This window comes from Cynocephalus volans, chromosome 2 (assembly GCF_027409185.1).
Source record: "Cynocephalus volans isolate mCynVol1 chromosome 2, mCynVol1.pri, whole genome shotgun sequence".
NCBI lineage: Eukaryota > Metazoa > Chordata > Mammalia > Dermoptera > Cynocephalidae > Cynocephalus > Cynocephalus volans.
The window spans coordinates 132,816,820-132,957,317 of record NC_084461.1 but is presented as its reverse complement, the minus strand read 5'-3'; the positions used below and the strand labels follow the sequence as shown (position 1 = coordinate 132,957,317).

The 140,498-nt window shown below is 52.3% G+C and overlaps 4 protein-coding genes across 5 annotated transcripts; 2 read left to right on the top strand and 2 right to left on the bottom strand.

Annotated features, from left to right (window-relative positions):
• The first annotated feature begins 12,827 nt into the window (after positions 1–12,827).
• Positions 12,828–18,954, top strand: ARSI (arylsulfatase family member I). The gene is made up of 2 exons (XM_063087251.1): positions 12,828–13,689; positions 17,441–18,954. Exons 1-2 carry the CDS (start codon positions 13,379–13,381, stop codon positions 18,846–18,848), a joined length of 1,719 nt encoding a protein of 572 aa, XP_062943321.1. The 5' UTR covers positions 12,828–13,378; the 3' UTR covers positions 18,849–18,954.
• A 28,566-nt stretch (positions 18,955–47,520) lies between these two features.
• On the top strand, positions 47,521–85,523 carry CAMK2A (calcium/calmodulin dependent protein kinase II alpha). 2 transcript variants are annotated; one of them, XM_063084034.1, is made up of 18 exons: positions 47,522–47,636; positions 47,728–47,787; positions 53,528–53,582; positions 54,467–54,532; positions 54,646–54,718; positions 57,740–57,842; positions 59,103–59,186; positions 59,322–59,416; positions 60,444–60,566; positions 60,926–61,009; positions 62,550–62,592; positions 65,037–65,077; positions 69,826–69,858; positions 70,807–70,855; positions 77,483–77,558; positions 80,206–80,300; positions 84,178–84,406; positions 84,710–85,523. In XM_063084034.1, the coding sequence occupies exons 5-18, from the start codon at positions 54,692–54,694 to the stop codon at positions 84,711–84,713; spliced, it is 1,086 nt and encodes a 361-aa protein (XP_062940104.1). In that variant the 5' UTR covers positions 47,522–47,636; positions 47,728–47,787; positions 53,528–53,582; positions 54,467–54,532; positions 54,646–54,691; the 3' UTR covers positions 84,714–85,523. The 2 variants fall into 2 exon arrangements, with proteins under 2 accessions (XP_062940112.1, XP_062940104.1); XM_063084042.1 differs by lacking the exon at positions 69,826–69,858 and having other exon boundaries at positions 47,521–47,636.
• An 11,660-nt stretch (positions 85,524–97,183) lies between these two features.
• Positions 97,184–114,769, bottom strand: SLC6A7 (solute carrier family 6 member 7). The gene is made up of 14 exons (XM_063087063.1): positions 114,737–114,769; positions 109,931–110,114; positions 108,049–108,180; positions 107,625–107,859; positions 105,690–105,828; positions 104,129–104,263; positions 103,154–103,257; positions 102,901–103,025; positions 102,060–102,172; positions 101,846–101,977; positions 101,631–101,730; positions 101,335–101,435; positions 100,596–100,763; positions 97,184–97,393 (listed from the first exon to the last, which is right to left on the bottom strand). Exons 1-14 carry the CDS (start codon positions 114,767–114,769, stop codon positions 97,184–97,186), a joined length of 1,911 nt encoding a protein of 636 aa, XP_062943133.1.
• A 7,695-nt stretch (positions 114,770–122,464) lies between these two features.
• On the bottom strand, positions 122,465–138,184 carry CDX1 (caudal type homeobox 1). The gene is made up of 3 exons (XM_063088259.1): positions 137,740–138,184; positions 123,240–123,385; positions 122,465–122,671 (listed from the first exon to the last, which is right to left on the bottom strand). Exons 1-3 carry the CDS (start codon positions 138,182–138,184, stop codon positions 122,465–122,467), a joined length of 798 nt encoding a protein of 265 aa, XP_062944329.1.
• Positions 138,185–140,498: the final 2,314 nt, after the last annotated feature.

Here is a 140,498-nt window from a genome sequence, read left to right as displayed (position 1 = left end):
TCACTAGCTGTTGAAAGGTGGCTAGTGCTATTTAGGAAATGAATTAATGTGAACCTAAATAGCCACACATAGCTATTGGCCACTGTGTTGATGGAATAGTTCTAAATGCTCTCCTAGCTCTGATGTTGATGGTCCTTTGATTGGGTCACATCTTATTTATTAAACTAAAATTTCATTTTATTAGAAGAGTATCCTGTCTCCCACAGTCTTAGTCTGTTTGTGCTGCTATGACAGAATACTAAAGTCTGGGTAATTTATAACTAACAGAAATTTATTGGCCCATAGTTCTGGAGGCTGAGAAGTCCAAGACTGGGATGTTGGCATCTTGCAATGGCCTTCTTGCTGCATCATCCCGTGGTAAAAGTGCAAAGAGAGAGTGAGAAAGATCGAAAGAAGGGCCAAACTTGTCCTTTTATAATGAATCTACTCCCATGATGATTAATCCATTCATAAGTGTAGTGCCCCATGACCCAAACACCTCCTAGTAGGCCCTGCTTCCCAATACCACCACATTGGGGATCAAGTTTCCAACACATAAACTTTTGGGGGCACATCCAAACCACAGCACCCACCCTTCAGGAATGTGATTTCCTCTAACTGCAACCATGTGACACTGATGGGAGCTGCCACTTCTTTTATAGATCCCACCCCCAGACCCTGTTGATTGGCCAGGGTGGGCATCTGACCCAAGATTGGCCAATCGGATCTATTCTCTGGGACTTTTACATATTATCAAGGTAAAATTCACATAACCTAAAATTAACCATTGTAAAGCAAACAATTCAATGGCATTTAGTACATTCACCATGTTGTACAACCACCACCTCTACCTAGTTCCAAAACCTTTTCATCGTTGCAAAGGAAAACCCCCATTCTTCCCCCTTTCCCCTGGCCCTGGTGACCACCAATCCATGATCTGTCTCTATGGGTTTACCTGTCCTGGATATTACACACAAATGGAAGCACACGATATGAATTTTCTGCCTGGCTTCTTTCACTTAGCATGTTTTTAAAGTTTATCTGTGTTGTAGTGTATATCAGAATTTCATTTCTTTTTATGGCTGAATAATATTCTATTGCATGTATTTGCTGCAATTTGTTACCCATACATCCATGAAAGGACATTTGGTCTGTCTTCACCTTTTGGTTATTATAAATAGTGCTGCTATGAACATTCATGTACAAGTATCTCTGTTTTCAATTCTTTTTGGTATATACCTAGGAGTGGAATTGGTGAGTTATATGATAATTCTATGTGTGACTTTGTGAGGAACTGTCAAGCTGGTTTCCGCAGTGACTGTACCCTTTTATATTCCTACCAGCAGGACTTAGCAAGTGGCTCTTAGTCCCTTTCTGGTCATCATGAGGGCTCCTTGTCTGCAAGAAGGAAAATGACACCCAAAGAGGGGTAAAGGTAAACGATGGAAAGAGTTCAAGTCATCTCTGAAGCCTTGCTCTGTCCCATCTCCTTCCTCATGCTTACACAAGTCGGGGAAGTCCACTTCTTGCTGTTGTGTTTCTGTCACCCGGAATCCTGACTGACATCCTCTTAGCACTGAGTTCAGAACTGTGATGGTTCAAGTCGTGTTTGAGGGTGCTCTAGGTAGAATCCTCCACAAATGTCAGCCCCTGCACCCCAGCCTGGACCCTGCAGCTCAATCACCTTTTAGTTCTCTCTGCTCCTCTGCAGGTCCTGAGCCAAGAGCCCCAGACAGAACACTAAGAAAAACTTGACCCCTGGCTGGTCACCTGATTAGAGAGTCAGCCAGAAAGGCGGGTGGTAAAAGCAGGCAGGAGGTGGGTTGTAGGGAGAAGAGAGCTAGGTTCCTCCGAGGACACTGTGCAACAGGGCAAACAGAAGGGAGGCTGGAGGCCAGGCCAGGGGGCAGGAGGAGGAAAAGATGGAAATAAAAACCCAGCAGAATCGCCAATGTTTAGCTGGCCTTTCACAGGATAATTGAGTCGGCTCTCCCGTGGCCAAACATGAAGGCAACGTTCTTTCAGGTTCTGAGCGGAAATAACTCCGATTTCATTTTCCGGGTGGGGAAAAGGAATGGAGAGTGATGGGGAAGGGCAGTTTTGGAGATAGAGTCCAGGCCACTCTGACTCCTTAATTCTCTAGAATCTCAAATCTGAGATCTGGGCCCTTGGGAGCAGAGCCCAGACAGTTGTTTTTCTAAATAGGATCCCGGAAGCATACACAGGCTCCAAGATGAGGGCCCTGGGGGCAGGGGTGGGGAAGGCCTAGCTGCTGACGATGGGAGAAAGGCCCAGATGGAAGGAGCAGTGTGATATCTGGAGGATGAGGACAGGCCACAAGTGCCATCTCAGGCATATCCTTACAGGAAAATGATTCTGTGATCATCTTCTATGCAGAGAATGGAAAGACAATCCACTCTTCCCTTTTGCGTGGTTAACTGAATTTTTCTTTTTAATGTTGAATGGTTGGAATGCATAAGACATGGGGCTTCACACATGGATGTACTCACTGTTTATAATACTGCTGCAGGTGTGTGGCCTCCAGACACAAGTCTTCCAATAACTTCTATCTCACATGTGTATTAGTTCACTAGGGCTGACAGAACAAAGTACTGCAGACTGGTTGGCGTAAACAACAGAAATGTATTGCCTCTCATTTCTAGAAGCTACAAGTCCAAGACCAAAGCATTAGCAGGGACGGTTCCGTCTGAGAGCTGTGAGGGAGAATCTGTTCTGTGCTCTCTCTGAGCTTCTGGTGGTTGCTGGCAGTCTTTGTTGTTCCTTGGCTTGTAGATGCCTCACCCTAATCTGCCTTCATCTTCACATGGTGTTCTCTCTCTGCATATCTATCTCTGTATCCAAATTTTCACTTTTTATAGGGACGCCAGCCTAATTGGATGAAGAACCTTCCTTAATGAGCTCATTTTAACTTGATTACCTCTATAAAGACTCTACTTCTGAATAAAGTCACATTCTGATGTACTTGGGCTTAGCACATCAACATATCTTTTTTAGGGGGTGGGGGGACACAATTATACCCATAACAGCGTGATACCCATCAAAAAGGAAAAAAAAAAAAAAAAGGTTATGGTGCTTTATAATGATATGCACTGTATTATAGAGTATATTCCTAACAGGAAATAATTTCCATTTTGTCTAAGCACCTCAGAGCACTGAGTCCTCTGCTTACAGTTTTATAGTTGTGATAATTAGAAGAATTTTCCGCAGCCTAATTTCTGGCTCCCTCGATTTCAAATGGTCTCTCTTCTCCACCACACACACTGGAGGACATGTTCATATCGCCATCCAAGCTCTGAGCCTGCACATTTGTGTCATTATGCCAGGTGAGTCTGCTCAGTGACAGCAAGAGAGAGACATTTCCGTTCCCAGACAGCTGACTTAACTGTACATGAAACCTAGAGTTCCACTAAATGCAAATGAAATGCCTCCCCAAGTCTACTTCCCCAGTCCAACCCCCAAAATGCCACGGCCGTTCTAAAGCCATCTGATAAGAGAAAAATGACAGTGAGGAGGTCAGAGTGGAAAGAGTCATTGATCACAATTGATTGCACTTAAAATGACTTGCTCAAATTCTGCAGCAGCACATGGTCATGTGAACATGTTGCTAGAGTCCTGCTTGGGGCTTAGAGAGGGGCTCATGCCAAGGGAGGATGCTTAAGCTGTGCTCGCTTCATGGTCAGTCCGCCTCAGGATGGGTGCTTCTCTTCATCTTAAAAAAATCCCACAAACATCTCATTTGAGAAACATGTATTCATTCACTATGTGCCAGCCCTGTGCCTGGAATGGACAAGGCAGAGACAAACAAAGCAAGCTGAGTGCAAATCCAACTTCTAGACATTACAGCCCCTGGAGGGGCCTGGTGTGGGAAGACTGGCTTCTCCCAAGGATGGGTCATTGGATGAAGGAAAAAAAAAATTAGCCTCAGTTTTGGCTAGAAAATGGGGCCTTTCCCTTTGATAAGCATACTGAAAGCTCCTTTGAGAAGGAACCTCCTTCCAGGATAATCTTGATGCTAGAGAGCCCTTTAACAGTCAGAGTTCCAGACCAAAGGGAGAGTGCATCAATTAAGCTAGGAGCATGGGAGTCAACACCGTCAAATCAGACCTCAGAGCCATGCTGCTCCCAGGAAACTATCCCCTTCGTAGAGCCCTGGAACCTCCAGGTCCAACCTCTAGCCTTGGCCTGGAAACTTCCTGCTAAGCAGAAGTTCACTAATCCCTAAACCTGTTCTTCATGCCAGTGACTGACTAATCCCAGCTGCCTGTCTCAGCTCCTGCCCAGCCTCATTCAGGACTGCGGCACTCTTAATCATTTGAAAGACTCAAATTTTGGGGTGTTCTCCTCTTTGAGCCTCAGTGTCTTCATAGTCAAGGGGGATAACATTGGACTATCAACTCTAACAGTGCCAGGTGGTTTGTCTTGGCTAGCCCTGTAGTCTCAGTTCACAACTATTATGTGAAAGTCACATAATAGTTGCTCAGTAAGTGTTTGTCAAGTGAATGAATGGAATAAAGAGATCCTTGACTTCTGTGTGGAGACAGTGTACTTGCAGTCGTTGGTACTCATTCAGTTGCAGGTGACAGACACCAACACAAATTGGCATAAGAGAGAAAGAATGTATTGGCTCACATAATTAAAGTCCAGGAGTAGTTCTAGCTTCTGGTATGGCTGGAAAGGATTCATGTGCTCAGGTGATGTTATTAGGGATCTGTCTGTCTCCACCTCTGCTCTTTGCTTTCCTCTCTGTTCCAGTAGCCCCAGATGGGTCCACGCTTCTGGTCTTCTTGCTCCCAGTCTAGCAGAAAAGAGACAACATGGTTCTCAAAATTCAAGCAGAAATCTCAGAATCGAGTCTCACTGGACAGTCTTGGGTCACTTGTCCATTTCCAAAGTAATTAATCACCGTGGCCAGGGACATCCAATGCTCTGGTTATACATGCCTGCTCCTGTGGTCAACCCACCTGTGGGGAGGAGTAGTTCTACAAGGAAAAACTCGATTCGGTCATCAGGAAAGGAGAAATGGCTGCAAGGCAGACAACAGGTGCCCACAACAGTATTCGACTAAAGTCTAAACATTTAGTCAAATCTTCCCCTCTCTGAGACTCAATCTCTTTATATGTCATTGATGACCATAATGACACGAAATCCCTGCCCTTATTCACATCCTAGAGCTTTTGTGAGGTCCAAATGAGACCACGAGTTATAATAATAGCTAACATTTTTCGAGGCCATCACTAGGCATCTGGCCCTGTACTAAACAAACCCTTTAAGATACATACTATTTACTTTTTTTTGGCAGCTGGCCAGTACAGGGATCTAACTCCTGGACCTTGGTGTTATCAGCACCATGCTTTAACCAACTGAGCAACCAGCCAGCCCTACATTTACTCTTTACAACAATCCATGTTACTGATGGGAAGCAGGTTGGGAGAGGTTACAAGGCATGCAGGCTGTCACACAGCTAAGAAGGGAGGGAGGAGCTGGGGTTTGAAGCAGTGCCCTCAAGCATGAAGCTATATTTAAACTGTAAATAATTTTATAAGCATAAGGGACTATTAGTAACAGTCTGCACTGTTAATAATAGCAATTTTTAAAAAGCCTGAAAGGGAAATTCAAATAAATTCAAACAAATGTTTGTTTAGCACCTACTATGGGGCGATCACTCACAAGGGGCTCAGAAGGAGACACATAAATAACTGTGAAACAGGCAGACTGTGATCTAATAGAACTGTAAACACGCCCCAGGGGAGTATGGGGAGCAAGAGATTGACTGCATGGGGAGGGGAGGGGGTCTGGAAGGGTCTCTTGGAAGAGGTGGGATTTGAGCTGGGCTTTAAAGAGTAAAGAACTTCAGCAAAGGAGGGAAGAGGAAAATCAACTTTTAAGGGACCTGGAAGGATCTAAAGACAGAGCAGAATTCTCGGATAAGAGGCAAGCACTTCTGTGCAGAATAACTTTCACACCAGCAGGAGCTTCAAAAGTGATTGACTAAGTAGAGCACAGCAGTTGCCATGGGAACAGAGGCAAGTCTTGTCCCTGTCGTTAGTGAGCATCCCTGGCTTGGAGCTATTTAGCCAAGGCCAGGAGGCAGAGGGAGCTGGGTTGCTCTGTCCCTCAGAAGAAAAGCCCAGCAGAATTGCTGTCCTGGGTAACTGATTCTTGTTTCACAGTGAGGCAGAGCTGACAGGTGACACCTGTGTCTGAGAAGATAGACAGCCAGAGGAAGCCTCTGCCTTGAAGAGCTCTGGGACATCTTGAAGCTATTGGAGCAGGCAGTAGGGCCTCAGGGAGCAAATGGGAAGGGCAAGGAACAGGCCTGAGAATGGTTTCCACGTGGAAGAATACCTCCATTCCCACTTGGTACCCAAGGAAAGGAGCAGTGCTGGAGGCGGCTTTACCTAAATGTGAGCATGGTGTGGGAGACTCCCAGAGCATGTATCTGTGTCAGTCACAGGTCCACTAGGGCCTCTCAGGGCCTCTGGGGGCTTCCAGGGCATCCCGACACACTGGGAGTGCTGGCATTTAACCACTCAGATGCAGAGGGGAAACTGCAAGTGAAGACTCCCTTGTTAGGCTGAGAACAGGAGAGCAAATGGTGAGGTCTTTAAAACAGAAGACATTAGGTTTGAGACCTAGGTTCAAATCCTGGCTTTGACACTTTCTAGCTGTGTGATCTTGGGCAAATTGCTTACCATTTCTGTGTGTTTCGGTTTCTCCATCTGTGAGATGAAGATGATGATAATAATTTTACCTACCTCAGAGGACTATATGAGAATTAAGTGAGATAGTGGATATAAAGAGTTGTGCCTGGTATCTGGCACATAGCAGATGTTCAATAAATGCAAGCTATATTATTATTATTATTTCATTTGGTATCAATTCAGTTTCCCCTGCCCAGTCAGGGTCTCCTTATTGTTTGTGCTAAAAGTCAGTTTCTCCAAGTATGCTAGATGATGACAATGACAACTGCATTAGTAGCCATGGGACCTATTTACCTTCTGTGTATCCAGTGACTGACATCGTGAAGGAGGAAGACAAAGTTCTGTTGCTGGATGCCAGGCCAAGGTGCTTGAGCTTTTTACTACAGGTAGCTAGTAGCCACTGAACATTTGGAGGAGAAGAATAACTTGATCAGGGGAATGCAGATTTCTGTCCTGAGGCTATACACTTGTAGGAATAGAATCTAAATATAATTCAGACTGTAGAATCTAAGTATAGTCACGAAAAATAACAATAGCTATCATTTCGAGAAAGTCTGTTATACACCCAGCACTGTGCTAAGAGCTTCATATGCCTTGTCTGTTGCAATCCTCACAACAACCTTATGAAGCGGCTTCTACTATTATTCTCATCCTACAAATACAAAAACTGGAGCACAGAGAGGTTAACTCAGGTAGCTAAGCCACACAGCTAGCAAATGGACGAGCTGGGCTGGAACATAGGCAATCTGGTTCCAGGGTCTCACATTGAACTAGACGCTCTTTTTCCTTCTGTACATGTGAAGGCCCTCATTGTGGGGGTTGGGAGGTTGGTGGGCAGCCTGACATCCTCACTTTTGGTGGGTCCCTTCATTTGTCTCAGCACACCCACTCTCTGATTCTCTGACCCTTCATCTCTTTCTTTGACAGTATGTGTGTGCGTGCGTGTGTGTGTGTGTAAGAGAGAAACTTCAGCTGACCAGTGAGGACGGAAGCCTCCAGACGTCAAAGTGGGCAGAGCCCCGGACGGATGGGCTGGAGGCAGGCCTGGGTCCCATTAGGCTAATTCCTCCCAAGGCTGGCAGAGGCCCCCAGCGGGAACTTCTGAGAATGTGGAGAACAAGACCTTTCATATGGCTTCCCTTTGAGCTGGCCTCAAGGTGGGGCCAGGGTCGGGTGGGTGGAGGGTGGGGAGTGTGCGGAGAGGTGAGGCCGCAGTCGGGCTGGCAATCAGATTGGGCAGCGGCTGCGAGCACAGAGCGCCCATTGTGTACAGGGAGCTCTGCTTTCAATAATCTACTCCGAAGAATGTTTCATTGAGTGCCAGAGAAAGGAGCCATTGAAATGCCCAGGGCTGAGCCTCATGAAGGGTTAAATGCAAGGGGGCTCTGGGTGCCCAAGCTCTTGCCACTCCTGGCTCAGATGCCTGGTATGGAGATTCCTGACCAGTAGGACAAGGGACACTCAGTGAGACCACCCAGAGGGCCGGAAGCAAGGGTCAGGGGGGATGTGCACCTCCCCCAGAAATGCTAAAGGGGGTGCTCCAGCATCAAGGAGGAAAACCCCTTTCCTCCCAGAACCACTATGCCCAAATAAAATCCAGCAAGTACTGGGCCTCAGATGCCCCCTCAGCCTGCCTAGTGGAGAGAGTCACTCATCCAGGCAGGCATGTCTCTACCTGCACTTCGTGCATGGACCTTTAACTAGGACCCTTGCAATCCATTCTCCATCATGCAGCTGGTATGGCTTTCTTAAACCCCTACAACCTTTCCATCAATCATTTATTAATTATAATGAAGGACACACTAGCAGAGAGTGTGGGAGTTAGAGTGAACACCAGTGGTCACTGGATGAGCTGACCTAGGTAACCTGTGGACTTTCCTCTTTCAGAGTTCTTTTTCAAATACTCATAGAAAAAGGAGGATGTGGCCTGTCAGAGAAGGCCCCAGAAGTGGGTTCTGTGGTTCCACACTGAGTGCCAATGCCTTTTCCAGCTACAGAGGCTTGTGGAGCTCGAAGGGTGGGCAACATCATGCAGGCATCTGTGGGCTGCAAAGAGAAGGCAGAAGGTGGTGGATCGGCCAGCAGGAGTGAGTGCATGCTTGTGGAGAGTGACCTCCAGCATTGCAGCAGTGCAGCTCCCTTGTCACTGCCACCATAGAACCCAGAACCCACTGAGGACGTTACTGCCTTCCTGAGCCCGTGTCTGCTGGGAGGATGTTCTACAAATGAAGCAAGTGAACACTTTACTTACAGTGTGAACTTTTTGTACTTCCAACCACTTTGAATTGAAACCTTAAAAAAAAAATATGATGCCTTTTCCAGCTTTCTTAAAAAGAGGGTCCAGAACAGAATTTAACCTTAGAGGGTGACCCATCATTCACTTCGATGCTGGGCTGTGATTTGGTGATGCCCTTGGGTCTGTTCAGGTGGATATAGGTCTTTATTCCTGCAGCAAATAGCCCAAACTCCCAGGCTCTTGGAATTCATCAGAATTGATCTTTATTTCTATTCTTTTTTTCTCTCTCTGTTTTCACCATAACACTGTATTACTATAAAACAGGAAATTGCCTCAAACCACCTCTTATATTCCTTCTGAGCTGCTGCTAATATTCCTGGACTGGGAAATGAAATGATCGGCCTCGTAAGAACTGTGTATGAAGTATGAGTCAGTAGTCTGTCTTGTAGTGAGGAAGGCCTGAGGAGCTCTCCTCTGAGTTAAGGAACTGAACTCTGATATTTTTGACTGTTCAGAGGCCTTCAACGTTTTCTTGTAGGTTTTTAATTTGGCCCAGCCTAGGTAAATTGACCTCTGAGAGAGGATGACAACATGCATAATCTGTGCATAAGATCTTTGCCAAGGGCAATAAATTGGAAGAAGATAATATCTGTACTAAGGTAATTTTAGTTCAAAGATTGCCAAATATACACCTACCCACTCACATATGCAGGCACACACACGTACACACACTTGCACATGCACACACAACACACAGCAATGAGAGACAAAGCCACAAGGCAGACTCACCCCGTTTTTTACTTTTATATCCCCATGTCCTAAAAAATTGTATGGGGACAAATAATTAGAATCAAAACATTTTCAAGTTGGAAAGAACTTGCAAAATACTTTAGTTTTGCTCCCAATTTTAGTTCAGGATTCTCTTCTATTATCTCCTAGACAGATGAGCACTTTATCACTGGCTTGTATAGTTCCAGTAATGGGGAGCTCAGTACTTTTTGAAGTCTGATTTCATCAATGGAAAGATCTGACAGTTAGGAAGTAACAAAAACTACACCCACATCTCCACATTGGTTCTGCATTTCATGTACAGATGTTAGGTTCCTTATAATGTTTTAATGTGGATATCTTTTGGAGGTTATGAATTAGAGCACACCTATGTGAATAGGGTGACAGATCTTTCCTGTATGGGATGGACATTCTTGATGTCAATCATCTTGGAAACAGCTGGGTCCTGAGATGGAAACCGCAAAGGCTCGTTTTAGCTTGGCTAGAGAGGAAACGTCTGTTTCTCGGAGCCTTATTTCTTGGGCCTGAACTTGAGACATCTTGGAATTTTGAGAGCCTTCCTGGGTGGGGGTAGGGCTGATGGACATTGTCCCAGGGAAGAAGGCAAGGAGGTACCTTGAAGACAACACAAAGGGAATGTAAATGAGCTCATCCTGAAAGCTTTATGACCTGTATTCTCATTACACTTTGTGTTTATTTCCTCCTTGTCATCACCAAGCCTTTGGAAATGTCTAGTTTAAATGTTCCAGCCTGGCCCAGCTGTGTAATGGCATTAAAGAAGGAGCTGAGGGTCCGTGTTTATTTCCCTAGAACATTAGGGGGGAATGTTGCCCTCCGATTGAGAGACTTTTAAGAGAATTGTGAACACTGGGGAACAAGAGTTGGGCTCGAGAGGTTTACCCACTCCTCTCCACGTGGTGATTCATTCACCCATCACTGCCATCCTTTTATCAAGCAAGCTGCCAGATTTCCTACAAAAGTAATTCCTTAAATTGGCCAGAAACCTGTCTCCCAGCAACTTTCACTCACAGGATTTAGTCCTTTCTCTCAAAACACAGAGAACAATCATTATAATTGTTCACGTTCATTGTGTGTACTATGTGCTGTATTGTATCTCCTTTATATTATTATCCCATTTTACAGATAAAGAAATTGAGGCCAAGAGAGGTAAGATAACTTGTTCAAGGCCAGACCCCAAATAAATGGCAGGATTTGAACTCAGGCCATTGGATGTCAAAGCCCACAGTCTAGAACTCTGAAATATTACCCTTCTTGCCCCTATGACAGCCCCACAGAGATGTGCAGCCTGTGATCTTGTCTCCCTGGGCCTTTTTTCATTCAGGTGGAGTCCCCACCCCATTCCGCTTGCTATTTCTCTTTGTGCATGGAGCAGGGGGAAAGCAGCCCTGTCCAGTTCCTCCTGACCAAGGTCTGGGACAACGCAAAGAATACAAAGCCCAAGTCCATCTGACCTCTGACTTGTCCCACTTCCACCCCAGCACAGCCTCTTCTGAAGCCTCCGGAAGCACCATTTTAGCAGCCTTCGCCTCAGGAGGCTGTACTTTTCCTGTCTGTCCTCAACATTTCTGCTGCCAGAACAACAGGCTCAATTTTCCCTTCTGATAAATCTGGTCACCCTAAATATGGGGCTTTGAGCAAACAGGAGCGGCTGGCCCTACGCAGCCCTCATTTCAAAATGTAGATTCACATGGGCTGCTATTTTGGAGGTCTGTTTTCTTTCCCCACACATAGTGGTTTTAAGTAAGAGGCAAGAGATTATGACAGCTCTTGGTAGAGGAAAGATGCTGGGAGAGAAAATGCACCTGGGTAGTTTTTGTTTCCCAGAGTTCCTAAACCACTGGCCCTTCAAGAAACTCTGGGAACAAGAGGGTCCTTGGTCACATAACATTGGTGAATACAGCTTTACCACCCCCTTCCTGTGCATGTTAAACATTTGAAGTCCTAGTAGTAAAGAAGCTTAACTGATCTTGTTAGCCCAGTTTTCCCACTTAAAAATATAGCCTAGTAAAATTTTGGAAAACAATGATGCAGGTCAGAGGTTGCAAACTGGCACCAATGGCCAAATATATTCCTCAGATAGGTTTGATTTGGCCTACAGGGCTTAAATTCTGCTTTATGTTAGTTACTAACACTGAACAACTAGAATATTTCTCATAATAACCTGGATTTGAGTGTTCTTGAAAAATCAGATCTGGAAACATTGGTCCACATTCTTGCATGACTGAGGTCGGCTGGAAACAAGGCTGTGGTCTTCAGCTCGCTGCAGCCCCTGTACCGCCCCATGGCTATACAGCTGCCCCCTGCTTTGCTCATCTATGATACTTGCCTGGTTCCACATACCCCACGCTAGCCTTCTCTGGTGTGGAGGTTTCTTTGGGTGGGAGTTGGCCTGGGTGACCGTGGAAGCCCATTCATCCATTTATTCATGATACAAATAATTGACCAAACTCCTACTATGTGCTGCACCCTGTGGATACAAGATGCATAAAACAGCCCCAGCCCTCCGCATTCCAGCGCTGGCATTTTAAGATTCTGGTTGGTAAGTGCAGGATGAGGAAGAGGGAGGAGTTGAGGAGAGGGGAGCTGGCAAGGCCAGCACCTAGTTTCCTGGTGTCCAACGCCAGGTGTTTGCCAAAGTGCCTGCAGTTCTCCACTGCTGTCTCTTACCGGCTCACGGAAGGGAGCTGCCATTCAAACAGCCACTGCACGCCCCAGGGAAGAGCCCCTTGTTCTGTGACTTAGACGAATTCCCGCCCATCTTAGGGCCTCACTTTCTCCATCTGTAGAATGACCCGGTTGGATTAGTAAATTATAAGCATCCTTTCCAGGGCTGGCACTCAGAGATGCTAAGACTCCACGATCGAGGAATGTCTGACAGGGCCATGCCGGAGCTGTTCCATCGAATTCCAAGCAGCCCCCTCCCTCCTTTCCCCAGTCCCGGCCGGGGGCGGGCGCTGGAGCCAGTGGGCCGAGCGGGCCTGGGCTTCCCGCCCGGAGGCGGAGCTACTGCTCGGTGTCCCGCCCCTCCACCTGGGCTGGGCCCCGGCAGATGTTACAACTTTTTCGCATTCTCTCCCGCGGTGTCCCCCCCGACCCGCCCAGCCCGTGCCTCCCTCCCCTTCCCCTCTGGGGTTCTGCCCACCTCCCTGCGGGAAGCCCGACTGTTCTTAGGACTCCGGGCGGGGCGAGAGGCCAGGCCTGGGGCTGGAGGGTCGCGGGGAGGAGAAAGGGGAAGCAGAGGCGAGAGAAATTAGGAGGCGGGAGAAATCCGGAGCAAGAAGGAAGAGGAGAGTCAGAGGATGGTGGAGAGTGGCTTTTGGAAGCTGCCACACCGTGTCTCAGGCTGGCCCGGCTGAGCTGGGGGAGAGGGAGCGAGGGCGGCGCAGGGCGGGCGCTCAGGCGACTTGAGGCAGCTCGGTGCGGGCCTGACCTCTCCAGAGCGCCCCGCTGCGGCCACGCAGGTCTGGCCCCGCTGTCCGACCGCCAATCCTGGACTAGACGCTGGGCCGCCCCTCGGGGCGCTGAGCGCTCTCGTAGCATCCAGGCCGGCGGGCGGACCGTGCGCCCTGGGCGCGCGAGGCGGTGAGGCCCCGGGTGCCCTGCGCGCCCGGACGCGCGGGCCGGCTTAGCGATGCACGCTCTCACGGGCTTCTCTCTGGTCAGCTTGCTCAGCTTTGGCTACCTGTCCTGGGACTGGGCCAAGCCGAACCTCCTGGCCGACGGGCCTAGGGAGGCCGGCGAGCAACCCTCGGCCGCTCCACCCCAGCCTCCTCATATCATCTTCATCCTCACCGACGACCAGGGCTACCACGACGTCGGCTACCATGGTTCAGATATTGAGACCCCTACGTTGGACCGGCTGGCAGCGGAGGGCGTCAAGCTGGAGAATTATTATATCCAGCCCATCTGCACACCTTCGCGGAGCCAGCTCCTCACTGGCAGGTAGGCATGGCCCAGGCCCCTGTGGTTGGGCGTCCAAGCCCCAAATAAATCCAGGCGGTAGATTTCCCCTGCCGCTACAACAGCACACTTGGATCTGGGAAACCAGAGCTCAGGGCTGATTTTGCCTCTGATTGGCTGTGTGATCATTAGTCAGTCCTTTATCCTCTCTTGGCCTCAGTTTCCCTACCCTTATACTGAATGCGTTTAATCATCTTTGAGATCTTTTCTCTCTGATGTTCACAACGTGGAGGAGACATCTGGTCATCCCTTGTTGGAGGAACATGGCAATCTCTGACATTTATTTTAAATGCTCCTTCCTGAGGCCCTGAGCAAGCCACTTAACTTCTCTAAACCTGTTTTCTTGTCCAGCAAATGGGGTGAAGAACAGTTTTTTTTTATATTGAAAAGGAGTGGTGGGGTGGAATTAGTTGTGTGTAACCTGTTTGGCTGTCAATAAGTGGCAGACTTTCTGTCATTGGAGGGATTCAGGTCCCCACACTGGTTGAAGACTACATTGGGAGAAGAGCGAGGAAGTAATAGGTAGAAGAGAAAGACACACATGAGATGCCATGATCTGTGTAGCCTTAGGCTGGTTACTTCACTTCTCTGAACTCTTTTTTCATCTGCAAAATCCTCCCAAGTTGGCTGGGAGCCCCAAGGAGACATGCTGCTTTTTCTGTAAGGAGTTGTCCACAGGCGACGAGGCAGGATTACAGGATTAAAAGAGCAAGGAAACAGGAGGTGGGGGTGTGGCAGGCAAACTCTGGCCACTTAGGAGAAAATCCTTTGGCAGGACTGAAGCTAATCCTCCTTGGATGGGGTCCAAGGCATGCTTTCTCCCAAGTTCCACCCAATAGCCACTAGTGTTATCTCAGGAACCAGAGCCTTAGTCTCCCTGTTTCCTGGATGGGAAAAACTGAGGCATGGAGTCAGAGACGGCCCAGCTTGGTGCCTGTACTCAACTTGGAGGGAGCTGAGAGGCCAGGTGCTCGGCAGGCATCCTGGAGCTGGGAATCAAATGGTGCCCTTTCTTCCTTCATTCTGGCATTCGGTATTTAGATCCAAGAACCAAGAGGGAGAACAGGAGAAAGAGGAAGGGGGTGGGTATGTATGTGTTGTGGGTGGGGAGTGGTAGTAGTGGTGAAGACCAAATGTCCACTAACCTCCAGAAATAGGAGAAAGAATCTGCATTCCTGAGAGTTGTGCACAAGTTAGTGTTTCTCTCCCGAGAGGGGACTTTTGGTTTAAGCAGTGGAATGAGCAGCCAGCAGGGCAGCGCTCCAGCTCCCTGGTCGCTGCGGGCCAGCATCTGCTCTCCCACCCCCTGCAGCTGGTTCCATAGGACTGATGCTTGTTGCTCTCAGTGTTTGTTAACGCATCCAGTCATGTTTGGTGAGTCTGGAGAGAGCCAAAGTTTCTCATGTTACTCACTTGCAGATGGGCTTTGGTGACTCTTTGCTGGCCCACCCACTTTATAAACCAGTGCTCCACAATGCCCCACCCCTACAAAGAGAGGCTTGGCTGGGACTCAGGGCCCCTTCTCGTATCAAGTCCAGTAATTTATTAGGTTGAGTGAGGCTTGGAGAGCCTGTATCACTGAAAGATTTTGAGCATGAGTTGGGTAGACCTGGATTCAAAGCTCAGTTCCACTGCTTGCTAGCTGTCTGGCCTTGGGCCAGTTGCTTCACTTTTGGGAGCCTCAGTTTCATCATCTGTAGAATGGGGGTAATACTGGTCTTCCCTGTAGGTTTTTTTTTTTTTTTTTTTGGTGACCAGTAAGGGGATCGCAACCCTTGGCTTGGTGTCATCCGCACCGCGCTCAGCCAGTGAGTGCACCGGCCATCCTTATATAGGATCTGAACCCGCGGCCTTGGCGCTCCCCGGCGCCGCTGTGCTCCCAGCGCCGCACTCTCCCGAGTGAGCCACGGGGTCGGCCCGCCCCTGTAGGTTTTTTTATGATGATTAAATCAGATAATGAATGTGTGTGGCACATAGCAGTAGTAGCTAATTATAGCTAACAACAATAACAGTTTTAAAATAAGGAAAACAAAACAGAGAAACCCACCCCAGTGCCTAGGTTAAAGGTGTCAGGTCTTGGCTTAACTTGGATGCCTGGGAGTGAAAAAAAGGTGTGAGGTTCTAACACAATTGTGAAGTTCCAGGCTTCTTACTCACTCTGGGACTTTTAAGACTTAAGACAGCATAAACAGATCATATGGGGGCCTTGACCACTGAAGGAGGAAGATGGGATATGAATGAATAAATGAGGAATTTAAGATTCTGCTAACTATTTACTCCTGCCTCAGGTTGTTAGCCTCTGTGAGTGACCTGGATCAAAGGGCCATATGAGCTCACAGGCAGGCACAAGGGAGCTGGTCACATAAAATTTGGTAACCGGATGGGTTGTAGAGATTTCCCATTCTAACCAGCTCACTCCTGCACATGATCAAACTGAGGCCTCTATGTGGGAAGAGACGTGGCAGCCTCGTTTACTGAAAAAGAGTCCCTGCTTGAACTCTGCTTGGATATATGTTCAAGTCCTGGCACTGCTCTTGACCACCGAGTGATCTTGAGCGAAGCCCTTCCCTTCTTCTGGACCTTAGTTTCTTTTTAAGGCAAGGTGAATAAACTAGAAGAGGAGTTGGGTCCCTTCTGGATCTAAATTCCTCCGTGTCATTCATTCAATGAATAATCAAGTGTCCTCTAAACATCACTTGGGTGCTAGGAATACAAGGTTGAGTAAAGGACAGTTTCGTCACATATCATTGTACTATCATGTACACATCACTGGGCCCAAGACCATGTATGAGGGTACTTTAAAAAGTTCACAGAAAAATAGAAATAAAAGATAATATGAAAATTTTAATGAACTTTTAGAGGTATTCTTGTACAACTGAATATAATCCCATGGCTAAATAGGACAATGATGGTGTGTGTACTAAATGCTGGGGGAACCCAGAGTAAAAGTGACTCACTCTTTGGGAGAGTTTTGAGAGACTTTCCCGGAGGGGTAACATTTGGGCTGGGCTTTGATGCATGAGTAGGAGTTTTCCTGGAAGAGCAGGATTTGCTCTAGGCCCTATAGCAAGTTAGGGACTCTGAAGTCTGGAGTCAGACTGCCTGGGATTCAAATCCCACTCCAACTACTAGCAAGTGATTTAATTTACTGAGCCTCAGTTTCCTTATTTAGGAAATGGGAATAATAATATGTACTTCCTAGTTTGTGGCAAGGATTCAGTGAGATCATTCATAGAAGGGGCTTAGTGCAATGCTGAGCACAGAGTGAGTGCTTAGTGTTAGCTACTATCGTTGTCATTATTATTAACCTGGGTTCAATTCTTAATTCCCTGTCTTCCTAGCTGTGTGATCCTGGCAAGTGGCTTAATCATTGTGAGCTTCAATCTCTTTATCTGTGAAACGGCAATAATATCTACTTCATTTGATTTTGAGGATTCGATGAGATAATGCATTTGAGATGCTTAGCATGTTAGATAATACCTGGCAATAGGGAGCTGACCGGCTAGCTTACTTGGTTAGTGTGCAGCCTTATAACACCAAAGTCATGAGTTCAGTTTCCCGTACCAGCCAGCCAAAAAAAAAAAAAGGAACAAAAAACCTGGTGGTTACTGTTACTATTTTTGCTGGTAGCGCTGGGACCAGAGCCCACTACAGAGCTGGTATTGGACATTGGGTGGCTGGAGCAGTGGTCTGTAGCTCACCTGCTTTCTATTTCTTCCCTTCCCCCTAACAGGTACCAGATCCACACAGGACTCCAGCACTCTATCATCCGCCCACGGCAGCCCAACTGCCTGCCCCTGGACCAGGTGACACTGCCCCAGAAGCTGCAGGAGGCAGGCTACTCCACCCACATGGTGGGCAAGTGGCACCTGGGCTTCTACCGGAAGGAGTGCCTGCCCACCCGCCGGGGCTTCGACACCTTCCTGGGCTCGCTCACGGGCAATGTGGACTATTATACCTATGACAACTGTGATGGCCCAGGGGTGTGTGGCTTCGACTTGCATGAGGGTGAGAGTGTGGCCTGGGGGCTCAGCGGCCAGTATTCCACTATGCTCTATGCCCAGCGCGCCAGCCACATCCTGGCCAGCCACAGCCCCCGGCGGCCCCTCTTCCTCTATGTGGCCTTTCAGGCAGTACACACGCCCCTGCAGTCCCCTCGCGAGTACCTGTACCGCTACCGCACCATGGGCAACGTGGCCCGGCGGAAGTATGCAGCCATGGTGACCTGCATGGATGAGGCTGTGCGCAACATCACCTGGGCCCTCAAACGCTACGGTTTCTACAACAACAGCGTCATCATCTTCTCCAGTGATAACGGTGGCCAGACTTTCTCAGGGGGCAGCAACTGGCCACTCCGAGGACGCAAGGGCACTTACTGGGAGGGTGGTGTGCGGGGCCTGGGCTTCGTCCATAGCCCCCTGCTCAAGCAAAAGCGACGGACAAGCCGGGCACTGGTGCACATCACTGACTGGTACCCGACCCTGGTGGGTCTGGCAGGTGGCACTGCCTCAGTGACCGATGGGCTAGATGGCTATGATGTGTGGCCAGCCATCAGTGAGGGCCAGGCCTCACCACGCACGGAGATCCTGCACAACATCGACCCGCTCTACAACCACGCCCGGCACGGCTCTCTGGAGGGTGGTTTTGGCATCTGGAACACCGCCGTGCAGGCTGCCATCCGCGTGGGTGAGTGGAAGCTGCTGACAGGGGACCCGGGCTATGGCGATTGGATCCCACCACAGACGCTGGCTGCCTTCCCCGGCAGCTGGTGGAACCTGGAGCGAATGGCCAGTGTCCGCCAGGCTGTGTGGCTCTTCAACATCAGTGCTGACCCCTATGAACGGGAGGACCTTGCTGATCAGAGGCCCGACGTGGTCCGTACCCTGCTGGCCCGCCTGGCCGACTATAACCGCACAGCCATCCCCGTGCGCTACCCAGCTGAGAATCCCCGGGCCCATCCTGACTTTAATGGGGGTGCTTGGGGGCCCTGGGCCAGTGACGAGGAAGAAGAGGAAGAAGACGAAGAGGAAGGCAGGGCTCGAATCTTCTCTCGGGGTCGCCGCAAGAAAAAATGCAAGATTTGCAAGCTTCGATCCTTTTTCCGTAAACTCAACACCAGGCTGATGTCCCACCGGATCTGATGGTGTGGGGAGAAGGGCAGGGATCCCTGTCCCCCTATATGTTCTTTCCCACTCAGTCCTGGTCCTGCTTCTTCTCAGGGGGAAGCCTGGGGTCAAGTCTCCATCTGCAGGGAAATGGAGGGCGTAGAGCCTCTTGGTTGAACAGGGTGGGGAACTTGCATGGGGGAGGAGGGTGGGAATGAAGCAGACTGGGGTATCTGGATCCCAGTCCTGCCTCTTTGTTGACTTGCTCTGTGACCTCAGGTGACTGCACAAGCTTTCAGCCTCAGTTTCCTTATCTGTAAAATGAACTCTAATGACTTTGTGACTCTGTGGTGTGCACCTGGTGCCTGGGACCATGGTGGAGTTCCTGGTTGACTGCACCACCTTGAAGCTCACTTAAGGCCCTGCTATAACTCCGGATCTCTGTGGTGCTGCTTGGGGGAGGGGCCACATGGAGGCCCTCCAGGTCTGGACCCCAGCCAAGGCATGGCAATTGTGCTGCTCTTTGAGGGTATCCCCTGTGCACCAAGGGTGGAGGTGCAGGTATGGGGGGGTTGACCTTTCTGGGTCTTCATGTGGCCTAGGCTAGTTCTGGGGCCAGTCTGGTGTGGTGGGAAGCTCTTCTTCCTGCCCCCGCCCACCCACCTCTAGCACCCAGAGGAATTGGCTGGGCCCTTAGCCTTTGCAGTATCAAGGGTGGTGGAAACAGCTGTGAAAAAAGCCCCTGAACCAATAGTCAAGATATTTAGATTCTCCTTTGACCTTGGGCACAGTCCTTCCCCTCTGGGCCTTGATTTCCCTGCCTGCAAATGGGGGTGCTAGCCCTGGCTTTGCCTACCTCACAGGGCTTAGGAGAGTGGCCAAGGTAATGGTGGAGGAGCCTGTGAACTTGATTAAAGTGCTGTAACAGGTGAAGGGTGTGGTGCTGTCTGTGTGCACGTGTGGGTGTGTGAGTGTGTGTCCTGGGCAGGTGGAAGCTCACAGTTGGTGGGGTGAATGGGAGAGGAGGTGGCCAGCCTGACTAGGAGGCAGAACGTATGAGAGTCCTACCACAGATCTACTGTGTGACCTGGGGCAAACCCCTGGCCCTCTCTGGGCCTCAGCATCCCTTGTGTGCAGTGGGTGATCTAAGAGCCCTTCCCATTTGGCCATTTTGGGTGCCCTTGTGTGTGTGTGTTGGGGGACGGAGGGGGCACAGGCTGAGTGATGGTAGGGGGTGGGGGCTGCAAAGCCTCGTTGCAGCCTAGCATGCCTCCATCGGCGCACCGAGTTCTGCATCTCTCCCTTCAGGTTCCAGTCGGCACAGTGTGTGTAGGCGAAAGCCCTGCTGTGAATTTTGAAAATAGTTATTTTTGTCACTGGCAAAGGAGGCCTGTTAGGACTCGTCAGCTTGTGGATGAACGGGATGGGTGGGGTGGGTGCGGTGCGATGCGGTTGGGGGAGGGGGGTTGGGGTACTGGTTACAGAGCTGCATTCCCACTGCAGAGGTGGCTGAGTCCAGGAGTGAGGGTCTGGCCTAGGACTGCCTGGGACAGATGACCATCCACCCCCTAGGCTCCTTCCTCCCGGCCCTGCTCCTTTTACCTCTTATCACCTCCCCCAGCTGGAGCCTTTCCCTACCTCCACGCTGATGCTGGTCTCTGGTGGCTCTCAGCATTTCTGCCTGCTCAGGAGGGAGCTTCTGAAGAAGCTACCCATTAGGACAGTATCCCAAGCCTGGTGTACCCCAATGGATGAGTCATCTCTAACCTGCCCATTACTCAGGATACCCCAGTTCTGCTGGATGGGCAGAGTGGTGTGGAGCCAGGGCTCCCTGGCAGCTCTTTACTTGCATGAGTTGTGTGCAGGCCTCTCCTGTGCCTGCTGAGTCAGCCCTGCCCCAGGTGGTTTAATGTCCATCTACAGTCCCCACTTCTTTTCCTGGCATCCCTGCCCTTTAGGGCCACAGGTGCAGAACCATAAATGGCCCTTTCTGCTCTCACCTAGGCACCAAGGCCTACTCCCTGTGGCCAACCTGGTACCAAATGAGAGAGACCAGCTGGTGCCTGCTCCTGGTGCCTTGAGAAAGAGGCTTGGCCCAAGTCTCAGTCCAATCTCAAACCCAACCTAGCTCACAGTGCTACCCAACCCAGAACCCAGCAAACAACCCAGGAGGTCCACCCAAGCTTTAGCCCACAACCTGGACCACAGGGGGAGCTGGCAGCTGGCTTGGGCCTGAGATTAGTGGAGGGGGCTGGGCACTGTGAGGAGAGGCTCAGCCTGATAGGGCTCCTGCCTGCCCCCTCTTGCTTCCTGTGGTCCCCTGAGTTCTCCCTAGACAGGATGCCTGAGTCGACTCTGTGCCAGACCCCCAACTGGCACGACCAGGCAGGTGCGTGTACCATCTGAGGCCCTGTGCTGGGGAGGGGTCAAAGGAAGGGCAGGCCAGAGGCAGCCCTGGCCCCTCAGGTCATAGATCTGGGGGGGTGGTGAGGCCCGATGAGGCCTCCTGTTTCTCCCTTGGCTAGACCAGATGGCAGTAGATCTATTAGCTGGCAAGGATAGAGCTGGAAGCAGCCTGTCCAAGCTGGGTCCTTCCTGTGGAGTCCTGGGTTCTGATGACCAGTCCCCTAGGAGCCAGGAGAGGGCTCCATGCCTGGTTGGAGGGGCAGAGCTCTGGGCCCCATTTTTCTCAGGAGGAAGTGGAGGTCCCACTGGGAAGAGACCTGCCGATAGCTCTCCCAGGACTTGAACTTAGGTCCCCTAAGGGCAGGTTGTGCTGTGCAAGCCTTGGCCCAGCAGCTGCTGTCTTCTGTCCTGTGGCTCCCTACTTTGCTCTCCCCCGTAAGAAGTGCTTCCTACGTGGGACACGTCAGAGGACGGTATTGCTCCCCAACCCCTGACTTCCCTCCCTTCTGCACGCAGGCCTGGCATTACCTGCTGCAATGGATTAACCCACTCACCCTCCACTCAGACCCTCGGCAGGATCGTTTCTCTCCCGGCCCACTTTCCACCAATTCTGCCCCCGATGCTCACTGCCCTTAGTGGGACAGGCCTCGTGGGGACTTTTCGGATGGCACGTTTTCTGTAGTGCCTGCCAGGCCCTGCGGGACCCTGAGGCAGTCAGGTACATGCATGTGAGCACATGTGGGGCTGCGGAAAGTGGGATTTTTGTCAGCTGTCACAATGCCACTGGAGCTCTGATCACCCCGCCCCCCCCAGAACTCAGCTCTGGTCTCCTTTTGTCCCTCCCATTTACATGGGGTACTGTCTGTGTTCACATGCAGATCCCCATTCTGGCCTGTCAGGACTGTGCCCAGCAACCTCCAGGGCTCCCACCCCTGGCCACTAGCCCGTGGCATGCAGGCCTGCTCTTGAGTGCCACATGCATGTTGCAGATGGGGCACACATGTTGGCTCTTGTGCCTGCCATGGCCCTGGGGAGTGGGGAGTCTGGCAAGAACAATCCCCCCTGATGCAATCATCAGCGCCATGGAGGCACACTGGCTCCTTGATGCCCGCCACCACTGGGCACAGCTGCCAGCCTTGCAGACACAGGGGAGGCAGTGAATTAGCATTCACGCCTCCTTGGCAGAGTGGCAGTTATGCTCAGAACGGGGGTGCCTGTCCAAGGCAGTGCCCACACCCCTGAGCTATGCTCTTGAAAATTGAGAGGGTTATGGGTATGTGTGTGCACTCGTGTGTAAGAGCGACTTGCCAAGAAGGCCTCTTCTGTCCTCTTCCTCCCTCTACCTCCTGTCCAGCCATCTCATCACCATCAGGTTCCTGCAGCCTGGGACCTGCACATCCCCCAGTACTGCATGCAATGCGGGAGTGTGGGGGGGGGAGTGTCCGGGCCGGGAGAGAGAAGTGACAGAAACCAAGAGACAGGAAGGGAGGGAGATAGAAACAAAAAAGGAAGTGAAAAAGAATGGAAAAGACAGAGAACCGAGGAGGAAGGATACAAAGGAAGGAGGGAGGAAAAATGGGGGTGGCCAGAAAGAGAAAAGAAAGGAGAGTTGGAAAGAGAGATGGAAGAAAGAATGGACAGACGGGTGACAGGAGTGGAGTGGGGCTGGGTTGGCCCTGCCCCTTGCAGCCACAGGGGCCACCCCCATGGTGGTCCCGGTCACAGACAGGGAGAGAGTGGCCATCTCTGCTGCCTCCATCCCTCACACTCTCCTCTGAATCACTGCTGACCCTTCCAGTGACCTCATGCTGGGGCCTCCCCCACATGCTCTGCAGGCTTCCGAACATGTTCCATTTCAGCAGTGGGAAGGGGCAGAGGAAACGGGGTGGGCAGGCCACGCCAAGCCAAGCAGGACTGTCACCTCCTTTGTTCACAGCATTAGATTTCCATTAATACAGCCTCACTGCACTTTTGCTTTTTGTGTTACTTATTAATTTTTAAAGCAGTGTTATCATTCTGTAGGCACCTGATGAGCTGGAGGTCTTTTGACCTCCTCTCCTTCTAGCCCCAGTACTTGGTTCTATCAGAATTGCTGCAAAGTAGCCCTGGACAAGGTGATGTTTAAACCATGAGCTAAATTCCAGTGGGGACTCAGAAAACAGTGCTCCAAAGTGCTGGGACTTGAAGGTGGTGGTGTGTGCCTCCACGATTCAGGGAGAGTGTTATGAGGGGAAAGGACTTTTGAGTCCCTCAATAATAATAATTTCTCCTTTATTGAACATTTAGAGTGTGTCAGTCACTGTGCTCATCTCATTTAATCCATAGAACAGCCCAAGAGGTAGAGAATATTATTTATCCAACTTTAGCGATGAAGGCACAGAGAAGTTAGGATACTTATCCAAAATCACACAGCCTATAAGTCACGTAGTTACTCTAACTACTAAACAACACTGCCTCCCCTCTCCCCTGGGCAATGGCCAGGTGGTTCAGTGGTCACTAAGGGCTGTTCCGGTGCTTTGATGTGTAGCATCCATCCTCTCCTGGGGCAGGCTAGAGGGTGTGGTGCAGCCCTTCCCCCACCTCCCCGCATATGTCCCTAGCCATGCTGTTCTGGTGTTCTGTGTCCCGCTCGCTGCCCACTGGCTGTGCGCCCCCGGGCACAGGCCTCTCCTCTCTGCCTCTGAATTGCAACGTTGGCGGCAGAAGCAGGAAGCATATTGTGTGCAGAAACAAAACGGAGTGGTTTTTCCTTTTTCTGAAGGTGGTAATGGTGCAATTAGTGGCTAAGCCATTACCCTCCTCCTCCCTTGCTCCCCTCCCCTCTGCCTCCCTCCCTTTTCTCTCTTGGGAAAAGTGGCTGAATGGGAGAGCAGTTAACCGATCATTCTCCCCAGCCCCCAACTCTCAAGAAGAGGGGCAGAATTGGGAGGATAGCTAGATGTCTCCAGGGGTCCCTGTACTTAGGGGAATGAGTCAGAGACTTGTTGGTGTTGGGGAATATCAACAAGCAGGTGACATGTCCAGCACATGAGGTGACCAGTGAGGTGATTTGGAAGTTCAGAAGGGGTGAGCTAGAAACCCAGAGGATTTGGATCCCTGGATCTTTTCATCCGACCCATGCTCAGTGGGGGCAAATGCTGGCATGAGGCCTCAGCCCGGTGAGCTGTAAAATGAGCTAAGTCACATTTTTTCCTAAGTGGAGTAGGTGGGCGTGCAGGGTCTGAGATTCCAAGTCCAAGTAAGAGTGATGGGGGTGGTCATGGTCCTGCCTTAAACCTTCCTTTTCCTCTTTTAGAAACTAAAATGTTTACATCTTCCCGCAGGCCTCCACAGCCCTGAGCCCATTCCATCTTCATAGGCTTCCTCTGCCAGGGCAGCTTTATTCTCCTGTTGTGTAGAAAAGAAGCTGGAGGCTCAGAGAGGATCAATGATTTGCCCAGGGTCACGCAGCTAATAACTGTCAGAATTGGAACTCAAACACAAATCCTTAGTCTTAAACATCATTCTTTTCCTTCTTAACCTCCCAGGACTTGATGAGGTCTTGGAGCGATAGGTATGATCGATGGCCTAAAGAGTTGAAATTGGCAGGGAAAGTGCCCACAAAACTTGGGAATGAAGATTTCAGGGCAGGTGCGTGGCCATTGGCCTAGCCCCAGGTAAGCCAGGCTGTGATCGCCTCCCCACAGCTGCCTCTTTTACCTTGACTTGCAGCACAAGCAGAAACTGGGACATGAGCCCCAGGAGACGAGATCTCCATGGTCCCTGTGGGGACATGGGGTGGGGGTTGTGGAAGAGGCCTCAGGAGAGGACCAGCTGAGCAGGCAGCCAGAGCTATTCCCTCCAGAATCCTGGGGTGTCTTCTGCACTTCTCCCCAAGCTAGAGTGCTAGTGTGAGGGACAAAGTGGTAGGAGAGCGCAGAGAGCAAGAGCAAAATAAGGAAGACAGAGGCAGAGGAAAAAATACAGAAGGAAACAGAGAGACAGTTACAGAGACTGTAGTGAGCCACAGTGACATCGCAATGAATGAGCCATAGTTTCCCTGTAAACCTTAGAACCCAGCTGTTGCCAGGGCAACGGGGCAATACCTGTCTCTTCAGAGGAGATGAAGTTGCCAGGGTAACTGCATCCTGTCTTTCTTGGGGACCATCCTGGAATGTGGCACCCACTGGCCGTCACCATGGCAACTGCCTTTTTGCCCCACTTAATCCCATCCTGTCTGCTATAAGGGCCCCACAGTTGGAGGTGGGGGAGGTGGGAAGAGAGATCACTTGTGGACTAAGTTTGTTCTTTCCTCCAGCCCCTCCCTCGGTCCATCACCTAGGGGGTGCTGGGTCCACCCGCCCCCCGGCCCACACAGGCCTGCAGTATCGTATGAAGTAGGGCCAGGGTGTCCTGGAGCAGGTTTTGCAGTGGAAGGCAGGCAGGTGTTGGGGAGGCAGTTACCGGGGCAACGGGAACAGGGCGTTTCGGAGGTGGTTGCCATGGGGACCTGGATGCTGACGAAGGCTCGCGAGGCTGCAAGCAGCCACAGTGCCCTGCTCAGAAGCCCCAGGCTCGTCAGTCAAACTGGTTCTCTGTTTGCATTCGGCAGCTCGGGCAGGCGAGTGGCCTCTAGTTCCAGGAGCATATCGGCAGCGTCCCAGTCCTGGTCCTCCAGCCCTGAGCCTTGCCTGCCTGCCCAGCATCAGGATGGCCACCATCACCTGCACTCGCTTCACAGAAGAGTACCAGCTCTTCGAGGAACTGGGAAAGTGAGTCGCACCTCAGGGAGTCCTGGAGGGTGCAGGGGGTCAGTGTCTGCCGGGGGCATGTGCCTGCAATTCCTAGGGAGTATTCCTGTGCACACAGGTGAGGGCAGGCTGCATGGGTTTGGGGGCACTTACGTGTGCACAGAGTGCCCAGAGTCGGGTGTGGGCATGTTTGTGGATGCACAGATGTGCCAGACCAGCCGGGTGTGTGTCAGGGTGAAGGGTGGACAGTATATGCCAATGCACACACACATGCACACAAGTACACACAACGTGCACACACACTGATTCCTAGAAACTCAGGGTTAAAAAGGGATTTTCCCAGTCAGCTGGGTCCAAAACTGGAACCTCTTCTCTAGTTTCGCCATCTGGCCTCCACTTGGATACCTCCAGTGGCAGAGAGTTCACCACCTCCCAGGTGGTCCTTCCTGACTTAGAACACCTGCAGCGACTATAGAGTGGCCAACTTCTCTCTGTAAGCATGTCCCCTACTAACCTCCCCTTCCCAGCTCCTGCCAGAAGTGAGGGCATCAGTACACTAGGGGTTAATATCTGAGCGGCTGATGAGGCTTCCTGGGTGCTGGGAGGAGGGGGGCAATCAGGCGAGCTGGAGGGGCACGGGGTCTCAGCGGCTGGTGGTAGGAAGAGTGTGGAAGCTTTGGTCCTTCAGCAAAGTTGCCCAGTTCCAGAGCTCATTTTCTGACTCTCATGACAGATGTGGGGAGACGGGTGGGAGAATGAGGAGGGGAGGCTTTGGGGGTAGCCCTGTAGGCTATGGGGTGTCAGAGACTGGTTCCTGGATGCTCCAGCTAGGTTTGTGGAGGATCCTGGGATGGACCAAGGGTTGGGGTGCACTTTGGAGGTGGAGTTTGCCCCATGGGTAAAGGAGCACCAATGCCCTGATTGTTTCCTGCTGTAGCAGCAGGAGCGCAGGGGAGAGGGGCCCTGTAAGCAAGTGTGTGCTGGTGTGAGGCTGGATGTACGAGCACCAGTGTACATTTTGAGGGAGGGGGATGATTTGTGTTGCTGTATAAGGACTTTTGAGGGAAGTTGGTTGTGTTGTATAAGATTGACTCTGGGGTACACTTGTGTGCATTGAAATGGTGTGCAAGTGTTTAAGTGTGTGCACCAGGAAGAGGTGCTGGTGTGTGCTTCATGTGTAAGACCTGAAAGTGCAAATGTGCCCTGCAAGGGTGCAGGTGTGTGAATATCACAAGGAGTGCTGTTGGCTGGGTTGCAAGGGAGCGAAGGTATGGACAGGTGTCACTGTGTGTGTGCACGTGTACGACAGGTCAAAGCTGTGTGCATGTCAGTAGGCATGTGTGTGAGGTCTGGGGGTGTGTAAAGATGCACATGTGAGATGTGGACACAGTGGTGTTCCTATGAGGTCTGGACATGCACATGTGTGTGAGGACTAGAGGCATGCACATGGGAAGGTGTATGTTTGTGTGTGTGTGCATGTGTGAGGCCTGCACAAGAGTTTGTGTGGGAGTGTGGGTGTTGTAGGCATGTGTGAGCTCATGCTGGTATCTGCATATGTGTGGGAGGTGGGCCTATGGTGGTGTACAAGTAGGCTGCATGCACACACACACACTTGCACATCCAGACTATCCTGACACCTACAGGCACATGCCAGTCCCCTTGTGCACACACATCCATGTGCAGATGTATGTTCACTCTCGTCTGCAGGCATCCTGCCTTTGAGTGTGTTTTTATGCTGGCAGGGAGGACAGGAACAGAGTATTCAGGGCTGCTCTGGAGGACAGGTTGTCCACTAAACTTGTGCAGGGACCCCTCTCCAGCTGGTTTCCAGTGCCCACCTGGAACCCAAGAATTCTCTGATTAACCAGGAACTGCCTTTCAGGGAGCAACCAAGGCTGGGTTCTGGCAGGACTGCGTCACAGAGCACATGGAGTTGAGATGTGACCGAAGTGCTCAAAGTGAAAATGAAAGTGATGTTTTGCCCCAGGAGGAGATGGGTGTCATTCAGACTCGGTTTAGTGAGGGTGACTTGGCAGAGAGAGCCTTCTTGAAATTTCTCGGCCCTGCTGCCTGCCTGGGCTCTTGAAGGGACCAGGGAAAGGGCAGAATTGCAGGGGAAAGGGAGCCCTGGCATGGCGATGGCAGGGACACTGAGGGTGGCGGGCATGGCCAGGCCTTGTCCAATCAATTTCAGACTCCTTCCTTCCAGAACCATCAGTGCTCTTAACCTTTTTTAGGTCATGTATTCCTCCAGGAATCTGATGAAAGTCTCAATCTACATTCCCCAGAAAAATGCACAAACCTGTAAAATGTTGCATGCAATCTCAGGAGCTTGCTGGACATCGGGAAGGCTGTGTATGGGCCTGAGGTTAAGGAAGCTTGTTTTGGAGAAAAGAGGATAAGGTAGCCTGGCTCTATGCCTCCGCTGTCTGTGTTGAAAAGCCAGGATGCGTCACTGACGAGGCTGGGGGCTCCTTCCCTGCACAGCAGCTTCAGGTGGGTGTCCAGTGGGGCAGGGAGGGGCGGTGCCATTGGGGGCACAGGCTTTGCACCTCACTACCCATAGTTCTGTGACACTGGGCAGGCTACAACACCTTTTCCCCTCTGCCTGCCATCCTTTGAGGATTACATGAGATGGTACATGTGAAGACGCACTTCCTGGCACATGGTGGGCTCCAGTAAGGGATGGCTGCTGGGGTAAATGGCTTCAAGGGCTGGGCGGGGCTGAAGATGGGGGATGGAACCTGCTGGATGTTTACCTTTTGTGTGGAGTTTGCCCAGCTCAGGGGAGGGGGTGGCCAAGCCCTGCCTCCCCTGTACTGGCAGGGATGCAACAGCTCCTCTTCTGTGCGGGGAAGCACCCCTGCTGGCCAGGACAGTGCCATCACCACCCAGGAGCGGGGCCCCTGTTCCAGAGCCTACTTCCAATCACTAGCAGGGCCTGTTCCAGAGCCACTTCCAATCACTAGCAGGGTGACTAAAAGGGGCCAGCTGGGTTATCCCTAAAAAGGGAGAGGGGAGCCTTTGGGCCACCTTCTGCAGGGCCCTGGGCTGCCCAACGGGAGAGGAAGGCTTCCTGGCATCCTGCCGAGTGAGGCCTGGCTTGGGACCACAGGCCTGTGAGGAGCCCAGAGTAGGGCTGGCTGTGGATGTTAGAGGAGCTACCTCTTCCCACCCTGGTGGGCAGCCAGCTTCAGTCAGGGCCCTGAACAGGGGTTTCTGGAGCCTCTTGATGCTGCTGGGCTGAAGATCCCACTGAAGTATATGAATTCAGATGAGCCAAGAACTTGATTTCAGGTCCTTAGAGGGTTGGGGTGGGGCAGTCTCTTGGGACTCAGAGACTACTCACTCCCTCCTTTTCTGACCCCAATCCTTCTCCCTCCCAAGGATGAGAGAAATGAAAGCCCAGACGGTAGTAGCACAGAAGCTTGCTTGGAAACAGGCTTCAGGGACACTGGCTACAGAGGTTAGGATAGGCCTGGGCAGCCAGGCCGGAGCTGCTGGCAGACCTGGCCTTCTCTGAAGACCAGAATCTCTGAGAAAGGAAGGAACGCTGGCCATGGAGTGGGGAGGCCAGGGACGGGCGTGGAGGCAGGGAGAGCATGAGAAGGCACAGGGAAGGGGTCAGGTTCAAGGAAGTGGAGAAGCCTTTGACATTCTCTGGGCTTTGGATCCCACCCCCATGAGAGGTTAGAGAGGCAGAGAAATTACCCTGCAGCCTGGTAATCACTGGGCTGTACAGAAGGAGCCTCAGAAGATGTTACTTGAGAGAGGGAGAGAGAATGGAGAGAAAGCTCAACCCACTCTTTTCTCTCTGGAAACTGATCTGCAATTGACTTGAAGGTCGCTGGGGTTGGGGGAGGGGTTGCAGGGGCTGTGGTTGGCTGGCAAGGTTGACAGAAGGAGAGGGCTGGCTCCTGCATCCAGGGCCCCTCTTACCTCCACAGCTTTGTGTCATAAACCAGGCTTGGCAGTGTGGCCCAGAGGCAGCTCCCTGTGCTGGGGTCCAGAGTCCCAACCCAAGCTCTAACATCTGGAGAATGTGCTGAGTATATTTTCACCCTTCCCTAGCATAGCCATTAGGAGGATGGACAAATGTCATATCGGAGAGAGAGAACCCCTGGGCATCGATGCAACTCCCCCCTCCAAAGATGGGATGGTGCGCTTTTATTCCCTTCTAACATCCTCTCATACCCACAGCACTGTGGGGTCAGTGAGGCATTCATCTGTCAGCTCTTCTCTGCGGGAGGCAGGCAGGACTTACCCATCTTACAGATGGGGAGACTGCAGCTTCAGGAGGTGGAGGGAGCAGCTCAGGGGATTGTGTCTAGGTCTCCAGTACCCAGCCTATGGGGGCAAGGTTGCCAAGAGGGACCACTCCTGGTGCCATGCTTGGGGAACGTCCTCCATCTTGCCCACTAACGAGGGAAGAGGGGCAGTGGCCTTGTGGGTGGGGAAACTCTTGGCTTTCACTTATTTTCCAGTCATGATTCTGCATCTAACTTACTGGGCCACCCTGGGTGAATCACCTGTTTTTTGGGTGCCTCAACTTTACCATCTGTAAAATGGGGATCATAATACCTCTGTAGATGCCTGAAATGCCCGCAAGGGTTGCTGCCCTCTGTAAACTCCCTCTGTGGTAGGCACGCATGGGAAATTGCAGACCCCAGAACATCAGATTTGGAAGGACCATAGCGACTATTTCCTCATTGCACAGATGGTGGAGCCAACACCCAGAGAGAAGATTTGTTCAGAGCCACAGGAAGAGTCAGTGACAAGGCCAGGGCTGGGGACCAGATGATGTGCAAGGGCCAGAGGCCAAAGGATGGGAAATTGGGGGGCAGGACCTCAGGAGGAGGTGGTAAGGACAGGGCAGGGTGCAGCCTTTCTTGGCTCTCCCTTCGAGCCATCAGAGCGGCAGGCACGCACATGTTCTGGTGCGTGCCGCAGGCCTCCACCCCCACGCAGCCGCCCCCACACAGGCTGAGACACACTGACACTGCCGAGCCTCTCTACTTCCTCCCTCCCTGCCTCCCTCCGCAGCACAAGTGACACTGCTGCCAGCATCCCCTGCAGTCTGGGGCCACAGCCTCTCTGTGGGGTGAGGTCAGAGCCTCAGGATGCATCGTTTGCCTTCTGTTGCTAGTGCACACACGCACACACACACGCTTCACCCAAGCTCATGGGAGCACACACGTGCACATGGACATATGCTCGCTGACTCTGACAGGGCACCAAGCACAAGGCCACCTCCCAGTGCAGGGATAGAAGGTGATGCTGGCTGGGCTTCTGGGCTCTCTCTTTCTCTCTGTCTTCCTCCTTCCATTTCTGTCTCTGTCTCTCTGCCTTTCTCTCTCTCTCTGCCTCTCTGGTCTCTGTTTCTCTCCCTTTCCCTCTGCCACAGCCCACCCTCTCCTGTGTGTGTGCTGCCCATGGCACACCCTACTCTGAGCTTCTCTCTGGCCCTGTAGGAAGCTTCCCACCCAGGCAAGTCTGGTGCAGCCCAATCTGCTGGAACCTAGCCCAGGCCCCCTAGGTCTTCAGGGGCATGATTACTCACTGCACTGTCAGGTGGGGCTATAAGGCCAGTGGGACTTTCTATGCAGAAGGCTGAGAGCCTTGGTGTCTTGTGATCATGTAAAAGAAGGAACACATCTGTGATATTTGCATCCATTTGACAAATATTTCCTGAGTGCATACCCTGTTCCCAGCCCTGGGTTGAGCCCAGCATGTACCATGTGCAAGACTTATGTAGTCTCTGCCCGTATGGGGCTCACAATCTGGTGCAAAGCCAACATTAATTAAATCACTTCAGAAATTATTTAAATGTGACTGGATGGGGCTATGATGACAAACATGGAACTATGAGCTGCAAAGAGACCTCACCTAGTTGGGGTGAGGGAGGTATCCGGGAAGGCTCCCCCGAGGAGGTGACATCAGGGAGCTGGAGGCTGAATAAGAGTTAACCAGAAGGAATAAGATGGAAGAGTGTTCCTGAGAATGGGAACAGCTCAGGCAAAGGCTCTGAGGTGTGTATTTTAGTGGAACATGTCAGCCCTAGGGGATCTGGGATCCCACTCTTCTCTGGCCTGCTCAGTCCTCCCCCAACTCCTAGATGCTGGGTCCTAGAAGGAAAATTTTAAAAACTGCAGATTGTCCAGAAGAGAGGCAGACAGCGTGATGAAGGTCTGGAAGCCAAATCAAGTGAGAGGGCACTGAGGAACTAGGGGTCTTTAGTGGGGAAAAGAGATGTTTTGGGGCTTTGTCCTCTCCCCCATGTCTGTGGGGATATCCTGGGGCCAGAGGGCAGAGCAGTTGGATGTGTAGAGTAAGGGAGGTGGATTTCAGCTCAACACCAGGAAGAACTTTCTGACAGTCAAAACTGTTCGGCATCCCACAGAGGGACACAGCCTCAGGAGATAGTGCTCTGGTGGCAGAGATATGCAAATTCCCACCCCTCTTTCCACTTCTTGCCTCCCTGGCGTCCCTCCTGCCCTATATACCCCTGGCCTGGCCTGCTGAGATGTTTTGCTGCAAGAATGAAGGAGGAGACAGCTCAGGGCCAGGATATCCTGGAGCGAGGAACACCCCATTGTTTTACAGATGGGGAACTAAGGCCCAGAGAGGTCACGCGAGCCAGTAACACATGAGAACCGGGCACTGCAGCCTTTCCCATTCCAGTGCTTGTCTGCCTTACCCCTCAGAGCCTCTTTCTCTGACACTCGGACCTCTAAAAGCCTTTGGGGTATGCACTGTGGTTGGGACCAGGCCCAGAGGCCATCAGGGGTTGGGGAGAAAGTAGACCCTCAGCATCTCCCCTGCTTTGCTGTGTGCTGGCCCTGCCTCTAAGCACATCTGTGAACATTGTTCCATTTTTCTTTTTGTAACCCATTCAAGAAAACCCATGTGCAGCCAAAATAAGGAATATGTTAGAACTTCTATTGGTTCAATGTTCCCTGCAGCAAATGGAATCTTCTGGTTCCCAGGCCTTCTGTGTCCCCCACGAGACTTCTGCTGGGTTGGCGTTGGGGAGGGGAGGTGAGGGACAGCTTAAAGACACTGCGTCCCTGCAGCATCTTCTGGAGCCTGGGAGTGGGTGGCCGCAGCTGCGGGCAGGTGGGAGGAGGGGAGAGGTGGGGTTTCAGTAGTAGATCTCAGGGCTTTCTGGCTGTCTAAGGCCGTGGTCTGTGGAGTTCTGTTCCCAGAACTGCTTCCGTGAGCCAGGAAGAAGAGGAAGAAAGTCAAACAAAGGGGATCCTGAGCACCTAGCCATCTCCTCTGAGCTTTTTGCCATTTGAGGACCTGCATAGCTATGTTTTGTTTGTTTATTATTAAGAAAGGATACTACTGCTTAAAATGAAAATAAAGAAAAAGAAAGAAATGGGCTTAAAAATTACTTATCACCAGTTGATTTTACAGATGGGTAAACCAAGGCCCCTAAAGGTACAGGGACTTGTCTAAGGTACAGAAGGTGCTGTAGAAACACCTGGTGCAAGATTTATTTTCCTTATGCTTCTGAATAAATCTGAACCCAGCTTTTTCATTGTTTTGGTAATTAGGAGTCCTCAGAGAATCTCATGTAAGCTATGGCCACTCCCCCCGCCAAAATGCACACTCACTCCAACACACAGAATGCTGTATTTTATTACCCCACAGACCCCCTACCCTAAAGCCCAACTCTGGCCCCCAAGTTAAGGCCATCTTTGATCTGAGAGTATGCAGTATTGGAAAAAGCAACGGATTATGAGTCAGGAGTCCTGGGTTCAAGTTCTTGGCCTCAATTTCTTCATCTATGGAATGGGAGGGGTGGACCTCAATGCTAAGACATTACCGGGTACACCAGTTTCTGATGCAGCCACAGGTGGCCCACACTTCAGTCCAACGGGTGGCACTGCTGCTATGGCCGATCCCTGCTCTGTCCCTTCCTCAAGATATTCTAACCCTTTCTGCTCTGGGATCCAAATCCTGGGTGAGAAGGTCAGCTAGCCTGGGCTATGAGTTACTGATCACCAGGAAGTCTGGGATGCTAATCCTGTCACAGATAACCGGTCTGTCTGCATTTGACCAGGAACTTTCCGAAATCATCACCAGCTCGTCTCAGAGAGGCAGAATGTTTAAATCTTTTAACTGAGAGTGGGTAAATTTGGGGAAGGAGACTGGGCTTTGATTTTGAGGTGCCTGCCATGTAGCATCCAGGCAAGATAATGAGTAGCTAAAAATACGGGACTAGAATCCTGAAGACAGGAAGTCGATGTCGATTCCAATCTTGGGTGATGGTCAGTAGTGCTGGCCACGTGGGGAGTCATGGATTCCCTTGTGAAAATGATGAAGAACACGCTTCCTTTGCCTGGGACAATGCACAGACACAGAATCACTTTAATAAAATGTAGGTGGTTTCACGAACGCCCAGAGCCTCTGCAGGGATCCCAGCTAATAGCCCTGGTGGAGGGCATGGAGGGAGGTGCTAAGAGGATGGGCGGAGAGAGGACAGGGAGCAGCAGTGTCAGGGGGAAGATGGGGCAATGAAGGCCCTTCAGTGAGGGGATGCCAGGGAGAGTGCAGTGACCCAGAAACAAGAGGGAGGATGAGCCTCAAAGCTGTGCAGTCCAGTGGGGACAAACGCCACCTGGTGTGGGACAGGCCAGGCAGATGAGGTCCTGGGGGCGCTGCCAGGGGTATGGGGGGTGGGAGAAGGCATTGGGTGCATGAGCCTGGCACAAGCATTTCTTCCATGGAGCTCCGGGGGTGGCAACCAGATTGTGGTGGGTTCATGTAGTGTGGGAGGTGGAAAGAGGAGGCGGCGGATGTCGGACATTTGTTCTCGAAGTTTGGCAGCAAAGAGGAAGGGAGGAAGGAACAGCCTAGTTGCTGGGTCGAGGGAAAGGTACTTGCTGGTTTCATTTGGGGGGGGCGTGGGTTTTTTTCACCCCCGGAATGAAGGAGACCTGGATGGATGTGTTTGAGGAATGAAAGACCCTAAAGACTGTAAGGAGTCCAGACGATGAGATCTCCAAGGAGTGCAGAGTGAAGGGAGGGTTTGGTGAGCGTCTGCAGAAAGTCCCGATATATAAACAACGTTCCTGTTGCTGAGACCCCTGGGCTCTGAGCACCTCGGGGTGACAGTAGACAGGTTTACTTTAGAGGAAATTGGCAGTCACCGGTCTTGGGTAGCAGGGACCACTCACAAATGGACCCAGGAGAGAGCAGGGCTGAGGCTGCTCATCCCTGTCTTTCAAATAGGGAAACTGAGGCCCAGAAGGATAAGTAAGCTGGTAGCCAAGCTAGGTGAGGACTCAGGTCATCTGACTCCCCATCTAGTGTCCCTGGTGCTGCACCAGGCTGTCCTGTCAACATGAGGGTGGTGGGCCCCTGTGGGCTGGCAGTCAGCAACAGCCAGCACACCATGCCTGCCAGGCAGCCAGAAAGCAATTTCCCACCGTGAATCTTGCTTTTCACAGCCCATTAGCACGCTCCCACATTCTCAGCCACGCTGGACCACTATTGCTGCGCACTCTTGTCTGCCTGCAGAGTGCTGGGCAGGGCCTCCCTGCCTGCTCACACTCCCACCTGCATACACCCAGGCAGCTGCTCAGGGCTGGGGAGCAGCCCCTGCCCCTCTTCACCCTGTCCCCCCTCTATTCCAGCTCACTTCTGAGCTTGGCGAACAAGGCCCATATTGTTTCTGAACATGCCAGCTGTCCTCATCCCCTCATAGGTAATGACGCCTATACCAGGCATTGTTTCTGGAGCACTTACTATACTCCAGGGACTCTGCTAAACTCACTGCATATCTTATTATCTCATGGAATCCTTGAAACAACTGCACAGGGTGGGTGTTATCACTGTCCATATTTTACAGGGGAGGAAACAGGCTTATTGAAGTGAAATAATCAGCTAGTAAGTGATTGAACCACGATTTGAACTCTGGTTGGTCTGCTCTTAACCACATAGAACTGCACTATCCACCATGGCAGTCATTAGCCACATACAGCCATTCAAGTGAGATAAAATAGAAATTGGTTCTTTAGTCCCACTAGCCACATTTCAAGTGCTCTGTAGCCTTGTGTGGCTAGTGGCTGTCACATTGGACAACACAGACTATTTCCATCATCATAGAAAGTTCTATTGGACAGTGCTGGCATAAAACATTAAGGATGGAGTGTCCTTTATACTGTTTAGCCTCACCTCCACCCCAACCTCCAGGCCTCAGATGAAGAAACTGAGGCCCTGATTGGAGCGAATTCTTGCCCAAGGCCTCCCAGCAAGGCCCAGTCCTGAGATTTGGTCCCTCCAGTGTCTGCCTGTCTGTATCTTTCAGGCACACCCCTTCCTGCTTACATTCTGTGACCGTCTTGCTCACATGGATATGCACATCATATCCCGGGTGATGCATGTGTGCCTTGTCACACCTAGAGCCTCATAGCACCATACACTCAAGGGCTAGACCAGGCTACCAACGCACACCTATGGCCAGATGCCCATCCCTTGCGTATAAGAACACTGCTCCCCACCCCGATGCCCTGCACGCAGGAACTCTGTCTTCCATTCCTACCCCCTGCACCCAGGAGCACTGCCCCCACCCCTCCTCCTTGTACTCAGGAGCATTTTCCCCAACCACCCCCCTTTGCATCCAGAAACACTCTCCCCCACCCCTTTGCACCTGGGAACCCAGGAGCACTTCTACAGGCACTCCCAGGACTCACCCAAAGGCATCCCCCACTCACACAGGTCCCTCAGACCCAGGCCTTGTCCCTTCCTCTTAAGACCCTTGGCTACTCCCCACCTTCCCGCCCTCCTCACCTTGACTTCCTGGCCTCTCCCACCCACCCACCTGCTAGCCACCTGCTTAGCTCTGGGCCATGGGAGGAGTGGGCTGGCTCTTCTGTCTGCCAGGCAGTTGGGCTGTGGCCACTCGCTCACACAGGACAAGAATACAAAAATATGCCTTTTATAAACAAAAGAATAAAAAGGGAGGAAATTCAGGCTGCCAACTCGCTGCCCTCACTCTCATTTTGCTCATAACTCTCCTCTGCCCCTTGTCTCCCCCATGTCCACTGCCGTGGCAGGCAAGGGCAAGTCTGTTCACTACGGATGGAGACCTGAGTCTGCATAGGTGGAAAGAGGGGCTCCCTGGCCCAGGCCCTCTCCTCGCCTCATTCGACCCCCCTTCTGCCTCCATCATGTCCTGTTATGTTCTGTGTGCTTGGTATTGTGCCAAGTGTTCTGCACGAGTTACCCAATCTCCCTAACAAACCCGGGAGGTAGTGCTATTATTGCCCTCTTATGGGAAGGGAACAGAGAGGTGAAGCGCCAAGTTTAATGTCGCGCAGTTAGTTAAGGGCAAGATAGGATTGGAACTCAGGTCTTTGTGACTGTTGAGGACCACACTCTCCTGCCTTTGGTGGAAACAGAAGAAAAAGTACAAGTGACCGGGATTCTCTTCATAGCCTCACTAGGAATATTTCTGCTCACTTGAGGCCTCAGTTTTCTGATCTATTAAATGGGGGATCATAGTCCCAACTTTGTACAGTTGCTGAGGGTCAAAGAGTGTGGTGCTGAATGTGCCTCTGAAGGGAGGAAGCCTTCCGGGCTTGTGAGGAAGGGCTGGTACCTTCTGGATCCGTAGCTGTGAACTGGTTTTGAGAAACCTCTCCCTCTGATCACCCGATAAAAGCTATGCATCCTTGCCCGAGGGAAAATGCACACTCCTACACTCAGACACACAGGATGTCCTTCAGGGGGTTCAGGACCCTTGCGGCTGCCCCACCCATGGCATGGACGCCTAGTTAGAGACCTTTGATTTACACAAAGGCTTGGTGCTTTTCTGAGGAAGTTCAGCAAATGTGTTTTTTCTTGTTTTACAGACGTGGCTCTTAGGCTGTTGGCTCAATGGGCAGAGCCCAGATTCATGGGGCTTGTCAAGGTCCCAGCACAGAGCCATGTGATGGCCCATCAGAGCTGACTTCTGGAGGGTGGGGGGAAGGATATTGTAGCAGGACTTCCCCAGAAGGCAGGCAAGATGGTGCCAAGCTGGCTGAGAAAAGATCAACTGGAGAGGATGTTACAATGGAAATACAGATTCCCTGGGCCCATACCCAGGGGTTCTGGGTGTAGCCTTGGAATCTGTATTCTAAAAAGTTCCCCCAGGGGATCCTGAAGCAGCCAGTTTAGTAACCACAGATCTAAGGTCTTTACCTAGAATGGAGTTTTGTTTCTCTTATAGACAAATTATATCCATCCCTCCCTCCCTCAGTCCATCCATTCCTCCATCCGTCTATCCCTCCATCCTTCATTCCATCCCTCCATCCCCCAAAACATATTCACTGAACTCCAGCTCTGGACCTGTGCTCCAGCATGTAGCATGGGCTACATGCTGCTGAGCAAGACAAGAGCCAGCCCCTGTACTCAGGAGCTTACAACCTTCCTCCTTTCCTGCCCTCCTCTCCCTGGAGTTCTCAGAACCTTTCAAGATGTGCCCACTTTGAATGCTTTCTTCTCTAGGGCTTTTGAGAATCATGGCCTCCAGCTGGGCAGAGACTGCCCTCCAGGAGGGGAGAGGGGCTGAGGACTGAGTTAATAATCGATCGTGAGTACGTGAGGAAGACTCCATAACGAACCATAAAGTATGGGGTTTGGAGAGATTCCAGGCTGGTGAACACATCCACATGCTGGCAGGTGAAGCATCCCAACTGCACGGGGATCTCCCTGCCTGGGGGTGCACCTTTGACAGGCTGCTTGCCCCGCCTTCCTCTGGAGCCTGTTCCTGTTCTTAACATCCTGACTAATAGTCCTTTCTCCTGCCTTGTCTCGGTTCTCTCACTATTGTTTACATCTACCTCCTGTCCCGGCAGGTAACACTTAGGAAGACAGCAGGCATTGGGAACCTGGGATCTGGCGGCAGAGAGAAGAAAGTAAAAGTCTTGGCCCTCAGGGACTCACGGTCAGGGTGGGGAAGACAGACAGGTGAATGAGCAGCCACCAACCTGGGCTGGGCGCGGAGGTGTGGGCTGCGATAGTGTGATGTAATAAGAAATGTATATTTGGTCTTCATTCCTGGTTCTTGGCACAGAACTCCCAAAACTTGTAATTTCCTAAGTGATAGGGGTGCTAGGAGCATCTTTTGTTCTGATATTTTGTCTTTGAACTCAGTTCCTGACACAGAGCTTCTAACTCCCTCGGAATTTCCTGGGTGCTAGGAGCATCTTTTGTTCTAATGAGGCGGCTCTTGGTGGCTCCCGGAGCAGGGCTGGTCACCAGAAAGACCCAGCTGTGATTAGAAGCTTGGAACTTTCTGCCCTATCTCCATCCTCTGGGAGTGGAGAGGGGCTGAGCATTGAGTTAATAATTAATAGTGCCTACATGAAGTAGGGGTTCAGAGGGCTTCCAGGTTGGTGAACACATCTCGTGCTGAGAGGTGGCGCACCCCAGATCCATAGGGATGGAGCTCCTGTGCTTGGGACCCTTCCAGACCTCGCCCTATCTACCTCTTCATTTTGCTATTCATCTGTATCCTTTATCATATCTTTTATTGTATAATAAGCCAGTAAATGTAAGTGCTTTCCTGAGTTCTGTGAGCTGTCAAAGAAAATTATTGATCCTGAGGAGGGGGCCATGGGAATCTCTAACTCTGGCCAAGTTGGAAAGAAGTGTGGGTAACCTGGTGACCCATTCCTTATGCCTGGCATGTAGATTAAGGAAGTAGTCTTGTGGGACTGAGCCCTTAACCTGTGGGGTCTGCGCTAACTCTAGGTAGTCAGTGTCATAACTGAACTGCAGGATACCCAACTGGTGTCTGGGAGTAGGAGAATTGGTTGGCTTAAAAAAAAACTTCCCCATATTTGGTGACCAGAAGTGTTGTGGGAGTGAGTAAAGAAAAGTGAGTTTTTCTTATACAGAAGGGCTCTGGGAGGACAGAAGAGGGGCCCCGTGGCAGGGGAGGCATCTCGGGAAGGTGGCTGGGGTCTAGCTGCTTTCTCTCTGATGAAGACCAGGCAGGGTTGCACACGCAGGGCAGGAGCCGGTGCTGTGTGAGGGCATCTGTGTGCTCATGACTTCTGGCCTTCTCCAGCTTTCCTGTCATATTCTCTGGTCCTTTGTCCCCGCCCAGCTCTTTCTTCCTAACCCTTCTCCATGGTTTCCCAGCTGCTCACTTCCTGCTGCCTAGACATGAAGCAGGTGATACTGTGCTCAGGGGCAGGTGCAGAGCAGGAATCTGTGCCAGCCTGCAGGCTTCCTCGATCCTGCCAGCATCCTCCCCTGCTTCTGTTGGCCTCTTCTTTGTGGCTTGGACCTGCCCGTAAGCTGTGGCTGGGGATCCAGGATTGGAGGCGATGACAGGGTGTGGCTGTGTCAAGAACCTGGGCATGACCCAGCATGCCAGGAAGTGGGAGGCTCCCTTGGTGTGGCAGTCAAAAACTCAGGAGTGCAAACCTCTGCGTTCTAGGCACAGCTCTGCCTGGGACTTGCTGTGTGACCTCGAGCCATTTACAGAGCTGCACTGGAGTGCAAGGGAGCGTAAGGTCTTGAGGACCCACTCCAGACTTGGGAATCAGATCTGCATTTTAACAAGATGCCTGGGTGGTTCATATAGACATTTAAGTTTGGGAAGCCTGCCCAGGAGACTCTCTCCTTGCCATTAGCATGTGGTTAGGGCAGCAATGGTGGTGATGACTATAGTCAATGTTAGGCCCCTGCAGAGCCTCCTCTGTGATGTGAAGGGGTTGGACCAGATGGCCCCTGTGGTAAAGAGTGCAAAATGGCACATAGACCCTAGATCTAGCCCTCAGACTGGTTTTGTTTGGCCTGATGACATGCTCAAATTCTTTTGGAATAAGGTGTGGTATTTAAAAATTGAGAAATTTCTCATCAATGTCTGGACTTCTAGCTTTTTTCTTGAACAATCAAGTGAGATGTGAAATAGGCCACATTCCATGTGACAAGAATCAGTTTCCCGCCACAAGCCTTGAAATTCACAGACCTTGATCCAAATTCTCTTCTAATCACTCATACTTTGAGGATAAAGTCCCAGGAACCTTTTAAAAAGTATGAAAAGATGCTCAGCCTCACCCTTAATATAACAATTACAAATTAAATCTACATCAAGTTACCGTTTTCCACCTGTCTTGCTAGTAAATATAAAAAAGTTTGATAATACACTGTGTTGACAAGGACAGAAGAAACTGGTCCTCTCACATACCAGTGGGAATGTAAATTGGTCCAGTGTCTAAGATGGACAATCTCTCGTTATCAATCAAACTTGCCAACCAACACCTACTCTTGACCAAATAATGCCAGTTCTAGAAATTTATCTCACAGACATGTTCACACACAGGAAATGTAATTCTAATACACACATACAAGGCTGGCCATTGTAGCACTGTTTGTGATGGCTATAGATTGGAACTAACCTAATTGTCCATCAATAGAAGACTAGCTAGATAAAGTGTAGGACAGCCATACAATTACATACTATGTGAGGAGCTCTTGTTATGATTTGGAAAGAGGATCTCCAAAATCATTTACTGAAAAAAGGAGGCTGTGGAACAGCGTGCAAAGTCTAGTACCATTTGTGTGTGGGAGAGTATCTGTGGAAAGAGACTCGAGGACCTGGCAACAGTGGTCACTTCTGGGGAGGGGACCTCGGAGGCTGAGGTACAGGGGTGAGAGGGAGTCTTTTCAACCATGTCAATGTGTTACTTCCTCAAAGAATAAAAAACTTAAAAACTTTCAGACACCTACATTGTGTGTTTCTAATTCCACAGGATTCTAATGTTTTACATCTTGGAGCCTAACTTTTAATGACTCTGGAAGACTCATCTTGCATGAGGCCAAATTTCTACTGATCTGCTTCTGGGTCCATATTCTGAGTCTCCCGGGCCCTGCTCTGTGGTGGAGTCAGGCCACAGCAGCCCTGTGAGCCTGAGCAGCTCTGATGAAGGGCTCCTTCCTGGCCTGGTATGGCTGCATGAACTCCAGCATGTCCAGGGCCACAGCCCTAGGCCCTCCCTCACTTTCCTCCCCTTCTCTGTCCTCCTAGGGGAGCCTTCTCGGTGGTGCGCAGGTGTGTGAAGGTGCTGGCTGGCCAGGAATATGCTGCCAAGATCATCAACACCAAGAAGCTCTCAGCCAGGGGTAGGTGCCTGATCTATGTCCTGCCCAGCCTCTGGGGCTCTTTTCCCTTATCCCCTCCCTCTTGGCTTAGCTCCAGGACCCGGGTCTGTCCCCTTAGGTGATGCTGATGGCATGGGTGTGACTCTTCTTGCTGAGGGTGTCATGAAAATAGACCCCCCTTTTCCTTTCTGGGAGTTGAGACTGGAGGCCACAGCCTCTCCCAGACAGGCCAAGCTCCTTGCCCCCCACCAGGTGAAGGCCAAGGTGCTGATGGGACTTCCTTCCCCTGCTCTCCTGACATCCCCTTCACCACTCCCCTCCAAGCCTCTGCTCTTGCTAGCCCCTCTGCCCACATGCCCTGCTCTGGCTCCTTACATGGCTGGTTCTTTCTAACCTTCAGATCTCAGCTCCATGTCACATCCTTTGAGAGGCTTCTCTGGCCCCCCCAATCTGAAGGGGTCTCCCCCATTTTCTCTCTGTGATTACTGTTGCTTTCCTTTGTGGTTTTCTCCTGACCAAGGCTTCTAGTTGCTGGTTTGCTTCCTTGTGTCACACCCATCTCCCTTCCTGACTGCAAGCACCACATGTGTGGGCTGAGTCTCATTCACAGCCTTGTGCCCAGCACCTAGGACAGCGCCTAACACCACTTGCTCAGTGAGTGTCCATCGAACTCCAGGTGGGCTCTGCTTCAACCACACCAGCCCACTCTCTGGTCCCTAAATAGTTGGAATGGGCTATGGCCTGGATTTTGGAAAAGATAACCACATAGTTCCAGTTTGGGAACCTCTGACCTAGGACCTTAAAAGTGGTCCGGGACCAGCAGCATCACTGGGAGATTGTTGGAAATGCAAAGCCTTGAGCCCCACTCCAGACTTCAAGATTCTGAATTTGCATCTTGACAAGATGGCTGGGAGATTCATATGGGCATTAAAGTTTGGAAAGCCTGCCCAGGAGACTCGCTTCTTGCCAGTAGCCTCTGTTAGGGCAGTAATGGTGGTGACCACATTGTGGTGTGTTGGAGAGGATTATCTTCAAAGATGCCAATCCTCATCCCAATAAAACAGTGTATAAGCTTCCATGGGAACCGCCTGGTGGTGGAAGGAATTGTGTTGGATGAGGTGGGCGCAGGTGTGGGCTGTGCAGCCTTGTGCAGCGTGGGAGATGTCATGGGAGGGGCTAGTACAGTGTCCAGGTGTTTGACAGGCTGCGGCTGTCTCAGCCAGAGCCCAGCAGGTGTGGGGTTCATGGAGGCATGCACAGTGGCTGGTACAGGATGTTCATGCTGCTCATGGCAGACCTCCCAGCAGGCCCTATGTTGGACAGTGTGTTGTTGCTGCCTTTCATCTCTCTGGCTCAGTGTTGCTGGGAGCTCTGCACTTTCTCCTGGTTACCAACCTCCCCCAGTGTCCTGCAGGAAGAAGAGGCTCAGCAGAGGGGAGGCTGGGGGTGGTGTGGGGGTCTCTGTAGGCCCAGAGCCCTCACGTGGCAGACAGTTTGGAAAGGCCGGAACTGTGGACGTCTGGAGTCAGATCCTGGGCAGGGAGCCAGGGTGGCACAAAGGCTGGCAGGAGCACTGCAACCCGTCCAAAGACCTGGATTGGCCTTGCCATTGATGTGTGACTAGTGGCAATCTGGTGCCCTCTCTGCTTTGTGTCTCTAGTGATTGAGAGAGATATCTCAATCCCTGAGGTGTAGCGGGGACAGGGCCAGAGTCACAAAGTGGGGATGACGAGTTGAGTTTGCCCCAAGAAGAGGTAGGGTCAGGAACTGAGCTCCTGGATGCTGGGGGTCTTGGGCCAGTTCACCACACTCTCAGGGACACGTCTACACACACACACACACACACACACACACACACACGCACACACACACGCACACCTTGAAAGAGACAGATGTGTGTGAGAGAGTGGAAGGCCATTACTCCTGTTCTGGAAGGTGACTAAGCATTTCCAGGACAGCGTAGACTCTGCGCTAAGCCAGGCAGTAACCACTCAAGCCCCCTCCCCTTGGCAATTTGTTGAATCTTTGTCCTTCGCAGGATGTGACCAGGCCCAAGTGAGTGTGGTGGTGGGGGTGGGGAGGTTATAGGGAAACTTCCTGAAGAAGTCTGCCAACTGCCAGGCGTTCTTCTCCCCAGGGGGAGAGGAGGAGCAGAGCTGCTTTTAGCAGGTTTCTTTGTTTGCCACTCATGGTGCCTCTGGGGGGTTTAGTACTGGATATTTGGCAACAAACTCTAAACTTCTTCTGCTGGCACTCCTGGGTGACTTCCCGCAGCTCCCAGCAGGGGCTGTGCCCACCCATGGCATCTGTCCACCCCTCCCAGGGATCTGTGGCTTCCCTTTCCCCACCCGGCCCAGCCTCTTCTAGCAAGGGGTTCTCAAATCCGAGAGATACTCTTATATGCACTTTTAAAGTAGTCTTTTAAAAAATGCTTTAGTATACACAATGCAAAGAAACCATGAAGAAATTAAATGAAAAGTAAAATTTTGCCTGTCCCAATTCCTGCTGAATCTCCTTGGGAGCCTTTTAAAAAATGCAGCCGCCCGAGTGCCACCCCTGAGGGTTGGACTCACAAGGTGGGACTCAAGCTCCTGCATTTTAAAAACTCTGCAGTCAGGAACGATAGCAGATTTAGGCTCAGGGCTAACTCCCGCCAGGTGCCCCTGGCCTTTGCCTCCCCAGGCACACACAGAAGGTGTTAACATTTTAGGGCATGCTGGGCACATGGACATGGCTGGTGCAGCCAGAAGTGACTGGCTGGGCTACTGCAACCCCTACAGGCCCCATGGAGGGTCACTTCCTCAGCTCTCCAGGGACCAGGCCCCAGGTACCGGGCAGGAAGCATGGCAGGAGCTCATCCAGGCTGCACCTGAACTTCAGTCACATCCCTGAAAGGGAGCCTCTGAGGAGACCCCTGGTTCCTGTCTCCCCTTCCCTCTCCCCATCCTTTGCCTGGCACTCTTGGTCCTCAGCATTATTTTTCCAATCTCCCAGGATTGGGAGACGTATAGATGCCCTATGAAGGGAAGGAGCATTTCCTGTTCCCAAGCTTGAGTTCTCTTTTCTCCCCTGGCTCATGTGCCTCCTGCCAGAACCCTGTGCCCGCCTGTCTGCTGGAGCTAAGGAACTCCTTGCTGTGGACAACTGGCTGGGGTGGGGAGAGGGGGCAGAGTCCAGAAGTCGGGTCCTCAGAACTATGGGTTCTAAAAAGGCTTGACCACCTTGCCAAGTGATTTTGGTGAAGGGACTGCTCCATTATCACTGGGCCTCAGTTTCCCCATCTATATAACAGAGCAAGGTCTCAGAGGTCGAGACGAATGTGATCCCTACATGTCTCAATGTTCTCAGTACATGAGAAAATGAAAACATTACAAACAGGGCTACAAAAATTATACTATAATGTATATGTTTACATTCAACAAATTAATGCCTTTAGCAGTGAAAGTTACAATGCAGTGTAATTTACTATGCACAAGATGATTACAAGATTTTAAAAAACAATTAGTTCCTAGCATCTTCAGCAGTGAGGTCTGGTAACTAGACACGAGTTTAAAGTTGTGTGACCAACGTTTTCTCTGAATTCTGTCATCGTAACTCTGCTTCTGGGTAATCTCACATGGAGAAAACATTAAAATTCTGTATTTGGGCCCCCCCACACTGAATGTATAGTCTAGGCCAGAGGTCTCCTTCCCCCTCTGACAAGCCCGACTTTCCCTTGCCAGAATTCTGGTTCTGCTGCGGGTGGGATGGAGTGGGGTGGGGCACAGGGTGTGGAGCAGGGGGAGGGTGCAGCCTTTCTCAGACCACTGAGGGGACCCCACTCCTCTGCTCAGGAATCAGCATCCCCTGCCCTGGAGGACATGCAAGGAGGCCTGGGAGGGAGGGGGAATTAAGAGTATGCCCCCAACCTGGCCCCCCTCCCCTTCCCCAGCCTGCAGCTGGTCTTCAGCTGAGGAGTCGAGCCTATGAAAACAGAGTTTGAACTTAACTGCTTTGCTAAGGGAAAAGCCACCTTTCAGTATTGATCTTGGCTTCTGCAGCCCTTGGAGGACAGTGAGTGATTGCTCTAGCGGAGGGTGAAGGCAGAGCTGGGTGCCTGGGACAAGGGTTGGTGCTAACTCCGTCCTCACCACCATCCTTGGCACCTGCCTGCTCTGGAGGGGCCATTCAGAGGCCAGGGTTCTAGTCCTGCCTCTGAGTTCCCTTCTGTGGGCCATGACTTTCCCATTCGGGAACTGGGGGCTAGTAGAGGTGGTGGTTAGAGCCCAGCTGTGCAGTCTGACTGCCTGCGGGCAAAGCGCAGCTCCTCTGCTCACCACTCAACACAGATGCAACTTTGGCCCAGGCACTTACCCTTTCTGAACCTCTGTTTCCTCCTCTGCAAAGCCAGAATAATAACAGTGACTCCCTCACAGGATTGTTGTGAGGGCGTGAAAGGCATATAAATTACCCCGCACAGGGCCTGGCACATAGTAAATATTCTACTCTTCTTAGTAGTTTCTTTTTGACTATTTTGTTTTTTAAATTAAGGCATTAACTACTGACTTGTGAGAAAAGCACCAAAAGGGAATTGGGGATGCATTTTCAGTTCCAGCCCTGCCACTCCTGGGGCCTCAGCTTGCCCAAGCTGCAATTTCCTCATCTATAAAAGAGGGACAGTGATGCCCACCACCCAGGGTTGTTGGGGGGGACTGGGTGGGGTCATGGTATGACCGTTCCCAGCAGCCTGACAGTCAAAGACCACAGGTGACAGATCCTGAACAAGACCTCTCTCCCAGGTGGGTGAGGAGACCCAGGGACAGCCGTCCTGGCAGGCAGGTGTGAGAGCTCTGGGTCAGCCCCGAGGCTGCCATGTACAAGTGCTACCCTGCCGACTCTTTGGGGCTCTCTGTGTCCCAGGTCCCAGAGTCCTCTAAAAGCAAGTTGGTTTCTGGGAATTAATATAGTTCTTCTGGAGAGAACAGCCACTCCCTTAGAAGGTTCGTTCATTCAATCGTTTGTTCTTTCATTCAGTTAATTCTTGAGCATCTGCTAAGTGCCAGGCATTCAGGTATATGTCAGGGCTATAACAAGGATCAAGTCCCTGCCCTCAAGGACACAGATGTCCATGAGACAGAGTGGAACATGCTATCCAGGGGCCCTGAGAGCACAGGAGCTGGTGGCATCTAAGGATGGGTAGAAATGAGCTATGGCTAGAGAATGACAGGTAGGAGGTGGAGAGGGAATGTTCCAAGATGAGAGAACTGAATGTGTGGCTCTCTCCCAAAGTGAGAGGGCTGAACAGGGCGTGCTTGGAGAAGTGAATTCCAGCTGTTCAGTCTGGCTGCAGCATGGGGCATGAGGGGTGGGCCTGGAGGAGGGGACAGCAGAAGCCAGACGTTGCGGGGCGTTCCAGGCTTCATGGAGCTTGGATCTTACACAGGAAGGGGCTTGAGAGCCCTGGAAACTGAGACCCACAGATGGGGAGGGTCACTGCAACCCAGCCTCTCCCTCTTTCCACTGCCTCCTCCTGCCTTCCTGGAGAACTCAAAGGCCCTGGCCAAAGTTGAGCAACCCACATGGGAGCCCTGCCTGGGAGGTGGGGATAATAAGAGGCTGTAAAGGAGGAGGGAGAGGGGGAGGGGGAGGTTCCTCCCCCACCTGGACTCACTTGAGCACTTGTGTTTCAGACCATCAGAAGCTAGAGCGGGAAGCCCGCATCTGCCGCCTGCTGAAACACCCCAACATCGGTGAGCCCTGGGAAGCCAGTGAGGGTGCAGTGGGGCTGGCCATCCTGGCACGGGGGTGTTTGAGGGTGGGGTGGGAAGCAGCTGCTCTCTTCTCTGGGGATGGAAGCAGGAGAGATGGGAAAGAGGGAGCCTTTAATGGTTTCCACATTCCTCAGAGACCAGCTTGTTTCGGGGGAAGGTGAAGAAAGGCCCTTCCTCCCATCCCACACTGCCGGCAGCCTCCTTCAGAAAAGCTGTTTCAGGAAAACTGAAGCTTGAGAGAGACGAAAATAGGCTGGGGGATAAAGCTTGGCCATCACTGGTGGGGCCCACTTCCCAAGCCCACCCCTGTGCTGAGTCAGCCTGGTACCGTGGCCCTGCCCTGCTCAGACCTGCCGCCCATCTGCCTCTCAGAGGCCAGCTCCAACTCAGTCCCTGCCCCCAGGGGAGACTGAGTGCAGGCTGCAGGGAGAGGCTAGGCTCACAACAGGCTAGGACGAGCCAGGGCAGCGGCACCCATGGGGACTGAAACACCATCTCACTGCCTGCCCTCCCTCCTCCAGCCCTGTGCAACTGGGGGCCTGATCCCTGCCTGTCAGGGTTCTGAGTCATGAGGAAGTGTGGTTTTTAGATCTAGTGTTGTAAGGGAATGGCTGTGTGACCTGGGGCAGGGGTACTATCCTCTCTGAGCTACTCTTCCCCATCTTAACAAGGAGGGGCCTGTCTGGACCGATGCTGCTGCTCCTTAATCCTCGGGCATCTTGTGTAAAGGTAGATTCTGATTCAATGGGTCTGGGATGGGGCCTGAGATTTTGTAGTTTTCACACACTCTGAGGCAATGCCAAGGCTGCTGATTCATAGACCATGCTTTGAGGAGCAAGGTCTAGGTGCTCTAAGGTCCCTTCCAACTCTGACAGCCACCACCCCTTCTCCCTCAGGAGGGAAGCAGTCTGTGCCCAGGGCCCCAAGAGTTAACTCTCTTGCTGGAGAGAAGCATCTCCATCTGCTATTTATACCCTGTAGGCACCTCCCCTTCCCTGCACAAACAGCAGCCAGAGGCTCCAGGGCCAGCATCAGAGAAAAGGCAGCAAGGTGGCTGGCTGGGAGGAACCCTGGCTGGACCCTGGTCTCTGACCTGCTAATGTCCTTACTGTGTGGCCTTGTGCAGTTCCTGCCCTCTTCAGGTCTTCAACTCCCCAGCTGTATGATGGAGGGGTTGTGAGTGGTCTCCAGCTGGAAAATCCCACGGCTCTTATGAAGGCTGTCAGTGGAGGCAGGAGGTGGGGGAGTGTGTGTGTGTGTGTGTGTGTGTGTGTGTGTGTGTGTGTGTTGCTGCACAGTTGCAGATGTCTCAGGTCAACACTCCCTCCTCCTATCTGTGCCTTTCTCTCCCTCTCATTCCCAACTGTAATGGGAGCAGTAAGTTATTGGCTCTGGGGCTGATGGACTGCAGTTCAAATCCTGGTTTGCTGCTTAATTGCTGTGTGACTCGGGACATGCGGCTTAAAACTCTGAAGCTCAGTTTTATCTGGAAAATGGAAATGATATCTACCTCATAGGGTTATGATGATTAAATACAGCATGGTACCGTGACAGTCCCAAGACAAGTGCTTTATTATCATTAAGCTATCCCCCCTCTTCCCCAGTCTACACCCTCCCACAGAGCAACCTTACCTGAAGATATCCTCTTGCCTGGAACTCCATAAGATTATCATTCCTCTGAGCCATCAAGATTTTCGGTCATCAGTGGAGGCACTGTATATACACAGCGCCTAAGAGAATGGGTTTTTCAGTTAGACACACCAGGTTTCAATCTCAGCTCTGCCGTTTACTAGGTGTTTGAACTTGGGCGGGCTGTGAACCTCTCTGAACCTCAGTATCCTCCTCTGTGTAGTGGGGAACCTTCTAGGACTGTTGGGTAGGTTAAATGAGATCGTACAAGTAGAGCACTCAGCACGAAGCCTAGCATGGGGTAAAAGCTCAAAGATGGTAGCTATCATCTTCATTGATCATTGAAGACGTCATTGTCACTGAGTCATTTGCTCTTTTATTTGTTCATTCATTCACCTGATGTCAAGGACCCACCATGGACCAAGGCGTCTGCTAAACACTGAGGATGTGCAGGAGAAATGATGGGGTGGGGGTGGGGCAGGGTGGCTGCTGTACAGGGAACTGGGGAGCAGACTGGGCATCTAGCACAGGAAAGTCCTCAGAGGAGCCTGGAGCTATTGCCAGGGCTGGAAGGGCCCTTGGAGGGTGCACTTTCCTGATCCTCCAAGCATCTCACTTCAAAGCAGGTTGTAATCTTCTCAAAGAAGTGCAAAGAGGTACAATGTGGGTGCAGAACATTACAGATGAGTCTGTTCCTAGAGAAACTAGACTGAGTCCTATTCAGCCTGCTTGGTGAATCCAAACGAGGTTACTGGTTGCTGCCTATGTGTGGTCACCTCCCAGCCTCAAGGGAACCAGGTCAGGGAGGTCCCTGGCTCAGCACAGGTCAGTCCAACTGTGCTGAGCACAAATAATTTGCCTCCCCAGATCCTGCTTGGGGGAAAACAGTACCCTGCTTTCTGTACCATAACCACCTCCAAATGGGGCAGACCCCGGAAGGCCACCTAAGGGCACAGAGAACCTGGTCTGTGCTAGGGACAACCTGAGAGTTTAGTAGGTGATTTGGGGTGGGGAAGGGAAGTGTGGTGGTTGCTGATGAAGATGATGATGTCTTCATTTATTGAACTCTTCCTAGTGCCACACACTGTGCTAAATTCTTTACAAGAATCATTGCATCAATTGCCCACAGCAGTCCAATGGTATTGGCACCACTTTAGGAATGGAGGCTCAGAGAGGTTAAGTCATTTGCCCAAAGTTACACAGCTTGTAAAAGGTAGGTCTGGGAGGTGAACACAGCAAGTCTGACCCCAGAGCCCATGTTCTCATCATTCTATTTAACTTCCCAAGTGGACATCACAAGTGTCAGGGGACACACAGGTAAGGAAAGTACTACCCTTCAACTTCTAAGAAAAAGACTGTAACTTTTGGAAATATCACAGGAATGTCAGACATTTATGAACCTAGCCACGTGAATGAAAACTAGGTCACAGATTTGTTTGTTTTATGACAATATTTTAAAAAGTCAAAAGTGACAGCATAAATCAATGGGCACAGACATGTCAATCACTCCACCAGGAAGCAGAACAGTTAGGCTGTGGCCCTTGAATCCTGCTTTTACTCTGAGGCTCTGGCTGAGATGTTCCTTAGGGCAGCCTCCACTGATGGGAGGAGAGCTTTGTGTGCAAAAACAGCACTGAAATAAGGAGTCCTGAGGTCTGTGGTGTGATTCTGCCACCTCTCAGGGACTGAAGCAGATGCCAGTACCGTTGAGCAGGTGGTGCACTGCCCAAGTGGGGGGTGAAATCCAGCCATATGTCCCTTGCCTGGCTGCTCAGAGAAGCAGCCCGTTATAATCAGCAAAAGTCACCAGCTGAGTGAGAGGCAGCTCTGGCGGAAACCTTCCCCAATTCTGTCCATTTCTCTGAGCCCCAAGGACATTTTCTAAAAGAGCAAAGGCTCTATCTAGTCAGAGGGTGGATCTGAGATCCCAGCCTTCTTGGGGCTCCTTCCAAAGGGCTGTTGGCCCAGTTCTGAAAGCCCTTTCTGAGATGATTCTGGCTGCATCTTGGCTTCTCAGAGCTTCTCACACTCAGGGAAGTTAAAGGCCAGGGTAGACAGGAGGGATCCACTCCCCAAGAGTCCACTTGGAGGAGGACGGGGAGAGGAGAGAGTCTGTTTCAAAACTTTAATTTAACACACTAATAATGCAAGTTTATTGTAGATAAATGAGAAGGCAAATACTTTTTTTTTTTTTTTTTAATAGAGATGACTGATAAGGGGATCTTTACCCTTGACTTGGTGTTGTCAGCACCACGCTCTCCCAAGTGAGCTAACCGGCCATCCCTACACAGGGATCCGAAACCGCGGCCCTGGTCCATCAGCACCACACTCTCCCAAGTGAGCCATGGGCTGGCCCTGAAGGCAAATACTTTTTGAAGTATCTCCTGTAACTTACCATATAGAGCTAACATTTTATGATATACATTTCCATATGATATATAATGTATGTACCTTCTCAAGTGCACCTACACATAACATCTCAGGTCAGGTTTCCTAGTAGCAGAGCCTGAGATAAGGATTTGGGTGCTGTTAGCAGCCAACGCTCCCAGCAGCTGGGGGATGGATGTACCAGCTCACTAAAGGGGATCTGGGCAGGGCACAGACAGAAAATACAATTAAATGTACATTTAAAAATTTATTTTGAAATGCACTAAAAAATTAAAATAGTTAATGGACAGAGAAATGGATAGAAATGTATCCAAAGCAAGTATAGAAAAGCATTAATGATAGAATCTACGTGGTGGGTATATGGGTATTGACTGAACTGTATGTCTGAGATTTTTTATGATAAAATGTTGATATGAAATTAAAGTAGGCTTATATGTGCTCTTAAGATTTTGCTTTGAAATATATTTAAAACATCTTTCAGTTATTTTTTATAAATATGTGTCATCATTTAAGAATGTTTTAAAATGTTTATTTAAATCTGTGTCCCCTTCACTCTCCATCCCTGGTCCCATCTTCCTTCCCCTGTAGGCGCCCACTCCCTGAGGGTATTTGATGCCTGTTTCTCAGTCCATTCTCCAAACCTTATGTGCAAATATGAGAGCCATAAACAATTCAGGGGACTCAGTACTGAGTCAGAAATACATGCACATGGCGAAAATTCAGATGGCACTGGGGTTTAAAGTGAAAAGTAGGTCTCTCCCCATGACCCCTCCTCCCCCAATTCCTTTCCGCAAAGGCACCCCCAATGCCTGCTTCTCTATATTCTCCCAGAGAGATTTATGCCATACATAAGCTTAAATATATCCTTTCTAAAAAGTACTATGCATACTGTTTTGCACTTGGCTTCTTCACCAAACAGCATAATTTGGAGATGATTCCGAACCAGTGGATACATAACTACCGCATTATTTTAACAGCTGTGTAATTTTCCATTGTGCAATGGATCATAATTCACTGAGCCAGCACCCCTCTCGTGGACATTTTTAGGTTGTGGTGGAGGGAAAGATGTGAGCTCTGTCCTGTGAGAACTTGCTCTTGGTTGACAGGGTGCAGCCCCCAGAGTCAGCCCCAGGCCTCAGCCTCTTCCTTTCAAAAGCTCAGGGGTAATTCTAGGAGCTCTAGACTCCTGGGAACTTTGCCTCTGTTGGTGGTAAATGAGGTGTGAAGAGATGACAGTTTCTCAGCACTCAGAACCCAGGGACCGCTGTCACTCCTGCCTCCAGCCTCCAGGGCTCTATTGTCTCCTCAGACCTGGGAGAAGAGCAGGGCCAGCACTGAGTGAGCACTGATGGTATGCCTCACAGAGCTCTCACAACAAGCCTGCAAGCTCAGGAGTTTCATTCTCATTGTCGAGGCAAGGAAAGAGAGGCTCAGAAAGGCCTACCAACTTGCCTGAAGTCACACAGCTAGTATAGGACAGAGATTGCAGTCACACACTCTTTCTATGACTCTGGCCTGCCCAGCAACGAAACTGAGGGTTGGAGAGAGGAGGGGACCAAGCTTTGACCAAAACAGAGGCCTTTCCTCTATTCTCAGTGGCTGTGTGGGAAATTGGGATGTCAGCTGTACAAGTGGTGAGAGGGAGGACAGGGTGGGGAGCAGTGTGTCCTGATGTAATCAACCTCCTCGGCCCCTCCCACAGTCCGACTCCACGACAGCATCTCTGAGGAGGGACACCATTACCTGATCTTCGACCTGTGAGTTTGGTCCAACCCTGGCATGTACCAAGGGGGTCTGGGGCAGCTTGAGCAGGGATGACCTCTCTGGGACTTTGGCCTGAACAGTCCCAAACACACCCAAGCTGGGCTGGATTCCCTCTTCTAGTTCAGAGTTTCCCCAAATGTGGTAGGCCTGCCACCCAAGCAGTGAGGTTGGTTTTCCTGAAACACCACAGACACTTCTAACTTTCGTCGCATATTGATTTTTGTTTCTCTTCTATTCGTGGCCAGTGATGCTGGTTTTCCATCTGTAGTGCTGATATACAGTTCCCTTTTGGAATACAGTGTATGTTTAATTTTTCCAAGTCAGTCGACTGAAAGAAAAGCAATAATGAGATGATAGGCCTCAGTGGTTCCTGGGTTGGCAGAGAAAATCAGCAATGGCCATGGTCTCATCTGTAAAAAACAGCCCTTGAGATGTTGATAATGGGGGAGGCCATGCGTGTGTGGAGCTGGAGTATATGGAAAATTGCTATACCTTCCACTCAATTTTGCTATGAACCCAAAGCTGCTCTAAAAAATAATAAAGCCTCTAAAAAAACCAAAACAGAACAAAAAAGCCCTTGGGCTTCCTAATGCACCCAGTGATGTGTTCTGAGTGTCCTACCCCTCCTGACTCCAGCCTGGGCCCCTGGGGGAGAAGGGCAGCGGGTGGAGGAGGAGAAGGGAGGGGAATCAGCAGAAAGGTGTGCTGGAAGACCAGAAGGGGCTTGCCGCAGGGGGCACTCCAGTGGCCTCAGGGCTTCTCCGTTTGGGTGAAGTTCTGAGGTCCCTGGCCCCATGCTGAGCTTCCTGGAGACTCCTCCAGACCAGGCAGCCCCTGGGGTCTCTATGGGAAGGTAATTCCATGCCTGTTTCCCCAGGGTTACTGGTGGGGAGCTGTTTGAAGACATCGTTGCCAGGGAGTATTACAGTGAGGCTGATGCTAGGTGAGTGCCAGGTGTGGTCTGGCTAGGGCACCCAGGGGTGGTCTGGCTAGGACACTCTTGCCCCTGTTGGCTTCCCAGGGGAGGAGGCCTGACCCCTTCCTCTCTCTCCCCAGTCACTGCATCCAGCAGATCCTGGAGGCCGTGCTGCACTGCCACCAGATGGGGGTGGTGCACCGAGACCTGAAGGTGAGCAGCTCACCATGGCGTGGCTCGGCCTGGAGCCTGCCGGGTCCAGGAGCCCCTCTATCCTCTGCACCTCCCTCCTCCTGCAGAGCCGGGTATTATCTGAGTCCCTTTAATTTACCTGAGTTAGGCTGGGAGGGGGTGGGTGGGAATATTTCCCCCACTGTCCTGATGAGGAAACTGAGCTCAGGAAGGTAGAGCATCTGGGTTTTGGCCCCATGAGCTTTGTGCCTGGCCAGGCGAGATGCAGTTAAACTACCAAGACTGGCTGTGGGGGGTGGGGAAGAAGGTAGGCTGTGTTTAGTCCCAACTAGGCCACTTCCTGGCTGCATGGGCTCGATGATCTCGACCTCCCTGAGCCTCAGATTCTTTACAATGGAGGTTGCCATAGCAACCTCTGCAATGGGGTTGGTCAGGTTGTCAGATGAGATAGCACAGTGCCTGGAATACAGACGCCTTGTTCCTCTTGTTCCTGGGTCTCTGGCAGGCCAGGGGAGAAGAAAGCAGGATTTGGGTCCCCCATCTTCCCACCTGAAGAAGGAAATTGACAGGACTAAGCAGGTGTGGAGTCCAGGTTGGCACCAGCCACACAGCCTTGCCTTGTAAGCACAGACTTCATGGGTCTCCTCAGTGGCGCCTCGTGGCATCAGTGGCTGGTAGCTCATATCATCCCTGTTTTGCAGAGCAGGAAACTAAGGCCTAAAGGGTCCAAGGGATTTGCCTAAGGATATGCAGTTCAATTGTGTCTGAGCTAAGACGAGGGAGCTCTGGCCTTCATACACCAGATCCTGTGACCTCAGGGGTCTGGTACTAAAAAGCCACTCAATCCAGCTCCTGCTTCTGCAGCAGTCCCTTTTAGGGTAACCCTGCCAGCTGTCCGTTGAACCTCTGCTTTTTGGTCTTCAGTGACAATGAACTCTCTTCCCATGCGGTAGCCCCTTGCACTAGTAGGGAACGCTCTTTTGCTCTTTCTTGCTGGGGGGGGCTTCACCCTGAACCCCAGTTCTGCCCTTTGGAACCACACAGAGACCAAGCCTTGAGCTCAGAACAGGCCTGAGGGACTTGGGCAGCTTGTTGTATCTCCTAAGTCTTCTGCAGGCCATCCTCCCCTATTCCCACCCAGAATGTGACTTCCAGGCCCTCCTCATCCTGGGCATCCCCCAACCCTGGGAACATTCCAGTTGGTCCAGGTCTGTTTTGGGGCACAGTGCTCTGAACAGAATCTCTGACCAACTCCAATTGTCTTGGGTGGTCCTGTCTTCTCACCTTAGCCCCAGGTGAGCTCCCTATGGCTGGGTCTAGACCCACAGGCAATTGTGCACTTGAAGAGGGTCTCCAGCCAGACATCAGGGTGGTTCTCCCTGAGGGCCTGTTCCCATTATAGCTGCAGCCCCTGCACAGAAGGAGGAAGGAGGAGAGGCAGCCCAAATTTAGGCCACTCTGGATACACTAATTAGCAGCACATTCATCAAATCAGGGCAGGACGGCTACCGAGACCTAGGACATGCTGGGAACGCAGTCCCCAGAGGACGTGGAGGCCTTCACGAGCCAAGCAGGGGGAGCTGTATTAGCTTGGGTCCAGCCTAGCTTTGGACAGTTAAAGGTCAGAGGCGGGACCCCTCAGAAGTCCCACTGGGAAAGGGGATTGGAGGACTGGAAACCAACTCTCTCCAGAGACTCTGAGCCCCTCTTCAAGCAGAAATATGAGTACTAATTTTTATCAAGCACTTACTGTAAGCCACTGCAAAGTGCTTTACATGGATTATCTCAATTAATCCATACACCACCCCATCAGGTAAGTATTATCCCCATTTTCTGAGAGGAAGCTAAAGCTCACAGGAGGGAAATAATTTGCCCAAGTTCCACAGCAAGAAGTGGCCGTGCTGGGATTAGAAGCCAGGCTATCTAAGTGCCCAGCCCATGCTCTTAGCTCTGTCCTGAGTGCCAAGGTGGAGGCAGACCAGCAGGAAGTGGAGGAATCCTGGAGCCCTGAGCCAGTGGAAGGCAAGAGCCTCAATGCCCCAGAGGCCAGGTGTGGGCCCTTCCCTAAGTTAGTTGCTGGTCCCATGTACAACCCCCACCATCTTTCAGCCTAGTGGTTAAGATGGAGTGACTTTGCCTAAGTTCTGGCTCTCACTTGCCAGCTGTATGATCTTGGTCACGACACTTAACCTCTCTGAGTCTCAGTTTCATCCTTTTTATACATATGACACATACTTATTAAGTGTCTACTGTGTGGCCCGCCCCCCGCTATGTCCTAGGTGCTGGTGATACAGTGGTGGACAGGACAGATAAAGAACTCACATTCCACAGGGGTAACAAGCACAAAGACAGATGGGAAAACATTACAGATTATGATGAGATTTATGAAGGTAGCAACAGGAGCTAAGGCAGAGGGTGCCTGAGGGCTCAGCCTCTAGATAGAGTAGATAGAGTAGCATGGAGGGCCTCTAGGAAGGGGTGTCATCAGGGTAAGAGCCAAACAAAGAGAACTGGCCAGCCCTGTGAAGCTTGGGGGAGAGCAAATCAGGCAGGGGGGACAGGAAGTACAAAGGCCCTGGGGCCCAAACAAGCTGGACTGTTTCAAGGACATAAGAAAGCCACTGTAGAAAATGGGGATAATGGCACTTACCACAAAGGGTTGTTGAGATGATAAAGAGAGGGTGCATGCAAAACACTCTGCCCCGTGGCTGGGACATAGTAGGGGCACAATAAATGCTGCTTCTTCCTTATTGCAGTGGTGGCTGTATCACCCCCATCCCGACCCGTGGCCTCAGCCCCAGCTCCAGACCCTGAGGGGAGGGGAGAGTGGGGTGGCTGCTGGAGGAGAGGTCTTTCTGTTGTAGAAGAGGGATATCCTGCTGTAGGACAGTCCCCTGAAGCTTAGAATTCTGTGGCCAGGCTGGAGGTGGGGGAAGGTGGGCCCTGGATTGTCCAGCCACTTGCGTCCACACAGGTGAGATTCTGAATCTGCTGATGTTTCTTGGCCCTCTCTTCCTCTTACTCCCTCTTGGTCCTGGGAAGCCGGAGAATTTGTTGCTGGCCTCCAAGCTCAAGGGTGCCGCGGTGAAGCTGGCAGACTTTGGCCTGGCCATAGAGGTGGAGGGGGAGCAGCAGGCGTGGTTTGGTGAGTGGGGGCAGGCTGGCGGGGTGTTAGGGCAGCCTTTGTGTGACATGTCAGCCTCTTGGGATCCTCTGCCCGAGTGAGGGTGGGCCAGCCAGGGCTCAGGGAGCAGAGATCCCACCCCACCTCGCCTCTGAGCCAGTGCGTGGTGCTCATCCTGTGGGGGCCAGGCACAGGGGCACAGTTAACACTGAAATGGTACCACTGCTTTTCATAGGATATCACATATGAGTAAACAGAGGCAAAGAAATTTAGGAAAGGTCAAGGGAGCATAAAAGGGATAGAGCCAGGACTCAGGCTCAGATGATCCCACTTGCTCTGGGAATTTGGTACAACTGGGTCCCTTTGAGCTATCTGGGGGTAGTTTTTAGTGGGCGATAATGATCAGTGGTAAAGAACTAGAGCTCTGCATTCAAATCCTGACTCTGCTACTTACAAGGTGTGTGACTGTGAGTGAGTCATTTCACCTCTCTGAGCCTTCATTTCCTCATCTGTGAAATGGGGATAATAATAGCATGGTCCTAAGGGCTGTCTGAGAATTAGACGAGACCAGGCATGTAAGGTGCTCAACCCAATGCTTAGCACATACATTCAGTAACTAGAAATTATTCTTATAATTACTTGTTAGAATACTTTTGGCATCCATTATTTTAATTGATCCTCTCAACAACACCGGAAGGTATTAAGATAGGAAGCCCTAATCCCTCATTTGACAGATGAGGAAACCGAAGCCTAGAAGGTAAAGAGACTTACCCAAGGGACTTGGGGCCAAAGCCAGAGTTAGGAACAGACCTCCTGACATCCCATGACCAGCTCCTACAGGGAGTGGGGAGTGGGCATGGGTTTAGCTCTCAGCCTGGAGCTGACATGGCAAGTACATTTCATCTTGAGGGCCACTAGCAGTTGATTAGCAGTGGGTGCTGGGAGGGTTGTGTTGGGAAGTTCATGACCCTGAGTCAGGACCCCGTGGGAAGGAGATCTGTGGTTGATTACTGCTGTCTGCCATAGGCTCTGGAGTGGGCAGCAGTGACACATGTGCTCTGTACTTGTCAACCTGCTCTGGAGGCTTTGCTGGCTTAGCAGGCCAGGCTTATGCTCTCGGCCCACTGGGATTGCACAATGCAAACCCATGCTCTGGAGGCAGGGGCTGTTTTCTCCAGCTCCAGGGCAACCCTCATCTCTTCCAGCAGGATCTTGCTGCAGGTTATTCACGTGCCAACCTCTGTATGTATGTCTCTGCCTGTCTGTGTGTCTGGGGAACAGGGTTCGCAGGGACACCTGGATACCTTTCCCCAGAAGTTCTGCGGAAGGACCCATATGGGAAGCCTGTGGACCTGTGGGCCTGCGGTGAGTTCATCCAAAGGCCCTTCTGTCCCCCAGCTGTCCCCGCTTCTGGGCCCCTCTCTCTCCCTTCCCATCACTCCCCTTCCCCCATCTCTCCTGTCCACAGGAGCTTGAAGGTTCTCCTGGTCCTCTCCCCAGGTGTCATCCTCTACATCCTGCTGGTTGGGTACCCCCCGTTCTGGGATGAGGACCAGCACCGCCTGTACCAGCAGATCAAAGCCGGCGCCTATGATGTGAGTGTTGCTCCTCTCTCCAGCTCCCGTCATCCTCTGGTCCCCTTCCAGTGAAAGCCAAAGCCCAGTGAGATTGGAGATCTGAAGATACCTCCCTCCCACCTTCCCAGGCCACTTAAGTACCTGCCACTCTCTAGTTCTGGGGCAGGGGATGACCGCAGGGGAGCTTGAAGACTGACCAGGGCCAGGCAATGACCACGCTGTGCCTAAGGATTAGGGGATCAAAGTGGTGGGATTTATCCTGTAGGGCCCCAGAGGATAGAAGCAGCACCAAAGTAGGGTGATGAGTGGGGGAGAGGCAAGACCCTGGAGCCAGATTTTATCTCTTTCTCTCTTAGGTATATAAATAATAATAATGGCTAACACTTCTATAGCTCTCTTTTGAATGTTTTACATATGTTATTACATTTAACCCTCTCACTAATCTATAACATATATGCTCTTATTATCCCCATTTTACAGATAGGAAAACTGAGGCACAGAGAGATTAAGTAACTGCCCAGATCACATAGCTAAGAAATGGTAGGGCTGGGATATGAACCCAGGTAGTCTGGCTGTAGTGTCCATTCTTCTAATTACCAAGCTATTCTGCAAGGCTGATATCTATCAAGCTGTGTGCCATGTGTTTTATATTACATTTAATCCTCACAACATCTCTAGGGATAGCTTGCGGGGTCACACGACTTGCCCAGGTCACACAGCCAGGGAGGCAGAGTCAGGACTTGAACCCAGGCCGTCTGATTCTTAAGTTTGGGCTAAATCCACGGGCCTCCCATTCTCCAGATCAGGCACAGCCTCAGAAAGGCAGAGGGAGGTACCCTTTCCCTCTGACCATATTCTGACTTTGTCCTAGGATCAGGGACACTGTCCTTCCCTGACCCAGAGGAGCCCCAAATCGTTCTGGTTATGGATGCCCAAGTGGATGGGCAGTAGGACCCCTGCCTGCTCCCCTGCCAGTCAGGGGCTGGGGGATCGCAGGGGTGGCCTGGGGCAGTCTGGGCAAACCTGGCCCCTCTGCCCCTTCCAGTTCCCATCACCAGAATGGGACACCGTTACCCCAGAAGCCAAGGATCTGATCAACAAGATGCTGACCATCAACCCATCCAAACGCATCACAGCTGCCGAGGCCCTTAAGCACCCTTGGATCTCGGTGAGCCTTCCTCAGCAGGGCCCCTCCCAGGACCTCAAGATCTAGGCCCCCACAGAGTCCTGGCTCTGCTCCTGGCCCCTCAGCCCCAACATGGAGCCAAGGGGGCTTAATCCAAGAGACTGACCCTGCTGTGGTTCTCAGGGGTTAAATGGAAACGAGGGGTGTTCTGGGTTGGCATCATGACTAGGGGTGCTACTGGCATTGAATGTCTGATGCAGGGGTCCTAAGCACCCTGCAACATTGCCCCAGGACAGAGATGCCAGCCACACCTGCATTAAGACGTCCTGCTGAGGGACTCCTGCGTAGGCCTGTCTTCCTTCCCACCTTCCACCCACTGACTTCTCCCCCACTCCCTCTAGCACCGATCCACCGTGGCCTCCTGCATGCACAGACAGGAGACCGTGGACTGCCTGAAGAAGTTCAATGCCAGGAGAAAACTGAAGGTAACAGGTCTTCACCCTCCGTGCCCTGTACGTGGGAGTGACTCGGCCTGGGACTCCACAGAGACCGAGACTCACTCACTAGTTCTTTCCTCCATTGACTCAACAAGCATCTATTGAGCACCTACTGCACGCTGGGCAGTGGGCTGGGCTTTGGGGAGTGAGCAGTGAATTAAACCCCTCCCCACCCTGCCTGAGCTCTCAGCCTAGCAGAGAGGACAGACAAACAACCAGAACATTCAGGGCATGGTGAGTGCTGTGCCTGGGTGGTGTGAATACAGAGCAGGGCGGAGGCATTCCCAAGTCTGGAAGGATCAGGGAAGGATCCCAGGAAGCCTTCCTGGAGCCAGTGGCGTTTAAGCTGAGACCCTGAAGGATGAGCAGATATTAGCCAAATGTAGAGTCAGAATGGGAAGATGTTCCAGGCAGAGTGAACGGCCGTGCAGAAGTTTGGAAGTGTGAGCACAACCCCTCAGGGGGACCACAGGTGGAGTGCTGTGGCTGGGGAGAGCTTCTGGGGGTGAGATGTGACCCTGGTGGGGTGAGAGGCCCCAGCTGCTAAGAGCTGGGGAGGAATGGCTGAGACACTCAGACAGTGGTCGTGTCTCCGAGGAAGCCACAATAGGACCCAGGTAGGCCTTGAGCTGTGGCCTCTCAGTGGATCTTGCGTGCTCTCAGGACTGTGACATCTCTTGGCCTAGCCCTTGGTGGGCAAGGAGGGGCCCCCGGCTGGTCAGGACAGAGGAGCCATCAGCACGCCGGGGACACTGAGGTACAGATGCAAGTCCTCTGCTCATTTGGAACCTCCTCACCTTCTGTTCCCAGGCCTGGAATGGTGGCTTAGGATGGGGACATCAGCAGGGGGGTGATGGCCGGCATGGCGCCTGAAGGACTGAGTCCCACCCCCACCCTGCAGTGGGAGCCTTCCAAAGTCTCAAAATAAGAATCAGGGATTCTTAACATCATAGACTGTCAGATTGAGAGAGTGTCCAAGTGAGGTCCAAATCAGTGTCAGAACCAGAAGGACCGTTATGCCCCAGCCTTCTCGTTGACAGAAGAGGTTTCTCTATGCTGAGAATCCTCCAGGGTTCTGAGCCCACGGGGCATGGAGGGATGAACTAGTCCTGGAGCAAGGTGCTCACAGACCCGGGCAGAAGACTGAGAGGTGAGGGGGCAAGGGACGTAAAGTCTGCCACCCTTGCCCAGGCAGGAAATTTCCATGGCCTTTAGGAGCCCCTGCTGGTAGGTGTCCTCAAGTCCATCAGCTTTGGCTGGCCAGGCTGCAGACCTATTAATATCTGCTCCTAGGATGGCCCTGTCCCAGGAGCTGTGCCAGCTAAAGACTAGCTCATCCTGAGTGCTCCAGGGCTCTGGGCTATGTGGTAGGGTTGGGGACAAATGGGGAGGCAGGGGTAGAGGTGTTGGCCTCACTTCTGAATGAAGCATCTGCCTCCCTTTCCCCATTTGCCTCCTGTTTCTCTGTCTCTCCCACCTCCTCACCTCCGGCCTCCTCTTCCACTTCCCCTCCTCTTATCTGTTGCAGGGAGCCATTCTCACCACTATGCTGGCCACCAGGAACTTCTCTGGTAGGTGGTGGGACCTCAGAGTCCACAATACACCCTGAAATGGTCTGCTGGGGGCATTGTCCTGTCAGATATTTGGGTGCACCAGGCTGGGGGCCTGAGGAGAGAGGGGACTGCAGAGGATCCCATGACTGGGGGCTTAGCTCACCTGCCACAAACCTGTACCCAGAAGTGGTCAGCAAGCCAAGGGCCCACCAGGACCAATGAGTGGTTTAGTCTGCCTCCCCTGCCTTGCAGCAGCACTATGGGCCATGCAGAGGGGAAGGCTTCTGGAATGTTGAGGGTTCAGGTCCAGGTGGGTCAGAGCCAGGCCCAGGGAGTAACAACATTGTCCCACCATTATTAGAGCCCTGTACTAAGCAGTCCCCATGCTTCCACTCAGGTGGCCTTCATGACAAGGCAGTGGGGGCTGCTGCCACCCCACTTTTCTGGATGAGGAAGCAAAAACTCAGGGAGGTGAGCTCTGACATACCCCAGTCCACATAGCTCAAGGGAGGCTGAGCCTTCTCTCAGTGCAGGTTTGACCAGCCCCAGAGCAAGTGCCCTATACCGGGTGGGGTCACCTGGAATCCAGTGCCAGAGCCTCCATGGCCAAAGCTGGGCTGGTTAAGGCAGGAGTGCCCAATTACTTGTGGCATGTGGCCCCAAAGAGAGAAGGGGAAGGGATTATTGTCAGGGCTTAGCAAGGAGCTCCTCTTGGCACAATGGAGAGCGCCGGGCCAGTGCCCACCAGAGGCTTGTCTCTGGGGAGCCTGGGATGGCTGATGGGGCAACAGGGCAGATATAGCAAAGCTCACCCGAGGGGCCCTCTGGCTGGGGCTGGGGCCAGCACCGTAGAAGGGGATGGCTCTGAGAATGGTGCAGTCCCAGCTCCACAAGATGGACCACCTGCCCATGTAACTGGCTGGAAAGAACAGATCCAGAGGTGGGAACATACTAGAACTTCAGATTTGGCTTTTCCACCCCTCTCTGAACTGCCTTCCCACCCTCTCCCCAGGCAAGGATCCTGCAGTTCCTTAAACTGAAAGATGAGCTACCCGGACAGTCAGAATCTTTTTTTAACAACTGAGGCACCCTAGAGAACTCTAATCCAGAGCTCACAAAATGGTGGCCCCTGGCTAGGATTCAATCTCTAGATGTGCTTTGCGGAGACACGGGGTTTAAAAATTTTTTTTGGAATGGATTCCTAGCACTTAAAATCAGGAAATTTCATAGAAAACCCCAGATTTCTATTGTCTCTTGAAAATCAGGATCTATGGTCTCACTGGACCCTCAATCCTGGAATAGTGGGCTGGAGCTGAGGGGAGCCACCCTCCTTGAGGCTGTAGGGGCAAGCCCTCCCCCTATCCCCTGTACTCCCTAGTGCAACCCCCAAAACCTGTGGAGCATGGACAGCCAGAGGTGCCCCTGCCCCTTGATCTGCAAGTAGGAAAGTTTGGATGAGAACATGGAAGGGGTCATAGGTGGACATGTGGGGTGGCTCAGAAGCCAAACTGGCTGTGAGCCCCATCTCTCACAGCCCCTGGGGTGTCCATGCCTTGTACCACTGCCCCCCTCCCAGTTCACCCTATGCATGCGACCAGGAGAAGGACTTATGGGTACCATTTACTGAGCATCTACTGCATACAGGTCAAGTGCTGTGCCAAGGACTTTGTAGATACCCCGTGTCGTTTAAGGCATTTGCTTAAGGTCTGAAGCAATGGATGCCAGACCTTCATGCCATTCATGCCATTTCCTGGCTGATGTCCACTCCCAGGACCCTGGCCAGGAGGTGAGGAGAGAGGGAAAGAGAAATGAGAGAGGTAAACGCCTCCCCGAGAGCTGTTGCCTTGCTTTTCCCTGACACCAGGGACACAGCCAGCTCCAGCATGGGGCTCTGGAGTCTGAGGTTGGGAGGCCTACGCTGCCCGAAGAGAGAGGTGAGGGATGGGTGCTCTGGCAGGGGTGGGCCCAGCAGGGGCATCTGCTTCTTGTCACCGGCAAAACGCAGCCTGCAGCTGTCCAGAGTGAGTAGGCAGGGCTGACACATGACCTCTGCAGCAGCATGGGGCTAAAATTAGAGCGGACCAGGGCAGGGAGGGAGCGTCCAGCCCCAGGCCAGGCAGCTGGGCCTCAGGGTTGGCCACCACCAGCACGGTGGTGACCAGGATCCAGAGGGAATCCCCAGGCTGAAACAGCACCTCCACAATCCCGGGACACATTGGACACCTCCCTCAACCTATGAAGCCAGAGGACTGTGCTTGAGATTGCTGAGAACTGGAGAGCCCAGGCCCACCCGGTGGGCAGCTGACAGTCCCTGGGTGGCCGAGGAGGGCGAAGGAGGAGGAAGTCTCCCCAGGACTGCTGAGCCGGCCACTCCGCCAGCCCGTGGATGCTGCTGTTCCTCACCCTGTGGGCCCTGGTGCCCTGCCTGGTGTTGTTAACCCTCTACTTTCTCTCCTCCACAGGAGGGAAGAGTGGGGGAAACAAGAAGAACGATGGTGTGAAGGTAAGCCCCTAGAAGCCTGGTGGGGCCTGCCTGTGGCAGCACGTCCACCACTGGGACCGGTTTTCAGGCCTGGAGCAAGACCCAGCCCTTGCTGATGGTATTCTGGGCAGAAATGGGTCACATCTGTGGCCAGGCTGTCCCCAGACCCGCAGACCTGGGCTTCGGTGCCCACCCTCTTACCATGATTGGTGGGGGCAGAAGGGGGTGGGAATTGAAGGAGGGTGGGAGAGGCGGGTGGCCTGGGGTTGGGGCGGGCATAAGAGAGCGGGCAGGTCAGGAGATGTCTATGGTTTTCCGGGTCTGGAGAACTGGCGAGCAAGAGGATGTAAGGGAGGGACAGATATGGTCATGAGGGGACTTCCTCTCTCCCGAGCGTGGGTGGACTGGAACGGCCCCTGACCTGCTATACCCCCTAGTCCAACCGAGAAAGCCTGTGGAGGATGGACAGCCATTCCCCTGACCAAGGCCCTCTGGTTCAGTGCCATAACCCCTCCGCCCCCCACGGGCCTGCCCCCTGTCCCCACCCCTGATGCCCGAGCTACTTCCCTCTATGCCCTCTGGCCCTCCTTCCCGTCTCTTCTCTCTTCTCCCTCTGTTCTCTGGGGCCTGGTCCCCCTGCTCTGTGCAGCCCCCTCCTCTCCTGCCACCTGATCACCTTGTGGGTTCTCCTCTCTTGAGACCCTGCCTTTTTCTGGGTTCAGAGCCCTGCCTTGCCAGGGCCCCAGGGCTGAGCTGTGTCTAGGACATTGGAAGGTGTGGGATGCTGTGTTCACATAACCACCCAGGTGTGCTGGTGGCTTCATGGCTTGGTTTATAGTGTCGTTTATGGTCTCAGGCTGCTGGCCTTTGTAAAGGACTGCATGGAAGGGGGACGGTCTGGGCTGTATGTCTGAGGCCAGGATCAGGCTTCCCCTCTGCCCTTAGCCTTCTCCTGGCTTGAGTTTCCCCATAGGGATAATGTGTGAACTTGATGGTCATTTCTAAGATTTCAGCTTTAAAAACAGACAAGCAGAGCTGCCGGTTAGCTCAGTTGGTCAGAGTGCTGCCTTGTAACACCAAGGTCAAAGGTTCGGATCCCTGTACTGGCCAGCTGCCAAAAAAACCCAAAACAGACCAACAAAAATGCAACAAAATCCTATCTAATTACTCTCCTTCCTTACCTCGGGTGCTCAAGGAATGCATAATTATTTGGTTGTTAGTCAAAGTCAGTGGTTTTCAGACTGAACTCTTTGAGCCCAAAGGTTCCAGGAGGCACGTCTGACAGCAGACGGGGTGGAGTGGGATTAGAGAGGGAGACTGCGTTTATAAGGTTCTGGGCTTCTCATGCCCGCTTCTCCCACAGTGGCTTCATGTTCTGGTGGGTTTACCAGCAGCTAGACCGTGGCTAGTTATGTAAATACCCTGAGCCCAGTGTTTCCCCATTCATGCAATGACGTTAAAGGGTTCCCACCACCTTGGGCTATTTTTGAGGATTAACTAATATGATGTGTATTGAGAGTTTAGCATAGTGAGACTTTGGAGGGAGAAGTGTGAGATTCGTACTCATCAGGTGCTAGTCTGTATTATTTTACTCTTTTGGGTCACACTTCTCTTGGAAACAGCGTGCTCAAGAGAATGTTTGGAAACCATGAATCTAAAGCCAACCCGATTTATAAAGTTGACCTGCACCCATCCCAAATCCCATAATGGAATCCAGTATCAAGTGTTGGCTTGCCTGTTATTTTGGATCACTCCTGGGCCAACCCCCCTCCCAATCTGAAAGAATGATGAAGGAGTGTACACTGGGACCCTCCCTGGCACCACTGTGTAGACGCTGAGCTGGGGGTGCTGGGCTCCCTAGAGAAAGCTGTCTCCGTGGCCCCCACTTGGGGGATGAAGAAGCAGGGCTCACAGGCACTGGTGGGCTCTGGCCGGGGCTAGTGAAGGGGGGGGGCAGCAGAGGGAGAGGCTGGCCAGTCTGCTTGGCTCTTGGGTATGGGCCTGGGAAAGGCCGATGAAGAGCCACTGGGTGTGGGGTCAAGAGGAAACTCCTGAGGGTATGGGATGAAGCTCTAGTCTGGCTCCTCTCAGCAAGGCCAGGAGGCGAAGGCTATCAGAGGGCAAAGACAGCTCATAGCACGGTGGCACTCTGCTGGTCACTGCCGGGCTTTCCTGCGGACACAGCTGATCAAAGTGTCACTGCTTTCTGCTGCACAGGACAGTCCCAGAGCAACCTCTCAGGGTGGCCTGGGTGTGGATGAAGAGGAACTCAAAGGCCATTCCTGGCCTGCTGTCTCTTTGTAGCTCAGCCTCCTTCCCTCCCTCGGGTTGGGGGAGGGAGGGAATTCAGCTGCAAGTAAGAGTAACCCAGGAGGCTTGGCCCAGGATCTGGGGAGCCTAGCCTGCCATATGTCGCTCCCTGAAGGAGCAGGGAGAACAGCAGGGGCCAGGGGTCCAGTTGTGTTTTCAGTATGAGAGAAAGTGGACCTCAAGTCAAGAAGCCCTGGGCCTGAGTCTGGGCTCTACTGTTCCTTCCTTTAGGGACCCAGGTCATGGTTCTGTCATCTGCACAAGGGGAGCACAGCATCTGTGTGTGTAGGAGCTGGCGAGAGGATCCCCCCAGAGTGGCCTGTTGGAGCCACATCATCTGCTCCTTTAACTGTCACACATTCAGCCAAAGGGGAAAGTACCCATACATATTATTCCTATGACTTGGTCCCCAGAGACACATGGCAGGTTCACCTGGCTAAGTGAAGTGGTGGGTGCCAACACTGGAGGAGAAGCCAGCCTGGCTCGAGTTTCAGAGAATGACAATGTACTGTACTTTATGGGCTTTGCAAGCTTTTCCAAGGCTAACTTTAACGATGCTCAGTTTCTACCATCCTTGCTAACCTTAGGACCATGTGGTTTTAGAAGACGTGACTCTACTTTTGGTGAAAGTCCCTTTTAAACCAAGCTCTAAAGTGCTGGTCAATGTGGGATTATTTGTATCATCATCATTGTGATCCAGGGAAATTGAGCCTTTCCGTCAGCAAGAAGCAATGTCCTCTCCCGGCCACCCCTCGGCCTGACTTCTGTGAGGAGGGGCCAACTGCTCCCACCCCTCAACCTCACTCACTGCCCCTGTTGGTGTCCCATCCGTGCCGTCATGACCTCTCTCCCCATGTCCCATCCTGTCACTGTGCGTTTGAATCTGATGCAGTCTCTGCTCTGTGTTCCCTTCTCGTGTCCCGCCTGGAACCTCCTGGCCCCTGTGCGGCTCCTCAGGTTTCTGCTGACAGCTCAGCTGTGTGGGCCTGTCCCCTTCCTCACACACACCGTGCCTGGCCCAGCTCCAGCCAGGGAGTGAGGCCAACACTAGGAGGAGAGAGGAGAAGACAGCATAGGACAGGACAGGAGAGGACTGGAGAGGCGAGGGGAGTGAGCTGACTGCAGGCTGCTGGCTGTGGACTCACACTGTCCAACCCGGCTGGGGAAGATGCACAGTCTGTGGAGGCCCTGGATGGAGGGCAAAGGGTCTCAGGTTCCTGGCATGCAGATGCTTACTGGATTTTGGAGCTAGGAAGCCCAGAATCAGACCTGAGACTTTCAAGGAATATCCAGCACCTCCCATGGCAAAGGCCTACCCTGAGGGCATACCAAGCCCATCCTTTGCACCCACTCCCAAGGTGCAGCAGGGAGAAGGGCCTCCTGGCCTCTCAGATGTAAGGGCATCAGAATAGGACCAGCCTTTGAGGAGGGGTCAGTCTGTTGTGCCTGGAGGCCCGGGCAGAGGAGAGAGCCTCGCACTCAGCCTCCACTCTGCTAGGACCTTGCTGAGAGACCTTGGGCAGTCCACTGTCCCTCTCTGCGCCTCTCGACCTGCAACCTTCTATGAATGTGAGTCTTTAAGACTCCTGGCTCAGACAGTTGAGGGAGGGAAGCTATCAACACTTGTCCTCCCCTCCCCTTCCCTTGGTTCCATAGCCAATACAGGGAATGCTGCAAATCCCCCAAATGCTGGAGTGAGCCAAATGGCAGGGCCCAAAGACTCAAGTTCTAAACTCAGCTTCACTTCTGGTGCTGCCTCAGTTGCTCTGCTAGCATAAAGAAGCTGAAGAGGCCAATCACTGGGGAGTCATGAATGCAAGCAGGATTTCAAAGGCCCTCAGAGGACTGGCTCCCACACGTGGTCCTGCTTTGGAATCACCTGGGGATATTCTTGAAAATGGAGATGGCCAGGCGCCACCCAGACCTAGTTATCAAACTCCTCGGAGGGGACCTATTTCTGTACATTTTTGACAAGTCTCCCAAGTGATTACGACACTCCCATGGGAATGGGGTCCTCTTAGCAGAAATGCATGGGGAGCCGAGGAGGAGACGTTGGGCCTCATCTCCAGGCCTGAGCACCCTTTTGTCCTTCAAGAGCATTGGATTCTGGAGGCCTTAGGCAACTGATATCCAAGAGCCTGGACTGGCTTCCCCCATCAGAGCTAGGGGCAGTGGGCAGCCCTGTTCCAAGGAAGGCTTGGCCTTGAGCTTGGTCCTTAGCTAGCTAGACCCAGGCAGCTGTGCATGAGGACCCAGAACTTCAGGCTGAGAGGACTGGCCTGCCAGATTAGCTATTGCTGGTGGCCCTGACAACTTATCCCAATACCAAGCTGGCAAAGGACCACAGAGGATGCCCCTGTGGCCCATCCTCCTTCCAAACCTCCCCTGTTGTTCTTCTGCTCCCTGCCGTTTTCACGCTGTGTCTTTTCCTGTCCCATCTCTTCTCCTTGTTTTTCCAGAAAAGAAAGTCCAGTTCCAGCGTTCAGTTAATGGTGAGTGTCTGCCGTCTTCTAAACGCCGGTAATGCTGGGCCTCAAACCCTTGCTCCTGCCTCCTGCCTGCAGGCTGCACTGGGGACCTGGGGCGGGGAGAGGGTGCTCAGGGCGTGCTTGGTACGTGTGCCTTGTGTGACAATATGTGTGTTGTGTGTGTGTGTTGTTTGCGTGTTTCTGTTGACACCTCCAACTCCACGGCCCAGGCCAGCAGGCTGACCGCAGACCTGAGACCTCCCTCAGGGACAAAGGTGGATTTGAATCCCATCCCACGTCCATCCCTTGGCTTCTCGCTTCTCCCCACCCCTCTGCTCTAGAACTCATCTCAGGGCTTGGTTTATGCCAGTTGCGGCGAGGATGGGGTTTGGTTTGGCCAAAGTAGTGGATGCCATGGAGGCCCCTCTTGAGCTTGTGCAAGGCTCCGCAGGCCTGCCGCCACCTCTGTCCAGGGCTCCAGGGGTGGCATGGTGGCCCACGCCCTTCTTCTTCGGGTTCCATCGCTGTCTGACTCAGCTGTGTGGTTTTTCTCCCCTCTGAAAAGCCCACCCTCTCTCCCACTTGGCCTGCCTCTCTCTCTTCCTCTCCTGCCAGTGTGTATTCCTTCCCCACTCTGTGGCTACCATGGTATCTCTCTGCTCCTCCACACCCCCTCTTGGTCCCCTTGAGCAGAAAGGACCCAGGAACCCCCCTCAGCCCTTCCAGAAAGGCCAGGGTTCTCCTTGCAGCCATCCCTTCATCCCACCCCTGCCCCCAGCCACCTGCTTAGCTGGGCCCTCCCCTCCTCAGGCAGGAGAGTCCGGCAGGGTTTGCAGCACAGCGTCCGGATGGCAGAGCCCGTGAGGCGCACAGAAACCGGCCGCATCACCAGGCAGCCGGGGCAGCCCCGACTGGCCACACCTCGCCCTGTCGCCAGGTGGATCTCACCACCTCCTGTGTTCTCTTTGGCAGGAATCTTCGGAGAGCACCAACACCACCATTGAGGACGAAGACACCAAAGGTAGGGAGGGGCCTTGCCTTTGGCATCTGGGCCCCCACACCTCCTGGGACCAGCGGGGCTGAACCTTGTCATTGATAGCTCCTAGCTGGGAAGGTCCCCGATGCCAACCTTGTTTCCTGCTCCTCTATGAAGAGCCTGGCTTTGGCTACTTGTAAACTGGGTACACTGTGGGCATTGTTTCCCCATGTGGCATGCTAGAGCCACTGGTGGCACATGGATTTTTCTTATTTTAGAGGTCATACATTTATTTAATGTGTATTAGAGAACAACTTAACATATTCAAGTCATAAATGTATATGGTATACATGTAGTAGTATAAATTTTCTTTCTTTCTCTTTCTTTTTTTTTTTTTTTTTGCTGGCTGGTACAGGAACCAAACCCCAGACCTGACCTTGGTGTTATTGGCACTGTGGTCTGACCAACTGAGCTAACTGGCCAACCCTAAATTTTCCTTTTGAAATAAGGGTTTTTGGGGGTTTGTTTGTTTTTTTTAAGTGAGTTGATTTTAAGACCGTGAAATAATAATAGTAAAGGAAGGGAGAACAGAAACTCAGTAATTCCAACTGGCTGGAGTATAGGAAGCACCGTCTAAGACCAACTGAAAGTGCAGGGGCCACTATAGCTAGTGGCTGACAGTCCTCAAAAGGTCGCAGATGGACGAGGGAGCAAAACCACAGATAAGCATGATCAGATTGTAATAATGGCTGCTATTTATGGAACATTGGCTATGTACTAAACCTGCTCCGGCTCCTTGGTCTGGGCTAACTTCCTGGAACTCCACCCAACTCTATGAGGTATGTACTAGGATGAAGCCCATTCTACAGCTGAGGAAACAGAGAACAGAGAGGTTGGGTAAATTGGCCCAAGGTCCCATAGCTCATAAGGGTGGGGTTAGGATCTGAACCCAGGCAGTCTGGCTCCAGAGCCTGGCTGGTGACCACCACTCTGGAGGCCTGGGTGTGCAGGAAGAGCACGTGGAACTTGGAGGAGGGAGCAGGAAGTGTTGACTTCTGCTCAGGGACACCAAATCCTCAATGCATTAGCAGTGTCCTGCTGCTCTGCCCACACCGGGCACCCAGCCCTCCTGGTTCACCAGGGCTAGGAGATTGGAGAGCTCAGGAATTTGCACACTTGGGTGTGTGTCAGGGAGTCTCTGAAATATAGAAAAAGGCCATCAAGCTGGAGGGAACTCAGCTGTACCAGTGTAGACATTTTTCAGGAGTGCAGACCTTTTGCACTAGCAATATAATATAATATAATAATATTAATAATATCGTATATAATATAATGATATAATAATGGGAAAAACAACACTTTATTGTGCTATAAATATTTCTGCATAATTGAGATTCAGGCAGTTTTGACAACGCAAACACCATGACTGCCACCTGACACTGCCAGGGTGCCCTGGAAGAGGGTCCCACCCTGTGTGTGTCCCTTTCTGGTCATTCCCAGCTTGGGGGGTGGTGGGCACTCTCTCACCACAGACTAGCACTAGAGCAAATCAGTCTTCTGTGTTGGCATCAGAGGCAACATTTAAAAATACGTGATCTTGAAAAAGAGTTCCGCATTAGGGTCAAGTCAGCATTCTGAGTCCCACAAGTCTGATCTTCTAAACATATTCCTGGCCCTCTGGCCCTGCCCCTGCGGGTTCTAATTCCATAGGTCTGTGGTGGGTCAAGACATGGTACTTCTAATACATTCCCCATATTTGAGGCTCGCTGCCCCAGTGGTAAGAGTCAGGCTGTGGGATTCTGAGGAAATGACATGCCCTCGTAATCCAGGCCTCAGAGCAGATGGGGACCTTGCAGGTGATTTGGGTCTGTACTTCACTGCAGTCCATTTGCTGGGTGACCTTGTACAGCTTACTTAACCTCTCTGAGCCTCAGTTTACTTAACAGTAAAGAGGTGATGAGAATAGTACCAGCCTCAGAGGACTGCTGTGCAGATGACATGAGAGGATACGTATAACGTGCACACATAGTGTTTGGCACATGGTAACAGTTTAATAATCTTAATTCATTTTTTTCAAACTGAAGTTCATAGTTGAATGATAGGAAGCCATGTGTCATTTTTTTGGAGGATCAGTTTTACTCAAAGATTATTTTAAGACAAATTTATGTGTTAGAGAGATATTTAGAAAACAATACAAAATTGGTATGCACTATTCATGTAAAATAGGAGCCATCAAAGACATTTTCCACCTGGGGTAATGGCTTTGGGCTGGGTCCTTGAGGCTCCACATTTGCAATCATTATCCTCTGCTTAGAGGGATCAAGATAGGACAACTTGTGAAGTCTTGTAGTTTACCTATGTCCCCTTTACAGAGGGGAATCTGAGGCCCAGAGAGGAGAAGGGCATGTATGATTTGTTAATAGCAGAACTGGGACCCTGTTCCCTGTCTTGGTTCCCCACATTTAGAAAAGCCCAGAGGCCATGTCTGATGGAAGAGACTCTGGCTCAGCCACATGCTTCTCCATGTGTTTAGCAGGAGAGAGGAGCCCTTGTGTCTCCTCCAGCCTCTCCAGGCCTCAGAGAAAGTTTCCAGAGAACCATGTTCTGGTGTTAATTTGTTAAGTCTTCTTACTAAGTGAGAATAGCAGCTGGTGGGTAGACTCTGACCTAACATTAAAGTTAATTAGAAATGTCATCCTCCAGGGAACATTTTCCCCTGAGGAAGGAAAGGGACATTAATATTTCAGAGCACCTCTGGCTTCATGTGCAGCCTCTAGCTCTCTGAGTGGCACGAGGCTCTGCCAGGCTTCCCCCTGCTTGCCTAGCTCCTTCTGATCAGCTCCATGAAAGATTAATTTTCTCTCTAACCTAAAGAGCTGCTTCAGAAGCTGGACAGAGACATTCTGGGAAATATCAGTCAGGAATGCTGATCTTATCTTGGCCTCAGCATGCTGTGTGATCTTGAGAGAATGACTTAACCTCTCTGGGGCCTCAGCTCTCCCATCTGTAGGGAAGCAGTCTCGGATTGCCTGGGCGAAAGCCTGGCAGATGAGAAATGCCAGAGGTTGCAGCTAAGCCACTGTTGGATGAATCCTTTACACAGCAATGAGGCTGCTGAGGGCATGGAAAGGGCCCAGACCAGAGTGGACTCCTCCAGATTTAAGAAGTACCAGGACCCCAGATCTTTTGTCCCAGAGAACAAAGCTAAAGTGATTCCTGCCCACTAGGCTTTGACTGTTGGCAGACTTGGTGTCCTGAGTGGCTGGGGGCATAATCAAATCAGGCACTGCCTCAGGTTTCATTAATAGAGGTATAGTGTCCAGAATTAGGGAGGGGATAGACAATACCATCCCAGACCTGATACTCTGAATTATTCAGGATACACCTGAGATTTTGTGATCATACCCAGAGAAGTATCCAGGCAGCTCAAGGATCCTTGAAGAGTAGATGGCCAGCTTGAGTCAGGACCTGGAAACCACATCCTGGAGGTCTTCAGCCCTGAACAGAGAAGACTGGTTAGGGGGATGGCATAGAGGTTGAGAGAGCAGGTGCCCACTTCAGGGCCCCAGAAGGCTGAAAGAAGACCAGAACCATACCTAGGGGGTTTCAAGGGGACAGAGTCCAGCTTGAAAGAAGGAGATACAAATAGCAAGAGGAGTCCAACAGTGAAGTGGGCTGCCCGGCAGGGTGCAAGCCCCAAGGTTCCAACCAAGACTGAACCACTGCATATTGGCCTGCTAGGAAGCATTTCTGCCCTGGCTGGAGGCTCAAGGCTGTCCTCAGGAGGAACTTCCAATATAGAAGTTTCCAGATGATAATAATCACAGCTCTTATTTATAGAGTGGCAGGCACTATTCTAAATGATTAACATAATGCATCATTATTTACATAAGTGAATTGATATAAAGAGCTTGGAAGAGCAGATGGCTCTTGGTGACGACCATATATTTATTAGCTATTTCTGTTGATATATTCTTAACTCAGTCTCAGAACAACCTTATAAGGTAAGTACTAGTAGTATATCCATTATATATATGGGGAAACCAAGGCACAGGGAAGGACCTTGCCCAAGGTTACACAGCTATTAAGTAGCAGAGCCAGAAACCAAATCTAGGGAGTCTGGCTCCAGAATCCATGCCCTCGACTACTTTGCTAGACTCCTTGAGATGGCAGGGAGAAGCAGCCCACAGGAGACAGGACAATAAGCACAGGTTTGTGGAGTGGCAAGCTGGAAAGGTCTTAAAGTCCATGCAGAGAAGGCAAGAGAAGTGGCACAGGTCCCATGGCCTGTCAGAAGCAGGTGGATTTGCTCTGGGTGGTCACCTCTGATTCCACGTAGGAGCAGCTGGAAGTAAGTGGACACTGAAAGGGCTGGGTTCTTCCTATCCTCTGTCTCCAGCTTCCGTGAAAGAAGGAAGAGTTGACTCACAGGCCAGGTTCTGGAGCTCCTAGGGACAGAGGATACCAGGCAACTCGGGCTATTCCAGGGGACAGGGCAAAGATAGTAGCCTCAGACCCTGGTTTAGAGCCATCCCCTCATTCAGTCACTCACTCAACATGGATGTATTGAGTGCCACCTCTGCCCAGCCCCAGGCAAGGCCCTGGAGAGAGAGGCAACAAGCCTTGTGCACCTGGGTGGCTCCCACGGTCTAAAGATGGACTCATTACCAGCCCAGGTGGCTCTGATTGGAGCCAGGAGAGCCGTTTATTGTGGTGACACTTGCTACACTGTTAAGTGCCCACCGTGTGCCGAGGACTGGGCACAAGTGTGGGCAGTGTGTGATGCACTTTGGAGCTGCAAGCTCTGGTTGGTGTCCCAGCTCCACAGGAGCAAATTATTTAGCTTCTCCCACCTTCCATGTGCTCATCTGTGACCCGGAGGTGAAGTTGAGCTGTGGGACTTTGATACTCCACAGGTTAAACATAAGCACGAAACCTGGCATGCTCATTCTTTCATTCATTCAGTAATGAAGGCCAGGGGAGCGGGGAGAAGCAGGCTTGTTCCAAGCTCCAAGGACACTGCAAGGTGAGGGAAATCATGGCCCAGCCTCTGAAAGCTGAAAGCTCACATTTGAGCAGGAGAATGGACAAGCACACAGGCCAAGCAACTGTGCGAGGTTAGCATTATGACAGGGGTCAGGTTGGGGCATCATGGTCTGGTGGAGAAGGCCCTGGGCTGGGAGCCAGACTATACCTGCTATGTTCTGTGTCCCTGGGCAAGACACAACACCTTACTGGGCCTCAGTTTCCCCAGTAATTTGATAAGAGGGCTGAGTCCCTGGCCTCCATGGGTTCTTCCAGCCCAATGCTCTGTGATTCTACATCTTCTGGATCTCAGATGCACTCCCAGGCATGGGGTGAGGAAAGGGGCAGACACACCACACCAGGCATGGTCTCCCTCCCAGGCTCCCAGACTGAGAAGTGCTGAGGCCTGGCCTGGTCTCTGTCTCTGGGCAATGTGTTTCCAACCTCACAAGGGACTGCTCCGGGGCCAGTGAGCTGGCTGGGTTTGAAGCTAAGCATGAGCCTGGGGGAGGGAGTAAAGCAGGCCAGCCCTGAAAAACCCAGCGAGGCTTCTGTTAGGTTCTGCTGGGAGCCAAGACACCTGGCTTCAGATTCCTTCATCACTGAGGCTCGGTCACCTCAGGTGGGAAATGCAGGGAGCTGGTCTTGCCCACTTCCCAGGGTGTGTGTGAGGAGCAGACAAGGCAGCCCTGGGGACTGCAGGAATGCAGCCCTCACGATATGCACCTACTATGTGCCAGGCTTTGGGCCATGTGCTTCATGTACATCCCATCGTCCCCAACTCATAACAACCCTGAGAGGAGGACACTATTATCTCCATCTGACAGACCCGCAGACAACCTGTGGCCCAGAGCTGCATGGCTTATAAGGACCTGCCCTAGAATTTAGATGAAGACCTGTCTGGGACCAAAGCCTGGGTTCTTTCCACTACATAGTCGACTCTGAAGGAATGAGAGGTGGGTCCTCATTTTACAGATGGGAAAACAGAGGCTCAGAACATCACACATCTGATAAGAAAACTGACCTCTAATTCTCTACCGGAAAGACCAGCTGCTTGTGGTGTTTCGGTGGCAGAGGAGGGCCAGATCTCAGCGACTGAGATTCCTTATGCCTAGAAAGTTCTGGACCGCTCTGTGCTTGATTCCTACAGGCACCCAAATGGAGCACAAATCTCACCCAGACTCAAGGGATGAGTGAGCCCTAAGACTTTCCTTAGTGGCCCCAGTTTTAGACACGGGGGATCTCCTGGTTCATGGCTATTAGTGACAGTGCCACATTTGATTCATGTGAGAAAGCAAGGTAACAAGAACATATTTTGGAGTCAAGATATGAATTCAAATCAGGCTTAGAGTTGGAATGTCCACTACTCCTGCTTTTTGGAGGTGAAGGCTGCCAGCTGAGACACTGGCTCTGCCCTTGTAGTTGAGGAAAATTTCACACCATTTTTCCCTTTCTGGGCCTCAGTTTCTTCTTCTGTGAAATGGGGTAATGATCTCCAGAGACAATGCAAAGATAAATGAGGTGATCCATATGAGGTCCTCAGTTCCCAGCACAGGATCTGGCACATGATAAGGATTCAGGAAACGGTAGCGAGTGCTTCATACTCTCACTATTATTATTATTTCTGTGTCCCCTCCTGCCTTACAGTGCGGAAACAGGAAATTATAAAAGTGACAGAGCAGCTGATTGAAGCCATAAGCAATGGAGATTTTGAGTCCTACACGTGAGTCAGCTGGGCTCATTCTGCATGTCCTGCCTGGATTGTTGTTCAGGGGGTGCTGATGGCTGACTTTGGGGGTCCTTGTCTCTGACCCTCATCCACTCACTTTGCATGTGCTGTGAAGCAGACTGAACTGTGCCTTTGGACTTTATGCTTATACTGAGCTTTCTGCTCACAACACTGCCTACGCCTCAGTCCTTCCTCCTCCTCACATCTTGTTCCCCAGGAGGAATTCCAACAAAACCCCTTTGCTTCCCCAAGAAAAGAGGGGGTGGTCTCCATCACAGTGTGGGCCTTCTCGGGTTATGAACTGGGAAGGAGGGAGGAAAGCAGGCCCGTCCTCAGTCCTGCCAAGCAGCACTGGGTCCTCAGCCAGGACCTGCCCAGACCTCTCACCACAGATGAGCAGCAGTGGGTAAGGATCCATAGGGTGGGTCCCTTCAGTGAGCAGGACTGAGCAAAAGTACATAAAAGAGCAACTTAGATGTTCTAGGGAATAAGGTAGCTTATGCAAAAAATAACAAAATGGAGCAGGTGGTTTGAGATGCCCCATACACACCTGTACCAGCCTTTAGAGGGATGCTGTGTGCAAGAGCTGAGCCAGAGCTCCCCCTGCTGGTCACTCACAGCTTTCCTGGTCTGGCCCAGAAGGAGGTCCTCAGCCAACCCTCAGCTGGCTCCAGGGAGAGCAAATATTGTGGGTTCAAGCCTTAATATTTGGTCAGTGCTAAAAAGGCCTGCGCCTGGTAACCCCACATATACTTTTTGGTGGACAAAAGCTACCAACTAAGGCGAGTGACCCTTGCCCATTGGGTTAAGGTGAGTTGGGAATAACCTGGCCAGGATTTGCTCCTTAGGCAGCCTGTTCTTGGTTTCCATGGTACCCAGTAGCTGAAGTTTATATCCCCCAAGCATGGCAGGCTGGGTGTATTCTAATTGTGGGAGAGTTTTCAACAGCAGCAGGTGGCAGAGACCCTAGAAATTCATTCGTTCTCTCTAGAGGATCAAGGAGCTTGAAAGGTGCATGTGTGAAACAGGCCAGCATGTGCATGTGTGTGCATGCACGGTTGTGACTATGTGCACAAGGAGTGTGCACATGTGTACCTGGTTGTTGCATAAAAAGCACAGAAACAGGCTAATAAGCTGGTCTTGCAGCTGGCCCTAGAAAGAATTAAGTTGGGGTGTATCATGCCAGTGGCTCTGGAAGGGCCCAGCCAGGGAGTGGGGAAAAGAGAGGTGGTCCACGTGGACCCCAAGCCCTCCAGTACCATTTCTGGGAGCCCTGGGGGAACCCCTCCCACCTCTGTGATGTCACTTCCTCTGACATTTGCAACCTCCTCTAGGTTCTGACTTCTTGCCATGACCTCTGGGGCCCATGGTGCCCCTGAGTCTGACCCTGTGTAACCCTAAATAAGCCCCTTCATCTCACCAAGCCTCAGTTTCTGCATGTGTGCAATAGAGTTGGAGAAGATGGTCTCTGAGTCCCTTCACTCTAGGAGACAGGAATGCTCGGATATCTACAGGAGTGGGGCTTCTCCATTGGGATACTCAGTCTCCCACATGCCCAGCACTCAGACGCCCACTTTTGGAGGATTCTGGAGCTAGAAGGGTACCCCATTTGGTATGAGCACATTGCCCCACCCTCTTAATCTGCCTGGAAAATTTGAGGTCCTGATTGAAGAAGGAAGGTACTGGGGTGACCCAAACAGACAGCGCCGAGCAGGGACAGTGCACCCTGCAAGGACTTTGTCCAGCTCAGAAAATCTGGGCCTGAAACTCTCTTCCGAGTGTCTCTAGTGCCACCCTGGATGGGGAGCTTCGCTTGTTCCAGGGCATTTCTTGTCCCTGGCTTCATTGCTATTGTCACAGTGTTCTATGTGGTGCCACAAAAGATCCCAGAGACCTGGGGATGAGGGGAGGGTGTGTTCCCTTCCCGTGCCTGGCTGTCTCCCAGAAGCCTGACCTGGAAGGGGGCAAAGAACTGAAAATACACAGCCTGCATTTGCTGAGTGCCTCCTCGGCCACGCCCTGTGCTCCTTCTCCCCAGATATGACCTCATCTAATGCTATTTTCTTCATCTCACAGAAGAGGAAACTGAGGCTAAAGGTCAGGGCTGCTGCTAAGAATAGGGCCCCTTTGTTTAAATTAGCAAAATGCACCCCTTCCAGATACAAACCTGGCTTGGTGAGCAGAAGTCATTTCATGTGAAGGAAAAGGTGACCCCTACACCCACCCCTGGGAAGATAAATCAGGAAAAGCCTCCTCTGGATCCACTGCCCTGGGCCAGGGCATACAATCTGGAGAGGAGAGAGCAGGCTGAGTTGCATCCCTGCTGGAACCTAGAGTGTGCTACACAACTCTGCATGGCCGTTCATGCAGCTCTTGCTTAAAGAGGTCAAGTCACATGCTTGGGGTCTCATGACCATTAAGTGACAGAGCCAAGACCTAACCCTAGGCTTCCCAGGTCTAGATAGCACCCACCAGTCAGTGATGCCCCACACTTTACGGTTTGCAAGCCCCTTTCCACCCACCAGCCTCATCCATTGATCCTGTGAGGTGCGTGCCACTATTCCCATTTCATAGGCTCACCCTCCTAGGGTCCAGGTAGAAGACTCCCCATCCCTTCTTTCCTCTGGCTTCCTTCCCCCAGGAAAATGTGCGACCCCGGGATGACAGCCTTCGAACCTGAGGCCCTGGGGAACCTGGTCGAGGGCCTGGACTTCCATCGATTCTATTTTGAAAACTGTGAGCAATCCCTTATCTCTGGGGTGCCTGTTGTCTGCTCTCGTTCCATGTCCTGCCGGATGGCACAGCAGGGTGACAGGCAGGGCCCCAGGGGCAGCTCAGGAGCCAATGAAGAGGAAAATCCCATGTGGACAGGGGTTGGTACCCTCTTGATTTCCCTCTCCTCACCCTGGCCTGTTGACTGCCAGCTGTCCCTCCCCTGGCTGAGGATGGGGCAAGGGGGGTCCCAGAGACCAGGGACACACGTGACAAGTCCTCCCAGCCCTCTCCTGCCCACGACCCTGGGAGGGGTCTGGGGAGGACTTTTATTCCCATTTTATACATAAGGGAGCCTTCCCACTGGTTCACATACCCAAGTTACAGTCATCTTGATGCCTGAGGCCATCCCAGCTGCCCAGCTGGTCACAAGCTGACTGTGGGTTGTTACACAGTTGGAAAGTTGGTAGGTGGGCATTTTGGGAAAGAGGAGAGGACAGTGAGCTCACACTGCTGTGCCCTGCGTGTTTGTCTAGATCTCTGTCCTGCATGCCTGTCCTTCCTGGGCCCTTCCTCTGCAGAAGAGACTTTGGCAGCTTTGCAACCAGGGGCTGTTAGGGGGCTGAGACTGGGCCTGACCTAGGGCGCTTTCTGCCTGTGTCTGTGTCCCACCTAGGCCACGTCAGACAGGGATGAACCAAGGGCACACGGGTTAAAACCACATAGCTGAGGACCAGGAGGAAAGACCTGAGATGTGCAGGGTCCCCCAAAGTGAAGGACATGTACGTACCACTGAGACTACACAACGTGATTTCAGGTGTATACAGGCACCACTTAAAACAACATTGGTTTAAACAGTGAGAAAGCTCTCTTTCAATAATTCTTTTAATTCTCTTTCAATACTCTGGCTCCATCAAAGGGAAAGGCTCAGTTGAGTGCTAGCCTGTCTTTAACACCACTCTGACACTTCCTAATTTCCCTCTTTATCAAAGAACAAGCAAGTCTCAGACTCAGATCTTTTGCAGGCAAGAGCATGGAGCAAGGATTATATAACCTAATTTTGTTTTTACTGGGCTTATTAAATTTTTATTCTGTGATACTAAGTGTTCATTAATGATTATGCTAGAAAGCTTTTTTTTAAATGCATTTATATAAATTAGTAAATTTATCAATTCAGGGAAATTTTCTTTCTTTTTTTTTAAAGATGACTGATAAGGGGATCTTAACCCTTGACTTGGTGTTGTCAGCACCACGCTCTCCCAGTGAGCCAACCGGCCATCCCTATATGGGATCTGAACCCGTGGCCTTGGTGTTATCAGCACCGCACTCTCCCGAGTGAGCCACAGGCCGGCCCCCAATTTGGGGAAATATTTTATTCAAGTAAGCACAGGTGGCACTTGTTTATGGTGAAAATAAGAAAGTAGTACTTCAGTGACTGAAGTAGGATCTAGTCCCACACTTCATCACACAGAAGGGGAAACTGAGGCCCAGAGAGGGGAAGTGACTTGTCCAAAAGAATTCAGAAAGCTGGTTGCAGAACCTGGACTTGACTCCTTCCAGTGTCCCTTTCCTTCCCCATACCACCCACTCTATCTGCACATTAGCAGCCCCCAGCTGAGATTGACACTCCCCTCCTGCTCTGACTGAATTTTATAGAGTACAATAGAGTACACAGGTTCAAGGGAACGCCCAAAAGAAAGAAGCTACATCTTCCTTTAATAAATCAAACTCTGGATCTCCAAGGTGAGCCGGGGAGATCAAATTGTCACGCGAAGAGAGGTGCCTGGACCCCATAGGTCCCTGTCACCTGGAGCTCCATCACTGATCACTGTGATCTTCCCAGTGTGAACACGCCAGTCCCTACAAAGCAGAGCAGAGACTGTGCTTAGGCCCAAGTCTTAAAGCTTGGGGATGACAAAAGGGAAATAAACACCAAGAGAAGGCCGTGCAGCCATTGGCCTGCCCCATCTCAGCACTGGCCCCCTGGACTCCAGGTTTAAACATCTGGCCAACTCAAAGGCAGGGCCCACGAAAGCAAGACCCAGAGTAACTGCCTGCTCCTGGCCAAGTCCCACCCTCCAGCTGCCTATTTTTTCCTGCTGAAGACCTGGCCCTGTCTCCCACCTTATCCACAAGGATGGGTATTGGAAGCCTCCAATCTATTCAAGAGATACCACACTGGAAGGCATTTCTTTACAAATGCCCCTCAGGACCCCAGCCCTTGCCGACAGTGGCAAGACCCAGGCCTCCTAACAATGCTAAGCTCTGCTTGTTCCTTCTGGGATTGTTCTAGATTGTCCTAATTCAGTCCCACCTGGAGACTGACTTCTTTTAGGTTCCACTGCATTTCTTTCAGGAACTGACCCAGTTTGGGACAACTCAGATCGCTTCTCTGGACCTCAGTTTCCATATCTGCTAAATGGATACATTGCAATAGGCAGCCTTGTGTGCCTCCAGCCCTGGATGCTGTCAGGGAGGTTTACGGAGGCCTCCTCAAATTTTGTAGTTGGGCCACTGGGTGACCTCTCATTTCTGAGGTCACTCCCAAGCCTATGACGCTAAAACTCTATATACTATATGTCTGAGAGCCCAGAATTCATGGTCTGTTATTCTACATGTCTAAGACTTAGTGATTTGGGGTCCTTCATCTGAAACCTGGGTGTGGGTGCTGTTGGTTGCTTTTTGCAATCCTGGAAAATAAAAAAAGACATTTTACCTTTTCAGGAAATAAGTGGCTCATAAACCTAGTGGGGCATCAGAATCAGGGGATGGGAAGGGGAAGGGAGCTTTTTCATATTAGAGATTCTTGAACTGGGATCGCTAGGGGTGGGCTAGGGAGATGTATGTTTTAAATCAGCTCTCCCTGTGATTCGGACCTACCTGTGGGCTACACTGAGGGAAGTGTTCCTGTCAAGCCCCAGATCCTGACGGCCGCTGTCCATCTTTCTATGTTTTTGTTTTCTTTCTTGATGAAAAAATGGAAAATTTCTAGAACCAATGTAATAATAATAATATTAGTGGTGGTGGTGGCGGCTGTAGCGGGACCTGGTTTCAGGTACTTTTGTTGATTCTGTTGTGATTACAAGAGCTGTGCATTCCTCCTTTACTCTGGGAAGCTCCATGACCTCACCCCATGACCACCAATGCCATCCTTATAATTTCAAGGTTCTAAGATACTACAATTCTAATATTCCCCAAGTTTCCACAATTCTATATGTTTATAGTACAGGTGGCAAATGGGAGGCCCATGGGCTATATGTGGACTCAGATATGTTTCTTGATGTTTTAAATTTGAATTAGTTGCCAATAATTAAAAATGAAGTTTTCATATAAAAATCCAGACTTCCAGATTCTCTTGAAAAACCAGGTGTGGCAACACGTGTCCCACTTACTCTCATAACAACTACGAGTGAAACTGTGTAACAAGGTGCCCTCTTTAGATGGGATATGGTGTTCTGTTCACTACAGTCCCCACCAGTCCTTGTGGTCTCCCTGACCCAGAGGCAAAGGTCATTTAGCAACTCACACCCAGCTCAGTCCCCTCTTTTATGTACCTGCCTGAGGGATCTGGGTTTGAGACGCTGGTCCAAGCTCACAGGTTCTGTCATCATCTTGGTCCTATACTTCTGTGTGTCTGAGAAACCATGGTTCCAAAATTCCATTCTCCACGTTGGAAGAATTTGGTGAGATCCATTGTATCTGAGCTGGGATGTGATGGCCATGTTACTCGGATGTGCCGCCTGGACTCCCAGGTAGCTGAGCCCTGTCACAGAGGCCCCTTCTGCAAAAGAGGCAGGCAGAGGGGCCTCCATGGAGAGGGCTGCTAGGAGTTGGGAAAGTGAAGGAAATGAGGCAGGAGGCACCCAGTTGCATCTCCTCTGCCCCTCCCACCCTCCTCCAGTGTGGTCCCGGAACAGCAAGCCCGTGCACACCACCATCCTGAATCCCCACATCCACCTGATGGGCGACGAGTCAGCCTGCATCGCCTACATCCGCATCACGCAGTACCTGGACGCGGGTGGCATCCCCCGCACCGCCCAGTCGGAGGAGACCCGCGTCTGGCACCGCCGGGATGGCAAATGGCAGATCGTTCACTTTCACAGATCCGGGGCGCCCTCCGTTCTGCCCCAGTAAGAGCCCCTCCTTCCTGCCCCGCCCCCACCCCCAGGGTAATCTACAGGAATTGGGGGGTGTTGGCCTGGAGCGGGTCATGGAGGGAAGCTGGCTGCTGCCTTCAGCCTCTGAAAAGCTGCAGAGTGGGGTGGGAAGACCCCAGGAAGGAGAGCGGGCCTACAGTTCTGGGGGAAGAGCTGGGTGGGAGCCATGGGAGGCAGCCTGGATTCCATCAAAGGAGGGGGCAGTGGTTGCCCAGGTGGAAACACAGCACCTTCAGAAGCACCCCCACTGCCCACCATATACACCATGTCTTACAGTTAGTTGAAGGACCAGGCCGGGGTCCCTGCGTTGCTGTGCTGCGGAGATCCATTCTTTGTCTATGGAACGTGGCTGCTGGTTCTCCCACTTGGATTTTGCTGGAATTACCTCCATCGCGTCAGCCCCCCCCCCCACTGTCATCTCTGTACCTGCATCAAGAAAACCTGCTTGATCACAGAAGCGTCACGACTTCAGAGCAAGTGGCCAAATCTCCCTGCCTACCTCTCACTCTCGCTTGTCTCCCCTGCCAGAGTGGGGCTTCCTCAGGCTTGGGTGCCCGGGATGCTGGCCCCAAACCCCCTACCCACTGGCTGTTGTTGGCCGGGTCTCGCTTGGCTGTAGGCTCAGCAGGGGCTGGAGAGGACGAGGGGCGGAATAGGAATGTGGCATCTGCCCGTCCCTCTCCCGGATCTCTCCTCTTCTGGAGTCCTCCCCAGAATCCCCTGATCCCCTGAAGGAGAGGGTGAGAGAGGAGCAGACGCCAGGAGCCTCCTGCCTCAGACTGCTTCCTGCACTCTGCTCCCCTCTGCGTGGACATTGCCTGGGTCTTCTGACCCTCCCCCTCCGTGTGGGGGGCGCCACCCCTCGGGGGGGGGGCCCACCTGCTTTCCGCTTCCTTCTGGTGACGTTCACCTCCAACATCCACCTGCCCCACCTTCCATCGTCCCCGGAGAATTCCAGCTTCATCCTGTCTGAGAGAGGGAATTGTTTTTCGGGGACAAAAGAAAGCAACACCTAGGTATCACTTCTACTTGGGCCGCATGCCTTTTTATAGCCAACTTCTGTGTACTTGGTAAATGGATTTCGCGTTAACAGATGTTTATGTAATAACTAGACCTCTCAAGTTATTGTGAGGAGGGCTGGGGTGGGAAGAGGGGGGAGGGGTCGTTTCTTTCTGTTTTAGGTTTTTTGGCTTTTTTTTTTTTTTTTTTTTGGTCATCTCTGAGGTGGACCTTGTCACCTGTGGTTATCTGGGGCCGAGGTGGACTCAGCCCCAGGGAGAAGGGCCTCTCTGCCATTTTGGTCCCAAGGTGAGTGGACATAGGCGGTGCTTTGGGGACTGTGGAAGCGTCAGGTGCCGGTGCTGACTAAGAAATAACTGAGCAGGGCGGCTGTCAGAATGGAAATATCTTTGCTTCCCTCCCACACGGGAGACCTCACTACGCACTTCCCAGGATCTCACCCACCGCACCTGCGCGCCGCCCGCAGCGCCCCCGCCGACCCTGGCGGCCATGCGCATGCGTCCTCACGCCCGCCGCCCCTCGGTCTGACGGTCAAGGCAGAGCTCTGGGCTGTCTACTCCTCACGCCTCATCCCGTAGCCTCGGGTTTGCATTCTCTCTCTTTCTTTTCCTTTCTCTTTCCCTCTTCCCCTGGGATTGACTCTGATGTGGAATGCCTTGGCACATCCACTAGGATCTACTGTCTGCACTGTTTCCTTTGCATGACTTTATATGCATTAAGTATGTTTAAAAAAAAAAAAAAAAGAAGAAGAAGAAAAACACCAACAAAACCAATCTACATGTTTTGGACAAAAAAATTAATAATAGAGGTTGTATTCTCAGTGTCCGACTTGGAATTATGTTGCTGCCTCTCTGTGCTTTTGGCCTCTGTGTGGCCGTGTTTTGCCAGCATGAGATATTGTCCCCTCTGGAGGATTTTAGGGGAGGAAGAGCCACATCCCCAGGGATTTGGAGGAGGCTCTGTTCCCCCGACCCTCCTGGATGATGGCTGGAACAGAACTGGTGAGGATGTTTGATCTAGGACTTCCTGAGCTTTCCCTGATCACAAGCTGTCTTCTGGGCTCTTTCTTCAATTCCTGCTGCCCGGGGACGGGTGAGATGGGCTGGGCAGGGGCTGCAGGCCAGGAAGGAGGCTGCGCAGGCCTCCTGGTTTCCAAGTTGGCCCATCACTGAATGGCCTCTCTCCTTGGTGGGCTCTTGGCCTGCACTGGGCCCCTGGGGCTTCCAGTAAGTTCCAGTGATCCCATCATCCCAGCAGCAAAACCACCTGTCCCCCTTGTGAGATGCCAGCTCCCCATGGTCATCCCCAGCCAAAGATGAGGGTGTGACCTTCATCAGGAGATGCTACAGTCACGGAGGCAAGGTCTGATTCCTTCTTCAGCCTTGGTTTCCACATCCGTTAAAAGGGTTATTCCTACCCAGCCTACATTGCAGGGCTGATGGAGGATCAAACGGATGGTGATACTCCTGTGACACTGACAGGTTAGTCACTGGCTGGACTCCTGTTTACTTGGCCTGGCCAGTCCTCATCCCCTCCCCACCTGCCCCTCATTCCCCTCTTTGGTGCCTGTCAACTGCTTGTCAGCAGTGGACTGCAGGGAAAGGAGCAGTGGTTTGGGGGTTAGTAGGTGTCAATTCCCACCTCTGACTAGACTTGCTGTGTGACTTTGGGCAAGTCCTCTTCCCTCTCTGGACCTTGGTTTCCCCGCCAGAGGAAACTGAGCTGGAGGACCCCAATGTCTTGCCTTTCATTGGCTGACACACCTCCTGCCCACAGTGTCCCTCACCAAGTGCTAGAGAAGAGGAAGCAGGTCCCTACCCCAGCCTGAGATGGCCCCCTACTGCGAAGGCCACTCCTGTGGCTGGGCAGCCATCTGGTGTAGACCACAGGGCACCGAGGTGACCCTGAGGCAGGCAGGGGAGACTGGCAGAAAAAGCTGCCCAGAGCCCACCCTTATCAGCCAAACCCCCATGCTCCTTCAAAATATCCTTTAGATGCAAAAAATCCAAACCCACCTCAAAGCCTAGGCTCCAGCATGCAAATACGTTTACAGGAAAGCATTTCCCGGGTTTGTGCCCACCACGGCACGAATCTTGACCCATGGCCTCCTGTCTCCCTTCAAAGGGAGACCCTTTGGGGGGATGTGTTTGCCAGACTCCCCGTGCTGGTTTCTTTGTTACTATTTGTTTGGGGGGTTGTTTCAGTTCTTTCTTTTCTTTTTTAAAAATATGTGGCTGTGAACTTGAATGACCACTGCTCAAACTTTCTGCTATTGGGGGGTGTGGGGAGGGAAGAAGGGGTGTCTGTTTTATCCTTGGTGTTTTCAGTGCAATAAATAGCTATAAACTTCTGTGCACTTGATGTCTCCCTGTCTTGGTCAAGCATGGGCCCCGGGAGGATTTTGTTTGTTTCCTGTTCTAGATCTCCCCCTTGCAAAATAAAAGTCCTGGCCTTCATTTTGATTGGACCAACTTAGGTCACATGCTCAAGGCTGAGCCAATCACTGTGGGATTATGCCTGGACCACATGCCCCACCTTTAGAGCAGGGGTGGGGCTAGCTTTCTCTCAGGCACATGGGGGATGCTTTACAAGAATAGGGGGTAGATATGGGTTGCCACAAACAGCCAAGAGCTAAAGGCTCTTATGGAATGGGCAAGGTTCCTCTCCTCCAGGCTTTGGTTTCCCTTGTACAATGTGGAGGTTGTTCCAGAAGAAGTCCCCCCTCCACCCCTTGTCTTCCCTCAGCCCACCCTCATAGACAAGCCCTAGGCCTCAGAGCACCTGGAGAATGGTGTATCAGTCTGTTTCTGTTGCTTATCACAGAATACCTGAAACTGGGTAGTTTATAAAGAAACAAAATTTATTTCCTATAGTTTGGAGGCTGGGAAGTCCAAGGGCAAGGGGACACATCTGGTGAGGGCCTTCTTGGTGGTGACTCTCTACAGCCACGTCGGGTGTCATATGGTGAGAATGAGCTGAGTAAGAGAGCTAACTTTCTCAATTGGCCTCCTTATAAAGTCATCAGAACGTCCATTAATTCACAAATGGATTAATCCATTCACAAGGGCACAGTCCTCCTGATCTAATCATTTCTTAAAGGCTCCACCTTCCACCACCATATTGGAGGTTAAGTTCCAACATGAGCTTGGGGGGAACATTCAAGACACAATAAGTGGTTTGGAGGATGGAGAAGAAAAGGAAGGATCTCTTTACTCACAGACATATTTGTGGGCCAAGTGCCTGGGGCAGGGCCTTGGGGCTGGAGAGAGGGACACCTGGGAGAGGCTAAAGGAAATCATTGCCACATTAAGGGACAGTTTTGTTCTCTGAACCCAAGCTGCTTGCCTCTGGCCAGCCAAACCAAGGTGGTGATATAGAGGCTTTGGTCCCTGTTGGGCCATGATAGAGTGACCAAATGTCCCAGCTGCTGATGTGAGATTTCTAGTGCTAAAATCAGGACAGACCCAGGCCAACCAGATGAGTTGGTCACACTAAGCCATGACCCCCCCCCCCACGCCCCACCAAGAGGCCTGGATTTCACAGGGCCGAGGATATGCCCACTGAAGCCCATGGCCCCCTATAGATCATTTTCCAGGTGCCAAAGACCCCAGAGTCCCTGCACCAGCTGCCTTCCATGTCTATCCTTCCTACTGGTATGTGGGGTGGCCAGGGGAAGGGTCTATAGGGAGTGTGCCCCTTGCACTCATGTGAGGACCTTCAGAGTGAGAGCACAGGCCAAAGCTGAGAAGAGCAAAGGGACCTGGTTTGCCCTGGAGCCTGCAAACGTTAGTGCTAGGACTCCCCCCAGCTCTGCCCTCACACCCCAGGATCTCCTGCCTGGGCTGTGCAGCAGGATTTGAGGACCTGGGCTGCCATTGCACATATTTGCCAGCAGGTGGCAGCACAGGAGCAGGTTAAGCTGGTCCCTGGCCCCTCCGCGTCCGCCATGTTCTGGAAAAGCCTAGTTGACCTCAAGAGATACCCTTCAACTCTCCAAAAGTAACAACTCCACTTAAAACACTGTTATTATCTCACAGGAGCATGATGCTCTATAGTTCACAAAGTGCTTTCACAACACCTCTTGTTCCAGTTACAACAGGCCTATTTTGAAGATGAAGAGGCTTCTTTTAAGAATCTGAGCCAGTACTCACCGCAGCCTAACAGAGCACAGTGGCTCTGCTACCTCCAGGGGCTTCCCTTACCCTGGTCTATGTTTCCCTGTTTCTGGAAAGCCAGCAAATAGTCACCAGGATTCTTAGGAACTCTCCTTCCTTTGACCCTCTGTCCCTTTCCAGCTACATCCTCATCTCTCAGTTGTGTACACCTGCAGTATCCATATTCCAAAACCTGCTTCAGAGCGCTGGTTCACCCTCATTCTCTTGCTCATCACACCACAACACCTCTTTATCCTTCAGGATACAGCGCCAGCATCTTCTCTGGGAGCCTCTCCCGGCCTCCCCAACACACACTGGGTTAGGACCCTCCATGGGCTTCCAAAACACCCTCTATCTACCTTACCAGAGGTCTCTGGTTTAAAGCCACCTATGCAAGTGTCTGCAAAATTGTGTGCTCCTCGATGGCAGGAGGCACCTGGCAGAGATTGTCTCTCTTGCATGGACATGTGTGTTGCAGGAATGAAGGAGGAATGTCAGGCACACCCCACCTCCTTTACATGTGCTTTCCCAATCCTCAGCACACATAGTGCCCTCTGTATTGAACACTAATATTCCCTTCATTCCATGAATAAAGGGACTGCATTGCCAAAAGGTGAAAGAATCTGCCCAAGATTGCCCAGGGCATGAGGGAAGGAAGTGGGATTCAGAATCTCAGCCACTGTGAACACCCACTTTCCTGGCCATGCTGCAGCCAGGCTGGGCTCTGAGGAAGGCTCAGGGATGAGCTAGAACTGTCTCCTGTCCCCCAGGAACCCCTGACACCATCCCAGACAGCAAGAGACATGTAGAGAACAAGCACTCAGGGCAGGCTGGGATGGCGGTTGGACCTGGAGGTGAAAAGTGTGTGGGAGTCCAGAGGAAGGAGGAGGAGAAAGATGGTGTCTGGGGTTTGGGGGAGACTTGGTGGAGGTGCTCAAAAAGGTGAGATGTAGGGGGAGCATGGAGGCTAGAGTGAAGGCTCAGCACCCAGAACGGTGGGTCAGGTGGGGGGGATCTGGGCGGGACTGAAGTATCAGGGGCCCTGAATCTGCCATGGTGGCAGGGCATGGCAGGCCCCAGCAGTGAAAGTGCCTTCCCTAGAACTGGGTCCTAGCACGTGCTGGGAGTGCTTGCACAGGGCAAGGAGGGCCAGTCTAGTCCTGTGAGAATGGTCCGCTCTCTTTGTACTTCCTCCTGGGAACAGCCCCACCCTCCCTTCTCCACCTGGGCCTGCCAAGGCCTGAGAGGCCACTTCCCCCAAGGCATCTTGGCCCAGCCATCCCTTCCCAAGGCAGGGCCTCAACTGGGTGTGGATGGAGCTAGAGGTGGACTATATGCACTCTCCAAAAGAGGAGGGATGGGCCAACCCCGTGGTGCACTAGGGAGAGTGCGGCGCTGGGAGCGCAGCGACGCTCCCGCCGCGGGTTTGGATCCTATATAGGAATGGCCGGTCCGCTCACTGGCTGAGCGCGGTGCGGGCGACACCAAGCCAAGGGTTGCTATCCCCTTACTGGTCACGAAAAAGACTAAAAAAAAAAAAAAAAGGAGGGATTATCACCATTCTCTCCCAATGGGACCTTGGATGAGGCACGTTCCCCTCGCTGGGCCTCTCTTTCTTCATTATTACGATGACATTGAACCTGTAGTCCCCAAATACAGGAACTGGGCTGGCTGCTGCAGAATCACCCAGGGAGTTTGCTAAAAATACAGATGCTTCAGGCCCCACCCTCAGAGAATAGGATACATTAAGCTGGGCAGGGGTCCAGGAAGCTGTAGTTTTAGTAACCCAGGTATGGGAATCCTGCATGGAGCAGCCCACCCCCAGTTCCCACAGTCACACTGGGAGCCTGAAGATGCATTTATCAGGATGCCCCAATCCAGGCTTCCAGCTTCCCCATCCTCCCCCCTTGACTCAGCTAGATCAATATTGACCATTGGCCTCTCCCCTGACTGAAACTTCTGCCACCCCAATTCCCAAAGCTCTTTGAGACCCTGACCCTAGGTCAGCAGAGTCAAGGTCAGAGCAAAGCTTGGGGCCCAGATGATTTTACTGCTGTGCCCACTCCCAGCCTGCATGCCCTACTCCTCCTGGTTTGGCAGGGCATCCCATCTCCCTAGAGAAACCATCAGGGTTTCTAATCATTAAACCCATCCTGCGGGAGGAATGAAACCTCCTTCCCACCAGGCTGAGCCAATCACAAATCCACCTCTGAAGAAGGGTCCGCTGCTCCCCTCCCTAGCTCCCATTCATGGTCCCTAGCAGGTGAAAGGGATGGGTGGAGGCAGAGGGCTCCCTTTTGCTCACCTCTCTCCCCTGAGGCACCTCTGTGGAGCCCACTGTTCCTTTTCAACCCATTGGTTTTACAGATGGGGACACTGAAACCCAATCTTCAGGACACATTGCCATGAATTGGGTGGTGTTGGCAAACCCTGGTCAGTCCCTGGCTCCAGGCAGGCCAACCCCTGGCCTCCTTCTCCTTGGGCTGGTAGGAGGTGGGAGCTGAGCCTCAGTTTCCTCATGTGTACAAGTGACAGCTGGCTAATGAGAACCATCCCACCTAGAGGGTTTCTACATGCCATATTTTGCACTAAGCACTTTGCTAATTTTTAAAAATATGCATTGAGCATCTATATGATCTCATTTAATCCCCTGCAAGGGGAAAACTATTTTCCCCATCTTACATCTGAGGACACTAGGGTTCTGAGAGGTAAAGTAGCAGATTCAGCTGGGATTTGGCTCTGACCACCAGATGTCCAAGTCCGCCTTGGCTTCTAGTGGCTCCAGTTTGCTAGAGGTTGCAGCTTACAGAAGCTGTGGACTTTAGTGGGGAAAGGCTTGCTTTCTTCCAAATGAAAAGTGGTCTTGGGTAGGGGGTGCTGGGAGGAGGCCTCCCTGTGGCCAGAGGGGGCGGGCTGCTGTTCTGTCCCAGGGGAAAAGGCCAAGGCGGCAGGAAGTCAGGAGGAGATGGAGCAGGGGGATGCTGGCCAAGGATCCGAGGGTGGGCAGACGGCCCTGGACCGCCTTCCAGGGCAGGACCAGCGTCAGCGAGGCCTCAGGCCTGGAGGGAGTGTCCTGGAGCTCAAGGAGCCAAACTTTCCATGAGCCACCAGCAAAAAATGAGTCTGGAGGACAGCATCCACCGCAGACCCCAAGGCTCTGCAACCGAGGGTCACGTGGGATTCAGAGGAGGGCCTGCAGCTGTCTTAACTCCTTGTTGGTTATCTCCAGGGCCACCAAAGAACTGCATTCAGTTTGATGCTCCATCGTGCAGAGCTGTGAACTGGCCCTGTGGGATCACTGGCACAAGCCAGAGGTGAGGAGAGTACAGCCTGTGTCCTGGAGGAGTGGGTGGAGGGGCAGAGGCCATGACACAAATGTGGATCTTCAGTCAACAAGCATGTATCACATGTCCACCAAGCCCTAGGCCTGTGCTGGGGCCCACAGCATTATCCCAAACACATACTACAAAGTAGGGGCTGTCATTACCAATACTTTACAGGTAAAGAAGCTGAAACTTAGAAAGGTTAAGTGATCACAGCCAGGGAGGGGTGGAGTTGGGAATGAACCCAGGTCTGTGTGGCTGAGCAGCCTGGGCCCTCTGCAGAATGCCCTGCTGCCACCCCAAAGTGCTGTGGCATCCAAGGAGCACAATACAAGAGTCTAAACTACACAGAAATGAAATGCGTTGTCCATGTGAGCGCCCTGGACAGGCAGGGCTGGGCCGTCAGGACTCACCAGATGTAGGACTGAGTCACAACCCCTGGAGATTCCAGCAGTCCACATCTGGTTGGGGAATGGAGGAAGGCTTATGGAGGAGGGACCTAGAAGGATGGCTAGGATCCCAGCGGGTGTATGGGAAGACAATAGGTCAGGGTGGAAGGCACCGTCTAAGCAAAGGATAGGAGGCAGGACAGCCTGGGCCTGCTCAGGGTACAGGGCGGAGATCAACTTGGCTGGGGTGGCGGAAGGGAACACAGGGAGCTGGGCCTACTGAGGACCAAAACTAAGGGAACCAGTGTGACCCCTGGTGTCTGTTGACCCTCACTTGACTTTCGGAATACGGCTGACCCTAATGGTGTGGGGAGGAACCTCTACCCCCTCTCCCCTCCATGTTTGCTCTCAAAGATCATAGGCCAGAAGTGACTGCGGATGGTGCAGTGCCTCATCTCAGTATTTCTGGGTGCCCAAGGGAACACCTTCTCTGACAAGTCCAGAACAGAAGTGAAGGTGTCAGGCTACCCTCCACCACACCCCAGCCTGACACACATGCTGTCTCCCAGAGCTCTCCACCAGCCTCCCAAGTTTGGGGCTCCATGGAGACAGAGATCAGCTGAGAGAAGAGGCAGAGGACCGAGTTGGGGCGCAGAGTCCTGGCTTCAGCTCCAGCACATTCCAACCTGGGACCTCAGGCAAGCCCTGCCCTCTGGCTGTTCATCCTCTAAGTCTCCAGCACCACCAGCCTGCACAGAGAGGTCAAAGGAGGGCCCTAACTGAGCCATGTTGTTTTATATCTTTGGAATGGGTTGCCCACATTTCAAATTGGGAAACTTCTCATGTAAACCTAGACTTCCAGCTACTCTTAAAAAGCCAAGAGATCTGGTGGCCTGGACCCACACTTCTGAGAAATAGACTCCCTCTTAGGACAGGTGTGCTGTCTTCTCTAGTTCACTGCAGTCTCCAGCACTCCCTCTGGTCTCTCCAATACTCACTAATGGGCCGTTGCCACTTATTCTCCCACTCACACCAACAGCTTAGCTCACCCAGGTTCCCTGAACAGCTCTGCAGGCATTTGGGTTTGCCACCTGCTAGGATAGTCTAGGATTTCAGGCAGGGGTCGCACCCTGGGCAGGGCTGACATTTCCTTTGAGGTGCTTACTATGCTGTCACGGATTCCTCCAACTGGGGCTCCCCAATCTCCTCTCAGTCCCTACTACAGTCAGGGCTTGATTGGGGTCTGTTCTGAGCCAGGGAGACCTGAAATCCATAAAGGGACCAGGGTGGGAGCAGCTGGGAGATGGCATGAGCAGGCAGCAGAAGGAGAAGGGTGTCGCCGCAGGATGGGCTGTCTGAGAGCAGCGGAAATGGAAAAAGCAGAACAGACTGGAAGATGAGGCCAGGGAGGGCAGGATAGGAACCGCAGGCCCAGAGGCAGGGGTGGGTGAGAAGGGGGGGAGAGCAGGCAGGGGGAAGCAAAGCTGGTGGGATACAGAGACTCCTAGGATCCTCCACTCCTGACTCCCAGGGCACCTGGCTGCAGCCAAGAGGCTGCGTGAGTAATGCTCACAAGACCATGGCCAGCACCTGGGGCAGAGAGCGCCTCTCCCCAGCCAGGGGCCAGCGCCAGGGGCCTTGCCTGTGAGGCTGGAGCCTTCCTCTGGGTGTGGGAAGAAGCATCCTGAATCATGAAGGCCTTTCTTGCATCTTCTGCAAATTAGCAAATTCATCTCTTTTCCCTAGCCAAGAGCCTCAAACAAAGAGGGGTTGAAGGGGGGCCTGGCCCTTTGTTAGGGGTAATTTATTAATATCTGAGATATGCAGCCACCCTTCCTTTCCATCCCCAATCAAAGCCTTTGCAAACACCTGGACCTCGCATTTGAAAGGCCCTGGGACTCTTTTATATGACAAGGCCCTGCCAGGAGAGGGTGGGTACAAGCAGGAAATTCTTCCAGCCTGGGAAACTTGGCTCCTCCCAGGCCTGGTCTTCCAGCTCCAGCTTTCACCTGCAGGAAAGGCTGAGGAGGAGCTGGAGAGGGAAAGAAAGCAGCTGGCTGGGGAAAGCAGACAGCTGAAGTGCCCTGATGTGCCGCCCCTGCCCCAGGCTCTGCCTGCCTTAGCTGGGTGACCTTGGGCAAGTCTCTTCCCCTCTGTGGGCCTCCTGTTTATACATGGTATAACAGGGCACCAGGTAGTCTCTAAGGGCCTAGAGTTCACCTTCCTTCCCCAGCCCCACCCACCCAACACTGCCACAGGGAAATGGCAGAGCAAGTGTCAGAAGCCAGGAGAGCAGGGAAAGGAGCTAGCTGAGCCTCAGTTTCCTTATCTGTCCAATGGGAGCTGGAAAGCACTGGCTGTCTGCCTCACGGCTCTTGGCAGTAAGGAGACAGGGTAAGGAGGATGACCTCATTTGGTGTTTATTAACAATAAACTAACAGAACATAGACGGGTTGGGGAAACACCAGGCGACATGGCGCAGAGGCTGGCCACAGTGGCACAGGGTGTCCTGCCCCACTGGAGGACACTGTGTGCAGGAGACCTGTGCAGGTGTCTCTGCACCCAAACCCCCATCTCTCAGGGACCCCAGGTACTGTGAGCTGTCCTTGCTTCTTTGCCTCCACCCCCATGCCAGGCCCTGGGACCTGCACCCTAGAGCAGAGTGGGCAGCATCAGGACCAGACAGCCTTGTGTTTGGACCATCTCTGAGGCTCTTGGTTGCCCTGGTCATCCACAGCCAAGGCCAACTTGCCAGCAGCACCTGGAGCTGGAGGAGACAATGAGGGCCGGCAGGGCAGGGAGAAAGGAAGACAGGGGCCTCGGTTCCTGACGACCCCTCGTCCCCATCTCCACAGCTTGTGCAGCACAACCCTCCCTGCCACGGCAGGCACGGGGTCCAGCAGGTAAAGGGGTGGCTCTTCTCTAAAGCATTGGCTCCTCCTTTCTTTCCCTACCCCACCCCAATGCCCTAGCTCAAGCCATCAGTACCTCTTGCCTGTCCTCCACAGGCCTCCCACCTCCACCTTGTCCCCCTCTAATCCACCCTGCACAGACCCAGACCCAAATATTCTGTATCATGCAAATCCCCCGCCTACACCATTTCTCCTGGCTCCCCACTCCCTGTTACTCTTCATCTGACTTAAACCCTCTTATAACCTGGCAACACCAATGTCTCCAACCACTCTGGGTCTCTGTCCCAACCAGGCAGCTCCTGGTCCAGAGGCCCTCCCCACCCTGCCCTCCTCTTCCTCTCTCTCTGCAAACCTGCCCCATTCTCCAGGGCCCTCAGCTCCCGCCTCCTTTGGGAAACCAGGCCTGCACATATGGACCCACAGGGATCTTTCTCCCCACTTGGCTTACTGACCTTCAATCCTCAGGGCCTCGGGACCCTCACTGCCCTGAACCTTCCTGCCCCGGCTCAAGATTCTGGTTGTGTTGAAGTGTGGGGGACTGGCTCCCTGAGAAAAGGGAGGGGTGTGGGCCCTGAACACAGATGAGATGGTGGTGCCAGCTGCCCCATGGAAAAGGGAGGTGGCTGGTCAGGAGACCTGGGGTCAAGTCCTCTCTGCCATGTGACCTTGGGCAAGTCCCTCCCTCCTTGGTCTCAATTTGTCCATCTGCAAAGTGAGAGCTCTACTGGATCATTCTCAGCTTTGAATGGGTCTGTGCACGTGCACGTGGAGGGGGTTGACAGGTTTCAGGAGAGGCAGAGGCCACAAGGAGGGACTTGCAATGGGGCACTGGCATTGCCGTGGCATCCTCCCAGAGCCTCTCAGAACCCCAGAGGGCACGTCTGCCCCTTACAAGCCCCCAGGAAGGGACCATGAGGCCCTGGGCAGGGCCTTCTCTCCGCCTGCCTCGGCCTCACATCATAGATTCCTCCTCTTCGGCGATCTCGCGGTCCACCTCGATGGCCGTGTTCTCGAAGCTGGTGATGCCCCCGTACTTGCGCATGTGCACCATCAGTGGCTTGGGTGACTGGCTACCGGCCAGGGTGGTCACGTACATGCCGGTCCGGTTCTCCTCCAGTGATGGGCCCCAGTCCATGGCCGGCCGGCTGGCCTGCTGGAGCCGCTGCAGCAGAGCACAACAGCGGTGAAAACGGCCAGCACTGGTACAGCGCTTGCTGTGGCCAGGCGCCCAGCAAAGACCTTACCACATCACCTGGTCCTTGCAACAACCCGGGGCTGGGGAGCACTGTGACTTCCCAAAGAGAGTGGTTCACATGCCTGGAGGAGAATCTTGCTCTGTCACTTATAAACTGTTGGCCTTTGGCAATACAATTAGGGCTCTCCGTGCTCTGCTTCCTGACCGTGGACTGGGGGATCCTGAGCCCCTCTTAGGGTTGCTGTGAGGGCACTGAGAGGATACTTAGCAGGGGGCCTGGAACAGGTTAAAGCCTGGTAGGTAAATGGTGGTTGTCACGATTATGCAGCAGGCCCCTCTTCTGAGTGTCTGAAGGCCTATCCAAGAACTCACTCTGGATCCCTTCCCTCACATGCTGAGTCCTACAGAGCAAAGGGGCTTTTGAGAAAGGGGCATGAGCCAGGAGAACTGAGGCGGGATCACAGCTGACCTTCCTGGTCTCTCCCAGCCCTGACATTCTGCCTCCCTCTAACTCTGCCTCTGACCTTTCCCTCTGGGAAAGGCCCCATTTCCACGGAAGGAGAGAACTAGAGTGATCACAAAGTGTGGACATTCCAGCATTCTCTCCTCAAGCCACATTCCCAAAGCCCTCTCTGCCTGCCCTGCTGGGGAGAGGAGCCCCAGGACCCTTAAAGAAAGCATTAAGTGAAGCCCCTGGGTGCAGTTTCCAAGGGAGATGATGTGTGTAATGCCCTTAGACCATGGCCAGCACAGCTGGCTACTCCCCGCCTAGTGAGACTTATGAAAATGTACTGAGAGCATGTTACCCCACTGCTCAAAAACCTGCTGATGGCTTCTCAGCTCACGTAGAATGAAATCCAAGGTGTTTCATTGGCCTCCATGGCCTCCATGACCTGCCCGTGTCTACCGCCCCGACCTTGGCTCCCGCCACCCCTCCTCCTCTCCTCCTGCTCCAGTCACACCAGCCTTCTTGCTGTTCCAAACATGCCATCTCCTCCTGCCCCAGGGCCTTTGCACCTGTTGCCCTTCTGCCTGGAACGCTCTCCCAGTTATCTATATGGATCGCTCTGTCCATTAGTCAGCACCTCATCACCTCCTCACAGAGGTCTTCTCTGACTCCCTGGCCAAGATAAGATCATCCAACCCTCTCTATTCCTGCACTCTCGTTTCATCTGTTTGTCTGTTTAAAGTCTAGCACTTACCACCGCCTTTGTGTGTGTTTATTGCCTGTCTCCTACATTAAAATACAGGCTCCCGGAGAGCAAGGACTTAGATTTGTTTCTAGCTGAACACTAGTTCCTAGACTAAGGTTTCTCAGCCTGAGCATTATTGACAGTTTGGTCTGGAGAATTCTCTGAGTGGGGCTGGCCTGTGCATGGAAGGATGTTTAGCAGCACTGACCTCTGCCTACTGGATGACAGTAGAACTCCCTTGTACACCTATCCCCTCCATGACAACCTGTCCTGAGCTTTTTAAATACTCTGCTTTTCTGCCTCCCACGATGCTGTGTACATTGATAAGTTCCTTTTCTTCTCACAGCAGCCCTGTGGGTAGTTATCACTGTCTCCACTCTAAAGATGGAGACACCGAGGTTCAGAGAGGTACAGTAACTTGCTTAGGGTCACTCAGCTGGCAAATGGCAGAACCAGGATTCCGATCCTAGCGTGTCAGTGCTGGAAGCCATGGTCCCTGAAGTCAGCACTCCTGAGCCAGGCAATGACTCCTCTGCAGGGCTCATTGCCCCCCTCAACCCCCCAACAACACATCCCTCCACTTGGCTGTGGCACCAGGACAGGAGGAGGCAGTGGCTTCTGGGGAGCCCAGCAGTTCCAGTGGCTCATTAGCAAGGCTTGAGGACCACAAGCTTCCTGGGAGCTGGTGCCCCCACTGGAACAACTCCCAGCTTCCTTCCCTTTGCAGACACCCCGGCTCTCAAACAAGGAGACAGGGCCCTTTAGTAGCACAGGGGAGGCTCCTGAGGTGCAGAGACAGGAAGGAGTTTACCCCAAGTCACATAACAGTTGGAGGCAGAACAGTGGCTGAACTCCAGGCCAACCCTGTGGCCCAATTCTGCCATGCAAGGGTGGTAGGAAGGGCACCGAGCCTCTCTCCAGGTGGAGACACAAAAGTGAGGTGAGGGCAGCTGAGGGGCAGTGCAGCTCCGTGGGGGCAGGGTGGGGGTGGTTGGTTGCATGCTGGTAAGCAGATCGTAGGTGGGGAGGTCGGGGGGAGAAGGCCTGCATTGTAGCCTATTTCAGTGGTGTAAATATTCTCACCACTGTCAAGTGCAAGCTACCAGTGTTTTGTCAACTGGCTCACAACATTCCTGGATATTTAACAGTTAGCTCTCCTGAACCAGTGCTAGCTGGCTCCAGCACTCCTCTGATGGGATGTGCTGGGGGGAGGTCCCCAGACTCTCTGGGCCCCATCAGGCCCACTCAAGTCAATTTATCGTGATAGCCTCTGGCCACGAGAGGACTCCACACCCACGGCCATAGATGTGCAGTGCTCCATATACAGAGGGCGCTCTGAGCCTCAGAGAGGGGTGAGACCTTGCTGTGGTCACACAGCATATCTACTGTCCCACAAAGGGTCACTACTCCCCTCTCCTGACGCCTGAAGACCCCTGTGCCAAATAACTTGTACTCCCTATGTTTTCCGCATCTCTCCACAATGCCCTGGCCATGGACAGGACTCACACCATCATTCTATCCCAGGCTACCCGAAGGACATAGAAGGGATCCTGGGCACAAGAGAATGGTGACAGCCCACCTTCTGGGGTCGCTCAGTGTTGCTACCTGAATTCCAAGGGGAAGCTCTGGGCTGGTGACCAGAGTTCACATCCTGATTCCCACCCAGCTCACTGTGGGACCTTGGGCCAGTCCATTGTCATCAATGGCCTTTGGCCCATGTGGTATGGGGTGCCACAGGGCAGTATGAATCTATATGTGGCAGTATGTGGAGTGAGGTGCCACAGGGCAGGTGGCACCTGCCCTACCACAGGGTAGGTGCCCTGAACTATCTCAGCCCAAGCAGGTCTCTTCAGGGTAAAAGAAGCTTGCAACGCCCCAGACAAGGTGTTGGTGCGGACATTTTCTATTCTAGTGGGTGGCTCAGGGCAGGGCTACAGTCAGGAGGGCTGAGGGTGGACAGGGTGGGGCAGACTCACCTCCCAGAGTGAGCCTTCCTCTTGAAGCACAGCCACCAGCATGCCAGCTGGGATCATGAGGCAGGACAGCAGGCCCATGAGGATACCCAGCAGCTCGGCCCAGGCAGGGAAGCGGTAGCTGCCATACTCTGAGGGCTGGTACTTGACGATGCTGTACACCAGCAGAGCCTGCAGAGTGGGGGACTCCCAGCATCACAGTGGACCTCAGATAGGCCCCAGGGCTTGGGATAGCCCAGATCTGAGATACCTTAAGGCCTGAGATAGCCCAGGCCCATCCCAAGGACTGAGAGTCCCGTCCAGAGGGCTCTACCAGAACCTGAGATGGCCCATCCTGGGAGGCTTTGCAAGGCCTGAGCTAGCCCAGCTCCAAGCTGACCCAATACCAAGACCTGCGACAGCCCAGCTTTGAAGTACCCTAATCCTGAGATGGCCTGTCCCTGAGCTGCTCCAACCCCAAGACTGAGAAAGCAAAGCCTCAAGGCCCCAGCCCTTAGGCCCTGAGGCCTGGGAAAGCCCCACGCATTTTGCCAACCAAAAGCAGGGCTGGGCCCAGCACAGCTTCTGAAGCTGGGGCATCAAGAGGGAGGGGGGTGGACCAGGATCCAGGTGCCCACCTCACAGCCTTGACAGAGGCCCCACTCTGGGCCAGGATGGCCCTACCAGACTAAGTGTGCAGAAGGGACCTCTGCTGCCAGCGTTGAGGCCCCAGCCAGCAATCCTCCCTCCCACACCCACTTACCAGGAGTGTGGCCGGGGACAGGAACAGCCAGCAGGCCCTGAAGTAGAGGCCTGGCTTGAAACCCAGCATCATGTGGATGTCTCGGCAGAACCTCCGGATGCCTGTATGGGGGAGGGGAGTGAGAATGGCCTCACTCGCAGGCTCTGCAAGCGCCAGCAGCCCCTCCTCCAACCCAACTGCCCCATCAGAAACCCTGGCCCTTGGAACCAGAGACCCAGGTGCACAGGGGCTTCAAGGTAGATTCCCATTCTCCCACTGCGGGGAGCTTTGACTTCCCCCCCACCGGCCCTTCTCACCATACACCCGGGTAACGGCGAGGCACGTGGTGATCACCACCACCATTAGCCCGAAGCTAGCACTGTAGTCATCCAGAAGGACCAGCCAGTACATGCCCCCCTAGAACACAAGTCACAGCGCTGAGGTCCCCTCTCCCAGCCTCACTGTCTGCTGCAGCTCCCTGCTCAGATGCTGTCTGCTTCTGCCGTCCTCCTGCAGCCTTATGAACACTCACCTCGGTGGTGAGGATCAGCCCCATCAGGTACATGGCCACGCAGATGAGCCCTGAGAACACTGCCTTCTTGGGCCGCAGGTAGTATGGAAACTCATCTGTCACAGCTGTCACAATGGTCTCCAGAAAGGCAAACTGTGGAGGAGAAGAGGGTTGGGGGTCAGAGTTCTGCTCCCTCTCCCCCCATGAGGTACACACTACTGTGGACAGGGCTCACCTGGCTGTCCAAGCCGAGAGTCAGAAGCATGAAGAAAAATAGGAAGGACCAGAAGGGCGACAGAGGCAGCATGGTCATGGCCTGTGGGTAGACGACAAAGGCCAGGCCAGGGCCTGGACCAAGGGCACAGGGGGTCAGCAGCTTGCAGCATGCGGTGGGCCCTGATATACTCAGACACACATGGTCGCTTACACCCACTTGGGCACACTCATTTAGCCAAACCTAAAGGTGCATGCTAAATGCACACTTCTGACACTCTGACTTCTGCGAATGAGGCTCGAGAAGTTGTAGGATCTAACTCCCAGGACACAGGCCAGCACTCTGTACGTGCTCAACAAACACAGGTTGATAGAATAAATGACTTAATAATGAGTACATGAATAAACACAAGACCCAAATACACAACCTCATTACAATACACTTATGAATATGATCTTTGCACAAATAATCCCAACAATACATATACTTATACACACCTATGGCACAAGACACAGCGATTCACAAAATCACTCATACTCTGATTCACTCACACACAGACATCTCAACACAGGGCATGACTCACTGGGACAAACAGGACACAAACATAAGACAATCTCATATGGAAACTCACTTACCTCCTGATACAGGTAACGCACACTCATTTGCATGCCCATTCCTCTGCACATGGACACTCAGATACCAGCTAAGACATGTATTTGTAGGCACATGCGTGCACGTGCGTGCTCACAAAACACCCTGATAGACCCATCTGCAGTCTTGCTGGTTCACACGTGCTCACCGGCCCTGCCCCAGCTGTGCCCAACACATGACCTCACCCACCAGAGCCTGGCACCCTGCCCACCTGCTTTGGCTACTTGGTCCACAGGTACACCCAGCTCCTGAGACATATAGCCCAGCACGGAGAAGATGGCAAAGCCAGCCAGGATGCTGGTGATGGCATTGCCCAGAGTGACGATGAAGGTGTCTCTGCCAGGAGAAGTCCAGGCACAGGCCAGGGTGAGCCAACCTTCCCTCAACCCACTAGGCCCTCCCTGCCCAGCCGCCCTCCTCCCTGCTTCAGTCCCCCAGGATCTGGGAGGCTGCAGGCCACTGACCTATAGATGTTCTGGTGAAACGTGTTGTATGAGGCAAAGGTGAGGAGTCCCCCAAAGCCCACACCCAGAGAGTAGAAGATCTGAAGAGCAGCTTCGATCCATACCTGTGCCAGGGAAGGGTGGAGAGAAAGAGCAGAGAGAAGGGGCCAGCACACAGCACTGTGCAGAGGGCCAGGGAAAGAGAAGGAAGGAGGCGGGCAGAGACGGAGCCATAGGTCCAGGGATGGCGTGGTCAAGAGCCTGGCTCACAAGTGACATAGGCCAGGAACAAATCTTGCTCTTCCCCTCTCTGGGCCTCAGTTTTACACCCAGGGTCTAGGAGATGATCTCTAAGCTTGGTCTGGTTCTGAAGAAAGTATTGCCTAATGTAAAGTTTTCAATAGATTTGTATTGACAATAAGCCCTTGTGGCCCCTTTATTTCCTCCCTGGGGTCAGAAAGACCTGGATCCCAGCTTCACCACTTTCTGTCTACACAGCCTGGGAAAGCCATATCACCACTCTGGACCACAGGGCTATAATGAGGGGACAGGTATAGTGCCTACCTCATAAGGGGTGGTAAGGATTAAACTATGTGCAAAATGCTACAGCAGGGTCAGGCACAGTCACTGGTCAATAAATAATCAGTGTTAGCTGGCAGTACTGTGTTGTTAACATCATTATTACTAATGCCCTCCTTGGGGTTTGGTGTCTGGAATCCCAGCTCTGCCACTCCTTTGCTGTGTGACCTTAAGCTTATCACTAACTCTTTCAGGCTTCAGTTTTATCATCTGTAAAATGGGGAGAATAACTTCTGCTCATAGGATTGTCAAGGATAAAATGAAAAAGACACACAGGAAGGGCAGAACACAGAGCTTGGTACTGGGGGCTCACCAGGATTCCTGCCCTCTGCCCCCTATTTTTCCCAGGGAGCCCTCCTTCCACTCCCCAGCTCAGGCTTGAGCCCTCCCTCTGCACCCCAGCCCTGAGGGCCTCACCTTGGAAGACAACAGGTGGTGGAACTGGGGGGTGAGATAGAACTGGATGCCCTTCCAGGCCCCAGGGAGGGTGACTCCGCGGACCAGCAGCATGAGCAGGATGAGGTAGGGGAACGTGGCCGTGAAATACACCACCTGAGAAATGGTAAGCAGGAAGCCAAAGGCAGGGGAACTCTCCTCCTACGCTGCTCCTCTTCCCGAGTCCTCGTCTTAGTGCCTCGCCTCCTCCGCCTCTGGGTAGCCCAAGCCAGGACCCATCATCCATGATGCTTCTCTTTCTGTCCCTCCACACATCCAAACCATCAGCACAGTGATGTCACCCTGTCCCCCATGGCCATCGCAAATCCCTCTCCACTGTGGCCCCCAGGCCAGACCACCATTGTCCTTGCCTGGATGGTTATAGGAGCCTCTCCTTCCGTGTCCACTCCCTGCCCCCTGCACACGCATTCCACATGGCATCAGGCATTCGACGTGCCCACACTCCCCTGTACCCTCTCTCCTCCCTGGCTCACCTTCCAGCCACTGCTCCAGCAAGCACCATCAAGTCCCAACATCCTACCAGCCCTGATTCTCACCATGACTTCCTCACCCCTCTTTCAAAATGGTTTCTATCCTATCTTTTTAGTCTTTCTTTTAATGGCTCTGTTCCTTGTAGACAACACTTCTCGGCACTTTGCAGAGGAATAAGTTTTACTTTACAAATTATTTCATAAACCATTCAGGTTTCCAAGTCTTCTGACACGGTGTTATCACCCTTCCAGTCCCTTCATCACCTAAAGTGGCCCTGTGTGGCTCTGTCTTCCCAGTATCTAGTTTGCCTTCTTCAGATAATAGCACCCCAACTTTCCCTAGATGGGATTGACTCCATTCCCAGCTCCAGGGGTGGGCACATGACCCAGACCCCCACCAAGCAGAGCATTCCACCTGCCCAGCCACAGAGATTGGTTCAGGGATGGGCACACGGCCCAGCTTACCCAACAAGACTCAATTCTAGGGTATTTGCAAACTGGGGAAAGAGACAACCCTTCACCACACAGGTGACATGTAAGCCTGGAGCTGATAGGGGCAACCTCATGAAGAATGAAGCCTCAGAAGGGAGCCAACCCAGAGGAAAGCATTACTGAGAGACCGAGAGAACCAGATTGCTGATGACATCAATAGAACTCCTAGACCCAGCTGTGCCTGAAGCACACCTTCTGGACTTTCTGAGTGTGACAACTGGGCTTGGGTCACATGCATCTCAAAGAGTCCTGACTCATATACCCACCCTCCAAGCATTCAACAATCTCTTGCTGAGCCCCTTCGAAGTGCCAAGCACTGGGTATGGATACAGACATATAGATCCTGAGCGTGGCAAGCCTCTCATCTAGTAAAGCAGCCTGGCCCTCTGTCCGTCCTAACCTCCACATTTCTGCAGTGCCTTCTCTGTCTCAATGCCTTCTTCCTTCCCCTCTTCCAGCTGAAGTCTATTCATCTTCTCAGACTCAGTCTACACCCTGCCTCCTCCAGGAAGCCCTCACCCTACCCACCCTTCAGGCCTCTGGGGCCCCCCAGGCTTTACCTTGCCCGAGGACTTCACACCCTTGAGGATACAAAGGAACACGATGACCCAGGCCAGCAGCAGGCAGAGGCAGAGGTTCCAACGAATCTCCCCGGGACTGCCGATGCCCTGGCTGCCTTGGATGTGGAGGACGTAGCGGCTGTGGAAGACAAAGATCTGAGTTCTGATCACCCTGCCATTTTCCACAGACGTGGAGTAAAGCCTTGTCCAGCCTATGAGGCCCTAGTGGCTATTTTCCACTCGACACCTCTCCCAATGCCTATCTGTCCCTCTCTGGCCATCTCTGTTCTCAGGAGGCTGGACTCTACAGACCCTGTCACCCGGGCTCCCCTCCTCTTGGACTTCCATTTGGGTTTGGCTGATGGGAGGCAACAGCAGGAGACTGGAAGGTGGGGGGAATGAGCAGTCTGGGTATTTGCACACACACATGTACACACATACATGCACACACCCGCCAGCCAGAGGTCTGCTGTGGCTGTGTTCTTCTGTAGCCACAGTTCTTGTTGGCCAGCCCCTCTTCCCAGTCTCCAGTTCTCCCCTGGTTCCCTGCCCTTGCCTCCTTCAGGGGTGGGAACAGCTCTCCCTATTGCTAGTCCCTGGCCCTCTGTACTGTTCCTCCACTAACTAAACCCCCTTCAGCTGAGCCCTCTGACGGTGCCATCTGCTTCCTGCCCCCACCCTGACTGATGCAGTGGGGCAGGGCCATGGCATTGCTGTGGAGACCACTGGCAGTTACCAGTGACCACATCAAGTTCTCTGGCTTTAAGCTACAAACCCAAGCCTGTCCTTTCCCACTGGTCAGAGATATTCTTCAGCAGGTGCAGACACTTTAGATGGACTTGAAATGGACAAACAAATGGACTGTGTAGTACATGAAGGTTGAAGAACAAGACATTTCAAGACATGGGGCCCATTTTAGGAAAAATTCCTAAGAGCAGCCCTTTGCAGGGAGGGGATGGGGGTATCTAGTCTGTTCTCCTGCCAGCCAATGGTCCCCACCCAGGGACCAGGCTACTGTAGAATGTTCCAGAACAGGATCAGAAATCAGGAGTCCTTAATGACAGTACTGCCTCTGACACTAACTACTGAGGAAGCCTCTGGGCCTTGTTTTCTCAACTATAAAGTGGGGGCATGGAGATAGGTTGATGAGCAGCGATGTCCTCTAACACACACCATTCCCAGGGCTCACAAGGTGCCTGGCACTGAGATCAATTTCACCTTCATTGCCTTGTTTAATTCTCACCACAATCCCGTACTCTATTATAGTCTTTCTCTCCTGTTAGACGAATCTGAGATGGTCCTTAACGTGTATGGACCTGGCCCTATGCTAAGTGCTTGACCTACTGATATAGTAGGTGCTCAATAAATATTCATTAAAAGAATGAATGAATGAGGGCTGGCTGGTTAGACACCAAGGTCAAGGGTTTGGATCCCCACACTGGCCAGCTGCCAAAAAAAAAAAAAAAAAAAGAATGAATGAGTGAATAAAAGATTGACTGGAGGATGACATCCTGTGAAATAGCTACTGTTATCAGTGAAGGAAACTGAGACTCCAAAATGTTACTATCACTGTTACCATTATCATAATCTTTATTATCAGCCAGCCTTTACCGAGCACTTACTATCCACCAGACTGGACTGCACAATTTATATGCTTTTTTTCCTTTAACCTTCACAACAATCTTCCAAAATAGCTACTGTTATTGTCCCCATTCTAAAAGTAAAGCCACAGAAGCCAGATAAATGGCTTAAGGTCATGCAGCTGGGGAGGTGAAGAGCTGGAATTAGAACCCAGAATCCACCTAACACGAGCACCTGAACTCAACCTCCGAGGTGCACGCTGAGCCCCTTGGGGATGCCAGTGCATTCCTGCCCTCTCTCCCCACCCTCTCATATGGTCCCTCTCGGATGGCTGCCAGCCGGTGGCCGCCTGACCTCCAATACTCCTCGCTGGGGCTGACTGTGCTGGTGAGGTTGAGGGGCAGGGCCCCATTGCCATCCTTGGAGCTCCTGTGCTCAACGCAGAGGTCTGTGTTCCACCAGTTGCCACAGTGCTCCCAGGGCAGGTTGCTGGTGAGGGAGGCGAAGAGGTAGAAGAGGACGTAGGCGATGATCATGTTGTAGTAGATAGCCACCAGGCCTACGATGAGCAGCATGGCCGCGCCGGCACCTGGGTGTGGGGACAGGGGCTTCTGGGCTACTTGGGTCGAGCCCTCTGCAGGCCGGCTGTGTGGCCTCCGGGAAGCCATCGCTTTTCTGGGCTAAATTTCTCTCTCTGCCTAGAGCTTGTGGCATGAGGCAAGGCGACCTCTCTGCCTCCCCAAGACCCAGACAGCCTCCAGGATGGTGGAAGCCTCACCTTTGAAGAGGGGGCTGATTTTCCAGACGGCCAGGGGTCCCAGGCTGGAGAACTGGCCCAGGGAGAGCTCGAGGAAGAAGAGGGGGATGCCGCAGATGGCCAGCATGAGGAAGTACGGCACGAGGAAGGCGCCTGTGAGGAGGAGGGAAGATCAGGAAGGGCCTCAGGTGGGTCAGCACCCTCTAAAGCCCAGCTCGAGCCACGCCCCTTCCCTGGCCAGCAGATACCACCTGCGGACTTGATGGAGCACTGCTCACGCGGATTGGCACCATGCACTTGTAGGTCTGTCTTCTCTCTTACGTCAGATCACGGAGGACTGAAGGGCCAGAGGGGATTTACTCACCTCTGTACCCCAGTGCCCAGAACAGGGCTGGGCTCAGAGCAGATACTCGAGAAATGCCTGCTGAGTGAGTGAATGAACACATGGGGGAATGAACGAGTGAATTCCCTACTGAGGAAAGTGCAGCCCTCAGTACCGAAGTCAACGCCCTTCAGCACCTGGCTTCACTCTCTCTGCCTCTCACCTCCCTGCTGCACCACCCCAGATACGCGTGGCTGCCACCTGCGGTTTCATGGGCCCAACATCCCTTCCCCCTTTCTCCTCACGTTGGCAGCCATCTCCTTTATAGAACTGCCCACCACCATATGGCTCTGGTAAGGCTGCCAGTCACACTAGTTATCCCCCTCCTGCCTTCCCTCCCTCCCACCCGCCCCCCATCCTGACCCCTGTGGGTACATATCCCCAGCCAGGCCAATCAGACACCTTCCCTGCAATTCTATATAAAGTCATTCAGATGGAGCAGTTCTGGAAAGCTCTGGGGTTGCTAAACCTGGCTGAGGATGAAGTCATTCCAGAGTTGTCTGCGGCTGTTTCCCCCAACCCCCAAACTGCAGGGGGGAAGCCCGTCTCAGGAAAAAACGAGGTCAGCACACAGAGGGAAAGAATAGGGGAATGGGCGAGGGACGGCAAACACAACATTATCGAGTTCCTGGAGCTTCAAAGGTCAGCTCCAGCCCCACACTTCCTAGTCATATAAATGCATCTTTTCTTTGCTTCATCTAGTTTTATTTGGATTTCTTTCACTTTATCAATACATGTGTCTTTAATGAGCATGCTAGAGACGGGAGGAGATAAGAGTGCTGGTGACTGGCCCTAGAGGAGACAGCCCTGGGATGGGATGCTGGGTCTGTCACCACCGTGTGACCTTAGGCAAAGGACTGTGCCTCCCCCAGCCCGGCTGCCTCGTCACTTCCACAGTGCCCACCCAGGAGGGCCATCAGCAGGGTCAAGTGAGACGGGCACGGGAAGCAACAAGCCTGGGGCCTGACAGGTGGTCAGCGCTCAACCCCAGCTATTGTTAATGAGACCGAGCACAGTAACTTGAAGGAAAAGCAGGGACAAAAGGGCGTTTTTTTAAAATGGAAGAGACTTTATGTTTGCAGTCTGAATGCATGTAAGATCCAGGAGAAGAGAGAAGATTGAAGACCCAAGAGAGGAAATGATTGATGGAGCAAGGTTCTGGAGGAGGTGGTGGGAGGAGGGGATGGGGGAATATTAAAAGCACGGTGATCGTTGACAGTCATATACAGCCCTTTATCATGAAGCAGAGGCAGCTCTCTCTGCCCACCACGCAGGGCCCAGGAAGCGCCCAACCTTAGGAAGCCCACAACCATGTGGGGATGAGAGGGACGGAGGAGGGGCTCGGGTGACAGAAAGGGACAAGGCAAGGGGAGCTCCCTCCTCCCAGCCCCAGGTCACTATAAACCGCTAATTCTGTGCAAGGTCACAAAGAATACAGTGGTTGAATCCACCTAAAAGCTCACTGCACCCGAGTCTTGGCCCATCACCCTGGACACCCCTCACAGGACCACAGGCCCATACCTCCTCCATTGGTATAGGCGCGATAGGGGAAACGCCAGACGTTCCCCAGGCCCACGCAGTAGCCAATGCAGGACAGCAGGAAGTCCAGCTTGCCTGTCCAGTTCCCCCGGTCTGCAGCAAAGTCCACGTCCAGGTCGACATCGCCCTGGTCACTGGGGGTCATCAGCAGGTCTGGGGCGATGGGCTGCCAGTAAGAGAGACCAAAGGGGTGAGGGAGAGGGTGAGGCCAGGCTGGAACTGTGACCCCCAAGACAAGAATATGGAATTGAACAGGGCTAAATGGAAAGATCCTCTATTAATTCAGATAATCAAGTGCTCTGGGCTAACACAGTCATGTGCAGGAGTTATGACCTGCATATCACCACGGTATAGGTGGCTTTTAGGTGACTAAAAACTTACTGGACCACCAAAGTGGCTTGGGAAGTAAGAAAGCTACCTTGATCTTGGTTTGGCTAACTCAGAGGTCAAATCAAGGAACGGTCCTATTTTCATGATGATGATGACAACAATGATGATGATCTTAGTAATAGTTATGGTGTATTGGGCACTTACTATCTGCTCACTGCCCTAAACATTTTACTTACATTGCCTGGTTTCATTCTCGAAACAGTTCTATGAGCTAAGTACTCATCTAAGCTCCGTTTTCATCAGGAGGAAAACTGACGCCCAAAGAGGTATCACGACCCAAGATTTTAACCAAGTCAGCTAGTGGGAGAACTAGGTCTGGAGCCCAGAGCTTCTGGTGCTAAAGCTCATGTCTTCACGCACCAGTGCTGGAGTTTTGTTGCTCCATTCTGGGCACCATATTTTAAGAAAGACACAGCAGTGTGGAGAATATCCAAAGGGCAGGTGGCCAGATCGGAAGGTGCTCAGGCAAAGAGGTTACAGGAGGACAATGGGAAGAAGCTGGGAGCCCTTAGCACAGAAAGGAGAGGACTTGGAGGGAATATGGGCTCCATTGAGGGAAGGCTTGGAGTTATGCTGTGTGGCTTTGTGAATGTTGGCTCATGAGCAGGAAGAAGCTACTTAAGCCCTGACATGTCTCAGAAATTCATAATCTTCCTGCCACTGGAGGAGAGATGAATGCACAGAGGGGAATGGAAACCAGCTGTCCCTAAGGTCCCCTTCCACAATTCAAGGCAGGCAGGGAGGTCCATGGAACATTCTCCCTCTGGGCTGGGGCTGGGAGATGGAGGCCCTCCTCCAGCCACTTGGGATGGTGGTCCTGAGAGATGCGAGTTGGCATGTTCCTGAGTTGCCCAGGCTTAGTTCCTGGAAGGAAGCCCAAAGATACCAGTATGACTGTCTAAAATTCAGAGAGAAGTTCCCATCAAGTGACCCCAAGAATGGGTCAGGAGAAAGGGGCAGCCACCCCTTACTTGCTAGCCTCTGACATTCATACCCTATGGCAAAGAAGGACGTAACTCCAGCAATCAGCAATTAGCAAATAATGTCCAGGGTCTCCAGAGAGGAGAAAGGATGCCCTGCTTCCTGCTGAGGAATGCTTGTAGGAAAGCCATGATACCACTGGGCAGGAGTCAGGAGACGAAGATTCTAGTCCAGGGTCTGTACCAATTTACTGAGTGTCTTTAGGAAGGAGTCTTCTGAGCCTCAGTTTCCCCATTTATACAATGAGGGGATTGGACAGATCTGTGTTTCTGAAAATATATCCCTTGGGCTGTTCATAGGTATTTGGTGGAGAAAATGGTTCTTGAGTTAAAGAAGTTTGGGAAAAGCTGGGATAATACAAAGTAAAACATGTTTCTTTGCAGCATGACTTGTCAGATCCTTTAATGGACCAATACGCACAGTGACTTTCCAGATAGGGACTAGATTACAGTATTCTCAAATTCTGTTTAATAAAAGAGTCTCAAGAAGCTGACATGCTAGGAAATACTTGGGGAAATGTGGGTCTACACAGTCTTGAATGAGCCTCTGCTCTGATGGTCTGTGAGGCAGGATTCACCAGAGACTTGAGGAGCAGACCAGAGCCTAGCTCAGGGACTCAGAATATAGCTACTGGCCCAGTGTGTGTTTTCCTGTAAGATTACTCACACAAATCAGGTGGTGAGAGAGGAGGCTTTGCCGAGGAAGGGTTGCCTGAGCATTGCTGGGGTGAAGATGTGGACAGGGATGGTACGAGGCTCGCAGGATTGGAGGTGTCTAGCTGTGATGACATGGCTGAGCAATGGGCTCAGGTGGCAGCACTGGGGTAACGGTGTTGGGATGACTCTCAGTGACAGTGGTGAGGATCATTTGGGGAATCTTGCCTGAGGCTGGCTATGGGCCAAAGGGGCAGTGGTGACATGGACAGCCTGACATGATTATGGGTGATGGTGACAATGATGAGATGATGAAAAAGCTGTTTTAAAAGTAACTAGGCTCCAAACGTTGAAACAAATACGCAACTGGTGTTCATTTAGCTGTGATCTTGGACACGATGATGTGAGGGGAGACCCCTCCTTTCCAGTGCTCCTTTCCCCAAGGCTGCCTCTCCAGCTGAGTGAACATCAGCTTTCTGGAACCTCTCACTCCCAGGTGAGCCCCAGGAGGGATGGGGTAGCAGCCAGTTAACACTGGCTCCAGGCCTGCCACCCTCAAACCACACCTCCCCAGACCCATTCAGGCCAGCTGGCAGGAGGTCCTGATAATGAGGCTCCTCTGATCCCTCCAGAGAATTTGCCCTTTCCATGCTCACAGAGCAGTCCTGGCTCGCTGTTTCCATGGTGACAAGAGTTCCAAGAGCAGAATGCTGCCAGCTTGTCCCCCTCCTCTCCTAATCAGAGGGAGATTGCTCTAGGGGCAGGGGATGGGGTCCTCCAAAGCTGAGCCAATCAGGAGCCCACCTGAAGCCCCCAACCCCACTACAGGGTGAATCCCAGGAGGCTGGCACAGTGAAGATGGGTGGGACTGGTCGGGAAACAGAGGAAAACAACCAAATAAATGGGGCAGTGTCGGAAGTTTAGTGAGTCGCTTCATACTTCCTCCTGGGTGTGAGCCCACTCCTGAGCCCCTCACTCCCCATCCTGGGTGCACACAAGAACACACTCTTGAATTTGCCACCCATGTACCCTCTCTTTTAGGGACCAGCAGATGCAGGTCCCCATAGCAGGTGTTGGGAGACGCAGGACTGCCCAGCCAAAGCTCTCTCATACCTTCTTCAGGACAGAGAGTGACAACAGAAATCTGGAGTCCAACTTCATCATTGTGCAGATAAGGAAACTGAGTTTCAGGGAAGGAAAGGAATGAGCCCAAGGTCAAACAGTTAGTCAAGGGCAGGGCAACACTAAAACCCAGACCCCATGACTTTCTGTCCAGTGCTCACCTCTGAACAATGCTGCTCCTTTGCTGATACCTGGCATTTTCTCGCCCCTTGTCCTATTCTCCTTGAGACCACGGAAGGAGACCCTTAGAGGAGGTGGCCCCACCCCTCCCCTTCTAAGTTGCTTAGCCCACCTTCAGGTAAGCTGTAAGCTTCCCCCTCTGTGCTTCAGTTGCCTTGTCTATAAAGTGGGGATGATAAGACCTGGCCCCTGGCCTTGTGGAAGGATTAAATGAGATGAGGTTTGCTAAGCTCCCAGACTAGCACCCAGCTAGTGCTTCGTGGCAGAGAGGGGCAGAGGCTCTTGTAGAGAGGGACAGCAAGAAGGGGAGAGAAGGATAATGGAAAAGAATAGGGACAGGCCCCGAGAGGAACTAAGAGACCCACAAATGACCCCAAGAAGTCAGTTGTGTCAGCGAATAAAAAAGACCCACTTACCACCGTGGTTCCCTGCCCAAGGGCAGAGAGCTTGAACGGGTATGTATGTGGGGGAAGGGGGGGTGGATAACACGGTGCGGGAGGGAGACTTCTCACATCCACCAACCCTTCCAGCAGCACAACATTCTTGCCCCTCCACTCTCCCCTTTTCCCCAGTGATGCCTGCTTTGGTGCCTACACACTGGGGATGGACCAGCCAAGGTTAGAGAATGCACTTGTCCAAAGTCACAGGGCAAGTGGCAGCTGCAGAAATAGTACCCAGGAGTTCTGACTCCTTGGCTAGGCCTGGTACTTTTAAGCCAAAAGCCAGAAAACTTCCCCTTCCCCCCACATACAACTTGGCTGGGAGGGAGGTGCAAGCCCACCAGGCAAGGTGGGAGAGGCTGAGGTCTGGAGCCACCGCCACCTCCTCATCCCATCTCCTACCTCCACCCCCATATCCTTGGGCCTCCCATTCCCCCCTTCCCTGCCTTTGCCTCCCTTCAGTCCCCACTGACAGGTACTGGGGGTCTCACCAGGGAAGCTAAATTAGCTGCAAGTAGAAGGAAGGGGGTGGGGAGGAAGCAGGCGGTGGGCCCGCAGAGCAGGCAGGAAAGAGGATGGTCCCCAGCAGGCTTGCAGAGGCTGCTTCAGTATAGAGTGCACAGGTGAGGGCCACGTCGATACCCCCACTTCCCACCTCTCAAGGCTGGCACTCAGCTATTCCATCACCCCCACTCCGCAATCAGCCCCTGCTGGAAGCAGGTTGGGGACGCGGGAAAGGAGGGTGCCTGGCTCCTACCCCGCGCGCCTCCTGGGGCTGCAGACACCTGTTCGCAGGGCCTGGCCCAGGGAGCCTGGGCCCCCAGCACACTACATCCCGACCCCCAGATGACGGGGGGTGGACGGACAGACCATGACCCCACCCCTCCCTGTAATCCAGCTCAGCCGGGCCTCCCCCAGAGCTCGGAGCAGCTCTGGTACCCCGTCCGACCCTCCCCAGAGGCCTCGATGGGGGCGGGCCTCTCCAACTCTCCCTCGGGTGCGCCCCCGCCCTCGTGCCCTACCTTGCGGAGGTGAGCTCCCTGGAGCTTCTTCATCTCGGAGGGCAGGTTGCTGGGGCTTGCCGGCTCGGCTTCCCCGGAGCGCAGAGAGCGAGCGAGGGAGCGAAAGATCGTCCGCCCGCCGACCGACCGCTGCGTCTTTGCTCCCGCGGCTCCCGCGCACCGGCTGGGGCGGGCGCGGACGCAGGCGCTGCCGTCTGGCGGCTGCGGGTGTGGGGCGCGGGTCGGGCGCTGCGCGCAGCACCGGAGGCTGGGGAGGGGTTCACCGCTGCGCCCGCATAGACACCCAGACCGACGGGCTGACTGACGGGTAGCAGGAGGATGCGCGCGCCCCCGCACGCAGAGCGGAGGATTGGAGGGGCTGAGCGGGTGGGGAGGGGGGTTCTCCACAGAAACCCTTGGCGTTGGCTACTGTTTCCTGCGTGACCTTGGGCAAGTGACCTGCCCTCTCTGGGCCTCCCTTTCCCCAGCTGGGCGATGAGGGAAGCAGGCCACGCACATGGACATTAACAGCTGGGCCTGGGCTCCAGCATCCCGCTCCCTCTTGGCTGTGTGACCTTACTTAAGCTCCCTGCGCTGCTGCTGCTTCATCTGGAAAATGGGTATAAGAATCTTAACTCCCTTACAGGGGTGTGAAGAATTCAGGGAGCTCAAGCATAGAAAACATCTAACACAGGGCCTGGCACATAGTAGGTGCTCAGTTCACATTTATTGACCGACTGTAGGTTGCCTGCTCTGCCATTTGTTGGATATTTATCCAATCACCCAATCCATCAATATTTATTAAGTACCTAAGATGTACCTGGTCTTGGGCTAGGTGTCTTATTTTTTCAACCTGGAGAGGCAGATGTCATTACTCCTATTTTACAGCTGAGGAAACTGAAGGACAGAGAGGTTAAGTTACTTATTCAAGGTCCCAGAGCTAGTGAGTGACACCAGGGGCGGAGTCAGGCTTCATGAAACTTCCAGACTAGTAGTGGTCCTCAATACTTTTTCTTTCCTTGGGATAAAAGTGAAATGGGGAGGTTTGGGCAAGGAGAAGGGACAGACAAGTGCCACCATGTCCTTGTGATGGTTTGTGACTTAGATCACCAGCACCTAGGGTTTCTGTCCACCAGCAGTATGCCCTCGGGAAAGCTATGATTTCACATCTGTAAAATGGGCCACTAGCCAGCCGGTGTGGCTGACTTCTTAGAATGTTCTGGGGATCCAGTGAGCCTGTGGATAGGATGGGAAATTATTAGCTAGTGTGATCATATGCATGGGACTGAACCAGTATATACTAGTGAGTCAGTATATACATTACAAATCGTGCCCCTTTCACTCTCAAAAGTGTCCTAGTTTGGACATTAATCATATATATGTTTGCCCTACCATCAGTCGACATGAGGAGAGGCCTTTGTGGAGAGGTGAGTATAAGGGTCTGCTATCTCACACCTCTGGAGCTTGAAAGGAAGTGGGAAGGGTTTAAATCAAAGTGTGGACTTGGGTAAGGGGCCTGGCCAGCTCCTGGGACCACTTCTTTTCCCCAAGTCTCACCCAGTTACTCTTCTCTTTAAGCCTGGCCTCACAGGGTGGGCCAGGGGCTCTCCAGATCCAGGAGGAAGGAGTCTGCTCTGCTCCTCTTCCCCCTGACCATATGAGGCCTAAGGTGCCTATGAATGTGAAGAGAAGGAGCATTTGTTGAACCCTACTGTAAGCATTATGATGGACTTTAATATCCAGTACCTAACTTTTAATTCTTTCCAACAGCCTGAGAGGAAAGGTTTGTGCATCCCATTTTACACCTGAGGAAACTGTCGCAGAGAGTGAAGTCATGTGCCCAGGATTACACAGAGCAGTGAATCTCTGGGCTTTGGAGATAAAACCAGGAGGGCCATGGGCCACGTATAAGAGAGGAAGAAGCCAGGGCTCCTGAATCCGAGGAGGCCCAGGCAGGGCCCCCATCCACAGTGCATGTCCCCGCATCTCTTCCTGGAGATGCGGCAGCCTTGCTGGACCACCACCTCCCATTGCACTGGGCTGCATTAGCCCCTTTGGGAGGCACAGAGAGCCACAGGAAAGTAGGGTTGAGGCAGTTGGCTCAGGCATGGAGAAGTCCAATGGAGATGTGTGCTGATTTAAGGGAAGTGTTAGATGAAAATGTACTTCCTTTTATTATAAGAGAGATATTTTTAAATGCATATAAATAAACATTTTTTAATTTGCTTAAATGTTCAGATTTTATCTTTGTAGAGCATGTGTTTTGTTATACCAGGCAGTGGTGACTGTGAAAAATGAGGTTCCAGACTGCTACCCATCTGGTGTGATTCAGAGAAAGTGGTTCCGATGGGATTGCCCTCCTAAGCCACCCCATCCTAGGCCCCTGTGCTCCCCGGATCTACATGCCCCTGGTTGTGCACCTCATCCACCCCAAGCCAGGCTGGTCTCCTCAGAGCTTCACAGTCCTCCTGCCTCCCTTTCTCCCCATCACAACCTGTTACACACACATACATGCACGCATGCACACATGCACACACACAAACACACACTCTCTCTCTCAGCTGCTGGAGACCTCCTCTCTCAGAACACTCCATTCCCAGCCCTGAGTCCTTCCCTGGAGTTGAGCTGTGGCCACACCAATCTCTTGGCAACCAATGGTGGGACTGGATCCTCCACAGACTAAGATTCTCAGCATGGGGTTAGGAATCTATGGGCTCACTGAGACTGTGTGCAATACATAGTGTTGATGTGCCCAATTCTGATTTTCTAGAGGCCGTGATCGGGCTGTGAGCCTTAGAGGGCCAGGCCAGGCCAAATCTGATTTGTTTTCTGGATACCGGTTCTCCAGCACTAGCAGAGGGCCTGCCACCCAGCAGAGGGAGAGCATAAAATTACTATACGTAAAATAGCATCAGCCATTCCTGGGAGGAGAGATGGGATACCTCTTAGCCCTGGGGTAGTGGTATGGTCTGATGGGATCTAAGGGGTCTCTTTCCTGAGCCATTACAACACGGCAACCTCTGGTGGAACACTTTGGGTGCCTGGGAACTCACAAGGCAAAAGGCAGCCCATTATACTTCATGGAAGTTGTCTTAAGATAAGCTTCCTTTTTCATGGAGCTCAAACACCAGTTGACAGTTGATCGTCAGCCTAATCTAAGGGCCCCATCCAACCTCCTGACATCCCATGTGGGCAACTGCTACAGCTCACCCAGCCTGCCAGGCCTGACCACTGACTTCCTGCCAGGCAGAGTTCTTACTGAGGCTGGGGACAGGCTGGTCCTGCCTCAGATCTTCACAGTCACTATCTGTCCTCAACATTGGGGGACGGGAGTGGCTAGAACATCGGTCAGGCCTGCTAGCATCTCACACTAGGATGCAACAGCTCTGTGAACAGGTGGCTAAAACACAAGCACTTACTGTGCTGGGCCCTGTGCTCAAAGTCTAAGATCAGCTAGGGCATTTTACGTCCATTTGACAAATGAGGAGGCTGAGGTTCAGAGTAGGTAAGTAACCTTCTTGAAGTCTCACAGCTTGTAAGTAGTCATGTTGGAACCCAGGCCATCAGAAGTGGGGTGTTGCTTATAACAAATACTTGAAAATGTAGACATGGCTTTGGAACTGGGTGTTGAGGAGAGGCTGAAAGAATTTGAAGGAGCAGTCTAGAAAAAGCCTAGCTGCCAGCGGGAGTTTAGAAGAAAACCAAGGAAAGTTTGGAATTTCTAAGTGACTGGTTAAATGGCAGTGAGCAGAATGCTGATAGAAACATGGACTGTAAATGACATACTGAGAAGATCTCAGATGTAAATGAGAAGGGACTTATAGGAAACTGGGGCAAAGATCACCCTTGCTATGAACTGGCAAGGAACTTGGCTGCATTCTGTTCATATCCAAAAGTTTTATGGAATGTGGAACTTCAAGGTGCTGACCCAGGGTATCTAGCAGAAGAAATTTCTAAATGGCAAAGCATTCGCGAAGCTGCATGGCTACTTGCAACAGCCTATGCTGAGTTATGGCAGAAAAGGCATGACATAAAGCCAGAAATTTATAATTCAAAAGAAAGCAGAGGGAAAAAAGTTGGAAAACTTTAAGCCTGGACATGTGGTAGAGAAGCAGAGAGTATTTTCAGGAGAAAAATGCAATGGTGCAGCCCAGCGACCCTTTGCTAAGATTAGTACAAAAGAACAGGATTATCAAGAGAAAGGGGGAAAGGCCCTGAAGGCATTGCAGAAGCCTCTGGGGCCAACCCTTCCATCACTGGTCTAGTGGCCTAGGAAGACAGACTGGCCTCAGGAAACAGGCCTGAGGCACCCTCCATGGGCTCACTGCCCAAGGCCACAGCAGAAAGCTGCTTCCTGCACACCCCATCTGCTTTGGCTGCTCCAGATGAGGCTAAATTGGCCCCAGGTGTGACTGGACCCACAGTTTTGGAAGATACAAGCCAGAAGCATTGGCAGCATCCATGTGGTGTTAAATCTGCAAGGCCGCAAAATGTCAGAGTGATGGAAACTTGGAAGCCTCCACCCCAATTTCAAAGGATGTATGGAAAAGCCTGGGGGCCTAGGAAGAGATCTGTTGCAGGGGCAGATTCACCACATAGAGTCTTTGCTAGAATGATGCTAAAAGGAAATGTGGGATAAGAGTTGCAGCAGAGAAACCCCATCAGCACCATGCCTAGCACCATGACAGAGGGACCACCATGGAGAATCCAGAACTGTGGAGCTACCAACCTGCAATGCCAGCCTGGGAGAGCTGAAGCATGTCCTCAGACCAGGAAAGCCATAGAAGTGGAGCTGGCTGAAGACTTGGGGACCCAACCCCCATACCAGTCTGAGGAGAATGCCAGACATGGAGTCAAGGTACGTGATTCACCAGCTTTGATATTTAATACCTGCCCTGCTGGGTTTTCAGACTTGCTTAAGGTCTGTTACCCCTTTCTTTTGGCCTATTTCTCCCTTTTTGAATGGGAATATGTACTCTATGCTTGTCCCACCATTATATCTTGGCAGTAGATAATTTGTTTTTATTTCACAGATGGGACTTTGAACTTTGGACTTTTGAGTTGAAACAAATTAGGACTTAGGGGATGGAATGGAATGAATTTACCTGTGAGAAAGACATAAATTTTGGGGGTCGGGGCAGAATGATATGGATTGACTTGTGTCCCCCAGGTTTTATGATCAGAGGGTGGGAAATCCTATTACGGTAATTGAAAGGTGGGGCCTTGAAGAGGTGATTAAGTTGATGGTTTAATGGTGGTCATGGGCATGGTTCTGGGGGCTTTAAAAGGGGAGCATGTGAGTCTCTCTCTCTCTCTCTGCTCCACTATTTTTTGTCATTTGAGAACCCTGCATTGCTGTAAAGCCACCACAAAAGAAGACCTTCTCGAGATATGTTCCCTGGACTTTGGACTTCCCAGCTTCCAAAACTGTAAGCAATAAATTTTGTTATCTTACAAATTACCCAATTCCAGGTATTTTGTTATAAGCAACAGAAATGGACTAATACACCATCTGACAACAAAACCTGCTGCTAAACACTGAGTCACAGAGAAGGTGTGGCCCTCCAGCCCAAGCATCCCCACACTCCAGAGTGTGTGGAGTTCAGTGGGATGTTGGTAGGTGCTAATAGGGGCCTCCTGGGCAGCAAAATATGGGGAATGCTGTAGTAAAGAAAATTCAAGGGGTTTCTTTACAGTGGGGCTTGTCAGAGCCTTTGATGTACTAATGCACCACTGTGACTCTCCCAGAGGAATAGAATCTGCAGGATTTCCCAAACTTACTTGACCAGAGCAATTTCTATTTGGTAGACAAGCTCTTCAGCTTTACAGATGGGGAAATGGAGGCCCAGAGAAAGGAAGCAGTTACCCCAGGGTCACATGGCTAACGTTTTTGAAGATCAGAAAACTATAGTCAGTTGGTACAAGCCACCTTCCCACCAACTCCTCTCCCTCTGCTCTTGGAACTCCGTCCCTTCCTCTGGTACCACCTGGTTCCCATTCCTTAGTTGTCCACTATTACTGATGAAGCCACGGTGTCACCCAGGCCACTGGTAGGAGGAGAAAGGCAGAGCCTGCAGCTCTTCAGGGGCTTGTGCCAGGATGGGATCCACCTTGTGCACTGTTATCATGTGCCCCAGGAGCAAAGGGCAATGGCAGGCAGGCTGCACACACTTTTTATGGCCTGGCCACCTCCCAGAACAGTAAACACAAGGGCAGGCAGCTGGCACCAGAGCCCTCTGGGGAGACAAGGCCCCAAGCAGCAGACTCCTGCCCACCTCTGGAAGGGAGCTTAAGAGGAATGCCTTCTCCCAGGAGTTTTAAAAAATTATACTTTAAGTTCATATTGCTCATATTCTTTTTTTAACCATTCCTCCCTTCTTGGCCTGACCAGTGCCCCACTAGTCCTTTAGGTCTCGGTTCAAACATTACCTTCTCCAGGAAGCCTTTCAGACTTTCTGGGATGAGCTAGGAGCCCATTCTGCATTCCCTGGATGCTCTGGCTCTCTTGATGCCCAGAGCATAGCTGATGGGCCCTGATCCTGTTATATCAGCTACATCTGTATATGTGGCAGTCTTCCCCATTGGCCTGGGAACTTCTGGGGGGCAAGGACTGTGTGCTTCTGGGCCCAGCCATGCTTGGCACATGGAGCTGCACAATGAATGTCATCTGTTCAAAGAAAAACCTGAACTGAAAGTATTAGAAAAGTTCAAAAGACTGATATATTGAGTCTGATGATTTCATTTGCAAAATGAACTCAAATTTTTACATAGTCTCACGAACTAACTCTAACAATGTCCTGTTTTGATCATTCAAATGCAATTTAAAGGTGACCTTGATGTAGGACTACAAAAATGGGAAGGGAATACACGATTGTTGGTGAAGGGTGAGGATGATTTATACTTGGTAAAAACTTTTTTCTTTAATTTTGTGTATAATGATTTTTATACATTTTTAAAAAAAGAAAAAAATTTATTCTTGACACTGCACCTAAGAGATTCTACCCTATATACAACACCTGCCCAGCTGTGAGCTCTGCTTGGTCCAGAGAAAATCCTCTGAGTGTTCTCTGGGGCCTGAGCACTGATAGACAGCCTGGTGGGGTGGCAGAAAGCCGGCAGGGTGAACTCTGCCCCCTTCTCCCCTCCAGGGGCCTCCTTCTCTATCTGGAGGCCTCACCAAGAATGCTAGTGACGGGATATGATTCTGCAGCCCAGAGGGGCAGTCATGGCTTTGTGCCCAGCATCTGGCTGGGGAGGGTTCAAGCATGTTACAGTGAGGGCAGGTGGAGGTGGGGCTGCGGGAAGAGGTATGACCCTCAGGTCATGGTCTGCAACTCTTCCATCTTCTCTCAGCTCCATCCCTTTCTCCAGGGTCAGTCTGGCCCTGTAGCAGCCTCTTAGTCCATCCCACCTCTTGAGCCTATGAAGGAAGAGGTGGGACATGGGACCTTGTCTAGCTGCTCACCCAGCCCTCGGAGCTTGAAATGCCCCCAGGAGAGTGAGACCTCCCACCCTGGACACCTTGACCCCCTGAGGCCTAGAATATAAGGGCTGGCAGAAATTCTCATCCAACAGGCTTGCTGCACAGATGGGCCAAGGGGATGCAGGGGGTGAGTGGGTGACTTGTCCACAGTGACCCAGAAGGTCAGTGTGGGGCTATGACTCGGACCAGGCCTCCTGGGCCCCACAGGAGCCACACTCCCAGCACCTGAGGCCCTAGGTCCCCTAGCCTACAAGTCTGGGCAGGGTCTATGGCATAAACTCTTCCTTGACAGGCATGGGGGAGGAGGCACCCAGCAGGCTGGCGTTGCTGGGGCACAGGCTCCCCAGGGGTGGTCCGGCTGGGGTGGGGGTGACATCGTGGGCTGGCGGCGGTGGCTGTGGGGGCTGCTGCTGCTGCTTCTTCTTGTTCACTTTGCGCTCCTTTGCCCGCCGGTTTTGGAACCAGATCTTCACCTGTTGGATTGGAGAGCAGAGATGGGGCAGACGGTGGGGAGAGACAGTGACAGCCAGAGGGAAAGAGGGAGGACAGTTGAGCTCCTATTTCTCGATGTGCTGTTTGTGGCCTCCCTCCTGCTCCAGTCACCCAGACTTCATGGACCCTAAACACTTTGTCCCCCTCTAGAACTTGCTCCCCTACCCTGACACCCTTCTCTGTAACCTTCCTCCTCCCCATCTTCCAAGGGCATGCTTTAACACCCTCCTCCAGGAAGTGTTCCCTGTACTCCCTGTGACTGCTTCTTCCTCTAGATTTAAATGGCACTTAGACCTCCTACAGCAACTGATCATAGCCTGCTGTCACCTATAGCTAATCAGATCCCCTCATCCCCCTATTTGGGTGGCAAGAATATTGTGTGTCACTGGAGGGAGTTGGCAGCAGCTTAGTTTCTGCTGTGCTGTGTGACCATGGCCTGGAGACTGAACCTCTCTGTGTTCCCTCTATGGAGTTCCATAATCTGCCCAGCAACCTAGAGGCCAGATTCCCCACACTGCTCCCATGGCTGAGGTGGGGAGACCCACACACCTGCCGTTCAGTGAGCCCCAGATTGGCGGCCAGCTCTGATTTCCGCCGGATGGTGATATAACGGCTGTAATGGAACTCCTTCTCTAGCTCCAGGCGCTGGTGGTCAGTGTATACCACACGGTACTTGTCCTTGGTCCGGGTCTTACCTGAGAAGCAGAAGGGGCCAGGAGGGAAGGTGAGTGGAGAGTGGGAGGCTGCAAAAGGTCCAGGCAGGGTCCCCAGGAGGAAGAGCAACCCAGGCTCTCTGCAGGAGGACCCTGAGGTGAGGAGGGACATACAGCCCTGCGGTAACAATCATTCCCCAAGCTCAGGCTTGCAGGCTCACAACCTCGGAGGTAAGTGAGGAGGCACTGAGGCTCAGAGAGGGGAACCAACCTGCTCAGGGTTATGCAGCAAGCTGCTGATGGAGCTGGGGCTTCAAACTGCTTCTCCTGACCCAGAACCCCACTCTGATCACCAACTCCCCCAGCTTTAAACCAGCAGTTCCCAGATGCAGTTGCATAACAAACATTTTTGGGGAGCTTATGAAAAACAGCTTCCAGGGCATCCCTGACCAGCTAATCAGAAAGCCGGGGGTGGAATCTAAATTTTTAACAAATTCCCTAGGTGGTTCTGATTCTGAGGTCGTCAGCTCAGGGTCTGAATACCAGTGACATGGAGGGGATACCTGGCAGGCAAGAGTACTGAGAAGTCAGCTGCTCCTTCCTCCTGTGCATGAGAAGAGAGCAGGGAAGAGCCACTTCAGGTAGAGGTGGAAGCAGAAAGATTCAGGAAGTACCCTGGGCATGGGCTCCCCAGATCCTGCTGAATGCCTGGGGCTGACCCCAAAGTCAGACAGGAAGGACTGGGCTGCTGGCAGACCCAAGACCTTCCAGGTACCTCAAAAAGCCCTGAGCTGGGGATACACCAGGGGTCGGGGCTGCCCAAGCCATCACATTCCTTCTTGTGCCCAACTCAGCTCTTCCCACATACGATGGCACTTCAAAAAGTTCATGGAAAAATAGAATTAAGAGACAATACGAATTTTTCCATGAACTCTTTGAAGTACCCTTGTGCACTTACTGAGTGCTGAGCTCCTGCTCTGAGCCAAGCACTAGGGGTACAACAGTCAGCAAAATTCAAAAAAAAAAAAAAAAAAATCCCTGCCCTTGTGAAGCTTAGGTACTAGGGGAGGGAGACAGGCAAAAAGAAAATAAATATGGAAAATACTTGATATGCTAATTGAAAAGTATTTCAGAGGAAAAGAAAGCAAGGAAAGAGGACTGAGAATTCAGGGAGGGTGTGGGTTATGATTTTAAATGGGGCAGCCCATGGAGGCCTTGGAGTTTCAGCAAAGATCTAAGGGAAGTGAGGGGAAGAGTACTACAGATATCTGGGGAAGAAGGTTCCAGGCAGACAGAACGGCAAGTGCACAGGCCCTGAGGTGGGAGCAGGTCTGCTGTTTGATGCATCTGATGCGTTTGAGGCACAGTGAGGAAGCTGGGGGAGTGCTGGGCTACAGTGAGCATGAGGGCGGGGGCTGGGGGGTAGGACAGGAGGCAAGGGGTTGGACCCTGGGTTTCACTCTGTCTGGGATGGGAGCCATTGCAGGGTTCTGAGCAGAGGAGACACGAGGTCTGAATATTGCTCTGGCTGCTGTGTGGAGAACAGATTGGCAAGAGGAAGGGGGAGCTAAGGAGACCTGCAATAACCAAGAGAGAGGAGGCGGTGGCTTGGCTTCCATATGGGGCTCAGCCTGGGGCCAGGAGCTGGATCCCAGGACCATCTGGGGTTATTGTCAGGTCTCTCTAGGTCTGTCTGGAGAGAATATTAAGAGTCATGCTTGGCCTGGGCTGGTGTGGGGCTTGGCTAAACACCAGTTCCCTTTGTAAGGAGCTGAGCATGTGGCAATAAATAGGAGGCACACGCAAGCCTACATGCATCCCACCAGGACACGACAGGTCTTGGAATAATGACCAACCCCCTCCCACCTCACAACAGCCCACCCTTCACCTCTCTGCAGCCCCGGCCCTGACTGTCCCTCAGCACCCCTGCGTTCACTACCTCCCCCTCAGGCCCCTGCCCCTCCAGCGAGCCCACGCAGCTTGGCAGGACAGCCACTGGTCTCCCCATGAGCCAAATGGTTTTGTGAAAACGGGAGACAGCAGATGTTCCTGGGCAGCTTCTCTCTGGGTTTCCTGCCAGAACAGCGGGACCGCACCGGATGCTTTTACATCGCCTGACCTTAGTCCGCTGCCCGATGTAGCACGGGACAGCCTCGGCCATCGGCCAGGCCTGGCCCCGGAAAATAGCCAAGGGAGTGGCTGCTGAGGCCTTGGCTCCAGATGGGGCCCCTCCTTGGCCTAGAAAATTCAACAGCATCTCAAAAACAGTTCTGCCTCATGCCACCACCATCAGAACCCAGCATGGCTCTGCATCCACAGTCCCACAGGGCTCAGCAGGCTAAAGCCAGAAGGGGTCATTCATGGGAGTTTGGTCTCCTCCCACATTACAGATGAAGACACCAAGGTTTACGATGGTTATGTGGCAGCAAGAGGTCCAAATAAGAGATCTGGTGCATCCTTCTAGTCCAAACTCCCTGTGTAGTCAGGGTCACTGGAAGCCCCGACAGGCAGGGACCTGCCCAAGGCCGTGTCTCCTAGTCCAGAGCTCTTGCTGCCCCCTCCCCCCATGCACAACTCTCACTCCCCCCATGTTCAGGGCCCACTAAGCCCACCATGGAGCCCCCAAACACTGGTGACAGCAGCTTAAACAGCAGACCACCCCTGCATCTCTGAGAAAACCCCAGCCTCTAAGAGTCCTGGCCTGGGGCTGGGATGGGAAGGCCCATGGGCTGGGGGCCTTCAAGGCACTCAGAGGACACATGGGAAGCCCTAGGAGGAAGATGGACCTGAGGCAGGGATGAGGCTCCTGCCCATCCAGACCTCAGCCTTTCCCTCAGGCACCCAGCTCTCACTCCCGCCCTTCCTGAGTAAGCAGGAATCCATTACAGCCATTTCACAGGTGGCGGGACTAGGGCTCAGAAAGGAGCACATGCTGAGGGCCGTCCTGCCTGCTGGTGTTATGAACCAGGATTCAGGTGTCCTGACCTCCAGCCTGGCTCTTCCCAAAGTGGGGGTGAGGGTGGGACTAAACAAAGATAGGGATTTAGCTGCACAATTACTCCTCTCTGCCCTGTGTCCTGGCGAGGCTGCTGTGAAGACCTGGCCCTCAGGCCTTGGCACCCTTCTCAGGGCTCTGGAGGGGGGCTGGTGGGCTGAAGAACCCATTGGCCAATTTCTATCTGGTGGAGCTGCTTGAAGCACACGATTTTATTGCTAAGAAAACAGCTCTGCCAAAGAACAAAATGTTTGCTATCACACCGCGTGGCCCAGAAATGAGAGAATCCCACGCGCTGTCCAGGGAGTGAGAACTGAAGCATCCTCCTCAGAGCCCCACTTGGTGATATCCAGCCTCATCAAACATGCCCTTACCCTTTGACCCATGAATCCCCCTTCCAGGAGTCAATCCCACTTCCAGGAGTTGATCCCACAGAGAACTTCCCAAGGCTGGATCTGTTTATAATTGCACGAGACTAAAAACAATGTACATGTCTACAAGTAGGGAACTGGCTAACGAAGAGAGTACATCCATGGAGAGGAGCAGTCATTAAAAAGAAATTATAGTGCTGGCCGGTTAGTTTGCTTGATTAGAATGTGGTGCTGGTAACACCAGATCCCCATACTGGCCAGCCGCTACAAAAAAAAAAAAAAAGAAAGAAAGAAAGAAAGAAATTATAAAATTCTATATGTACCAACATGTAGCAATTTCTAAGATATGTGGGGAAAAAGCAGCAAGGCATAGAATTGTGTAAATAGTATATCACTGTAGGGAGACACATTCATACATGTTTGTGCACCCATATAGTTCTTTCTGAAAGAATACACAAGAAACCAATAATAGGGGCTGCCTCTGGAGAGGGGAACTGGAGACTGGAAAGCCACAAGTAGGAGGGAGACCTTAGGGTGTTTAAATTTTTACCACCTATGGATGCGAATTTGTGTTTTTAGTGATGGTCAGGAGCCCTGGGTTCCAGTCCCAGCTCTGGGCCAGAACTACTGACTGTGCCAAGCCATCCTTCCCCCTTCTCTGAGCACCCGTGCCACCTCTGGAGCCCAGGAAGGAGGGGGCAGGGAGGTGCGTGAGAGCGGCGGGGCAGGGAGAGGGCCTGGGATGAATGATTTACTGGCCCCTGGGACACTGGGGTTAAGGGGGAAGTCCAGGCTTCTATAACAGGTGTCTGATGAGGGGCCAATCATTCCTAGCCACCTAATGACTAACACTCTGGGCCAGATGCCATCATGAGTTGTGGGGAGGAAGGGTGGAGAGCCCGCCCCCAGCTCTTCAGGGGTGAGCACAGGAGGGAAGAGCCTCAGATAACTCACCAAATGAGAAGCTTTATCTCTGCTCTCACTTTAGGATGCACAAAATGGTGCATCTATGTGCTCAGGCTGCCATGAGAGGTAGCAAACTCCCCATACCCTAAAGCATGCCAGTAGAGGGCCTGGGAAGCTACAGACTCATGGTTCCAAATGCCTGACCAGCAGCCTGAGAACTGCCTGGAGAGCTTTTTCAAAGCACAGATTCTGGCCCCAGAAATTAAAATTTGGTGGGACTGAAATGGGGCTCAGGGATTTGGTGCTTGAATAGCTCTCCAGGTGACTCTGACATGTGGTTGTTTGGACAAGCAGACCTCTGGGTTGGGTAGTACAGCTTCTCACTGAATGGGTGACCTAGGACAGTCTCCTCACCTCTCTGAACTTCATTTTCTGTATCTGTAAAATGGGGATAATTATAATTTTAATAATAGCCAATATGTCCATGTGTCAGGCATTTTGTATGCATCTCTCAACAACCAATGGGGTTGCACAACTGTTATCCCTATTTTACAGATGAGAAAACTGAGGCTCAGAGACATCCACACACAAAGCAGGTAGGATTCAAAACCAGGTCTCTCTGGCCTCAGAAATAGCACTAGAACCTATCACATGGTCAAAGGTCTCCTGTAGTTATCTCCAACCCTGAGGGGCACAGGGGATCACTTGGCACGGGTGGACGATACCTAGCACCATACCTGGCATGTAGCAGGTGCACAGGAAAGGGAAGATCTTACTCATTTCCAATAGCGGTGGGATGATCATTCTGGCAGGAATGCCCAGAAATGGGTCTGTGCAATTGGCAGTACGTTGGATGAGACCATTTATTTATGAGGTCCCTTCCATCTTGGAAACATGAAGCTTCCAATGTTTGTTGATTCTCTGATTGTGTTTGTTATTGTTGCTGAAAGAACTCTAAGACTGATTTCCCAGTCTGAGAGTCTAGACGCTGGGTCTGCCCCGCTGGAGGATGGGGGCAGGAGCCATGGTGGCCTGCAGTGGGACCTCCCCATCCAGCCTGGGCCAGGCGAGGATACACTGCTGCAGGATGGGGTGAGTGGCTCCAAGAAAATCAAATGGCCTCTGGGTCGGCACTTCCTTTGCCCTCTTCCTGCTGGGTTTGCAGCTCTGGGGGATGAACAGCTCTGGCCCTCAGGCCCTGGACCACAAATCCAGCCCTGAACCTTCTATGACCCGTGACCCCTCCTGCGTGTTCCAGCCCCAACTGGCTACATCAAAATCCCACCTCCCCAACACACACACGCACACATGCATTCACGCACACATATACAGGGGCTTGTTAAAAATACATATTCCCAGGCTCCACCCAGGTCTACTGCATCCCTATCTCCTTGCTTTCTTTAACAAACCCCCTGGGGATTCTGAACCACCAGCTGGAGTCAGTAGATCCTGGTCCCAGTTCTGTGCCAACTGTGTGGCCTTGAATAAACCCCACCTTCTCTCTGGGCCTCAGTTTCTCCTGTGTATCAGAAGAGGGCTGGGGTGTCAGCTCTGAGGGCCGTCTAGACTCTGAAGTTCCATGCAGCTCTGAGGCCTCCTTTAAGGACCAGCACTCTCTGCTGCCACAGACAACACCCACAGGGAGCGCATGCCCCGCACATCCTTCAGCCAAGTTCCTCTCAGGCCCACGTGGGTGGACTGGGAGTAGACGGGGAGCCCACCCATGTCTGTGGTCCCAGTCTTGGGATGACAAAGTGAAGAGCATGTGATTTTTGGTGAAAGGGGGCTCAGGGAAGGGGGGAACAGGGTGGCCATAGAATCCTACTGCAGAGTTCTCCTTTTTCCCAAACAAGGAAACAAGTGCAGAGAGGTTGTCAGGTCACTTGCTGTGGATAGTTGCAGATCCATTGTGTGAAGGGAAGGGTGGGAAAGACAGAGGGGTTCAGGAGGACCCATATCCTCACCCCAGATAACACATGTAAAAAGGCTGCAGAGGTGACAGGTGGTGCTTGTGGTGAGGGGCCTAATCTTAGCAGCTTTACACCCACTGAGGTTTGGGAAAGCCACGTATAAGGGGTGAGTTTCCAGACCTCACCTGGAGGCAGAGACCTGCACTGCTATGCAGCCTGGCCAGCCTTAGTAGCAGGACTTGATAAATGACTGAACTTCTCTGGGCTTTCCTTCCCCCTGCCTGGGGAATAGAATGGATGCGAAAGCAGTCTGTAAAGAGCAAAGAGCTATGGAGGCAAAACGGAGAACAGAGCTATTAGCAGAAATGGATGTTAGAGGGATCCCTTGGGAGAGGGAGGAATGTCACCTGATGGGGAGCCACAGGGCAAAGAACTCTGGCCTGGGAGTAGGTAGATTGTCCAGGCCACCAGCTGGACATGTGATCTCCAATTTGGGCCTGTTTTCGCATCTGTACCACCAGGGAGGTAGGACCTCCTCTGTGGCAGCCCTGACCTCACCAGTTCCAAGATGGACAGATGCCCTGCCTGGGACTGTGCAGTTTTCTGCCCAGCCCATCACAGGGTCCTTGTGCTGGCTGATTTGGCAGTCCCGGGATGCTATATCATGGTTCCTCACTCAAGCCCTGGAGCAGGGATGACGCTGGAATGGCAGTGGAGGTGGGGGGAAGATGGCTAGGCCAGACACTTGGAGGAGCCCTGCAGCCTTAGCCAAGCTTCTCCTCCTCACTGTTGCCTCCTTTCCAGCTTCAGTTCTCAGCCATCATTGTACCCGACTCCTCCCAGGCCACCTGTGAATCATCTGCTGTCCTATCTTCTTCATCAAGGCCCACAATCTGCCCTGGTTTGGGGAGGCAGGAAAGAGGGAGGGACTTGAGAGTCAGATAGACTTGATGGTTTCTAACCCAGCCTGGCCACATGCCAGTGGTGTGTCCCCGGGCAAGTCACTGGGCCTCTTTAAATCCCAATTTATTTATCTGTAAATGAAGATGTGAATGCTTCCTTTATATGGTAGTTATGAAGACCAAATGTGATCACCTATTTAACAAAGTAATTATTAGTAAAAGCTGGCTGTGATGACAATGATGATGATGATACTGCATAGACAAAGGAGCCAAAAAGAGGCAGGAGAGATTCCTCAATGGGAGAACAGGCAGCCCATCCAGAATGGACTGCCATTCTAGGAACTCTTGAGAGGGATTCTCCTGAGCAGTTCAACGACCACTAGCCACATGTGGTTACTAAAATGGAGATTAATTCAATAAAAGGTGAAATTCCATTTCTTAGTTGCACTAGCCACATTTCCAAGTGCTCGATAGTCACATGCGGCTGCTAGTGGCTAGCCTACTGGACTGCACAGATATAGGGCATTGCCATCATGGCAGAAAGTTCTATCAAACAACATTGCTAGATCAAATGCTAACCAAGGGTCACACTGCAGAGCACACCCACCCAGACTGTGTTTGTACTGTCTGCAAAGCAGCCTGTTCCTGCATGCACCACGCATTTATGTTCTTCCTAAGTTTTTCCACAGGGGCATCAAAAATAAAGGGCACCCTCAGCCCAGGACAGCCCTTCTAAGACTTGCAAACAGAAGTTCCATCCCTCCAAGTCCTCTCCCGGGCTGAACAACTTGAGGCCTCCTGAGCTGTTCCTGGTGGAGTTTCTAGCCACTGCCCCACCTGGCCATCTTCCTCTAGTCTGGAGGTGAAGTCCCAGTGAATACTCTGCAGGCGTGGATTTTGAAGCCTCATATTCAGAGCAGAGGTGCAGGGAGAGGCTCTTGATTCCTTTTCTACCCCTAGCTGGCTGTTTGATCTTGGTAAATACCCTCCCCTCAAACCTTGGGTCCTTGAATACTTGGTGACGGGAGGGACCATGCTGTTTTGCTCACCCAGTGCCTACCACATACCTAACACACAGCGAGTACTGAATGAATCCTTATCGAACATATAAAGTACCTGCTACTTCCCCATCTTCCTTATCTCAGCAAACAGCACTCCCATCCCCAGCCAACAGTCCAAAGCCTAGGTGACATCTCTGAGTCCTGACTCCCCTGCTGCCCACATCTAATCCATCAGCTGGTTGGCTCAATCTCCAAAGCACATCCTTCTGTCCATCCCCACTGCTCCCACAGCCTTTGTCCACACTGCTAATCTAATGGAGGGATGTGCTGATCTGGGATCAGAAATCCTGCATTTGAAAAATGTTGAGGGTGCAATAGATACTAACTCATATTATTATTACTATGATGGATGCTCAGTACTTATTTAGCAAATAGTTCCTCTTTCATGAGGGGGGCAGATGAAAAACAACAGGCTAATTACAAATTGTGATTAGCAGAATGAAGGAGAGCAGCAAGGAGCTAAGAACTAGACTAAGAAGGAGGTGGGGCAGGAGAAACTTACTTGACTTAGTTAGGCGAGGCCTCTTGGAGGAGGTGACCTTTAAGCCAAGACCTGAACGTTGAAAAGGACGCTTCCACATCATGAATGGGGAAGAATATTCCAGAAAGGGAGAAGAGCATGTGCAAAGGCCCTCGGGCAGGGAGGGTAGAATGAAGGGCAGTGAGTGCCAGCTCCCTGAGGGTGGGTCCTGCCTGCTCTGTTCAGGCCATAATCTTCAAGGCTAGAAACATGTTTGGCACAGAAGAGACACTCAGAGGATATTACTGCCTGAATGAATGAATGAGTGAGAGAGACACAAGATGAGACTGGAGAGGCCAGCAGAGCCTCCAGCAGAGGCATTTGAATTTAATTTCAAAAGCAATGGGAAGTCATTGGAGATTTTGAGCTTACAGTGGCAACCTTAGCTTTCACTAATACCCGCTCCTTCTCTCTGTTGTTACAAGGGGGTCTATGTGGGCTACAAGCTTGAGGGGTGAGGTTGGCATGGGGAGGGTTTAGCATGTTAACATGGTGATGAACCTGACTCTAGATGTAGATGTTGTTTCCAAATCACAGGAGCTCCAAGACAGAAACCTGAGAGACCAGCCCATTAAGATAACTTCCTACTGACAAGCCAGTTCCTGCTGCTCACAAAGCCATTTTGGACTTTCAGAATGATTCCCTAAGCTCTAAGCAGCAATATCTGCCAAAGCGGGGAGGGGGAGAAACACCCAACCAAAAAAAGCCTTCTGCCACCTTCTAACTGGGTCATTCCCCTTCCCAGCTACATCTGAGAGATGAGGTGTCAAATGTAGCTTCTGCCGTGAAAACCAGTTTTAAACAGCCTGGCCCCTGCTGTGCCCTGCCCCCTGCCCCCAGCCTCTTCTAGCTCATCCCCTGATTTGCCCCCGTTTTTCCCACCTAGGCTGGATGCACATCAGGGAGGGGGTCTTGGGTTCTGGTTCCCAAGTGTGTTGCTTTATTTGGCAGATGCTTGTTGGGCTGTAGACTCTGGGTCTGACACTGTGCTGCCACATCCTAGCTGTGAGCTTGGACAGGCCACCTTACTCTCTCTGAGCCTCATTAGCTGTAACTGTAAAATGAATCTAATAATAGATCCTTACACCTCTCAAGGTAAGGTGCATGATAAGAACTTGGCCAATGCCACAGTTATTAGCTTTATCATGAGCTCCTACTATGTGCAAGGCAGAGTGAGGATGGGATTGATTAGGACTGGTCCTTGAGGGGATTACAGATGGAAGATAGCAGGAATAAAACAAGACAATAAAAGTAGAGGGGCAATGGTAATTGTTGTTAAAACAAGGGCCCAATACAGTGCTTGGAGGGGAGGGAAGCAAGAAGGGCTTCCTGGAGGAGGTAGCCTTGGAGAAGGAGCAGCATTTGAACTAGTGAAGATGCAGAAGAGGAAAGGGAGGGCAGGTTGAGGGACCAGGATGGAAAGGCAGGGAGTGTGAGGTATGTGCTTGCATGCATCTGCCAAGGACTGGCAGAGGTGAGCACCTACTGTGTGCCAGGTGCAGGGCTGTGCTTTGCAGGCACCATCGCTTCAAGGTGCAATCCTATTAGTATCTTAACTTTACCATGAAAGAAACCCAGGCTCAGAGAAATGATTCAAGTTAACTTGCCTGAGGCTATACAGCTTCTAACAGAAATGCAATCCCAGATCTGAAACTCTCAAGCCCTGGCTCTTTAACTGTGGAGAGAGTAGCTTCAATAGAGGGTTGGGGCCACTTCTCAAGGGGGCTCTGAATGCCATAGAAATGGGGACAGATTTTATAGCAATAAAATGGCAATTCAATGGCAGTGGGGAGCCATGGAATGCTCTTGAGCAGGAGATGTGCCTTAAGAAGGTAAATCTGTCAGTGGTTTAGAAGACAGCTGGGGCAACAGAGAGAGGCTGAAGGTGAAGGCCAGGTTGGTGGCTGCGGCAATGGGCCAAGGGAGAGGGCCTGGAATGTGGAAGGGGAGAGGAGTGATCATCCCCTTCATGGGCCTCAGTTTCCCCACCTGAAAGATGAAGGGGCTGGGCCAAACCCTGCTGCAATAATCTCATCACCTGAGTGAACATCTCCCTAGTCCTCAGCCACCCCAATGAGCCATTAACCTGTGAAGCGCTGTTTATTCACAAGGAATTGCAGGCTGATACTTCCACAGAAGGATGATTTATAACCCTCTTAATGAAGGTGCTGATATTTATAGATGCAAAGAGAGAAGACAAAAAAAAAGAACCCTTTATAGTCATTTCCTATCCTGGCCTCAGTCAAGTGATACTAATTACTCCGAACTGATGAATATTTTGTTCATGGATTGAAGCCCAGCAGCCTCTTCCTTATCTTTCCCACGTCTACCACCTCCTCCTTAGAAAAAAGCCAGAGTCTCAGTCCCAGCCTTAGCTACTCCAATTCCCCAAGTGAGTCAGGAATACTGTCCAAGCAGGGAGAGGGGTCAGCCAGATTTCCACCACTGCTCTGAACTGCTTGGCAGGACAGTCATGGGTCCCAACCCCAGGGCTGGGACCTCAGAAATCTGTGTCAAAGTCAAGATCTCACCCATGTCCTGTTCTCCCAGAGATGTCTCTGTCCCTCACACTTGCCCTGCTTGTTTATTCAAAAAAATGTATTGAGCACCTACTAAATGTCATGCTCCGAGCTGGGTGCCTGGGATGCAGTGGTGGGTCAAACAGACACAACTCTGGACCGCATGGTCACATATAAGTGAGTAATTTGGAACTGGGGTTAATGCTTTGAAGTGAACACAGCAAGATTACCAATGGGTATAGCAGGGAGTCTACTTTTGGAAAGCATGGAGGGCCTCTCTGAGGAGGTGATCATCAAGCTGAGACCTGAAGGGTGAGAAGGAGCCAGGCTTGCAAAAAATGAGGGGAAAGAGCTCTCCTAGAAGAGGGAACGGCATATGCACAAGACCTGAAGTAAGGGCTTGCTGGCCAAAGGGAGACCTGGAGTGAGCTTGGGGAGGCAGGCAGGGGCCAGGTGCTGATGCTGTACACACGTGTAGACCCTAGGAAGGAGAGCGGAGTTCATCCTAAATATGATGGGAAGCCATAGGAAAATTTTAAACAAACTCATTGGATATCTATCCCAGCTCAGCCTCCAGTTGTGTGAAACTGGAACAATCCTTAGTCTCCGGGCCTCAGTTTTCATCTATATGTCTGGTCTCTAACTGTCTAGTTCAGACATTCCAGAATAGCAAAAGCTCAGAAGTAGGGGGAAAGAAGGGGCTGGCCAAGAAGGGTGGCAGTCTGAAGACTTGGTGGCCAGCCAGCATCACTAGGGGTTAGGAGGGGGGGTGGCATGCACTGACCATCTCTCAACTGTCCTGGACAACAGCATTAAATGGAAGTCACACCTGGAAACACTGTGCCTTCTTTGCCCAGGTAAAACTGAGGCCAAAGAGGGAAGAAGCTTGTCCTCTCAGGGAGAGTCTGCAACCCCATCCCAATTCTGTCTCCCCTTCTGGAGCAATGGTGAGAGTCAGATGCCCTGAGAAGACAGGCAGCAGCTTCCAACTTTGAGAAGGCCAAGTCTCCCACATTTCAGCAGAATGGGTCTAACCTGCTTACTGGGGCAGCCCCTTTCCTGGAGGCTCAAGGACCCCTAAACCTCCCTTGGCCTTTTCCTCTACTCTCTGACAGCAAAGGGGGAACTGCTTTCGCCTTTGGGTGGAGCCACTCATGTGCCTGCAGACAACAGTTTACAAATGACTTTTGTGACTAGAGGTTGAGCTGGGTTCGGCTGCTCTTGTGCCCAGAAGGACTAGGGGATTTGTCTGATATCACACAGCCTGGAAGTTTCCCCAGGCTCCCACCAGCCCTTTGACTCCCACTGGCCCGCTCCTTCCTCCTCACACAGTGATGGCCTCTCTCCAAGTACCCGCCCATGGGGAACCTCCCCATCCACCTCCAAAGTCACCTGATCACCAGGAAGCAGAAAGTGGAATGGAGGAGCAGGAAAGGCGGGCTTCCTTATCCAGAGCCTCCCAGACCCACAACTGCTGGATCCTGAGGGCCAATGTCCCCAGATACCTCCTCTCATACCATCTAATGCAGGGTTCTTAACCCAGGATTTCTGGATAAAGCTTCTGCATAAAGGGGCCCCGAGCATCCCTGAAATTGTCTGCCCAATGACACAACATTTTTTTCTAGGGAGAAGATTTGTTCTTTCCATCAGATTTTTCAAAGGAGTTCTTTTGTAACTCAAGCAAGGGTACAAACACTGCACAACCTCCCTTCCCTCTCATTTCGCAGATGATAAAACTGAGACCCAGAAAAGATGACTGATCTGAGAGAAGCTGTGTGTGGAGGCTTAGAGCACAGGCTTGGTGGTTAGTCCCCCTGGGTTCAAATCCCATTCTCACCAGTTACTGGGTATATGGCCTTGGACAAGTATTTTACATCTCTCTGACACAGTTTCTTCATCTTAAAAACGGGGGTGATAATAGTACCTACTGTAATGTTATAAGAGTTAAATGAGTTAATACATGCAAGGTCTTAGTTCAGTGCCTGGTGCATTAGAAGGTGTTCCATAACGTAAGCTGGTATTATTTAATCAAGGTCACTGAAGTGAGTGGCAGAGCCTTGTCCCCTTCATCTTCCTGGGGGCAGACAGCAGGACCTGTGTTCCTGGGACTTCCAAGAAGGGGGTACAATCACAACCAGAACCTACAGCTATTGGTCAAGCCCTCCCCAGCATCTGCCCTGGGGGCAAGTGGGGTGTGTGTGAGGAGACTGGGTGAAGAGAGAAAGGAGATGGGAGTAGTCCCAGGCTTACTCCCAGCTGGGGGAAGGGGAGGAGGGCCTGGACATCAAAGGGTGGGCAGGCCAGCTTCCCGCCCCCAAGGCCAGGTGGCCTTTGTCAGAACAGGCCAGACACAGTCGGACAATGGGCTGCCGTGTTCACTTTCCGGCCAACAGGAGTCACTACAGAGCCAAGGCACAGCCTGTTCCATGACAAAGGGGGACCCATAAAGGAGGTCAGGCCGCCCCTCATTAAAGCTGGGCCTTTGTCCTGCCCCCTCCCCTGCCTTTGAAGAGGGTGGATCAGAGAGGCCTGCCTGGGGGCAGGAGGTTCACAGGCGGAGGGGCCAAACAGTAGCCACCTTCCCAACTGCTCCTGCTTCCCCTCCCCCAGGGTCAAGAGTTCAGGGAGGGCCCTGGGGAGGGAAGGTAGGACCTCCTGCCCCAATCTAACGAACGAGGGCCCTTTTCCAGTCCAACACATAGGATCCACCAATATGTCACTGTAAGATGGGAGACTCAGACCTGGACGGAAAAGCGACCTGTTCACGTTCACATTGTCAGTGGATCGCCCCTTCTGGGGCAGGTCTGCCGCCTCTGCATGGGGCTGGGATAGGAGTGGAAGAAACGGATGAAGACCACCGGGGCCAGTGTTGCTAAAAGAGTCCTGGGATACCAGTCTGGGGACCTGCGTTCTAGCTGCGGCCTTGCCATGCAACGACAGGCGCATTTCCTCACTTCACCGGGGTCTCAGTTTCCCTATTTATACAGAAGAGGGTTAAGTTGTGCTTCTTAAGGCTCCGGCAGGCTGAGATTCAGGAGGGGGAAGCTGAGAGAACAGCACCCCAGGGTGAGAGTGGTTAGGCGGGCCACACTCCCGGGACCCCAAGCAGGGCCAGGGCAGAGTTCCGACAGGGGGCGGCTTGGGCCGCCCCCGAGCACCTGCGGGTACCAAGGGAACCGTGCGGAGGCGCGGGGCGAGGGAGGGGTCCTTACCGCTGCCACCGCCGCCTCCGGCCGCCACGCTGCGCCGCATCCACTCGTAGGGCGTCCGCCTCTGCGCTCCGGGCGAGGACGGTGCGCCCAGGCCAACGAGGGGCTGAGCCAGTAGGCCCGGGCCGGGCCCAGGGGGCGCGGGCACCGGGCTAAAGTCCGGAGGGGGCCCGAACGCCAGCGGGGCTGGGCTGGCGGCGGGGGCCGCGGGGCCCGGGCCATAGGCGGCGGCCCAGTCGTCCTTGTGCTCCGGGAAGGGCGCGCCCCAGGCCGCAGGGGGCGCGGGGGCCGGCTCCACGTGAGAGTAGCTGGTGAAGTCGGGGTACTGTGGGGGCGCAGGGGCCGGGGCCGGGGGGCCGTAGGCTTGCGGGCCCAGGCCGAGACTGGCGGGCCTGGCGGGGCCGGGGTACGTGGGGGAATCCTTGTCCAGCACATAGCCCACGTACATGGTGGCTGCGGGGCTCCCCGCGCATGCTGGGCCCTGGAGCCGCCGCTGCCGGCCGCCCCGACGACGAACGACTGCTCACCTGAACCCGCCGGCCCTGCCGCCGCGCCCGCCCCACCCAGGCCTTTTATAGCTCGGGGCCGCCCGCGGCCCCAGCCGAGGCGGGTTTGCATTTCAAAGCGGGGGGAAGCCTCCAGGCCGCGAATCAAAGGGGGAAACCCGTCGGGGGCGGGGGGTTCAAAAGGAGACAAATTGCCGCCCCAAGCAGGAGGTGGACTGGCCAGGGCCTGGAGGGGGTGGGGGCGCGGAGGGCGCGTCCCGGGCGAGGGCCGAGGCACCACTACGGGTGGGATCGCCTGCGAGGCGGGCGGCCTTGCGGCCCGAACACCTCGTCCTTCCCGTGTCCGCGTGGGCAGCCGCGCGACCCCATTTTACAGGCGAAGAAACGGGTCCCGAAGGGAGGGGGGACCCCAGGCCAGCGTCCCAGAGCCACACCGGGCCTGTGGCGCACTCCGCAGTGACCAGCTGGAGGTGAGAGGGCAACGCTGACTTCAAACAGGGTTCCCGTCTGTAAGGTAGCTGGTCTTTAATCTTTTTGGGGGAGGAGGGGTCACGACCCCTCTAGTCTCGGATGAAAGCTGTGGATGTTTCCCCCGGGAAAATGCACATATGCACATACATGAGTCTGCATGCAATTGGGGAGTTCGCCTGAGTTGGCTCTCTAGAGAAAGTTCTCAAAGGCGTGGGGTAGGAGGGTCTTCTGAGGACATTCTGGGAAACTTCACAAATTCTCTTCAAGACCTCCTACCCTCTTTTTGTTATTATTATTGAGAAGTTTCAAGCATACACAAAAGTAGAATGGTGTAATAAGCCGCTATACACCCATCACCCAGCTTCAACAACTATCAAGACTTTGTCACTCTTATTTCATCTACTCCCCCCTTTTTTCCTGAAGTATTTTAAAACAAATTCCAGACAACCTGTCATTTTACCCCTACATACTTCAGCATGCATCTCTAAAACACATGGACATCTTCTTACATAATATGCCATTATCACGTGTAACAAAATTAACACAAATTCCTGGGTATTACCTAACATGTATTCATATTCCAAGTACTCCTGAATTGATTCAAAAATGTCTTTTTAGCAGTTGGTTCCTGTGAATCAGGATCCAAAAGCCCTGATTCATTTATTACAGCTGGGGCCCCCTTGGCATTTTAAATGCATCTTGAATGCCCCCCCCAACCCCATTAAGGACTGGCAGACTTTTCACAGCTTCCCAAGCACGGGGGTAAACAGTTGAAGGGGCATCAGTGAACTGGGGGGCGGGCAAGGCTGAGGGATTTGGGGAAAGATTAATGAAGGACAGGGGTCTGGATCAGGAAGCCTGGGGGAGATGGGTTCCCTCCCCACAGGGGGTTCAGAGCCAAGGAGCTGTGCAGAAGCTCCCTATGGGATTTAATCCTTACACATGTCCTAGGGGCCTCCTCAATGTGCAGCAACATGTGGCACCCAGAAGGGGGCAGAATGAAGGTCTTACCTGTTCAACCTGTCTCTCTCTCGGTCACCTCACTGGCTGGGCCAGTCAGCGTCATCTCAGGGCTAGGCAGATGTGTCAGGATCAGGACATGATTTGCAGGGCCCAGTGTAAAATGAAAATGCAAGGTCCCTTGTGCAAAATGATTGGGAGTTTTAAGATGGTGACAGCAGAGCATTAAACCCAGCCCTTCTAACACTGGGCCCTGTGTGACTGCACAAGTGACCTGCCCATGGAGCTGGCCCTGGTCAGAATCTGGCTCTTATACTGCAATAGAGCAGGGGACTCAGTAAGTCCAGGGCTCCCCTTCCTGCTCAACGAATTTTTTCCATTACGCAGATGGAACCATTGTGGCTGGAAAGGAAAGCGTGTCCAAGTTTATGCAGCACAATGAGGGCTGTACACATGTGCTCGGATGAACTTGGGACACAGGTGAGCACCTGGCTGCCTCAGCAGGGAAGGCCCACTCTCCCAGGTCAGGAAGTGGACACATTGGTGAAATTTTCCTCAAAGTCATCTGGATCTCTGGGCTCCACTTAGGATTCAGCCTTTCAAGGGGTCAGTGAGAAACTGAGAAGTACAGAGGAGGCAGGAGAGGCCCAAGAGGACTAGATTTCACTCTCTGAGCTGAACTAACTGGGACTGCTCAGACTGGAGGGGGAAGAGACCTGGAGTGGGGTCTGAGTTTGGAAAGGGGGACAGGACAGACCTGGGACCTGAGAGAGAAATCTGCGGGCACAGATTTCAACCTACCCATACCTAATCAAGTGTTCTCCA

Excerpts from the sequence above, each read along its gene's own strand:
- ARSI (XM_063087251.1), top strand. The coding sequence starts at position 13,379 with ATGCACGCTCTCACGGGCTTCTCTCTGGTCAGCTTGCTCAGCTTTGGC. Across the intron at positions 13,690-17,440 it reads AGCCAGCTCCTCACTGGCAG|GTACCAGATCCACACAGGAC; the intron begins GTAGGCATGGCC and ends TCCCCCTAACAG.
- CAMK2A (XM_063084034.1), top strand. The coding sequence starts at position 54,692 with ATGGGGGTGGTGCACCGAGACCTGAAG. Across the intron at positions 62,593-65,036 it reads GGCCACCAGGAACTTCTCTG|GAGGGAAGAGTGGGGGAAAC; the intron begins GTAGGTGGTGGG and ends TCTCCTCCACAG. Across the intron at positions 80,301-84,177 it reads TCGATTCTATTTTGAAAACT|TGTGGTCCCGGAACAGCAAG; the intron begins GTGAGCAATCCC and ends ACCCTCCTCCAG.
- SLC6A7 (XM_063087063.1), bottom strand. The coding sequence starts at position 114,769 with ATGAAGAAGCTCCAGGGAGCTCACCTCCGCAAG. Across the intron at positions 104,264-105,689 it reads GTGTGAAGTCCTCGGGCAAG|GTGGTGTATTTCACGGCCAC; the intron begins GTAAAGCCTGGG and ends ACCATTTCTCAG. Across the intron at positions 100,764-101,334 it reads TGTCCCCGGCCACACTCCTG|GCTCTGCTGGTGTACAGCAT; the intron begins GTAAGTGGGTGT and ends CCCACTCTGCAG.
- CDX1 (XM_063088259.1), bottom strand. The coding sequence starts at position 138,184 with ATGTACGTGGGCTATGTGCTGGACAAGGATTCCCCCACGTACCCCGGC. Across the intron at positions 123,386-137,739 it reads CGGAGGCGGCGGTGGCAGCG|GTAAGACCCGGACCAAGGAC; the intron begins GTAAGGACCCCT and ends TCTGCTTCTCAG. Across the intron at positions 122,672-123,239 it reads TGGGGCTCACTGAACGGCAG|GTGAAGATCTGGTTCCAAAA; the intron begins GTGTGTGGGTCT and ends CCAATCCAACAG.